General features: G+C 38.2%; 1 pseudogene; it reads right to left on the bottom strand.

Moving 5' to 3' along the window:
• Positions 1-28,273: 28,273 nt before the first annotated feature.
• On the bottom strand, positions 28,274-28,651 carry LOC129042086 (large ribosomal subunit protein eL31-like; annotated as a pseudogene).
• Positions 28,652-144,179: the final 115,528 nt, after the last annotated feature.

The following is a 144,179-nucleotide window of genomic DNA, read 5'->3' as shown; positions in this document are numbered from 1 at the left end:
AACAAAGAAATACAATAATATCAACCTTTCTTTTAAAAAACATGGGCATTATGAGGATTCCCTGAACCACTGAAGAGTGAGGAACATTCTAGAATCAGGGATCTAAAGTGATACAAACCCTTAATACGGTAGCTCCCAAACTTGCTCCATTGTAAATATCACCAAAGGAGTTTTTGAAAAACAGAGATGCTGATGTTCTACTTCAAACCTCCTTAATCAGTATGTTCGTGGGAAGAGCCTAATAACCTATATTTTAACAACAGGCAACATACATTGACTTTCTCTACATTCCTACTTGTCTACTGTAAAAGTCATATAAATTTATGCAGAATTGGGAAATTGTCACTCAGAATTGCTTATTCACCCATTTAACTAATATTTCTTTTATTTTTATTCTGATTTAGAACCTACTTCCAGGCAGTAAATATACAAAGAAGAATAGTCAGATATGGCATCTGGATTCAAGAAATTTATGGTGTAATAGGGGATACAGTTAATAAACAAGAAATATATAGACATATGATTACAACTATGATGTTTACTACAAATAAGATGTGTTAGGATGCTAAGAGAGTGATTAGACCTAGCCTCATCAGAAAAGCCTTGACGGCTTATTCATTTGTCTGTCCAAGCATGTGATACAATCGAACCTCCAGTACTAGGTGACAAAATTTAGGGTTAGTCTAAGATAGACCATACTTCATTACAGCATACTTCATTACAGACCATACTTCATTACAGCATGACTAGGGAAACAAACTGTACATTTAAGAAATCTGTGGAAAGAGATCTTAGGGTAACATTCTCATCACTGGTGTTTATCTTTTACAGATCTCCCTGATGTTTTACAGATCTCCCTAATGTTTATTTAAACAGACCTGAAGCTATTTCCTGGTATCAAAAACCAAATTCCTAGAACTAAGGGAGTGCTGATTTTGCTTTCTTCAACTACCAAGGCAAATATCAAGATCATATATGTGGATATGAATGTTGATACTATGTGTTTGAAACAGGCCTTTCAGACCACTGAAATTTAGTCAAACAGTTCAACATCTCCTGTGTCATTTCTCTTATGTAAAATTTGAATAGATCAATGCAGGAAATGTTTTGTCACTTACATTCACAGGAATAGATTCTATTCTATTTGATTTCTATTATTCTATTCTATTTGTTTTCTATTATTACTGTTTCAGTGTGATGATTTAATATTTAGTAAAACAGTGCTATTATAATGCTTCTAAGTGAGAATTATTATTGAAATATATCACAAATTTTCATTTTAAATACCAAGGTCCTGCCTGAGATTTGTTAATTCAAATAACAGAGCAGAAATAAAATGTTTTGTTGTACTGGATATCCTTTCAGCTCCCAAGTTGGTATAGATACTGGAATTTTATCAATTCAACTGTTGAGATTAAAATATTGCCTAGTAAAAAAATGCTATGTCAAAGGCAATAGAATAAAAAAAAATAAGGTGATTCTTTTTAGCATTTAGCTGAATATCTACGTTATTTTCATTTCAGGTTGATAGTCCGCTATGGAAAAGTTTTCATGTCACTCACAGCCAGGATTTTAAGATTCTATTACTCTTGTAAATCAATTTCTTGTTTTCTTCTCAAGTGGTTTGTTATGTAATATATTATTTAATTTTGACAGGATTTAAAAAACTATCAAATTTATAAAATACTCTTTGAGACTGAATTACATTGATCAATATTGATCAATATTGCCATAATTTTCTAGCATCTTAAAAGTACAACTCTTTATCTCTATCCATTGTAAAGTACTTCTTACTTGATTGAGTTTGCATTTTTGGTCTGGGATCCCAGTCACCATCAAGCTAAGTCTTCCTTTTCACACAATTAGTTACTCGTTTTTTGTAAGTGCATTTTGAGTTCTGCCCACATGAAATTGCAGTGTCTTTAGTAAAACTGAAAACTCAATCAACGAATGGGTATTTTGGTTTCAAAGCCTAGCCACTGAGATTGCTGGGTTGTTTGGTTATCTTGAGGGTTTTTGTTTTGTTTCTTTGTTTTCTTTTAGATATTTTGCATCAGAAAGATACAGCCATAGAAAATCCCTTTTACTAAGCAAATGAACACGCTTCTCTTCCTTGTTGTACAGCATAGAGGTGACCAAAATCAAAATACTTATTGGGCAATTATTTAACAGTCTTTTGTCTGAATAATATTTGGCTTAGAAGCCACGGTATCAACATAATAAGATGCAATTCTTAGAAGGAAAACCCTTGGAAAAAAGTAAAAAGCAAAACAAAACCATTGCCTTCTTATGAGTACTGCGTATTTGGGGGGTGCTTTGGTGGTATACCATTTGTCTAAGGCAGGAAAGGATAAAGCCAATGAGTGAAAAGAAGACTTAATTAACAAGATGGTGAGACAGAGACCTGATAACATCATCTGAATTCCTGGGTCCAGCCATGCTATATTCAATTTTAGATTCTTCAAATTTATGAGTCAGTAAACTCCTTTTTAAAAATTTAAGTTACTTTAATCCTGACTGATATATCAGATGTTGAAGAAAAGTACCAGTGATGGAGGCCGGGCACGGTGGCTCAAGTCTGTAATCCCAGCACTTTGGGAGGCCGAGGTGGGTGGATCACGAGGTCAGGAGATTGAGACCATCCTGGCTAACATGATGAAACCCCGTCTCTACTAAAAATAGAAAAAATTAGCCAGCGTGGTGGCGGACACCTGTAGTCCCAGCTACTCGGGAGGCTGAGGTGGGAGAATGGCATGAACCCAGGAGGCGGCGCTTGCAGTGAGCCAAGATGGCACCACTGCACTCCAGCCTGGGTGACAGAGTGAGACTCCATCTCAAAAAAAAAAAAAAAAAAAAAAGGTACCAATGATGTAGAGTTCTTTTTGTGGTTATGAGAGAATAAAAATATAACATTATGTTATTTATTTATTTAATTTTATTTTTTGAAACAGGGTCTCGTTCTGTCACCCAGCTGGAGTGTGGTAGCATGATTTCAGCTCACTGCAATCTCTGCCTCCTAGGCTCAAGCAATTCTTGTGCCTCAGCTACCTGAGTAGCTGGGATTACAGGTGTGCACCACCATGCCTAGCTAATGTTTGTATTTTTAGTAGAGACAGGGTTTCACCACGTTGGCCAGGCTGGTCTTGAACTCCTGGACTCAAGTGATCTGCCCACCTCAGCCTCCCAAAGTGCTGTGATTACAGGCATGAGCCACTGTGCCCGGTCACATTACATTATTTATATTCATGATCTGAAGTAGAAATATTATAAAGTTTGATAAGATGATAATATTTCCTTATAAATATAAAGCTATTGAATTAGAAAATAGGTTAGAGCTCACAGGAACAGAAAACCAAATACCATATGTTCTCACTTCTACATGGGAGCTAAATGATGAGAACACATGGACACATAGAGGGAAACAACATGCATTCCTCAAACACTGGGGCCTGTTGGAGGGTGAAGGATGGGAAGGGGAAGAGGAGCAGGAAAAATAACTAATGGATGCTAGGCTTAATATCTGGGTGACAAAATCATCTGTACAGCACACCCTCAAGTTTACCTGTATAACAAGTAACATGAGACACAAGTTTACCTATGTAATAAACCTGCACATGTATCCCTGAATTTAAAATAAAAGTTAAAAAAAATAGGTTAGAGCTGATGACAGTTTCACTGAAGGCAAAATAATAAACAATATTTTCACACCCTTAATTTAATAATACTTTTATAATTATAGGATATAGGAGGCTCTGCAACAGCATATTCTACAAAGAAAAAGATAAATGAACAGAATTCACTCTAAGATTCGCCATGGATGTTTACTAGTCAACTTGATGTCCCAAACCATCTGCCTATCTAATACAGCTGATCTTAAGTACAATAAGTTCCATTTGCTAATACATGGAACTGTATTATACATCAGGGAAATATTGCTATAAAAACAGGAAATTAAAAACTTTGGTCAATTGAATTATCCATAAAATTATTGAATAATTGCAGATAACCGAGACCTTCTGGAAAGATAAGTTTTAATGATTCTCAAGCAAGAAAAAGGCAACTTGATGTGTAAGAATAATTGTGGAATCTTTGGAACTTTTATAGGCACTTTACTTCTTGTTTAGTATTTATTGCATACATGGGGCAAATGTATTCAACATTTTAGTCCAGTTTTTTTTCTTGACACAGGTAGCATTGAATGAAAGTAGGTACTTGTACTTTATTTAAATGCTCACAATAAAACAGATATCCTACTGGACAAATGAACTTTGTTTTCCATGCCCAACTTTCTCTCTAAACTAGCACCACAATAGGATATGATTTGATTCATTCCTAGCACCAAAGGTAAGCTAAAGGATGCTCAGATGTTTGAGGTATGATAAAAAGCCATTCTTTGGAGGTCTGACTTTTTGGACACATTTCTTCTTACCTGATAAACATGCTTACCTACAGGGGACTGCATGTGCTCTTTATACTTCTGTATTCGTCTCTGCTTTTGTCTTTCTTTGTTTTTTTTTTTTTTTTTTTTTGTAAATCTTTCCTCTGCTTCCCATCTCTCCATGTTCACTGTTATAGATGACAGTTTATTTTTACTGGTGATACTGCTCCTAGTCAGAGCTAATAACAAACTTCACCAATTTTTATTAATTTTGTTTGCTTGTTACATCTTCTGTCACTCCCCATGATTTTTATGACTAATATTATTATTAAGTATCTGGTTAAATTTGACTATATACTGGTTATTACACTTAAAAATTACTTGGAGGATTAGTATGAGGCATAGAATGTTTACGCTTTCCTCCAGAGAGAATGTAATGGCTTGAATGGGTTGAACTGTGTCCACCAAAATTTTAGACACTGAAATTCTAACCCCCAGTATCTCAGAATATGAGCTTACTTAGAAACAGGGTCATTGCAGATATAACTAAGATGAACACTTTGGGAGGCCGAGACAGGAGGATCACCTGAGGTGAGGAGTTTGAGACCAGGCTGGCCAACATAGTGAAACCTTGCCTCTACCAAAAATACAAAAATTAGCCAGGTGTGGTGGTGGGTACGTGTAATCCCAGCTACTTAGGAAGCTGAGGCAGGAGAATTGCTTCAACCTGGGAGGCGGAGGTTGCAGTGAGCAGAGATCACGCCATTGCACTCCAGCCTGGGCAACAAGTGCAAAACTCTGTCTCAAAACAAACCAAAACAAAACCCGATGAGGTCATAGAGGAGCAGCGTGAGCCCTTAATCCAATTTGACTGTTGCCCTTATAAAAAGGGGGAAATGTGGACCTACATACACACACACAGGGAGAACATCATAAGAAGTTTGGAGTTGGCTGCCGTAATTAAAGGATGACCAGAGTTAAGAGACAAGCCTGGAACAGATTTCTTCCTTGCATTCAGAGGGAGCATGGCTCTGCTGACAGCTTGATCTTGGGCTTCTAGCTTCTAGAACATAAGTTTCTGTTGTTTAAGCCACCCAGTATATGGTACTTTGCTATGGCAGCCCAAGGGAACTAATAGAGAGGGTATTCACTTGCTTCCACTTTGGGCAGGGATAAGGAAATCCATGCCTTTGGCCACAAGTACACTCTATGTCCAGAATTTGATACTGAACATTTAACCTCTCTCACCCTCCTTCAACAAGCTAATATACAGAGACAGTTACTGACTAACTAGTCAAAGACAATAGAATTCAAGGGCAAAGTAGTTCGATACCAGCCTAGGCAACATAGCAAGGCTCCATTGCTACAAAAATTTAAAAAAATTAACTGAGCATGGTGGTGCATGCCTGTACTCCCAGCTACTCGGGAGGCTGAGGTGGAAGGATCATTTGAGCCCAGGAGTTAGAGGTTCCAGTGAGCTATAATTGTGCCATTGCACTCCAGCCTGAGCAACAGAGCAAGACCCCTGTCTTAATAATAATAACAATAGTTATTATTATTATTCAGGGAAAAATAACACATATGGGAAGGCCCTACAATTCAAGATTTAGCACTTTTCTTGTGTTGCATGTTCTGCCACATTTTACACATGTGTTTGCAATCTCAGAATATTAGCAAGTGTCCTTTACCCTACACTACTCAGCCTGAGTAAAAATATGCTTTCACGGCCAGGCACAGTGGCTCATGCCTGTAATCCTAGCATTTTGGGAGGCCAAGGCGGGCAGATCACGAGGTCAAGAAATCGAGACCATCCTGGCCAACATGGTGAAACCCCATCTCTACTAAAAATACAAAAATTAGCTGGGTGTGGTGGTGCACGCCTGTAATCCCAGCTACTTGGGAGGCTGAGGCAGGACAATCGCTTGAACCCAGGAGGTGGAGGTTGCAGTGAGCCAAGGTTGCACCACTGCACTCCGACTTGGCAACAGAGTGAGACTGTCTCAAAAAAAAAAAGCTTTCACAAGGATACATTTACAGTTTAATGACCCAAGCAGCCAAGTTTCCTAAAGAGAGGTCATTTGAAAGAAGGGATCAATATGCTTTTTCCTGACAATTAAATATTTTAAAAAATAGCTTTTTCATTAGACAACTAAACCTAAATTTTTAGAGATGCATTGGATGGGCTTAAAAGCAGATTAATAAAGGAAGCAAGTCCTTGACTATAATTGAAAACTTTTTTGATTGAAACTTATACTATTAACCAACTTAATATGCTTTTAGATTTTATCTGGGCTTCAGCAGAACATTTTTTCAAATTTTTCTGAATTTCCCTTGTCATCAGGCTAGTTTATAGGCTGCTTGTTTTCTGCCATGCATCTCCCCTATACCATCATGAATGTCTATTTGCATAAGTCTTAGCCCCAGGCCCTGAACTATTATACAAACAAAAATAACAATGTCTTATATCTGTGTAGTGCCTTCGAGTACACAAGGCACTTTAAACAGCAGAAGCTCCTCTAAACCAACTTTACTAACACACTCTACCAAATATGGCAACTTCTCATTTATTGCATGGCACAATGAGGACCCTCAGGCCACTTGTTAACAACCTGGTCACCTTTGTGTCCAACATTGGAGCGATTTCTGCAAAGTCATGTTTCTCCTCAAAGTTGTTTAAAGTCCTTGTTATTGTAATGGTGTAATTTAAATAAATGTTATGTAAGCCAGTAACATTGGAGTACAAAAAGAAAGAGAATTGTATCTACAAAACCTAACACCAATATTTCAGAAGAATCAGAAAAGGTGAACCACATAAAAAATTAATTTCAAATTGGTTGCAAGGCAGACATTATAAAAAGAATTGGGAAACAAATTTGGAAGAATTCACACATGTTGCTTTCCAAATGTCTATAAAATGTTATTTCACTTTAAAGGCACAAACTATAAATCATAAACAATACAATTTGTGTGTGTTTCCTCATCTTCCATCAGCAGAGCCATGCATGGTAGGCAGAATAATGACCCCTCCACTTCCATGCCCCAATTTTTTTTTTTTTTTTTTGAGACAAAGTCATGCTGTTGCCCAGGCTAAAGTACAGTGACACAATCTTGGCTCACTGCAACCTCTACCTCCTGGGTTCAAGCAATTCTTGTACCTCAGCCTCCCGAGTAACTGGGATTACAGGCTCTTGCCACCATGCCCAGCTAATTTTCTGTATTTTTAGTAGAGACGGGGTTTCACCATGTTGGCCAGGCTGGTCTTGAACTCCTGACCTCAAATGATCCACCTGCCTTGGTCTCCCAAAGTGCTGGGCTTACAGGCATGAGCCATTGCGCCTGGCCCCAAAGATGTTTATGTCCTTATCCTATAAACATATTACCTGCATGGCAAAAATGACCTTGCAGATGTGATTAAGCAAAAGATATTGAGATGAGGAGAAAATCCTGGATTATCCAAGTGGAAAATAACTGTACATTTATGTGTTTAAGATTAAAATTAAAAAATTTAGTACGTATACATCCTTTAAAAAATCATTTTCTACTGAGCTGATTTTTTAATTATTTGACCAACTATGCCTTCATATGCTTCAAACAAGAGTTACTGCTCTCTCTAGGATCCTACTTTATCCACAGGAGTCCTGTGGAGTCCATTTCACAGCTGTAGTCAAGGTTTTACTTTTGTCTCTGTCTTTGGCTTTATGATTCAGGTGGAGAAAATTATTTCACTTGTTAGTAATTTTTATTTATGAAAACTAGGTGCTTGGACTGGGTGCTATATAAGGGACTTTTAAACTCTCAAGGTCTCTGATTTTAGCATTTTCATCAAACAACTTGAGTTATCGTCTCTCATCTGTTTAACTTGCCGCTGAAACCCTTAGGTGTATGTGTAGTTCACCTCTGATTTAACTTAACATTAAAATTTCAGTGCTTCACAGCTATTGGATGCCCCTTAACCAAAGACTTAGGGCTCAAATATTTGAAGAACACTGGAGTCAGGAGACCAGGATTTCAGATCTGACTGACACTAACTAGGTGGGTGTCCTTTGACAAATCTTTTAGCTTTTCTGGGATTAGTTTTCTCATTATGAAGCTGGAGTCAATATTATCTTTAAGGTCCCTTTTAGCTCTACAATTCTATGATTCCATAATTCTGATTCTAAGAAAATCCAGTTCTAAGAAATGTATTTCTCTTCAAGGTGGGAAGAAAGCTATGATGGCTAGATAGGATAGCTATGCAGATTCCTGTATATGCCCATGAATATCTTCTCCAGAGAATTGGAAGTGTCTAGGTCCTACTGTGTTTCATACAACTCTAAGGACTAAATTTAGATACAAATTACTTTTTGTCAAGATAGTCTTGTCTCAGTCATGGATCTAGCTCTCTATTCCATAAGACACAGGGAGTTCCCACTTGGTTATGGACATTGAACAGGATACCAGGGCGGACTGCAATGTCTCACATATTAGGACAAATCAGACTTGAAAACAGATCAATTATAATATCACCTGGTAAGTGCTGTGACAGACTAAAAGCAGAATCCACACAAAGGAGGAAGTGATTCACTGCAACTGTAGTAATGGCAAAAGCTTTTGAGTGCTGGTGCCCCATGAGATACATCCTGAAAGTTCTGAAGAGGAAGTTCAGGGTCAGGGAAGCATTTCAAGCAGAGAGCAGAGCCTGTTCCAAATGCTGAGTTGTAAAAGGCACGGCATGTTTGGGAAAAGGTGGGAATTTCATCATGTATAAACAGCAAGTGAGATAAAGGACTGGGAAAGTACATGGAAGAAAAAGTGAAGGCCATTTTATGCCAAACTAGAAGCAAGAAGAAATCCACCGAAGTTTCTACCTAGTGACACGGCATGATCGGATGCTGTTTTTGAAGAGTTAGCTCTGACAGGTACTGGAAGGATGCAGACTGGACTGGGTAGGCTTGGTGGAAGGAAAAGAGAAAGGAAACTTTGAGAGATAACGAACACTAAACAAAAGCAGTGGTGTTTGGCAGTCATTTCAGAAAAAGAATCCATTGGCTTTTATAACTGAGTATCCTTTCTCAAAGCACCACGCTCTAACCCAGGAGGGGCTGCCACGGCACTGACTGTGTCTCAGCTCATTCTCAAGAGCACTGAGGAATATTTTACAATACAGAACTCCCTATCATCACCACTGGTAGCACACACAAAAAAATCACATTTTAAAAACACATTTAAACAGAATTTACAAGGATTCAACGGATTATGAAGTAGTTTCTTATCCCCCCTCGCAGCTATGAATACATTGCAAAATCTAGGACAGTTAAATACTGTATTTAAATTCAGATGTGATATATACATATGTTACTTATTCTTTTTATAAAGATCTGCCCTAGTGAAATTTAATTAGCCTTTGCAAGTTTATATACTGTGCGTGTTGGAAGGGTGGTTTAAACTAAGTTGGTTGTTTTAACCTGACTAAATTCTCCAACCTCACCAGCAGAGAGGTGTGTCAGAATTAGATTTCACTAAAAGTGATAAAAAATCCAAATAACAATGTCGATAAAAATAGAAGTTTATCTCCTGGGTAAAGAAATATAATCTGTAGCACAGAGCTGGGAGTTGGTAAAGCAGGTTCACAAAGTCCTCGTCATCAGGAACTGAGGCTCCTTCTACCTTATAGCTCTGCTGTCCGCGCCGTGATTTCCATCTCATGATTCAAGATGGCGGGGAGAGCCCAAGACATCGTTTCCTCAAATACCAGGGAAAAGAGGAAAGAATGCAGACAACTGCACCTCTTTAAGGGCTTCTTGGAATTCATATGTGACATTTCCGCTTGCATACAAGTAGAAAGAATATATTTACATGGCAGCAAGGGAGGCTGAAAAATAAACTCATTATTCTAGGTGGCATTTAGCTAATAATGGGAGGATCTATAACTAACAAAGAAGAGCTGAATGTCTATCAAAAGATAACTAAACTAGAAGTCTTTGCTAGGAGGAGGAACTAGACAAAGTATGGTAATGATAGTGGGGTCAAAATTAATTGCTGTAGTAATCTAAATGACTGGTCAGTGACCAGCTTCACAATTTAAAACCGGTTCTCAGCAGCTCGGGTACAAACTGCCTAGGAGATAAATCAGCTAGAAGTATGGGAATGAAATTATTTGACTATTCTAGTTTCTTATGTAATGTGTGTGTGTGTATGTGTGTGTGCATATATATATATGCACACACACATATGCATATATACATACACGTATATCATGTATATATTGCAAAAAAAAAAAATTAGAAAGGTAGGTGTGGGAGTTTAACTCCAGGATAGCTTCTCTCTTTATATATACAGAGGGGAAGCTCTGAAATCATTTGTGTTCTTTGGAGAAAATAGAGATAATAGGTGATATATATTCTTTGCATCAGGCAGCTAAATATTTTATATTATTGTATCACCCACACACCTTCACCTATACTGACCCCCAACTATGACCCTCTCCAGATCTCTTCTCCTTCCAGACTGATGCACATGGCACCCTGCCGCCATCCCAGGGGTTCAGTGTCACACCCAGCTCTGCCCACTCCAAGGGGCACTCACTGCTCCAGCACCATTTTTCCCACTTCATGCTCTATTTACCCACAGGCGAAAACAAAAACTTATCTTAATAGACCAATCTACAGTTCTGGATTGAGAAGTACTCATGGTTGATTGGTCATGCCTCTCTCCCAAGTCACATGAGAGCTTGTTTCCCCCAGAAAGCTTTTAGTGACTCAAATGAGTGAATGGAGAGGCTAGTTAAGGGAGATGACTTTGGAATATGCGGGCCTCCTGGTGCTGTTTAAATAGTTTCACGTGGAGACGACCTAGTAGGGACACTTACCATGCTTGAACATAGTCTTGGCACAAACTTGTATGTATTAACAACCTATATATTAGGTAGGCAACTATAAAAATTTTAAATAGGGAAGAAAAAGAAAATATTAAAATGAAAATGGCAGGTATGGCAGTTTGTCATCAAGATAATTGCCACCGAGTCCTTCCCTCTTCATATGGGGCCTACCATTTTCCCATGGAGACGTGGAGTCTAGTCCTCCCCTCCCTCTTGAATCCGAGATGGCCTTAGGGATTTGCTTAAGCAATGAGTATGAAGCTTTGCAGCTTCCACTTGGGTCTCTTGTAATGCTTGCTTTTGGAAGGCTCACCTGGGAGAAACCAGCTGCTCTGTAGGAAATGCAATGATCCTGCGAACACCATGCTATGGGAAGCCCAAGCCATGTGCAGAGGCCCTGGAGGAAGAGATTCAATGTGGCGAGCAAGAGACCACATGCGTGAGGAAGCCATCTTAGAAATGGATCCTTCATCCCATCCATTCCAGGTGAGGCCATGTGGATCAAGATGACCCCTTCTCAAATTCCTAAGCTACAAAAAATGAAGGGTAAAATAAAATAGGTGTTAAGCTCCTAAGGTCTGGCATACATAGATAATAGAAAAGTAGTTTAGAATGAGAATGTAATATAGGAAATGTGGATGAAAGATAAGCAAGAGGTAAGATGGAGTCGAAGGATTCAAAATGATCTGTACAACTATGAAGTCATTAGTAGAAAGCTGAATTCAGTGAATGAAAAGGCCAGGTGATAGGGAGCCAATCCATCAAGTGAAAGTGGAAAACATGTCTAAGGAAATAATATATTAACATAAAGACAGCCTCTCCCAAAAGGAAAATAATAATCTCAGCAATACAGAAAACTCAAATAGCATTGCAAATACCCCAGGAGAATTGTGTAAAAACCAAAGTAATGTTAACAGAAACTTGGGGAGGAAAATCTCATTGACATTAGCATTCATATTTCATATGTAATAACTATTTATTGAGTATATATTTGGGCTAGAAATTGGTAATATATTGATGGAGGAAACATAATTCTTGCCATCATGGAGCTCACAAATATGTTCTATCTAATTTTTGTCCTAGAATGATAACTTAATGACCTCTCCCATTATAAAGAAATATGGACACCTCTAGTTTGTACAGGAGTAGCAATATCTCTGCATTGAAAATATGAAGCCATATCTTTAAGAAAAGAAGACAAATATATCAGGAAAATATAGGAAAGCCAAGTGTGGAAGCTAAAATCTGAAAAAATGAAAGGATGCTAACACAGGGTCATGCCTTCTGGGAGGTTTGTTATTAATTGATGAGAGGTTGCAACACTGGATACGAAAGAAATTTTCTCATCCATATGGAGGGGAGCCTGCTACTGCTTTTTTGAAAAAGAGAAAAGAGGATTAAAGAAGAGGATTAAACAAGAAATAAACAAGAAAAAAACAAGAAGTGCATCTTGCTTCATATATTCCTGAAAATTCCTATATAATTGGAATCTGTTTTTAAAGCCCAAGTATATTTGTCATCTAGAATATCATAGTAACCCTTATGGTATATTGTCAAGAAAGCAAAACTCCACAGATATACCTTCATTTTGAAAAACATTGATATAGACTTTCACATTCATAATTAATTTTGCTGAAAGTGGGGTCTCCCCATATTGCAATGCGATGAGGGGTACTAGAGTTTTTAAAACTTCAAGACTCATTCGCATCAGCAGCAAAGAATAAAAAGAGATACAATCACTGATGCTTCTACTCCTTTGACAGTTTTAGCCAGTTTTTTGAAGTAACCATCTGTTTTCTTTCCTCTAGATAAGTCTAACCTGCTTTATAAACTTTTTTCACTCTCACCTTCCCTCCTTTACCCCACCCATTGCCAATGTCCCTCTACCTGTGGCATTTCACACTTGGGGAGAGCTGCTAATGGTTGACAACAAAAGGACTGCTAATCGCACCAATTAAGAGGTGTGAATGTCACTTGTTACCTTCCAGCTTTGTTACTGAACATGTTAATTACTAATTGTACAGGTGCAGGCTTTTAAGTTCACAAGGTTAACACTGAAGCACAGCTTTGTTTGAGCTGTTTGTTTAAATATTGAAAAATCATGGGTAAAGGGCTGATGTACGTTGAAGAATGAACAGATGCCATTGCTGTACTTTCCCAGGCGGAAAATCTTTAGACTGACTTAGCAACATAATTGACCTTCAAGAAGTGATTCTCTGTGGTGAATCTACCAAAGAACAGGTGTTTGTGGTTCTCTTACTTTACATGGAGAAGCAGGGCACTTCTCTTATGTCACAAGACTATGGAACTCTACTGGAAGGTCAGTTGAGGGTACTCTGCAAGAAGTGTGTACAGTTAATTAAAATAAAATCCTCTAGAGAAACTTTTTGTAAGCTCAAGTTTTCTATGTTCATCTCTTTTTGAAAGCTTTACTCATTCATGATTCAGTATTATAGATATGTCCTTTGGACTTCTTTTTTAAAAGTTTTGCCTAACAAAACACCTGGAGGAGGGAACCTGTTTCAGAATCACATACCCTCAGCTTGATAAGAATCTCAAGAGATCACACTGAGTGGCTTCCACTTAGAGAAGGTAACAAGACCATTTTACAGAGAAGACAACAAAGGTCCAAGATATTATACAACTTGCTCAAGGCCACTACATCAAGATTAAGTTGGATTTGCAAAGAGAGTTAGATTTTGGAAAAAGCTAACCTTCAATTGTTCTCCAGGGGAATGAGTAATTACTATGAGGAGCTGGTAATTTTTAGCTTGTCCTCAGGCCTACTGAAATATCTTTGCTCTTTCCCTGCATCTGTAAGAGCAACTGTTGTTTTCAGTCATTCAAGTAGAAAGTGTGCGGTAAGTGCCTCTTCTATTTTTGTGGTAGACTCCACAACAAATAAAGAAAGTCTCTCTGGGAAGCCCAAGGGTGGCTTCTTGGAATATAAACTGCAAGGTTTTGAGAGTTGCCATGCAATAGTAAAACCAGTTGATGGATTTGAGACCAGGGACCTGTGATCACCTTGTTCCTTGCTCATGATGTATCTCTCTTGTTATCTGCCTGACAGCAAGGGATAAAAGTGGAGGTGCTATAGTAGAATGCCTACGAGTATAGGCTGGTCTCTAAACATAGGTGGTGAATCTAACCCTCCTTTAACCCATGATTAAATGAACAAATGAACTCCAAATTCTTAACATGTGCTTGGCACATTGTAAATTCTCAAGAAATTACCGCTAAAGAACTTATCCATGTAACCAAACATCACCTATGCTCCAAAAACCTATTGAAATAAAAAATAAAGATAAATTTGCATAAATAAGAATACATATATGTCAATAAACAAATAAATTCAAATTAAAATGTATGATTTTCTTCCTATTAAGTTAGCAGATTAAATGGTGATGCACAAATTCTTCAAGATTTCATATGGAAAAGGGCCCACAAATTCTGTGCTAATAGAGATATATTTGTAGCTTTGTTGTATTTAATCAAAAGTGTTAAACATATAGTGTGGTAGACAGATTCTTCAGGTGGCCTCCATAACCCCACATCCCAGTGTTCGTGCCCTCATGTTATGCCCTCCACTGAAGTGTTACTAGACCTTTAGCTTATGTCTAGCCAATAGAATGAATGAGGCAAAAGAGACAGAATGTATGTGATTACATGATCGTGTTATATAAGATTGTAATACCCATCTTACTGGAGTATGTTTCTTCTTCTTTTGCTGGCTGTAAACAAGCAAGCTGCCATGTTTGGGTTGCCTGTGTTGGAAGGTCCACATGGCAAGTAACTTATAGACTACCTGTAGGAGCTGATATCTATTTATTATATGATATAAAGCAAAGATTTATTTTTGTTATTATTTTTACTGCACATGATTGGTAAGTTTCTAGGAACTCATTAAGATTAAGAAGCCTGAAGAACCTGAAGCAATGCAATGAATTGTGATTTGTAGAATTTTTAGCATCAGGAGGGGCAGATAGAACAGATATCCATTTAAGAAATGGGAGCTTAAGTTATTCCTTGTGGTAGCTGTCAGTGATATATACTTGCTCAGGCCCCTCAGATATGCCATGAGCTTACTTTTCATCTGTGAATATAGCAGAGAGGTACTGTAATAAATCCCAGGGTGGTCCCTGTGAGGTTAATCTGACCAAGTGTAGGAGACCTTTCACTTGTCTCCTTCTTTCCTTGTGTGGTGGAATCTGCTAACTGTTCCATAAAATGCATTCTCCATCTCTTCCTCTTTAATAATAAACCGCTTCAGTTGTAGCAGGGCTCACGAACATGCATTTACAGTCTATACTTTCCAACCTCCTTTGTAACCAATTATGGCCATATGACTGAGATCAGGCTGATGGGATGTGATGAAAGTTATGTGTGCAATTTCTTCGTTAGGTCCTTAAAGAGACTATCTTTTGATTCTTTTTTCCTTTTCTTTTGTGCTGGAACATGCATGTGCAGGAGATTCAGCTTTGACTAGGAAGGCAAAGGCCACACTACAGGGCTGTGGTCTCAAAGTGTGATGTCCAAACCATCAACATCAACGTCACAAGAGAACCTGTTAGAAATGCAAATTCATCGGTCCCATCCAAGACTTATAGAATCAGAAACTTCAGGTGGTCTCAGAAAGCCCTCCAGGTGATTGTGATGCCCGAAAGCAGAGACTGGCAAACTGCAGCCAATGGACCGAAACCACTGGGTGGCTCGATTTTGTACAACAATGAGCTAAGAATGGGTTTTACATTTGTAAACAGTTGCAACAAAAAGTAACAAAGCCAAAGAAGAATATGTAATTGAGACTTATGTGGCTGGTAAAGACTAAAATTTCACCTTATGGCCTTTTACAGAAAGTTTGCCAACCTCCGCATTCAAGTTGAGAACTATTGCCATAAAACCTTGCTCAATAAAAGGAACTTAGATCCCTGAATAACTTTGTGGAGCAGAACTGCTCTGTCAGTTTGGCCTGCTCCCTCCAAAACTGCTAGAGAGAAAAATAAACTTCTAGGCTGTGTAAGCCTCCATACACGGGGCCTCTGTTACGGCAGCTGAGCCCAAATCCTGACCAATGTAAGAGGTTAAGAAGGAGCTGCTATACTACATGTTGATCTCTCTTCCCACACCTTATTGTCAGCTCATGGTCTGGAGTTTGCTTTTAGTTTCCATCATCACATGTCTCCTGATTACCCTCTTTAAAGGTACAGATATTGGATTCATCTAATAGTTCTCCATAATTTTGAGCCCTAGAGGCTTTAGAACACTTATTGGAACTTCATAAATTGAATCTATCCAGCTGACTATGCTTATATGTTTTCAACCCAAATAATTTCTTTATTTTTTATTTTGAGACAGAATCTCACTTTGCCACCCAGGCTGGAGTGCAGTGGCGCGATCTCGGCTCACTGCAACCTCCGCCTCATGGGTTCAAGCAATTCTCCTGCCTCAGCCTCTTGAGTAGCTGGGATTACAGGTGTAGGCTACCATGCTCAGCTAATTTTTGTATTTTTTTTTAGTAGAGACAGGGTTTCACCATGTTGGCCAGGTTGGTCTCGAACTCCTGACCTCAGGTGATCCACCCTCATTGGCCTTCCAAAGTGCTGGCATTACAGGCATGAGCCACCGTGCCCGGCCCAGTAATTTCTTACATACATTTGCTCAGTAATCTTGTACTTACATATCCTTATTCTCAAAGATTGAATCAGAACGGTTGGTTTGCTCAACCGGCGTTGAGCAAACACAGGCACAATCCCTCTTATTCTGGCTAATGCAAGCAGATTCACCCTCGTTTGTGAAGGTGCATTGTGTGACAACAGTTAATAATAGATAGGATTTGATGATGATGATGTCTGAAGCTGTTGGCTGTGGAATTTCTTTTTAGGAGAGTAGTTATAATTTGGGCCAGAAGCAGAAGACTGTTGCAATTAGGGAGGTGATTAAAAGGTTTAAATTATCTTGTATGGCATGGGGTCTGTATTCCCAGCTATCTGTCCTCCAGTATGGTGTAAATCACCATGTCTAGATCAGGAGATGGTGCACTGGAGACTCAGTCTTGGGGAGCCTATGGGGAAGGAAAAGAAAGGGTGGATCTGAACTTCATTAGTTGACAAATACAGTTCTTTTCTTGGTCTCCCCAGAAATTCATAAGCCAAACAGCATGCAAGGTGGAAAAGGCCGGTTTCCAGCAGAAGCCATGTGTCCCAGGTAGGGCACATACGTAAGCAAAGCTCAGGTTTGGGGCAGTTCGGTGTGTGGGTCAGTGGGAAGGAGGGGACTGGTGTTGCAGGACGATGCAGTGGCTTTGCTGCACACCATAAGCGTAGTTGTGGGCCGCAGACTCTCTCGTGTCATTTTGTGTGCAGTAATGAAGCCTGACGAGAGGTCTCCTGCTTGCAGATAGCAGGCTGTTGTCCTAAAAATGCAAACCATTGCCTCGGGCCATGGAATCGGGAACAGGCAGAGGACAGAGGCTCCGGCTGGGCGCCCCACGGCTCGTCCTCCCTTCAGCACTCGTGAGTTGGATGTAGAAAGCTGGTCTTTACCCTTGTACATAAGGACACAGAAGGAAGATTTTTTTTAAGGTGTCCCAGAGACCAACGGCTTTAATCTGGATTTTTTGCAGAGAAGATAGAGGATGAGGGATGCCTACCAGCAGTCCTCAAGCCTCCTGTATTTTCTCATGCAAAATAAGCTTTTGAACTTGAAAGCCTCATGTTCGCCTCCTCCCCTAGTGTCTTCCCCCGCAACGCCCCCATCCTTTCTTTTCCTTCTCTCTGCAGAGTAGGCAAGTCTGTCGCAGCCACCTTTGGCAAGGCTTTTTTTGAAACAATGGCTCATTAATATTCGATGGGGCAGGCATGCCAGGAGATAGCAGGGGTTCACGACCCGGGGCGGGGTGGGGGGGCCTGGCACTGCAGACCTTTAGAAGTTGCCAGCCAGGAGGAAGCCCCTCTGCCCCAGCTCTGGATGGGCACGCTGGGGCACTGCTCTCAGAGGCTGGTCTACATCCCAAGACCGGTAGAAACCAGGCCTGGTCTTTGGTAGCTCTGCCTGGGCCTGAGTTGGCTATGCAAAGGGAGTTGTCCCTTTTTACAGTGTTTGTTTGTTTACTGTTTGTTTTTGTTTGTTGAAATGTTGCCTTCCTGCTTCCCAAGCAGCCTGCTGGTCCCAAGGCTGCAAAGATGTCCTTGACTCTTGAAGCAGGCAATTTGTGAGTTCTAACCTTGTTCCCCACTCACTCTGAGGGACTTTATTACCCACCATCTACATTTCAGAGACCCTCCTTCTCCCTCATATCAGTCTCCTTGGAGGCACACCTCTGAAGTGGGGAAAAAATGCACTTTTCCTTGTGTTTTCAGGGATCTATTATTTCTATGGAATTCTTGACAGACAACAAAGAATTAAAATAAAAAAAAACTGTCGATTTTCTGCTGTCAAGGAAACAAGCTGTTCTCCCCATTTAAGGCTCCTTTGGTAAGCCTGGTGAAAACTTTATTAAGAATTGATGAATACATTCAGTCTCTCACAAAAGTCACCTGGAGTCATTTCTAGAACAACATGCTGCGGGGAGAGCTTTCTGAATCCGTGACTGTGAGTGCCGGCTCTAGTGAGTGACCCTGGTTTTCTGGAAGACCCGGCAAAGGGGGCTGACCAAAGCCACGCCTCCAAGCGAAGATGCCATTGTGCCTCTCCAGAATGAGGACAACACAGACACCCACAGGGGTGAAAAGGCAGGATATCTTTCCTCATCCATTTCAAGGTCCATGGCTGCTATCTCTGTAACAAAAAAAAGACAGACTAAAAAGGGAAAAGCATAACAAATTTGTTTAATCAAAGTTTTATGTGACACAAGAGACTTTAGACATGAAGACCAAAGGCCTAGAAAAAAACTGTATTTTTATGCTTAGGTTTCATGAAGGATGGACAACCATGTAGAAATATCATTGGACAAAAAAGGGTATTACCTGATGGTAACACATTGGAGGGAACTTAGAGAGGCCTGTGTGTTCCGATTCTTCTTGGCCTTCCTGTGTGGCATTCCTCCACCCTTCCACCCCTTACCCTAAGGTATGGGGCAAGACCCTTTTGGAATGAGGGTCGTACGGCCTACTTCCATGGGAGCTAGGTTAGAGTGACCTCTGTAGGTTTTACAGCTTGCTTTGGGGGAGAGAAGTTCTAATTTATATGATCTGCTTTGGGGGGAAAATGGGAGAAGGCGAAAGGAGGGCAAGAGAAGGTCAGAGAGAATTTCTTGCTTCTGAGGCCCTGCTGATCCCCTTGTAGAGTACTCAGCAGACTGAAAAGCCATACTTTGGGATATCCTGTTCTAAGCCCCAAAACCTTACAACTGTGTGGCATTTTATAGTTCATAAGCCCTTCTGCACAAACCACCACAAGTGGTTCCCCAAAAACCCTGATAGTAGCTTGGGCATGCAGAGCACAGCAGGGGCACAAGAAGATAAGGTGGGAGGCAGCCAATCTGCTGCCCTGCTAAGGTTTCAAGTACAGGACTGAGCCTGTACCCGCCTCTCTCTGAACTTCTCTATCTTGCTTTTGCACATTTCTCTCTTGATTCATATTACTCATTTGCTAATCATTTTTTTAAAAATTCCACTTTCTGGTGAAATTCAGCAGGAAATTCAAGCTTTTCTCCTGGCTGTGCTCATATCCTCACTGACTCTCTCTCTTCTTCTTGGTTAAGAGCCAATCTATCCACGAACCAATCTGATTTCAATACAACTTAATAAAACTGAACTGTCACCACTTTGGCAGCACACTGGTTTTCAGAGTACTGGTTTCAGATTTAAACTTTGTTCTCTTAACTGAACCTCACAGCAATCCTGCGAGGTAGGATCCTCAACCTCATTCTCAGGTAAGGCAGCTTTACTCAGGCAAGCTGGAACTTTACTTTCTTCTTCTTTGTAGTCCTGCTTCTCCACCTCTCCCAGGCATTTGGCTGGCAACTGAGGCTTGTTCACAGATGCACAAGGCCTATTTTCTGTTTTTATGAGGCCTGTAAACCAACAGATAAGCTATGATATATACACAAAAAATATAATTAAAGGTATAATTGCATTCCTATGAAAAGAATATGAGCAAATCATTATATTATTTCAGAGAAGAGAGATTATTTTTGGTCGAAGAAATATGTTTGAGTGGTTGGCGAAAGATGGCCTTTGGCATCACAGGTACCTGGGCTGAATCGGCCTCACTATCTGCTGGCTACTGACTTGGGATAAGTTATTTAACTTCCTTGAGATTTAGGTTCCTCATCTGTAAACAGGTTTGTTATACATACAGCATTTCCACTGGGATTAAATGAGATAATGTGTGTAGCTTACTGAGCCTAACAGAGTGAGGACTCAATGGTAGCAATTATTGGAAGACTCTCCATGCGTAGGACTTTGACAGCTAGAGATAGGACAGATGACATTCTGACAAGGGAAGACCCTACTATTTATGCTTCATATTCTAAAAATGCATTGTGATAAAAGTCCTCTTGCAAAGCAGGTCATTACCAAGATAGTTAATTTGACTTTGTAAAATGCACCTGGTAGGGGAGGATATTGGCCTCAAAATTAAACTGATGCCACAAACAGGGAAAAATGTCTCCTCTTTGTTGTTTGGACAAATGTATTAAGCTGATGACATCCATGGGTTAAGATCCTTAACCAAGATAGTCAATTTCCCCTACCAGGTGCATTTTACAAAGCACTATCACTGTTTCATTTAAGTCTATGGAAGGTTGTTATTATCTTCTCTGAATAGGAGAGAAAATGGAGCCCTGAGAGATGAAAGAACTTGCTCTTAATTATACTCTTAGTAGCTATACTACATTCCTTTTTCTCATTCCTGCTCAAGACTTCTTTCCTTAAACCCATTTTGTGTCACTTATGTTTGTCTAGTACTAACAGTGTACTAAGCATTGCTCCAAACACTTTATAAATGTTAAGATATTTAATCCTTACTGCATCTCCTTGAAGTAGGTACAATCATTATCCTACAAGTGAGGGAACTGAGGCACAGAGAAGGTAAGGAACTTGCACAGGTTGTCATAGCAGTGAGAGGCAGAGCTGGATTCCACCCCAGCTAGGCTGGCTCTGGAGCCCACATGCGGGACCACTGAGGGACTCTTCCCATGAAATTGTGTGTCTCTCGGGGTACGCTCTGCGTTCTACAGTTTCCCTTATGTGGTGCCTTCTGTCTTGTTCCAAACTGAGTAAGAACCAGCCTGAGGCAGATAGGGAGTCAATAGGTGCTTTCAACACTGAGAAGCTCCCCTTGGCAAGGAGAGGGCAACTCACTGCTACACTGTAGCATATTCCCAGGCTCCCTCTGATCAGGAGTGATGTGGCTGAGAGGCTGCAGGAGTTAAGGTGCTGCGGCAGGTAGGGTGGGGAGAACGTGAGATTTGCAATAAGCAGACCGGGGTGGAGACCATGTAGGGATGGGCACTTGCTCCTTTGGAACCTACAGCAAATCACTGCAACTTTTTGGTTTTAGTTACAACAGCTGAAAAAACAATAGGGGCAATATCAACATTTTTTTTCACCTGCCTCACACATTGTTCTGAGAATAAAATAAAGCAATGAGCAAATATGCAATTTGGAGACTTTAAAGGATATACAAATATGAGTCACCCAAAGGACTCAAACTATTTTTAATGTGAAATAAAATCCTGATTTGCCTAATTGGCTAGAGTGACTAGTGGGAATAATTTGTTTCTATAACTGAACCCAGACCAGATCTCTAGAGACCAACTTTCTTTTAACCCACATTAGCTTTTTAATCCATTGAGTTATCTGCACCAATATCTGAGTAGTGAGTTTTAATGATTGTATCACAACCCTAGACTTAGGAGAGGATCTTAACCCATGGATGTCATCAGCTTCATACATTTGTCCAAGCAACAAAGGAGACGTTTTTCTCTGTTTGTGGCATTAGTTTAATTTTGAGGTCAATATCCTTCCCTATCAGGTTAAGGTATAGAATGAGGTCACATTGATTTCGATGTTCAAATTATGATAACTACATTTTCATCCAATTTCTTCCTTCCCTGTAGTGTTCCATGAAAAGCCCAAGGCTCTCAGGAACTGAAGCCCAAAGTGCTTAGTCATCCAAGATATATATTACCTTACAGAGGAAGAAACTGGAACATTTGTTCAGACTGCAGAAGAGCCCCTTTCTCTGCTGCTGTTGCTGCCATCAACAGTAAACACTAGAAGTTTAGGAGCTGAAACCTCATTGATTGGCAGACTGCTCTGTCAAGACTATGGAATCAATGGTAGTTTCTCAACATGTGCTTTGGAGAAGAAGGGAAGACAAATTATCTGAGGTTCTCTATATTCCAGGAGGCCTGAACCTCCAGGATTAGATCCCCAGGTGAGCAGCTGACTCAGTTCTCACATCTGCTGCCCTGCCCTCGTTCTGGAGTGACTGTCAGAAGGGGATTGAGCCTCAGCCACCTGGCCTAGGGCCAGTCCTCCTCTCCAACAACCCAGATCCTGGAGTTGTGTGCCTAGTTTTGGACTTTCCTTTCCATCAAATGACTTTCCCTCTAGAAAGTCCTTTCATCTCTCCTGCAGGCAGCATCTGTTGGATTCACCCTAGTCCAGGATTAATCTATGGCCAGAGGGCCACATCCAGACCACTACCTGTTTTGCTAAATAAAGTTTTATCAGAACATAACCATGCTCATTGCTTTACATATTGTCTGTGGCTGCTTTCTCACAGCAGAGTTGAGTACCTTGTGGCCCACAAAGCCTTAAACGTTTATATTTGTATATTAATAGATGCCTGTGGCCCTTAAAAATGCTATGGTGATATTGCTTATCAAAGTTAAATGTTCTTGTTTCTCTTGTTCCTGTTTCTCTTCCCCCTAAAAGATTCCATAGTCAAATAAATGGATAGATGTAAATGAATGCAGGTGGGAGGGGTGGCTCCGATCACCAAAAGCAGACATGCTCCGGGTTCTTGTCAAACCAACAACAAAGATTCTTTTATACTATTTTCCTAGAGCAATGATTTTTTTTTCCCTCTAGAGCAAAGATGAGCTCTAAGTTGGCCTGATGTCTTCACTCCCAGAAATATAAATAGGTAGCAAGTTTTAAATAGAAAAGAGTTCTGACTCACCAGTATCCCAAAACACACTACCAAGGATAGAAAGCTCTATAATAGGGCACACCCAATCGTAAGGCCTCTTATAATAAATAATAGTACTAGTAGCTACTTCAGGTGACTTTTGGACTCTCAAAAGATTAAGAGACATGAAATCAATCCTTCTTGAATGATTCTGTGGACACTAATCATTATATTGAAGACCATTTGTGAGATAAGGCTAGGTTTTAAATAGTGTTAGATTCGTGTTGACCTAACTGATTGAAAATGAGAATATTCACAATATAGCTTGGCTTTTCCTCTCTCCCTTCGAGAGCCTTGTTGTACAACAGCCTGAGCTAAACATGCTGTGTCAATCTCATTTTTTTACATTTCCCGGGTGTTTTCTTCTTAGATCATGCAACAACCCTGTCATTATTTTAAATATTTTTGCCTGTAAATTGCAGAATACTTGATCTGATTTTAATAGGACCCATGTGTGAAATCCTTTATTTTTTTTTAATCTATCGTTCTGATTCTTTCTGCTCTTTAGTACAGCACAGCTTGGTAGCACTAGGTACGTCTTGTTGAAAGTATGTCCATAAATATGTCCCTTGCAGCATGGAACAGCTTGTTAAATTGGCAGTCCTCAGCAGTTTGCCTAGAAAAGTTTGCCTCACTTGCGATAGTCCAAATGTAGGGCAGAACACAGCGTAACTTTTTATCTAATTTTACCAATTGACATATTCTTCAAATTTTTAACTACCTCGTGCCTTTTCCTTACAGCGCTACCACTTGACTTTAAAGTGGCTAAATGTTCTTACAATGGTTCAATGTGGGCAGGAAAATTACCCTTTATTACTGGATATTAATTTGGGGGCAAATACTGTAACTTAAAATAGGATGCTAAAGCCACTGTGGGAGAAGTGTTTGGATAGGACTGAGGCCACCAATTTCTATTCCCGAGGGGGATTGGTGCTGTTCTCCATCATGGCAAGGGTGGGGCTCACCAATTTTAGTCTTTTAAATTGTACTGATATACTCTATTGATATACCCTTCTTAGTGGCACCCCATTAGGGATATCGATATACTTTGATATTTTACTGATGTATCGATATGCTCTGATTTTCATCTCTCCAGTTAGGACACTGTTAGAACTAGAGATGACAAGTATAGAAATTCCAAAATTCAGTGTCCCAAGGATGAGCCTTCAATGCCACAGCCCTTTGCCCTTACTTCTTTGGGAGGAGGCTGGGTTCTCTCTCTTCTTATGTTCGTACCACATAGGCAGGCAGCACCACCTTGGTCTCCATGCCTCAGGACACCAGAAAATCCTCCCTTGTCAGCATGTCATCATACTTGTTCAAAATTTGTCAAGCTTTGTTCTCAGGGAAGGCAACACAACAAAACAAGACATAACAAAACCCATATCAGAATATGGTGTCTGTGCAGGGACTTGGGGATCAGGGCAGAGGACAACATAATGACTGTGTGCTCGGAGTCCCTATCTTGGTGGCCACACTTCTAGGTGCTTTGGGGGTAAGTGACCTGAGGAGAAGTCATTTTCCATGCTTAGCTCCTGCCTGCAGATTTTACCACACAGTAGGGGATTCACCTGTCTCTGACGAATCTATTAGAAAATTCTATTTCGGGAGCAGTTTTTGAAGAAATCCTTCTCAGAAACATTGAAGTACAAGATGGACCTTGCAGAAATGTTGCCAGAATTTTCTGTCTCCTTCTCAGATGTGCTTTCCTGGCTGTAGGTGGGTAAGGACCACTGCATTTGGATCATTTTAGTTTTACTGGAATTAAGTATGTGAGACATATCACAACCTCTTATTTTTAAGGTGGGATGGGGGAGTTTATATGCCACAACTCTGTCTCAAGATTAAGAGACAGAATCTGAAACTTCTGTCACAGTATCACTCGAAAGTTGGGGCTTGAGCCTCACTTACTTCAGAAACATCTTGGATAGTTGTTATAAACGCACATTGGTGAGGTCTACTTTGAACCCACTGAATTAGATTCATTAAGGTGCAATCTAGGTTAGGGAGGCCTAATCTTTTGTCTTCCCTGGGCTACATTGGAAGAAGAACAATTGTCTTGGGCCACACATAAAATACAGTAACACTAATGATAGCTGATGAGCTAAAAAAAAAAAAATTGCAGAAAAATCTCATGTTTTAAGAAAATTTATGAATTTGGGTTGGGCTGCATTCAAAGCTGTCCTGGGCTGCAGGCAGCCCATGGGCTGTGGTTTGGACAAGCTTGATCTGGGTGGTTCTAATACACAGGAAAAAACTGAGATCACCACATTAAATGTACTCTGTTCAATACATTTTTTTTGAATGAACAAAAATAATCTAAGGGAATCAAATGAAATTATTAAATCAAATTAAGTACATTCTTTTATTATTAAATGTCCTTCAGGCTTTATGTTGATTTAACCATGTTAAAACTGTGACCAGAGACGTTCTAAACTGTGGAACTGTGGCTGATACTTGAAAGAAAAAAATCTCTTGTCTGGCATCTTGAAGAATATTTTCTTATACTCTTGGAGGGGTCTATAAAACACATTTAAAATAGTTATCCTGGATTATTTTATCTTTTTTAATGAAAAAATTAATTGTTGCCAAAAGCTATTTGCTGGAATTGTGTAAAAATGTTTACAGATGCCTTAGGAAGAAAGCAGCAGAATGTGGAACTAATTGTGTTGATTCAAGATAATTATGAAACACAAATGACCATTACTTACAACAAGTCCCCAGACACTTAGGGTTTGACTCCAGGGATCAGGCTCAAACAAAGAAAAAACAGTAATATATTTGTGTGATAATATTCAAACTAACAAATGCTCTTTCTCCAAGTTAATAAAGATCTTTGGTGACATTTCAATATCCAAATTATATAAGCTATAATATAACTAAGAATTTTTTTTTTCTAATTTCAAAGGAGCATATTGTTTTTTAAAAAATCTTGAATTCATATCACTTTAACTCCTGGACATAAGAGGTGAATGAGTGTTCCATTTTCTGCATTTCCAACTTCTCTTTTCAGCAAAAAGTGACATATGTAGGTATGAATTATTTTCATTTCTTTTCCATCTTAGATTGTTAGTGATATTTCACACCACAATTAGAAGCAGAAGCCCAGAAGAGACTTCTGGATGCTACAAGTTGTGTTGGCACAACAGACCCAAATGACCCCAATGTAATTCAGATCTTTGTTGGGTTATCTGCGGGCTGTCTCCAGCATGCATGGACCTCTCAGTCTGTTGTGATTTGGTCATGCTCTATTTAGACTACAATGTAGAATTGAAAACGTAGAAAAGGCCAAAAGCTTCTAGTGGGAATCACCACCAACAAAAAATGCTAGAGGACTGAACATGATTTTAACTTTCTGTTGAATAGCCATACGAAGAAGAGAGTGTCTTCCACCTTTATAGGAAAATAGCTTTCACTTTTACATTACTAACTGAGAGAGAAGCTGTAAATCAACATACAAACCCCCAGACCAACACTGTCTAGTAGAAATAGAAGATGAGTCACAGACATAATTTTAAATATTCTACCAGCTACTTTTTAAAAAAGTAAAAAGAAACAGATGAAAATAACTTAATATATTTTATTTTACCTAATATTTACAAAATATTATTTGAACATGTAACCAATATAAAAATGATTAACAAGATGTTTAGTATCCTTTTTTATCATATTAGGTCTTCACATCTCAATTTGAATTAGCCACGTTTCAGGTGCACCGTAGCCACATGTGGCTGCCATATTAGACAACATAACCCTGGACTATCAATTTCATCAGCATGTGAGTTCTCTAAGAGGGGATCTTCTGAAAGATGAATTTTTTCAAAGGCAGTTGACTGTTGTCATTTCTGTTGTGATTTTGGGGCTTGGCGCTGCCAATCTGGCAGGTGGTGAGTGTCTAGAAGCAGAAGTGAGCATGGGGAAGCCTACTTTCCACTGATGTTTATGAAGGGTGCCCTTGGGTTTGCCCAGACTGCAGAGGTTGAACCCTTCCAGAGTGGTTATTACTTGTCCAGTTGCTGCATTTACCAAGTGGAGCTGTCAGACACTGAAGTTTGCCTTGTTCTAGGCTCTGCTGTACTTTTGGACCACTGGATGGTACTTTAAGATGTCTTTACAGGATGTTCATCCCTCTTTGCTTGTGGCTGTCTCACTTCAGCTTGCCATTTAGCAGCTGCTTATGCCTCCTCGATCAAAGATGCTGAGCCATTCTAGTCCCATTCCCAGCTCTCAGTGTTGATTGGTAAATAGAGAGACGTCTCAAGGAGCAAGATGTGACATGACAAATTATTAAGTTTCACAGGCAGAGTGTAGGTTGAGCCACACAGCTCAGTTTTCAGTTTTTCACCTCAATCTGGAATATGCCAAATCAATATTGTCTTATTGTCCTAGAAACTTATCAGTTTTCTTGGACATTTTAATTTTATTTCTGGATTTCAAGTGCAAAAATTTGTTAACCATACTTCCTAGTTTATGGAACCATATCATTGGTCTGCACAGACTTCTTTCTTGACCAACTGGCTAGCTCATTTGTATGTCATCTATCATGTATCTGTCTATCTATCTGTCTGTCTATCTATCTGTCTGTCTATCTATCTATCTATCTATCATCTATCTAAACTATCTATCATCTATCTATCTCTTTATCTATCTGTCTCCATCATCTATCATTTCTTCCATCCATCCATCTTTCTACCTATCTCATTTGATCCCTGTTTCTCAATTTCTCACTACCATTTCCATTCTTCCTCCCACCATCATCATTTTAATCTCTTTGATGATATCCTTCTGTTTTCATGTGTTCTTGTAAAACATTTGATCATGTATTTTAACTTACACAATTATCATTATGCTGGATAGCTCATTCTATTTTTTGGCAGTTTTATAGCTTTGTTCGATAATCAATGGCAGTTCTCATTCACATTGACTTTCTGTACATTTTGAAAGTGGTAACAGGTATGTAGGTAACCAAAGTGCAGAGCTTATTTAGTGAATCTTCATCCTCTTTAAGTTTTCTGGACAACCCAACGTGGATATGGTATGGGACATTCCTTATTCCTTTGGCCCAGGCAGCTTTGTTGAGCCTGGTATCAATGCACACATCTGGAGTTCCCCGTCTCTTTCATGGAAAATTTCCAGATCTCTTTGAGTGCCCAAGGGGCACACTTCTTGAAGCCCACTTCCTGTATGTACTTGTGAATGTTGATGGTGTATTATTGGATTACCACCTCTTTGATGGCGGAACGGCCCTTCTCACCACGTTTCTTTGTGGGAGCCATTCTGCTTGGCCCATTTTGGAAAAGAAAGCTCTATTTTCTTTTATCATTCTGACCTATTGTTTCTAAGAGCTATCCATGTAGCAGTATGAACATCCAGTCCTTTGTTTCCAGTTGCTGAAGAATACTTTATAGTGGAATCTACCATGTTTTACCTATTCACAAGTGACAGACAACATGATCACCTCCCACCTCCCAGCAACACACACACTGATAAATGTTATGGAGCCTGTCTCCCAGTGTGTGAGAATATGTTTGAGAATCATATCCAGGAACAGGATTACTGTGGCATAGGGAATATGACACAGTAGTTAGTTAATAGGTAATTCAATGAATTCAATTAAATATTACCAGGTTGTTTCCAGAATGTCTGCAGCAGTCTGGATTTATTTTTTCTTTTACTTTTCTTTCTTTTTTTTTCTGAAACAGTGTCTCACTCCCCTTGTCCAGGCTGAAGTGCAGTGGCACAATCTCAGCTCACTGCAACCTCAACCTCCCAGGCTCAGGTGATTCTCCCACCTCAGCCTCCTGAGTAGCTGGGACTACTGGTGCATGCCACCTTACACAGCTAATTTTTTGCATTTTTAATAGAGATGGGGTTTCGCCACGTTGCCCAGGCTGGTCTCAAACTCCTGGATTCAAGTAATCTGCCTGCCTTGGCCTCCCAAAGTGCTGGGATTACAGGCATGAGGTACTGCACCCAGCCTATTCTATGTTTATATCAACAGGCACATGAAGGTTTCTATATCTTCATACACCCCCAAATGATGACATTATCCAGCTTTCCCATTTTAATCAACCTAATGAGTTTCTTGAACTTTATCTTACTGTTGTACTCAAGCACATGGTAAAAGCAAGGGCCAAACTAGGTGATAAAGCCAAGTTTTCTATTCTCTTTAAAAAAATTTTGACCTTATGCTGATTGCTATAGTATGAGAGGAAATAAAGTCGCTAGTGTCATACTTTAGAAGGACAACAGCCTAGAAAGTGAAATATACCAACACAAGCAAATACGTTTGAATAGTCCCAGAAAGTCTGTTCTTGGTCTAGGGAACCAGGGAGACTTCTGAGGATCAATCAATTCTAGGGGAACCTCAATACTGATAAAATGTCTAAAACCAACTTGTGCTTTCTTACTTCTCTGGTGGATTCCTAGATAACTCAGGAAAGACTGTCTATGAGTATATTGATAGCATGAGTCAAAGAAAAACAGTAAAATGTTGAAACCTGATGGGCTCAAGGAAAGAACCTAAATAGTAAGCTATCGGGCACTGCAAAAGTGGTTGACGTGAAACAACAATGTGCAATGGGGCACTGTGGATTGGACCAATATCTAGGTCAGTGTAGATATTCGAAAGGGTCTAGTCTGGTGGCTGAGGCATGGTAGGACTCTCCTGATGATGGCTATTCCAAAAGCCATAGGGATGACCATCTGTGAGGAATCTTTCTATTTTTAAGGAAGACGTAATTGTTGACTAAAGGCATAAAATACAGTTCCACACCATCTAAGGCAGGACTGGCAAGAGCTAGGCAGGGCTTAAAGGCCCAGCCAATTGGACTAGATCTCAGAGAACCTGGTTGCTAGAATTGAGGTTAGGCCTAGTTTTAAAATCTGAAGAAAAGTGAATGGTCTTAGAGAAGATCTGGGACCCAAAGACCTTTAGAAGACTCAGAGCCCACCCCAGATCCCAGAGTGATGAACACAAAGATTTTACCAAACTACACATCACTGGCTGGTGGAGCTAAACCTAGTAATACAGATCCTCTCTTGGCCCAAGCAGCTGAGAGCCTGGATGTGGGTGCACCTACTGGTCTAAACTCCTATTGCCTAGAGTTGAGGGGCTGGAGAAAACAGAGACTGATTGAGATTCCCGAGACTCAGATCCAATGAGCTTCAATGCCCCATTGTCTGGATTCCCAATTTGGCTCTGAAAATCACTGCAAATATATTTCAAAGTCTTAAGATTTTCCTGAAAGGTCCATTGTTTACTTCTGTTCCTTCTAGTATTTTAAAACTTTCCTTTCTCTCACCAAGGACTCTCTAGGTTATATCAGCATGTTCCTGCATAGGTGGGTTTTTCTTAGAGTCAGCAGACACTTAAAAAGGCTCTTAAAAGGAAGAGGTGAACCTAAAACCAGGTGAACAAGCACCACTATAGTAAGAGGAGAGTGGGGCAACTGCGACTCCTGTACATTGTCCTGACCAAGTACACTTTGGTAGTGACCTTTTGAATTTCATGGAATGAGCTGGATAGAGATCTAGTGACTTCACGTTGCTCTTTGGCCAGGCTTCAGCCGTGATTGTGTAAGCTGGACTCTACATGGAATGTACCAAGGGGATCTCTGCATCATTTTAAATAATAGCATCATTATGTCCATGCACTTAACAAACTTTCACAAACATTTGTTGCATGAATGGATCAGTAAATGAATGGCAGAAGAGAGGGATGTTGACTCATGCCATGTAAAGACAAGAAGGAGGCTGCTGTTCTGTAATGTGAGTAATAGTGATTATGAGAAGACAAGAGAACCAAGTCCAAAGACAACAAATTAGTGGATATGTATAATCAGAAAAAACAAAATGACAAATTACATAATTTATCCACATATTCTTTTAGATATTTATTCAGAATTAGGTTCATTGTAAAGTAATTTCAGAAGTGATCTTACACAGTTGGTAAACACTGCTCTGTGGGGTTTTAAGAGAGTCTTTGCTCCTTGAAAAAAGGCAAAACAAGGCCACTTCATGGTTTGTTACCAATATTGGGATTCCTCTCTGCTTACTCGCCCCTCTGGAAGACAGCTTACTCATAGAGGTGGCTGGAAACTATTCTGTTTCCCTGACTGGTTCTGTAAAGCCTTATGAACGCCTGCAGGAAATCCTAACCCTCCCCTCCAGGCTTTGTCGCTCTCAGTCCGGAAGCCGTAATGAGGCCTATAGTCCTCAGGGCCTGAGCATGGTCCTGCCCTTCAAACTCAGGCGCCCGCTGATCCCCAGCTGAGGATGCCTGGGAAAAGGTCACTGTCAAAGGTGAAGGGGGTTAAAGATAATATGAGCCTAAACATCCACAGGGATAGCAGATCATGTAGCAAGTAATAATTACACAAGCCATTACCACTGTGTGGACAGGAAGAAAGAGCCAGAGATGAGAGACGTTTGCCAACCTGATTAAAAATAAAAGGACCGAAAATACTAGATTGTGCCAAATGTGTGAACATTAGAGGAACACAATCAAGTTAGCACCGCTGAAAGCTTTACTTGCCGAGGATGGCACATTCTGGGGTCGGGGATGCAGTGGGCTGAGGGTGGGGCTTAGTCAGAAGCTCCTCACCCCTCCTTTTACCCCTATATGTTTGGGCCACGCTGAGAAGTGCAGAACCTCCGTCCAGGCAGAAATAAAGTCAAGAAAGGGGGTTTCTTCACGAGCTTTCCTCCATTGTCTGGTTACCGGGAATGCAGTTTCTTCAGGCTTCACTGGAAAAATAACAAAAAAGTAGAGGCTACACCACAGCCCAAACAGCAAAGAGCAGGCTGGTCTGAGCTCTTCTCTGCTTCACTTCCCAGGCTGTGACTCTGCCTCTGGTGCTATGCTTAGGGCTGGGAGATTTCTCCTTTGCCTTGTTTCCTCGCATCCTGAGGAATTAAGGGATAATACCGACTTTCTGCTTTTAAAGATTGGCCAGTATTTTAATTAGTTCAGATCTCTCTGACTCAAGCCACATAAAGAAATAAAAAAGTAGTTGAGTGGCAAATTAATCTCTTCTCGTGGTTTTACCCTTATAACAGATATTAGTCAAGGATTTTAGAAGAACGGGATGATTTTTGTAAACAATCAACACAAAAGGCATTTCAGGTAAACACATTCACAGACTATTTTGGGCTATAGATATTATAAACTGCTGGTTGGGATGATATATATCCACATTTCAGCCAAAGTAGGTGGTCAAATGCCGAGCAAGCAAGCCAGTTAGTTTAAAAGGCTTTTTTTGTTTTGTTTTGTTTTAACTTTTTGTTTTTCTTGGACAGCAAACTAACCACCACCACTCCCCTCTACCCACTTCTTCACATTGCTTTAGCTCAGTGTCATTATTTAAATCTGATGCATAAAGATAAATCAGCATCGAGGCACCTCAATTCATTTAACCTGGCCAAAGCCCTGCGTTGTTCTAAATGCAATAACACCATCTAAAGTGTAGCCTCTGCCTAAAATTTAAATGGGAGGATGTTCATTTTCTTGCTCATATAAATTATGTAAAAATATTTAGCAATTTTTAGCTTTTGAGATAGATTTCCAACTATAAAATAAATAATATCTGGTTTTCAACATTTTCAGCTCCAAAATGAAATGAGAAGCAAAGGCAGTATCCATTAATTTATAATTAAACTGGTTTGGAAAAGGGAAGCACATGCTAGCAGATTGGTCCTCGGTGACTGATACGCTCGCTGCCACAGAGCCGCCACCTGAGGATGATTTATTATTTTTCCTAATGTTTCTCATTCCTATTTCAGCCAAGAAGGTCACCCACAAAAGACAGAATCTGGAAAAGAGATGAAAACAGTTTGACTTTGGTTCCAGCCTTTTTCTCTTTCCTTTCACTTAAATTTCAGTATTTACAACTTACCAGTCTTAAATTTGACACTCAGCAGACATAAACTGTATTCTTGAGAGGATTAAAGGATTATTCACTTGCTAGCTTAATCAGATTAATCAGAGATTTTGAACAAGATATCTAATGCCATTCACAAGATGAGATGTGTGATCACTGCCTGTAAGTTGAATTTGACTTGACCACACACATACACACACACTCACACGCACATATACACATACATTGATTTATACACATTATGATATTATTATTCATAATAAGTATAATATATAATCATGACCTACCTTCTAATGTACCTTATCTGGTGACAGAGAAAGAAAAGGCTATATGTATGTATGTTGGCTACTGTTAAGTTACATTTGAACTACTGTGTTCAGTATAATTTGAATTTAAGTTTAGAACTGCCTTTTTGTTGGCATACCATTCCAGAATCTCTGGAACTTTCAAAAAAATAATTACTTCTGCTTTTTACATTCATATGATGTAACCCCTGACATTTTAATATTACTAATTTAAATTCTAATGCAAGAATAATAAATATATTTTAAAAACGTATATTATTATTTCAAATTATTGCTTTTTCATTCTTATTAGAGGCTTAAATCCTAGTCTACATTTATTTTAATAAGCTCTTTTTTTTTTTTCTGCAGAAACAGGAGGCAGCAAAGACTCTTTGTACTGCAGACATATTAAATCAGGATTGGGACCAACTGTCCCATTGTATGAACTCTTATTTTAAAGCAGTCTGAGTTAAGCAGATTTTGTTGGATTTACTTTTATTTGGGTCTTATGCTATTTGCAGGATAGACATTGTAATATTGAAAATATTCTCAAAGATAGGAAGAAGCAAAATTGAAGTGCGAGCCCTATTTGTCCACTCTATTAATCAGAATCATTTGATCCAGGAACTTCTGAGACCCTTGGGAGCAGAATTTAGATCTCTCTCCATATTGGCCTTGTGGTTCAGAAGGCGATGGCTTTGATATTCTTGCTTTCCAGCTAGAGTCTAATTTATTTCTGGAAGTTACACATTTATTATAAAATCTTAATTTATCTGTTTAATATAGTCATTAATGTTTGCCTGGTGATAATGCTGTCTTTAATATATAATACCAATACCTAATACTTGAACTTGTTTTGTGTTTTATATTTTTCAAGGTCCTTTCACAGATTTGATCCTTACAGCAATCACATGAAATTAAAAGGCATTTCAATTTGTATTTTGCAGATGAGGAAACAGATACAGAGAGAATAAGTGCTTTACTCAAGGTTAAGTGGTAGGGTTAGGACCAACATCCAAATCTTTTAACTTTGAGTCCAAATTATGACAGTCCTTCTCCTGTTGTACTTTGAGACATTTTCCCAGTAACAGTTGTGAGTTTGCATAGATCCAGCTACAATTACCCTGCATAAAAAATTGTGTGTGTCAAGAACAGAAAACCAAACACCGCATGTTCTCACTCATAAGTGGGAGTTGAACAATTAGAACACATGGTCACAGGGAGGGAAAGGTCACACAAGGGGCCTGTCAGGGGGTCGGGGGCTGGGGAGGGATAGCATTAGGAGAAATACCTAATGTAGGTGACGGCTTGATGGGTGCAGCAAACCACCATAGCACGTGTATACCTATGTAACAAACCTGCATGTTCTGCACATGTACTCCAGAACTTAAAGTATAATAAAAAAATTTGTGTGTGTGTGTGTGTGTGTGTGTGTGTGTGTGTGTGTTAGAGAGAGACAGAGACAGAGAGAGAGACAGAGATGTGATATAGCTTAGTAAGTTTATAGGTATGGTTTACAGCAATTAAATAAAATAAACAATGGTTCCCACCTAGCAAACACTGAAAACCAAAAATAGCAAACAAATGTGAACAATGAATTCTGGTCAATTTTCTGGGCTTTGAAGTTTCAATATGATTTTATTGCTACACTAGAGCCAAAAGTTAGCAAAGAATGAAATCATGAGCTGCCATTTCACAGCCTTCGGTGCACTCTGAATGCTACCTAACTTTTATAGCACTTACATTTGTCAGGCATGTTACCTACATTATCTCATCCAATCTTGACAGCCACCTTATGAGGTAGGTTCCTTAGTCTCACTCTCATTTTTCAGGTGGAGAAACTGAAACAGAGAATTTAAGTAACAAGCACAAATCACACAGCTACCCAGGGGTGGGTGGAGCCTAGAGCTGAAGGCAGGGCCTTTGTTCCCCATCACTACAGACCTACCTTCCTGCCATTCAGCTTGCATTTAACACTCTGGTTGCCTTACAAAATATGCTTCCTATATTGAAACCTAATAATCTTAATGATTGTATTGTGTGTGCATTTGCAGCATTATCTTTTAACAGAAATGGTGACATTTGTTCTGATTTAATTTCGTTTTCAGCATGCTTTAAGGACTTAGTATATGCCAGATAGACATGAGATGTTTTCCCATTTGCTGAAGTTAATCCTCACTTGGGAGACTGGTATTGTTTTGCTCATTGGCAGATAGAGAATATGAGGCTGAGAGAAAGTAAGTAACCTACCCAAGTACAAGGCCAAGTAAAAAGGCTGGATTCAACCCCAGCCTGATTCCATGCCCTTTGGCCTTTCTCTGCACCTTGATACTTCATGGAGGGTAGCTGTAGGGGAGGACTACACTGAGCTTCTTGTCCTAGCCTAACTAGAAGTGATGAAACCAGAACTGGAAGTAAAGATGCTCAGCATTTCATATTTGCAGAATTATCTTCTCCCCATGTGGGGGCCTGGAAACCATTATGTATCTTAGCAAATTTCATTAACATGAAGTAAGCAAACCCAGTTTCCCTTTTTGTCTCCCTGGACCTAAGTAATCTTTTTCATTTTATAAAGTCACATTTTTATTTTTAATCAAATGCACTATATTACATCTTATTATCTTTCATCTTTTTTGAGAGGATGACTGTGTTTGGTGATTTGGTTTTCAATATGTATCCCTATAGATGTTTTTGTTCTAAGAGAACAGAGCAATGTGAAGTTGCAAAGGTCAGGATCATCTGTTTAACTGGGTAGGGCTAATCCCATACTGATTCCTATCTGTGCTGCGTAGAAAAATGATATACAGTAGGGAGAATGCTGATATTTTAAAAATCTATGTGCTTAGGTGGAATTCATTATACGCTAATGTTCAGGGACAAAGAGTTAATTTAGATAGGCATGACTATTTTTTCCTGTTTGTGTCTTTACATATCACTTGCAAAATATCTTAAGTACAGTTAGCACACAGCCTATCAAATATGTACATTTCCTTCTCATCCCTACACATTCCCTGATGCCCCAAACCAAGGCAAAACAAAACAAAACACAAAACTAAAGAGCGAGTTTAAGAATAGGAGTTTACCACAAATCTCTCCTCTGAAAACACGTTTGTGTTGGATTAAAGTAACACTAAATTTCTTCCTCTAAAAATATTTGGTAGTGACTTTCATTCCATTAAGAGCAGTTGTTTTATTTCATAGAAAATGTTAACAAAGCAGTACCATTGTGGAAGTTGATGAGTTAAATGAGGTTTACTGAAAAAAAAAATGAAGTCAGTCTGTTAAAAACATTATTAGCTTCTATCAAAATATCTCCTGGAAAGGTCCCTAATGTGTACACAAAACATGTGGAATAACTTTTGGACTTGTGTTTAGGAAGTGTCTTGGCTCAGTAACCTTTTGAGGAAACATGGCTATGTGAGGTGCCTTGTTCCTGTGTGTGTATGTGCCTGTGTGTCTGTGTGTGTGTTCACAGTGGGAGTTCTCATAGTTGTCTTTTTTTTTTTTTTTTTTTTTTTTTTTTTTTTACAACGACTCTGTTGTAGCTTATCCTGCGTTTTCAACAAAGGGTGATACTTCTGAAGGCCTTTGAGAACTGGTGTGCAAGAGGTTATGGCTTGGTCATTTCATGGATTGAGAAATCCTATTCCATTTTAACCTAAACCATAAGGGATTGTGTGACTGTCTTAGCAGGCTCCAGGATCACTCAGATTTAGTGTCTGAGCAAAGATACTGGATTTAGGTAATTGCAACCATTGGTTAACGTGGCAGTTATTCTAAATGAATGACCCAAATAGCTGAGACTTCAAGGTTATGGGTCAGTAGAAACCTTTCCCTGGTTTCCACATACAGCTGCTCACTGGTGGGGACTTTCCCACAAAGCCAGGGGGGGTGTGTGTGTGTGTGTGTGTGTGTGTGTGTGAGAGAGAGAGAGAGAGAGAGAGAGAGAGAGAGAGGCGAATTCTAAGCTTGGATGTATTGTTAATTTTGGAGATAGAGCCCTGGAGGCAGAGGAGGTGGGCCTCTTCGTGAGTCTGCATATGAGTCAGCTGGAGTTCTGGAAATGTCCTATATCTTGGTCTGGATGAAATATTTATATGTAAAAAACAAAATGTGTATTTAAAGTGTATATGCTTTACTGTATATAAATTATACCTAAAAATCAAAAAGTTGATAATCACTTTCTTTACAACGAATGTGTATTATTCTGGCAGTATTTATTTTTGCACATGTTACAGTTCCACTTCAGGTTCTTTTAGACCTCTTTATGAATCCCTGACAGCGAGAGGCAGTGGTGTTTTGGGAGAAAGCGCTCATTTTCACAAGCAGTCCCAGATCTGCTCAGTCCGTGCTCTGAGCCATGCGTGCTCAGCTCTCCTGCCTACTCCCAGCCCTCCCCATTATGTCTCTTTCCTAACAGAGAGTTTACTAAAAGGAATTTTTCAAAGTTCCACTGTACTAGGGGTTTCCATTCTCCTTCACAGTCCCCTGCATTTAAATCCCTCCCTGAGCCCTTACGCTTTGACACACAGGTGGTCCTGCTCCTGGAATTATTTCAGAAAAACAACACTGAATTTTAAAATTTGTAAAATGAACCGAAAAATCCTTAAGTGAAAAAGAATGAGGCCAATACAATGGAAGCCATAATCTCAATGACGAAAAATAGGATCATGTCGCTTTATTTCCAAGCAGCAGTCCCTCTTGATCTCTTAAAAAATCAACACATTAATGATGCATTTGCAAACAAACTTGTTTTTACCTAGTGCTGACAGTCAGGCAAGCAAGGGGTTAGAGAAAAGAAAGGAAGGCAAGGCCAGGGGATTGCTTTGCTGCATTGTCTTGGTTTCCCGGCCTCAGCTGATGGAATTATTGTTTATTTTTTTAATTTTCAGAGGTGGGCCGATGACAGCTGAAGAAGACTGTATTTGCTGAGGAGCAGCATGCTGGTCGAGAGGAGCAGAGCTCCTGAGGGAGACCTAATGGTTCCTCTCCTTCCTGCACGGAGATAAAGACTTATAATAAGCGTGTATGTTCACCATCTGGCTCTGCGCATGTGGTCCTTATGGAGGGGAGAGCAGCACAATCTGTAAATGATCAGGAGCCATGGCGCTCTCTCCAGAGAATCCACGATGCAATCAAGGTGACAGATGGCATGGCCACTGCTGTGGCCTCATGGAGAAGATCAAAATCACCTTCAATAAACTCTGACTGAAATGGGCATGAGCACCTCAAAAAAGTCAGTTTGTCAGTCAAACTGCGACAGCAAGCTGCATTGGGGAAACGCAGCGGCCAGCTCTCTGTTTTCAATCGTTTCCGTCTGACTGGGCCTGAACTATGATCTTTCTCAAATTGTCCTTTCTGTTTAGCTAAAGCAGGCCAGCAAATTGCCAGATTCATTGCTTTATTGAAGAAAATTGAAAACACGATGTCCTCAATTCCAGGGACGCACAGCTGGCAGGTGCTGGGACACCCAGGCGCAGAGAATGGACCCCGTGTCTTCAGCCCAAGTTTGCCCAAGTTTAGGCAGATTTTTGGATATGAAAATAAAATGCAAATGTGTGCCTGATCTGAAAAGATCAGCTGGCAATGGTTATGTAAAGGGTATTAAGTGTCCAATAAATGTCTGTAGAATAAATAAGTGGTTGAAAAGAGGAAGAAGGAAGGAAGAAAGGGAGGAAGGAAGGAAGAAGGAAGGACAGGAACTCCTAGTGTCATTGATACTATGTATTTTAACAGCAGGCTGCTGCCTTGATGATGGAACCGATATTTGTTTCCATTTCTATGCAATATTGATTGCATATGGGTTCTGTGGACTTGAAGCCTTGGCCATAAGGTTGATGAAATACCAATATATTATATTGTCCTTGTTAAATTATGTAAAATTGTCAGGGGTCAGCAAGTTTAGACAAATCTTTATTTGTGCCTTTCCCTCATCAAACCGAAAAAATTTCAAAAGCTCCAACTGCTCATAAATCTAGAGAGAAATGAGTAAAAGTTACTTACAGTAGGAGAAAAAATTATACTACTGTCTTTTGAGAAGTAAGGGTTCTGATTTCAGGTCAAAGATAATGGATCTTAATGAAATAAACCTCTCCCCCTCCTCTTCCCTCCTCCCTTGGCAGAGTTCCACTGTTGTTCTTCCTCCCAAGCTCCAGGAAATGTGGATGGAAAGCAAAAGTCGACTTTCCCAACCTTGTGTTCCCCTACGTACCCAATATCTGCTATGTGATACCGATGTTTTATTTACAAGTTTGCGAGGGGACCTCGAAATTCCAACTTCCCATTGATTTTCCTGTGTGAAACAGTAATCTGGTGTTGCCTACTTGCTTCATTTAAAATCCAAATCCTACTCCTGCCTTGTCCCCATCCTCCACATTGTGAATTATTTGTTTGACAGTTGAGAAATATTTTATTATTGGGTCCTGGGTTCTCATCAAGTCTTCACTCTTCTCCTAGGTGCAATCTGAATGCTAATGTTTTGGTCTAGAGATTTACAAACCTAACTAAAGGGGCTTCGTCCTTAATACGTGTAGCCCAAGCAAGAACAACCCTGAAAAAGGGCTCCCATTTTCAGTGACAGGAATGGCTAGCATTTGTACAGGGACCGCTTTTCACAGGGCATAGAAGTATAGTAGACTTATTCCACATCACAATGAAGTGTGGCCTTCCAGGAACAGAAGATGAAATTAATTCAGGAGGAAATACCCATTGAGCACTGAATACTGACTATGTGCAGGCTCTCAGAGCTGAGGAATGAGCCTTCATGAAGGAAATGGAGGTGTAAAGGCCATTGTTATAGGCACTGTGCTCTGCCTGCTCCCTCGTCCCTCAGTCCGGCTCGCTGGTGGGCAGCACTGCATCCCTATCAATACTCAGCTCTTGTGTGACACCAGGGCCCAGCGTAGGCTGGTGGGAGCATGCTGCCTGTCACACAGAAGACGCTGTGTGCATTCTTCATCTTGGCCTTTGGCTCTCTGGAATGACAGGCTCAGTAATAGACATGTTCATCAATGCTGCCACCAGGAGGGGTGGCAGGACGGGGAGTTTCTGTCTTTTCAGCAGCAGTTCCTGCCCTCCAACTCCCGTCACTGCAAGGAGTGCAATGCTTCTGAAAGGCAAATGGATCTAACCGTTTCTTAAGGAAGAAGATCGTATGGGGAGAATTGGCGGGGTCCAGATGGTCAAGGTATCTTACCCTGGAACATGAATGTTCTGAGACACACATCTAGCATGAAATTTAGTCATCAGAGCTTGGCTTAAATTCAGATAATTATGTTCTAGCCCTCTGTGGCATGAATTGTCGCCTGATTGTATGCAAGTTACATAACCATAATATTATTCCTCTCCTTTATGTCCTCCCGTTCCTACATAGTAAATTGCTTAGAGAAAGTTTCTCAAGGGAATTTAAAAATGTTTATGTCTGTCAGCAGAGCTCTTCCTTTATAATGCTACATATGTGCATTTGCTCTATGTATTATCTATCCATCTACCTATCAATCATCTATTATCTATCTTCTATCTATCCATTATCTATCATCTATCATCTATCTATCATCTATTATCTATCTGTCATCTATCAATTATCAATCAATCAATCAATCATCTATCACCTATCTCTTCTTGGGGGAGTGACAGTTGGTCACTTGGGAGAGGATGTGAGGATATCTAGGTCTTCAGGTTACACCAGCTCTTGGAACTCACAAAGAAGAAATCATGAGAGAATGCCTTTCAGTCAAAATAAGGAAAGCAGTTGCAAAATGAACTAAATAATTTTGAATTGTAAATTTTTTTTAAAAGATAGATACAATACTGAAGAGGTTACACAAAATGTAAACACACACACAAAGACATGCAATTTACTGAACTCAGATCTCAAAAGCATGCCAATGGCCTGGATGGCCTTGCCATAAACAATAATAAATGAATGTTAATTTCCTAAGCCCTCTATCTACCAGGCTTTTTCAACTTCTCTTCAAGAGGATTATGCTGTCCTATGTCAAATGAGGGAAAGGATGGTTCATTACACAATTGCATCACTACTGGTAAAGTAGCTCAGACATAGCTCTATTGATTTTGGAACAGAGAAATGGAATACCATTTTACCTGTGCCATATAAGCATACACCAGTTTTAAATTGGGTATTTGGAAGCCACTACATTTTTTCTTAAAACCTCTCAGTATCTGCATTTTGTCTGTCCATGCACATCCAAATAGAAACCTGAGAGCCAGTGAGGATGCCTCTGGCACATCAAGTACTTCCCAAGCTGCTGGTGTGTTTCAGTTCAGCTTTCAGGGCTTTTTATAACCAGATTTGTGACTTAAAACATTCCGCAGCAAAATATTTCACTTATGCTATGATATCTTGCTTATGAAGATAAATATCAATATTTTGTTCTACTGATTACTGGATGCTTTGTTCTATTGATTACTAGATGCTAATTTTTTTTTTTTTTGAGATGGAATCTTGCTCTGTCACCCAAGCTGGAGTACAGTGGCGTGATCTCGGCTCACTGCAGACTCTGCCTCTCGGGTTCAAGCAATTCTCTGCCTCAGCCTCCCGAGTAGCTGGAATTAAAGGTGCCCGCCACCACACCTGGCTAGTTTTTGTATTTTTAGTAGAGACAAGGTTTCAGCATCTTGGCCAGGCTGGTCTTGAACTCCTGACCTCATGATCCACCCAGGCTGGCAGGGAGCAAATAGTTTCTGACCACCATTCAATTCTTCCACCTTCCCTAAAGAATGAGTTGTTGATTTGATTTCAATAAATCCTCTTTGGTGAACAATCCACTGTAACAGATTTCTTCTTTGGCTATAAAATTATTTACCCTCCCTATGAAAATGCTATTTCTGGGGCATTTTGAGCTGGTTGTGGGGCATCATTCTTTTCTTGGGGTTCTTATAGTCAGTTACAAGCTGCTTTCATTTTTCTTCATGATGACAGCAAAAAAATTCTTGAGGTAGTTTTTTGTAGGCTTCTGTAAAAACTTTAAAACAGTGTTGTCCAAGAGACATAAAATACAAGCTACGAATGTGAGCTACGTGTGTAATTTTTTATTTTCTACGAGCCAGATTTTTTAAAAGCAGGAAGAAGCAAATGAAATTAATTTTGATGATAGATTTCATTTAACCCAATGGATATACAAAATGTGTGGTGTATACATACAGCCCTAAAAAAACAGTGCAATTTTGGTATATGCTACAACATGAATGAACCTTGAAAACACTAGGTTGAATGAAATAAGCCAGATCCCAAACTTAGAGTAGTCAGATCCATAGACTCAGAAGGTAGAATGGTGGTTACTAGGGACTGGGAGGAGGAAGAACGGGGAGTTAGTGTTTAATGGGTGTGGAGTTTTACTTTGGGAAGATGAAAAGGTTCTGGAGATGGATGGTGGTGATGGTTACAGCACAATGTGAATATACTTAATGCCACTGAGCTGTACACCTAAAAATGGTGACAGTGGTGTACTCTATGTTATGTATTTTAACACACACACACACACATACACACACACACACAGGATCAGATCATATCATTCCTTTCCTTGGAAACCTCCAATGGTTTCCCATCACACCCTGAACAACACCCAAACGTCCTTTCCATGATCTTTGCATTCCTGGGACTGGGCACCCAACTCCTCCAGTGCCTTTTCTGCTGATATCCCCGTTCTCACTCTGTTCCAGCAGAACCTTCCAAAAACCAAGCTTTTCCTGGCTTAGGGCTTTACCCTTACTGATTTCTCTGCTCAAAATTATCTTGCTCCAGGCATTTGGGGGGTTGGTCCCTTGAGGATTCTAATGAAGTACTGTCTCCTTAGAGACCTATATGGGCCACTCCCACATCCCACCTGATGGCACCACACGGGACACTCCTGTGGGGCTAACACCTCCCATCGCTTGCTGCCTCCTCACCCTGCTTTCTTTTTCTCCATAATACTTATTACTAGCTGAAATTTTAATACAAATGTGTTTTATTCTGTCTCCCCATTACAGTATAAGCTCCATGAGGGCAGATAATTTGTTCTTTTTATTCATCACCCAGCATCTAGGACAGTATCCAGTATAAATGGAATGTTCAATAAATATTTAACAACCAGGGCAGACAAGCACTTCGACACCTCCTGGAAGGTTTTTGTCAGTTCTTAACTCCTACTGAGGAATGAATAGAATCAATGTAAGAACAATTTTGTGGCCGTAGAATTTAGTGGTTAAAAGCATGGGTTATAATTTGTGTTTAGGTCTGGCCTTTGCTGCTCACAAGTCATGTGACCTTCTATAACTTACTCAACCCGTGTCAGCATCAGTTTCTTTATATATAAATTAGGGGCAATTCTAGTACCTTTCAACCTTGTGCAGTTGGTGAGGATTAACTGAAAGAACGCATGTAAAGTGCTTAGCACAGTGCCTGGCATATAGTAAAGTCTAAATAAAGCTGGGATAAATTAAAATTTGCAATTGTTACATGTAACAGGCAAATTTCTGCTGTGTCAATAAAGATAGGGCAAGTATTTGTTGATAGGTTTATTTGTTGTAGAGTGGTCATTGTAAACACACTGACATGGAGAACAGGAGAATATGAAGTAAAACTTTTTTTAAACTTTTTAATTTTATTTTATTTTTCCATAAGTTATTGGGGTACAGGTTGTATTTGGTTACATGAGTAAGTTCTTAGGTGGTGATTTGTGAGATTTTGGTGCATCCATCACCCATGTATACACTGTACCATATTTGTAGTCTTTTATCTCTCGCCCCCCTCCCACTCTTTCCCTCCAGTCCCCAAAGGCCATTATATCATTCTTATGATTTGCATCCTCATAGCTTAGCTCCCATATATCAGTGAGAACACACAATGTTTGTTTTTCCATTCCTGAGTTACTGCACTTAGAGTAATAGTCTCCAATTTCATCTAGGTCGCTGCAAATGCTGTTAATTCATTCCTTTTTTTTGAGACAGAGTCTCGCTCTGTTGCCCAGGCTGGAGTGCAGTGGTGCCATCTTGGCTCACTGCAAACTCTGCCTCCCAGGTTCAAGCGATTTTCCTGCCTCAGCATCCTGAGTAGCTGGGACTACAGGCGCGTGCCACCATGCCCAGCTAATTTTTTGTATTTTTAGTGGAGACAGGGTTTCACTGTGTTAGCCAGGATGGTCTCGATCTCCTGACCTGGGTGATCGGCCCTCCTCGGCCTCCCAAAATGTGGGGTTACAGGCATGAGCCATCACACCTGGCCACTTCATTCCTTTTTATGGCTGCATAGTATTCCATCATGTATATATATCACAGTTTCTTTATCCACTCATTGATTGATGGGCATTTGGGTTGGTTCCATGATTTTGCAATTGTGAATTGTGCCACTATAAACATGTGTGTCCAGGTATCTTTTTTGAATAATAACTTCTTTTCCTCTGAGTAGATACCCAGTAGTGGGATTGCTGGATCAAATAGTGGTTCTACTTTTAGTTCTTTAAGGAATCTCCACACTGTTTTCCACAGTGGCTGTACTAGTTTACATTCCCACCAGCAGTGTAGAAGTATTCCCTGTTCACCACATCCATGCCAACATCTGTTTTCTGATTTTTTGATTATGGCCATTCTTGCAGGAGTAAGGTGGTATCACATTGTGGTTTTGATTTGCATTTCCTTGATCATTAGTGATGTTGAGCATTTTTTCATATGTTTGTTAGCCATTTGTATATCTTCTTTTGAGAATTGTCTATTCATGTCTTTAGCACACTTTTTGATGGGATTGTTTGTTTTTTTTTCTTATTGATTTGTTTGAGTTCATTGTAGATTCTGGATATTAGTCCTTTGTCAGATGTATAGACTATGAAGATTTTCTTCCACTCTGTGGGTTGTTTACTCTGCTGACTGTTCCTTTTGCCATGCAAAAACTCTTTAATTAGGTTGCAACTATTTATCTTTGTTTTTACTGCATTTGCTTTTGGGTTCTTGGTCATAAAATCCTTGCCTAAACCAATGTCTAGAAGAGTTTTTCCATTGTTATCTTCTAAAATTTTTATCGTTTCAGGTCCTAGGTTTAAGTCCTTAATCCATCTTGAGTTGATTTTTGTATAAGCTGAGAGATGAGGATCCAGTTTTATTCTCCTACATGTGGCTAGCCAATTATTCCAGCACCATTTGTTGAAAAGGGTGTTCTTTCCCCACTTTATGTTGTTGTTTGCTTTGTCCAAGATCAGTTGGCTGTAAGTATTTGGGTTTATTTCTGGGTTCTCTATTCTGTCCCATTGGTCTAGGTGCCTATTTTTATACCAGTACCATGCTGTTTTGGTGACTATGGCCTTATGGAATAGTTCGAAATCAGGTAGTGTGATGCCTCCAGACATGTTCTTTTTTGCTTAGTCTTGCTTTGCTGTGCGGGCTCTTTTTTGGTTCCATATGAATTTTAGAATTGTTTTTTCTAATTCTGTGAAGAATGATGGTGGTATTCTGATGGAGATTGTGTTGAATTTGTAGATTGCTTTTGGCAGTATGGTCATTTCCACAATATCGATTCTACCCATCCATGTGCAAGGGATGTGTTTCCATTTGTTTGTGTCATCTGTGATTTCTTTTAGCAGTGTTTTGTAGTTTCCCTTGTACAGGTCTTTCAATTCCTTTGTTAGGCATATTCCTAAGCATTTTATATCTTTTGTAAAAGGAGTTGAATTCTTGATTTGATTCTCTTCTTGGTTGCTGTTGGTATATAGAATAGCTGTTGATTTGTGTACCTTAATCTTGTATCTGGACACTTTGCTGAATTGTTTTATCAGTTCTAGGAGCTTTCTGGAGGAGTCCTTAGGGTTTTCAAGGTAAACGATCATATCATCAGCAAACAGTGACAGTTTGACTTCCTCTTTACCGATCTGGATGCCCTTTATTTCTTTCTCTTGTCTGACTGGTCTGGCTAGGACTTCCAGTACTATGTTGAAGAGGAGTGGTGAGAGTGGGCTTCCTTGTATTGTTCCAGTTCTCACAGAGAATGCTTTCATCTTTTCCCCATTCAGTATTATGTTGGCTGTGGGTTTGTCATAGATGGCTTTTGTTACACTAAGGTTTGTCCCTTGTATGCTGATTTTGCTAAGAGTTTTAATCAAAAAGGGATGCTGGATCTTGTCGAATGATTTTTCTGCATCTATTAAGATGATCATGTGATTTTTGTTTTTACTTCTGTTGATGTGGTGTATTACATTTATTGACTTGTACATGTTAAACCATGCTTGCATCCTGGTGTGAAACCACTTTATCATGGTGGATTATCTTTTTTGATATGTTGTTGGATTCAGTTAGCTAGTATTTTTGTTAAGGATTTTAGTATCTATCTTCATCATGGATATCATCTGTAGTTTTCTTTTTTGTTTATGTCCTTTTCTGCTTTTGGTATTAGGGTGATACTGGCTTCATAGAATGAATTGTGTGTGTGGGGGGGGTTCCTTATTTCTCTATCTTGTGGAATAGTGTCAATAAGATTGGTACCAATTCTTTTTTGAATGTCTTGTAGAATTCTACTGTGAATCTGTCTGGTCCTGGACTTTTTTTTTGTTGGCAATTTTTAAATTGCCATTTCAATCTTGCTGCTTGTTATTGGTCTGCTCAGAGTATCTAATTCTTCCTGATTGAAGCTAGGAGGGCTGTATTTTTCCAGGAATGTATCCATCTCTTCTAGGTTTTCCAGTTTATGTGCTTAAAGGTATTCATTATAGTCTTGAATGATCTTTTGTATTTAGTGGTGTCAGTTGTAATATCTCCTGTTTCATTTCTTAGTGAGGTTATTTGCATTTTTTCTCTTCTTTTCTTGGTTAATATTGCTAATGGCCCATCAATTTTATTTATCTTTTCAAAGAACCAGCTTTTTGTTTCATTTATCTTTTGTATTTTTTGTTTGTTTGTTTCAATTTCATTTAGTTCTGCTCTGATATTGGTTATTTCCTTTTTTCTGCTGGGTTTGGATTTGTTTTTTTCTTGTTTCTCCAGTTCCTTGAGGTGTGACCTTAGATTGCCTGTGCTCTTTCAGACTTTTTGATGTACGTGTTTAGGACTATGAACTTTCCTCTTAGCACCGCCTTTGCTGTATCCCAGAAGTTTTGATAGGTTGTGTCATTATTGTCATTCAGTTCAAAGAACTTTTAAATTTCCATTTTGATTTTGTTTTTGGCCCAATGCTCATTCAGAAGCAGGTTATTTCCATGTATTTGAATGGTTTTGAAGATTCTTTTTGGATTTGGTTTCCAGTTTTATTCCACTGTGGTCCGAGAGAGTGCTTGATATAATTTCAATTTTCTTAAGTTTATTGAGGCTTATTTTATGGACTATCATATGGTCTATCTTGAAGAAATTCCATGTGCTGTAGGATAGAATGTGTATTCTGTGGTTGCTGGATGAAATGTTCTGTATGTATCTGTTAAGTCCATTTGTTCCAAGGTGTAGTTTAAATCCATTGTTTCTTTGTTGACTTTCTGTCTTGATGACCTGTCTAATACTGTCAGTGGAGTATTAAGTCCCCCACTATTATTGTGTTGCATCTATCTCATTTCTTAGGTCTATTAGTAATTGTTTTATAAATTTGGAAGCTCCAGTATTAGGTGCATATATGTTTAAGATTGTGATATTTTCCTGTTGGACAAGGCCTTTTACCATTATATACTGTCCCTCTTTGTCTCTTTTAACCACTGTTACCTTAAAGTTCCTTTTGTCTGATATAAGAAAAGCTTCCTCTGCTCACCTTTGGTGTCCATTTGCATGAAATGCTTTTTTCCACCCCTTTTACTTTAAGTTTGTGAGTCCTTATGTGTTAGGTGAGTCTCCTGAAGGCAGCAGATAGTTGTTTGGTGAGTTCTTATCCATTCTGCGGTTCTGTATCTTTTAAGTGGAGCATTTAGGCCATTTACATTCAGTGTTAGTATTAAAGTGTGAGGTGCCATTGCTTTCATCATGCTCTTTGTTGCCTGTGTACTTTGTTTTTTGTTTTTGCTTTTTAACTTGTATTTTTGTTTTATAGGTCCTGTGTGATTTATGCTTTAAAGAAGTTCTGTTTTGATGTGTTTTCAGGATTTATTTCAAGATTTAGAGCTCCTTTTAGCAGTTCTTGTAGTGACGGTTTGGTAATGGTGAATTACCTCAGCATTTGTTTGTCTGAAAATGACTGTATCTTTCTTTCATATGTGATGCTTACTTTCACTGGATACAAAATTCTTGGCTAATAATTGTTTTCTTTGAAGAGGTTGAAGATAGGGCCCCAATCTCTTCTAGCTTGTAGGGTTTCTGCTGAGAAATCTGCTGTTAATCTGAAGATTTTCCTTTAGAGGTTACCTGGTGCTTTTGTCTCACAGCTCTTAAGATTCTTTCCTTCATCTTAATTTTGGATAATCTGATGACAATGCGTCTAGGTGAAGATCTTTGTGTGATGAATTTCCCAGGTGTTCTTTGTGCTTCTTGTATTTGGCTGTCTAGGTCTCTCACAAGACCAGGGAAGTTTTCCTCAATTATATCCCAAAATATATATTCCAGGCTTTTAGAATTCTCTTCTTCCTCAGGTACACTGACTTTTCTTAGGTTTGGTCATTTGACATAATCCCAGACTTCTTGGAGGTTTTATTCATATTTTCTCTTTTTTCTTTTTCTTTGTTGGATTGGGTTAATTTGAAGACCTTGTCTTCGAGCTCTGAATTTCTTTCTTCTACTTGTCCAATTCTATTGCTAAGGCTTTCTAGAGCATTTTGCATTTCTAAAAGTGTGTCCAAAGTATTCTGAATTTTTATTGTTTTTCCTTTAAGCTATCTATTTCCATGAATATTTCTCTCTTTACTTCTTGTATCATTTTTGGGTTTCCTTGCATGGGGTTTCACCTTTCTCTGGTCCCTCCCTAATTAGCTTAATAACTAACCTCCTGAATTCTTTTTCAGGTAAATCAGGATTTCTTCTTGGTTTGGATCCATTGCTGGTGAACTAGTGTGATTTTTAGGGGGTGTTGAAGAGTCTTGTTTTGTCATATGACCATGGTTGGTTTTCTGTTTCCTTCTCATTTGGGTAGGCTCTGTCAGAGAGGAGGTCTAGGGCTGAAGGCTGTTGTTCAGATTCTTTTGTCCATGGGGTGTTCCCTTGAGGTAGTGCTCCCACCTTTTTCCAGTGGATGTGGCTTTCTGTGAGCCGAACTGCAGTAATTGTTGTCTCTCTTTTGGGTCTAGCCACCCAGTGAGTCTACCCAGCTGTGGGCTGGTACTGGGGGTTTCTGCACAGAGTTCTGTGATGTGGACCCTCTATGGGTCTCTTAGCCGGAGATTATCAGTGCCTGTTTCGGTGGAGGTGGCAGAGGGTGCAATGGACTCCAAGAGGGTTCTCAGCTTGGTGGTTTAATGCTCTATATTTGTGCTGGTTGGCCTCCTGCCAGGAGTGGCGCTTTCCAAAAAGCATCGGTTAGTAGTGTGGAGAGGGATCAGCAGTGGGCAGGGCCCTAGAACTCCTAAGATTATATGACCTTTGTCTTCCATCAGGGTGGGTAGGGAAGTACCATCAGGTGGGGTGGGGCTAGGTGGGTCTCAGCTCAGGCTCTCCTTTGGTGGGTCTCGCTGCAGCTGCTGTGGGGGATGGCAGTGACATTCCCAGGCCACTGGAGTTGTGTACCTAGGAGGATTATAGCTGCCTCTGCTGAGACATGCAGGTTGTCAAGGAAGTGGGGGAAAGCCAGCAGTCACAGGCCTCACCCAGCTCCCATGCAAACCGAAGGGTTGGTCTTGCTTACACTGAGCTTCCCCAATAGCCTCCAGTCCATTTCCAGGCAGAGGGTGAGACAGGCTTGGAAATTTGCCCAAGGCTATCCACCTCCCAGCTGCAAGAGAAAAGGGCTTTAGTTCTTCCCCTGCCCATGAAGTCTGCATGCCCTATTTGCCCCCTCCCCCAGTTCTGGCCAAGAGGCTTCTCACCCTGTTCAAACTGTTACAAAGTTCAGCTAGAGAATTCCTTCTTCCTGTGGAGTTTTACCCTCTGGTCCTCTGGCCACCCTCCTGATGGATCCCTGTGATGCCAAGCAGGTGTTATATATGAGTTCTAAATTTCTTTTCAAAGAATTAATATATCAGTATGTTAACTCTTTGCCTTCTACTTCTAAACTTAACTTCCTTATAAAACAATCTTTTTCGATTACCTACTCCACCCTAACTCATTCTGATCACCTGCTCCACCCTAACTCATTCTGATTACCTGCTATCTGCTCTGCCCTGACTCCCGCCAAAGCACTCACCCTGTCATTCTCTTTAAATTAGCCAATCAAAATTAGTTTAGCCTGTGCGGTCTAACCCTAGCCAATAGGGGAAGGACACAGAAGCAGGGGCCATATGCATCAGGGATAAGAACCCCTTCCCCTCCCTTGTCCAAGTGTGTGCTCACCATTGCACTATCTGTAAGGGCACACCCTTCTATAGAAGTAACTTGCCTTGCTGAGAATTAAAAAGAAAATTTTATATTCAAGTGCTATTTCTTTTACGGCACCAAAACTTTATATACAACAATTTTGGGGCTCGTCCGTGATTACATTCCCCTCTGGGGATGGTCTCTGGTTCTCTCTCATGAGGAGGTGCGCCCCGCCCCCTTGTGGTGGCCTCAGGGGTGAGAAATCAAGACCCACCCAGTGCAAAGAATAACCCAAGCTCTCAGCAACGCAGGGGAAAAAAAACAAACTGGCCAGCAATCTAGCTTAAAAGATCCTCACATCCTGCAGCAATGACTCTGTGCACAGATCAAGGAAGGAGAAACTGTGGGAGCTGGTAAAGTATTTCCTTGGTTGTTGGGACCAAGGTAAGGAAGCCATGGGAGGTGGGGGGTGGGCAGTAAAGTACTCCTTGGTCGGGGTGGCTTAGAGGTTAAAAAGAGGTGAGATGTCCCCATTGCAGGGGAATGACCCTCACACAAACCTCCAGTAGTAGAAAAGGCAAGAAATTTCCAGTGGGGGAAATTGAGCTTCACCCTAAAAGGCAAGAAATTTCCAGTGGGGAAATTGAGCCTCACTCCAAAAGGCAAGAAATTTCCAGTGGTGAAATTGAGCCTCACCCCAAAAGGCAAGAAATTTCCAGTGGGGGAAATTGAGCCTCATCCCAAAAGGCAAGAAATTTCCAGTGGGGAAATTGAGTCTCACCCCAAAAGGTGAGAAATTTCCAGTAAGAGAAATTGAATCTTGAACCTTACCCCCAAACCATCAAGATGGGAAATACCCCAAGCAAGACAAGGAGCAAGGGGGATAAAGATGGTAACAAAGATATCCGCCCAGATAGCCCCCTAGGTCTCATGCTGAAACACTGGAAAGATAATGAAAGGACTAAACACAGGAAAAAGCAACAAATGATAAAATATTGCTGTTTTATTTGGACTCAGGGACTCATCCTCAAACTTTCAATCTTCTGGCCAAAGTTTGGGTCAAAAGAGGACGTAATGCGTCAGCTTCTAATATGATATGTTAATAAAAGTCCAGTGTCTCAAGAAGAACTAGGCTATACCCTTTGTTGGAGGCAAAGACCTGCCCTCCTTTTTTCCTTAAAAACAAACAGGGAGGAACCCAATGTGGCACCTCAAAATGAAAAGTCAGAGGAGCTAGCTCTCATGTGTAAAGACTCCAGTGAATGGAATCCCCTAGACTATCTTCCTCCATTCAGTGTCCCCATTCTTTCCCCTCAGACAGCCACTGCTGCCTCAGATCCCATTCCAAATTCCCCCCAACTCACGTTATCCCTCCTCCTTATAACCCTGACTCTTGGGAATTACCATCCCACCAGCCTGTTCCCTCCCAACCTAAAGACCCCTCTCTAAAAGGACCCCCCCCAATCTGGAGGCCCAAGGTCCTCATCTACCAGGCCCCCTAAAGAGTATGGGGGAGCAGGGTTAAAGAATCCCAGAACTAAGAGGGAGGAAGGACATGAGAGGTGCTATAGATGTGGAAGAACCAGGCCACTTCAAGAGAGGATGTCTTGAAGTAAGAAAGGAGAAAGGAGCCCTTCTACTCATGACTTTCGAGGAAGAAGAGGGGGGTCAGGGACTCTGTCTTTTATCTTGAGTCCCACCAGGAGACCCTGATAAATTTGGAGGTGGGACCTAAACATGAGCTTATCATCTTTTTAGTTGATTCAGGGGCTGCTTGCTCCTCTGTTTTTTCCCCCCGTCTAATGTCTCCTCCTCAGAGGAACTTTTAGTCTTCAGGGTAAAAGGGGAAGGAGATGGGGGACAACAACAGCATAAGCGGCTGTCAGAGGCAGGGCAAGACCAGTGGAGAGGAAAGAGAAAGAGAGAGAGAGAAGAAGAGACAGAGACAAAGAGGGAGTCAAAAAAAGAGAGAGAGAAAGAGAGAGACAGAAAGTCAAAGAGAGAGAGAGAAGTAGTAAAGAGAAGACAATGTACCCTATTCCTTTAAAAGCCAGGGTAAATTTAAAACCTATAATTGATAATTGAAGGTCTTCTTCATGACACTATAACACTCCAACACCACCTTGTTGTCAGTGTAAACAAGGGCATAGCCCGAAAGCACTGAGGCCACTGACAACCCGTAGCCTTCCTATCAAAAATCCTTAACCCAGTGACCTGTGGATGGCCCAAATATATTCTATCTGTAGCAGCAACTGCTTTGCTAGCAAAAGAAAGTAGAAAAATAACTTTTAGAGGAAACCTCATTGTGAGCACACCTCACCAATTCAGAACTATCCTAAGTCCAAAAAAAAAAAAAAAAAAAGCAAAAAGGTAGCTTACTAACTCAAAAAATCTTAAAATATGGGGCTATTCTGTTAGAAAAAGATGATTTAACATTAACCACTGATAATTCCCTTAACTCAGCAGGTTTCCTGACAGGGGATCTAAATCTTAATTAGTTACCATACAGAGGTCCGAACAGACCTAGGAAGAACTCCCTTCAGGACAGGACGATAGATGGTTCCTCCCGGGTGATTGAGGAAAAAAGACACAATGAGTATTCAGTAATTGATAAGGAAACTCTTGTAAAAGCCAAGTTAGGAAAATTGCCTAACAATTGGTCTGCTCAAACGTGTGAGCTCTTTGCACTCAGCCAAGCCTTAAAGTACTTACAGAACAGGAAGGAACCATCTATACAAATTCTAAGTTAATTTGGACTAAACAAGGTCTTATTAATAGCAAAGAATAATCCAAATCCCAAACTTACAAGGTTTTCAACAAAAGTAAAATTTGCCAAAAGTTAACAGTGTAACATGTATTATCCTAACTTCTAATCTTGTGGCCTTAGACAGTCTAGTCCACAGACATGAAGAAAGTTTGCTTTGGAAAAGAATGGTTATCATCTGTGAGAAAAAAAAAAGTGGGGAGGAGAATGTAAGTAAAAAGGAATGTTATATGGTAAATTCTTGTCCTAAAATACATTAACTGGTTGTTTTGAAAAAAGGGATGTTTACAACAAGTCAAAAAGTTGAGGTGTGTCAAAGAACTGTCTGAAAATTGTGAAAAAAAAAGTGTGTTATAAAAAGGAATTTATGCAAGAAATGTTGTATAATTTGAAATTAATTAGGCCTCCTGAATGTAAAACTATTGAAGAAACAGTTTATGTGCAATGTATATAAGGAAAGTAAAATATACTTTTGGTAAAAGAATTATAAACAGGCATAAGAATGTAGATTTTTACCTACATTAAAAGGTTAAAAAATTTTGTTTTGAAGTTTTAAGGAATTTTTTTTTTTTTTTTTTTTTTTTTTGAGATGGAGTCTTGCTCTGTCACCCAGGCTAGAGTGCAGTGGTGTGATCATCACTCTCTGCAAGCTCCGCCTCCTGGGTTCATGCCATCCTCCTGCCTCAGTCTCTTGAGTAGCTGGGACTACAAGCGCCCACCACCACGTCTGGCTAATTTTTTTGTATTTTTAGTACAGACAGGGTTTCACCGTGTTAGCCAGGATGGTCTCGATCTCCTGACTCATGATCCACCAGCCTCAGCCTCCCAAAGCGCTGGGATTACAGGCATGAGCCATCATGCCTGGCTGGTTTAAGCAAGTTTTAAAACATTAATTGTAAAGGAAATTCTGTGTGTAAACATATTTGCTAAAGTTAAAAGGGTATCATCCAGTTTTTCCATGAACTGGACATTAAAATGAAAGCAAAATGGGTTTTTCTTAAAGCACTAACCTGCTCTTTAACAAAAATTATAAAAGGTTAAAAAGAGTCTATAAAAAAATCTTACCTTATGGTCAGATGTTAAAATTGGATAAATATGTCTATAAGGTTTTATTACAATTGAGTTTTACATTAATAACACACTAGTATAAAGGTGAAATTTAGCTTATCTGGTATAAAATCATACAGGAAGCATTGTCAACTACAAAATGGTGTTTGGCTTTCTTTGGTCTAAAAACTAATAAAAATAGGTTCTAAAGGAAATTTCTCAGTAAGAAGGCACCAAGGACTATAAAGTCCACTGCTGATGTCTCCACATTTAAAACAAAAGATCAATTTCTTAGAAATTATATACTTGGTTTATCTTCCACTTTCCTTTCCCTCAAAACTAAAAGTCTTTTAGCACAGGTACCACCCCTAGAATTTCCGGTAAACCAGCACCAGCCTGAGGATCACATTCTCATCAAAGGGTGGAAAGAAGGAAAACTCGAACCAGCCTGGGAAGGACCCTACCTTGTGCTACTAGCCACTGAGACTGCTGTTCATACAGCAGAAAGGGGATGGACTCATCACACCTGAGTCAAGAAAGCACAGCCCCCTCCAGAGTCGTGGGCCACAGTCCAAGGGGAAAACCCTACCAAACTAAAGCTAAGAAAAATTTAACTCTCTTTCATCTATTCTATTACTCTTTCTTCTTTCCTCACTCTATTGCTGACCATCTAGTTATTAGCATAACCAAGTCAATTTCACCTCAAACTATTGCATTTAATGCTTGCCTTGTTATACCCTGTGGGGACTTGCCAAGTCAAAGACAGCTTTCTGCTTCAGAGAAGTACCTGTGTCCCTCCTGACTGTCCTCAGACTGGACATTAGTGAATTGGGACTATTTAATCCAGGGAGATTCTGATAAAGACCCCAGTGTCAGCCAGGAGTCTTGCTCCCTGATGTAGAGCTTTTATGCCATAGTTGGTCCAACGTTCTGTGGACCACTAAAGAGTAAGAATGGATTGCCTTGACTGGTTTTTGTAATTTCCTAAAACCATACATTCATTTTACTAGAGGGACAGCCCTCCCCTCTAACTGTCAGCTAAACCAGTGTAATTCTATACAGGTTATTATCTCAAACCCTCAAAGTTCTTCCCCTTTATAAGCTGGTTTCCTTTTTTAAGCTGGTTTTATGGTATGGGGGCTGAAGTTTCAGGGATAAACCCTATTAGATTCTTTGAAATGCATTTCTTTGATCCTCCACTGCCTGCACCTTCCTCTAAGCCTTCTTCCAAAACCTCTCACGATGGAACAATTGCTCCTTCTCCATCTAATGACAAGACCAAGATAGCTATCCTAAAAGTTAAAGACTTAAAACAAACTTTGGAAATTAAGACAGGATACCAAGATGCAAATGCCTGGTTGGAAAGGATCAAATATTCTGTCTGCATGTTAAACAAAAGCAATTGTTATGCTTGTGCGCATGGCAGGCCAGAGGCCCAGATTGTCCCCTTTGCACTAGGGTGGTCCTCCAGTCGATTGGGCATGGGCTGCATGATAGCTCTTTTCCAGGATTCTACAGCCTGGAGTAATAAGTCATGCCAAGCTCTCTCTCTGCTATAGCCTGAAGTCCAACACCCTGCGGGTCAGCCCCCGAGGGCCATCCAGCTTCCATCTCCCAACACTAAGTTCACTTTGTGTCTCTTGTGACAGGGAGAAAATGTAGTGTTTCTTGGAGAGCTGAAGGGATGCAGTGAGCTTAAGAATTTTGAAGAGCTTATCAATTAGTCAGCCCTTGTTTATCCCTGAGTGGATGTGTGGTGGTATTGTGGTGGATCTTTACTGGACACTCTGCCAAATAACCAGAGTGGCACTTGTGCTTTAGTCCAATTGGCTATCCTTTTCACCCTGGCATTTCATCAACCAGAGGAAGGAAAAATAAGACATTGTAAAGCAAGAGAATCCCCTTATGGGTCTTTTGACTCTCACATCTATGTAGACACAATTAGAGTTCCACGGGGCATTCCAGATCAATTTAAGGCTGAAAATCAAATAGCTGCAGGATTTGAGTCAATATTTTGGTGGGTGACAATGAATAAAAATGTAGATTGGATAAACTACATCTATTACAACCAACAGCGATTTATTAACCACATTAGAGATGCTGTTAAAGGAATAGCTGAACAATTAGGGGCTACTAGCCAGATGGCTTAGGAAAATAGGATAGCCTTAGACATGATATTAGTAGAAAGAGGAGGAGTTTGCATCATGATTAAAACTCAATGTTGCACCTCCATCCCAAACAACACCACCCCTAATGGAGGTATAACAAAGGCATTGCAAGGTCTGACTGCTCTATCCAATGGGTTAGCCAGCAACTAAATGACCCCTTTACAAGATGGCTAGAAAAGTAGTTTGGTAAGTGGAAAGGAATAATAGCCACAATTCTTACTTCCCTTGCAGCCGTAATAGTTGTACTTATTCTTGTCAGGTGCTGTGTCATACCATGCATCCATTAAGTTGATGCAGAGGCTCATAAAAGCAGCACTTACTAAAACTTCCCTTAACTATCCTCCACCTTATCCAGAGAAGCTTCTTCTTTTGAAAAATCAAGCAAAACAGCTAAGCCAAGACATGTTAAAAAAAGTTTGAAAAGAAAGCTGCAAGGAAATACAAGGGGAGGGGTTGTTAGATATGAGTTCTAAATTTCTTTTCCAATAATTAATATGTCAGTATGTTCAATTATTTGCCTTCTACTTTTAAACTTCCTTGTAAGACAACCTTTTTCGATTACCAATTGCATCCTGACTCATTCCGGTTACCTACTCCACCCCGACTCATTCTGATCACCTGCTCCACCCTAACTCATTCTGATTACCTGCTACCTGCTCTGCCCTGACTCCTGCCAAACACTCACCTCAATCATTCTCTTTAAATTAGCCAATCAGAATTAGTTTAGCCTGAGCGGTCTAACCCTAGCCAATAGGGGAAGGACACAGAAGCAGGGGCCATGTGCATCAGGGATAAGAACCCCTTCCCCTCACTTGTCCAAGTGTGCGCTCACCATTGCTCCATCTGTAAGGGTGCACCCTTCTATAGAAGTAACTTGCCTTGCTGAGAATTAAAAAGAAAATTTTATATTCAAGTGCTATTTCTTTTGTGGCACCAAAACTTTATACATAGCACAGGAATGGGCTGCTTGGGGATCCAGCTAGCTCCCAGGGCTTTTCTGCTGCTTCCTCTACCCCTATATTTCACTCAGCTTGACTAACTGAGCTCCAGGTAAAGTTGGGAACTTATCCTGCAAACAGACCTTCAATTTCTCTAGTGGAGGTGTGCGTTCAGGAGAGGAGGGTCTCCCTTTCCCACTTCCGCAGTTGGGGCACTCACAGTATTTGGGGTGTCTCCTGGGTCCTGCAAGAGCAGTCTGCTTCCTTCAGAGGGTGTGTGGGTCCTCTTTTGCTGGTTTGTTCTTGCAGTCAATCTGGAGCTCAAATTCACAATGCAAACCTCTGTATGTTGCTGTGTCCAGAGCTGCAATCTAGTCCTGCCTCGTGTCTGCCATGATCACCTCAAAACTGTCTCAAAAACAAGCACATGGATGAAAAGAAAGCTTTCTCTAGAACAGACTATTTCCATGTAGCTGCCTCTTCACAGTGGTCATATTCTGTTGATCCAGCTAGAGGGCATTTTTCAGACTCTTTGCAGGGCACTCAACTATTGGCAGAGGAGAACTGAGGTGTATCAGAGATTTTCACAATTCAACATGTTCCTGAAACCAACACCTACAAAGAGATAATCCGTCGTTTCAGAAAACTAGATAGACACAACTTGTACTCAAAAAGAACTGTTCAATACATGCTATTATTAACTGGGGTCTCCAGGTTGTTTGTTGGATTTCTAGAAATTACTCACCTTATAACTGTAAGTTAGTATGCTTTGACCAATATTTCCCCATGTTTTCCACTCCTTTAGCCCCTGGTATACTTGAAATTTGCTAAGAAAATAAATCTTGAGTATTCTCATTATTCTCATTACAACAAAATAGGTAACTATGTCAGGTAATGGATAGGTTAATGAGCTTGATTGTGGGACTCATTACACAAGGCATATTTACATCAAAATGCAACATTGTGCACCTCAAATATGTACAATTTTCTGTCAATTATGCTTCAATAAATACATGGGGAAAAATATAATAAAATAAAGTAGTAAGAAAAAAGAACTATTTACGTGGATTTGTTAGCATCTGATCCACCTCTGTGACCCTCCTTCATTCTTACCTTCAGCCAACAGGCAGCACAGAGCTCCCAGATCTGGGTCAGTGTGGAAGTGGTCAAACAAGTTTTACCTCTAAATGTGACCAAAAGTTCCTGTTTTTACTGAGATAAAGTTTGGAATCAACAGGATGTGGTTGAGTTATATATTTTTCTTTTTCTTACAAAAACTTAGAAGCAAAGCTTAGAAATGTTTAAAGAGTAATCACTTTGTCTATTAATAGGCACATGGTGAATGCAGTTGTTTCTTCGTGTCCAGAGTCTGGAGAGGCCTTCAGAGGCCTTGGTCATGCCTCTTTCTCTGCTTTCTCTCATTGCCTAGCATTTAGCAGTTTTCTCTAGTTGGCCTGCAACCAGGGCACAATAGAAAAACTCAAACCAGCTCAAATTAATTAACAGATTTAAGGAAAAGGGTGAAGATATACCTAAAATTAAGTAAGTTTTATTTCTAGGATCTATTTGAATCCTAGAACCTAGTGTGGTTTTGTAAAATCACCAGATCAAAATGAAGAAAATGTACCTCCAAACACTTTTGTAGCCAATTCTCTAGCCAAGTAATTGTTCTGTGGGTATAGTTTCCCTCTGTGTTAATAATATTACCTCACCAGCTCTATAAGAAGTATTAGCTATACTTTTATTATCCTATAAGCTTTTATCACCTTATAAGTTAATTAGGAATTAAACACCCTGGAATGCAAGTTTGGAATTCTCTTCCCATTTTGACATGTTTTCCATCTTGAAGGGGGAGAAAAGTTATTTGACTTAAAGTATTACTATTCCACCACACTAGTGGAGGAATAAATTTGCATGTGGGTGGTATTTGGGCACAATTTTATATTACATATTATTTTGACAACTCAGGTCTTAAATAATTTGTTACTAGTAAGAAACTAGTAAAGCACACAAAGGATTTGAAACTCTCTGAAAAATGTGAAGGAACAGTTGAGGCTGAATTTGATAAATAAAGTGAGATCTGTGTTTTGACTATTTTATTGATATTTCACATTTGTCTCTCTTACATTCAACAATTACAAAAAATGTTCTGATTCAGACTGTATTTTGCAGATGACTAAAGAGTTTCAAGATACAATTTCAATTTTATTTATAAGATTGTTATGTTGAGGCAAAACTGTAGTCAGTATTTTATCAAAATACTGTAATATCAACAATTGTTAACAGACTTCATTATCAGAAGATATACTGGGTCAGCAGAAGACATAGGAAGGGTGTTTATGGAGACCCTGGATATATAAATGAATTAATTATAAAACATTAGTTATTATATAAATAAAAGTCTAATGTTGTTGGGGTAAATAATATGAACATGTAGGGTTTTTTGTTTTTTGTTTTTGAGATGGAGTTTCGCTCTTGTTGCCCAGGCTGGAGTACAATGACGTGATCTCAGCTCACCGCAATCTCTGCCTCCCAGGTTAAAGCAATTCTCCTGTCTCAGCCTCCTGAGTAGCTGGGATTACAGGCATGCACCACCATGCCTGGCTAATCTTGTATTTTTAGTAGAGTTGGGGTTTCTCTATGTTGGTCAGGCTGGTCTCGAACTCCCGACCTCAGGTGATCAGCCCACTTCGGCCTTCCAAAGTGCTGGGATTACAGGCGTGAGCCACAGCTTCGGGTCTTATTTTTGGTTTTAATCTCAGTTGATCACTGGGTTTTATATTGAACTATAGAGTAACAGAATAATAAAATTTTTTGATTTCCTGAAGAAATTATCATTTTTGGTCTTGTGAAAGGAAAGGTAACTGTCTTGTCTGTTTTGCAAATAAAGAGAAAAGTGAGAATATGCACAGATGTGGAAAAGGAGGCCATCCAGTTCAGAATTCAACATTCCAGTCTCTGTTTTTAGAAAGGACTTTCCTGTTTGGTGTTCCCTGCAAAAGAGACTCACAGCCTTAAAGAAGGAACTGAAGGTACCCTGTTCTCCAAATGCTGTCCATGTGTGGGTGGTGGCTCTGTGTGCCCATCTCTAGGTGTACCTTAAAATTCATAAAATGCTGCTAGAAAACAAACAAACAAACCTGCTCTTCTTTTAAACATATAGGTCTGTGTCATACTCACCTTTTCTGAATCGACTATAACTGCAAGCAATTTCCTCAGTTTCTTCCAGTGGCCAATGCAGGGGACCATTGAGTTATGTGTGCCTTAGCCAGTGTGGTAGAGAAGAAATACCTCTCTGTACAATGAAAGGTATTTTTTTTTAGCAGACGATCCTTTCATGCGCAGCATAAGAAGAACAAATACAATATTTTTCCCAACCTTCATTCTCTCCACTGCCAATCCATTTCCTCTTTCAAATGTGTTAAATACTATTAGAAACAATTTCATTTTACAAGATTTTGATTTTTTTCAGTATGATTCTTAGGATTTGGAGGAATGGATGCCTGAAGCCTGTAAGGCATTTAGATTTTTCTCTTCCAGACATAATTAGCTTCATATATAGGAAGATGATACAAAGAAGAAAGGCCTGAATAATACGTGATAAGACATTTCCATTGAGTTGGAGAAAACATAAACCTTTCTAGGTGATAGAAATCTTCAGATAGTTATTGGTCTTTGGTTAGCTCCTGACTGATCAAAGTCATTTCAAAATGCTTCTCTAGTACTTAACTTTATTAGATTGAGAAATATGCCTAGAAAGAATGCAACCTATTAAGAGAAAAATGAAAAAAAAGTAGATATGGCATTAATACATTCAGAGCTGATAGAGTATATTGCAAATTTTATGTTCTTACAAGTTCCCTTTGTCTTGCAATATGATGGACATTAGTTGGGAAATGCAAAAGTGAAGCATCTTGCAGACACATTATTATTCCTATTTTAATTGTTCAACTTATTTTAGATTATTAGACTTCAAAGTGCATATCTGAGCTACATGTACAATCAGTCTTACTTTATTATAAAGGGACCAGAATTTTTTTGGATTCAGAGAATATTTAAATGTAGAATACTGGGGTTAAATAATACAATGAGTTTTGGCATTAAGTAAAGAAACCCAAAGAATCAAAAGGCTAAATTTACATATACACGTTCTTTCTTCCTATCCCAAGTTTATAACATCAAAAATATAATTTTCTTTCTTTTTCTGCTTCTTATCAAAGGAGGAGAGGGCAAGGGAATGGAACAGGGGCTCAAGAAGATAGAGATGAGAACTGATTTTGGTTAAGGACAGAGACCAAGAACAAGGATTCCAAGTTGTAGTCTGGGCTCTAAAATTGGACTGTGATCTTTCATGAATTGTTCCTCTTCTAATCTATCGAGACAGCCGAGTAGAGAGGAAAGGATGAGAAGCTTCAGAAATATACCTTAATATGGTTTGGCTCTGTGTTCCCACCCAAATCTCATCTCGAATTGTAATCCCCACATGTGGAAGGAAGGAGGTGATTGGATCACAGGGCTGTTTCCCCCATGCTGTTCTCCTGATAATGAGTTCTCACGAGATCTGATGGTTTTATAAGCATCTGGCATTTCCCCTACTTGCACTTCTCTTTCCTGCTGCCTTGTGAACAAGGTGCCTACTTCCCCTTCCACCATGATTGTAAATTTCTGGAGGCCTCCCTAGCCATGCTTCCTGTTAAGCCTGCAGAACGGTGGGTCAATTAAATCTTTATAAATTACCCAGTCTTCAGTATTTCTTCTTCTTCTTTTTCTTGAGATGGAGTCTCGCTCTGTCACCCAGGCTGGAGTGCAGTGACTGATCTCAGCTCACTGTGACCCCCACCTCCCAGGTTCAAGCAATTCTCCTGCCTCAGCCTCCTAAATAGCTGGGATTACAGGCGTGTGCCACCATGCCTGGCTTTTTGTATTTTTAATACAGGCAGGGTTTTGCCATGTTGGCCAGGCGGGTCTCGATCTCCTGGCCTCAAGCAATCCGCTCACCTAGGCCTTCCAAAATGCTAGGATTACAGGCATGAGCCACAGCACATGGCTGGGTATTTCTTTATAGCAGTGTAAAAATGGACTAATACACACCTAGATTGAAATCCTCATTTCAGCTCTTACTTTCCATGTGAACTTGGGACAGGACTTAATCTTTTTGAGCCTTCATTTTAAATATGTGGATAACAATAGCTACCCTCCGAGGTGGTTGTGAGAATCCAATGAGATTCCATTGGCAAAACACCTAATACACTGTTTGGTACCATGTATATACTTAATAAGTAGAGCAAATTATTATCTTCAAAGGAAGCTGTTAGGTCAAGTCCCTTTGGGCTGTAGTACTCTGGGATTCAGGAACTGATTGACAGGTATATAAATTTTGGTTCAGAAACAGGTAGTTTGCTGAGACCCCACCTGACCCCACCACCATCTCATATGTGGCAGCCCCATTGTGGCACAGACATTGACTCAGGTTAGTTTTGTGCCTAGCATGGAAATAGGACACCTCAAAACTGCTCAAACACTTGGTTGCCTGAGCCACATTTTAATCATTCACCATGACTGAGTGACCTATTTTTTTTCCAAGGCTGCTATAAAATCAGAGATGGAAGCTAGCACCGAATCAAAGCACTGTGGTTCTGTCATACATATTTTTTGGTATCCATCCAACCTTATTTTAAATATCTCTAGGGATGGGCTTTCATCACTTTTCTTGGAAGATGTTCCTTGTATAAAAATTTTCACTGTCAGAAAGTTTTCTCTCCCATTCAGGGTAAATTTTTCTTTCCTTCTTTATACTTGTCTAGTTATCTCGTCCTAAACCTGATTAAATAATTCTTTCTGCCTGTTCAGTATTTCTCTGTCAGATTTTTGTAGTCAGTTATTAGTCCCCCCTCAGCCATTACTTAGCAACACCAGACATAATCTTTATCTTTAATCATTTCTCATAACTCACTCCTCCATCGCAATCATTATTCTCTCCTCTCTGAATTAATCCATCTGCTCTTTTGAAGGTAACCTTAGTGTCTTAGTGGCATGTTCCTTTGGAAGTAAAACACACCAGTGTATGTACTTATTTTAAATTTTTCGTGAAATAATATAACATTATAGACAGTTTTGAAAACAAAGGAAAAAAATCAACCTGCTATCCTAACCCAATGGCTATTGTTACTTTTGTCTTTTCCACTTTTATCTTTTCAACTATAAATACCTTACCCTATTGAGTGGAAATTATGTATCAGGGCTGTACTTAATTCTTCATGTGCAAGATCCCAGTTGCTACCATACTGGCCCTGTGAGACAGCTTTATAACCTCCTCATCACAGGTGAGGAATCGAAGAGTCAGAGAATTCAAGTAAGTTGCCGAAAATCTGGCTCAGGCCTTCCTAACCGTTATGCTATCCTGCCTATGCTATCTTTTACCATGTTGTGTCATAATAATGATGTTAATGGCAGGATATTGGATGAAAAATCATTAGGTAATCATTGCCCATCAAAAGTTCTTTAGAGTGCTTTCATTTTTTTCCTTATTACAAACATCACTGAAATAAAAGCTTTGAGCAATGAATATTCAAAATCAGAGGATTGTCTTATTTCACTCCCGCATCATAGTTTTAAAAATTATTTAAATCAAGAAATCATAAAAGAAAATGATAGATTTGATTAAATTAATTTCTAAAAAGTGAGTTCTTCCTGGCATAATATACCATAAATAAGATGGAAAGACAAATGATAAACTGGGACAAATTATCTGTATAAAATTTGATAGGTAAATAATACTATTCCCAATATGCAAGAAGTTCATATGAATTTTATTTATTTATTTTTTATTTATTTATTTTTGAAATAGAGCCTCCCTCTGTCACCCAGGCTGGAGGGCAGTGGTGTGATCACAGCACACTGCAACCTCCACCTCCCAGGTTCAAGCGATTCTCCTGCCCCAGCCTCCTGTGTAGCTGGGACTATAGGTTCATGCCACCATGCCTAGCTAATTTTTGCATTTTCAGTAGAGACAGGGTTTCACCATGTTGGCCATGGTTGGCCAGGCTGGTCTGGAACTCCTGACTAAACACTTGAACTAATGTCCAACCATACTAGCAATTAACATAATTATCAATGCACTAATTTGACAGTAGTTTTTATTTATCCAATAGGCAACACCGTAAAAAGATGACAATACCCAGTGCAGGCAAGGCTATGGAAAAACATATTTTCTCATATAATGCAGGTGGAATCAAAACTAGATGCAATTGTTCTAGAAGTTAATTTGCTATGTATATTGAAGGTTTTGGCTTCTCCTCGTTAATGTAGCACTTCCTCTCATAGGCATAAGAAAAAACCTTAATGTGTGATTTGAAGTAAATTCCTCCAGGAATGCACTCTCTGGAGCCTAATCTGGTATAGGCAAGATTCAGGTAATGCTTAACAGATCAGCATCATACTGCCTGGCTTCTGTGGAGCAGGAATGCTGTCTATTTTGTTATTATTGTAAAGAGGATGGGTATATTGTGATAGATTTTACCCATGAGGACAGTCCAACTCTGACTCCCCAAAAATTAGGCTTGGAAAACAGAGACATATTTTGATCCACATAGGAACAAAAAGTGGCACGCAAATCATCTATCTGCCATCTCACAGAGGAGGTGGGGCAGGCAGCCAAGCACTCAGCTGATGGAGCTCCAGCCCAGAAGGAAATCTGTGGGAGAAGGTGCAGTCTAGGAATGCCATTGCACTGCATTTTCCTAGGTGCCAGAGACGCAACAGAAACAAAACATGCCCGATTTCCCCATGATGGTGCTAACTTGCTAGCAGTAACTCAGAGGTCGGTATCAACACGGGGCTGAATTGCTCTTCACAATTGAGATGTGTAGGGTGGATATGAAAATGTTAAAACAAATAAGAAGGAGGTCATTAGCCTGAGGTTGCCAGGTTTGGGAGTATTTTTTGTAACTGATGGGAAACAACAACAATAACAACAACAAAAATGAGATAAAATCCTGAGCCTCTGCTTGGGTCAACCAGCCAATTGATTATATAACTGGGAACCTCCTATCGGCCATATACAAATAAGGCAAGCACCTTTATTGTAGCCAATGAATTCCTTCTGTTCAGTCTATGAAAACTTACTGCTCAGGCTGGTGGAGTGGAGCCCTCTGGACTTCTGGTTATGAATGCCGCCTGATTCATAAATCATTCTTTGCACAAATAAACTGTTAGATTTATTTTGTCTAAAGTTTTTATTTTAACAAAAGAGAAAGGGAGATAGTGAAACTGGGCACAGCATGGGGAAAAAATGGGAAACAAGTGGAGTGGGAGAGGGCTGGGAGGTACCCTGGACAGGAAATGTCATGGGAATTTGGGGTCAGATGAAGATGAACTGATAGATGGTGTGTGATGTAATTTCTTCCTGCGCACTCTCAAATCATCTTTAAAATCTATCAAAAGTTAAAATTAAATGCTCCCTGAGGTTACATTTCTTGTGGAAAGTGGTGATGGAACCCAAGTCTGCATTTTAATGGCTGGAGAGTGGAAGCAGCTACAGAGGTGGAGGTGCCCATCTGGGTACCATCTCCTCCACGTTGCATATGCCTACAGTGAGTTTAGAAAGAGTCTTTACGATATTACCTGTTTACCTCTGGGCAGTTAGGAATATTTTTCTTCATTAAACTTTTTAGCATTAACTTTTACAAAATAATTAGCTTGTATTATCTCTGTAGAAAGCAACAACATCTTAAAATTAGGTTTGCCATTTTGTGTTCTATCAACTCAGGTTTCTATGATGGTTCTAATTCTATCCCCTACCCTGCCCCAATTGAACATTCAGGTTTTATACTGGTTTTTTTTGTTTGTTTGTTTCAGAATAGATTATTTGATGTGTGTGCCACTTTGTTCTGTTACATTGTTTACTACAAGATAATTTTCCTAATTTAACTTTTATGTTAAAGTTCACAACTTTGCTAATTGCTCATTAGTATTCAGTTTGGGCCTCCACAACCTAAGATGCATTTGGAAAAAAATACATTAAAGTGTTTTAATCCAGAAAAGTAAAAATGATTATGGAGTGAGGAAGCAGGAACTATGCTGAAAGGTTATAGGAGATGAGCTCGTTTAATCAAAAGATAGTAAAAGATATACTAAAAGATCTGTTTAATCCATTGAGCCTCACATTTTAGTCTCCATTTTTAAAGAATTCATCTGAATTTGAAACAATTCTTTAATTATTATTTTACAATGTTTCTTTTAAAAACTCTTGTTCTTTACCCTTATTTGTGTAATACTAACACTTAAGTATTCAATATTATAAGTTGCCTCGGATACAAAGTTTATGGTGCACATAAATAAATGAATGAATGATGACTCAAATGTTTTTATAATTAGAAAAGGCTGATAACCAGATGCTTTTATATTTAAACTAAACCCGAGAGTTTATATTTATGTATATATTTATTATAAATAAATATAAATATTTTTATAAACAAATATAAGTATAAACTATTTATGAATATAAACTATCTGGCTTAGTTTAAATATAAAAGTATCTGGTCATCAGTCTTTAAAAACATCTGGTTATCCTCTTATTTATTTATAAATATAAACAATCTGGTATTTATAAATAAATGAAAGGAAATTGCTCCAAACTGCAGCCTAAAGTATTTTGCTGTTATACAATGTGGAATACCAACAATTATGTTTGTCCAGTGTTAGAGTTGGGTTATCTCTCTGGTAAGAATCAGTGTGAGCCATTCAGCACATTCCCCAGAAGCTGCAAACTCTCTCCTGTGTGTTACAGAATACTAGTCTTTCCCTGGAGCCCCAACTCTGGTGCTTGTCTTGTGGAGAAAATTGTTAGAACTCTGCCCCTTTCCTATTTCTCTTTCTACCTTTTTATGCCCTTTCCCACGTTATTTTTATCAATGTACATTTTTAATGTCTGTATTAGTCCACTTTCTACTGCTATAAATAACTGCCCGAGACTGGGTAATTTATAAAGGAAAGAGGTTTAATTGACTCACAGTTCAGCATGGCTGGAGAGGCCTCAGGTAACTCATAATCATAGTAGAAGGTGAAGGGGAAAACAAGGCACCTTCTTCACAAGGCTGCAGGAAGGAGAAATGCCAAGTGAGGGGGAAAGAGACCCTTGTAAAACCATTACATCACATGAGATCTCACTAACTACCACGAGAACAGCATGGGGGAAACTGCCTCCATGATTCAATTACCTTGACCTGGTCTCTTCCTTGACACAAGGAGATTACGGGGATTATAATTCAAGATGAGATTTGGGTAGGGATATAAAACTTAACCATATCAATGGTCTATGAGAAGGTCATATTCTTGTGTATGTGAAGATCGTTTAGAATTATTTACACTTAAAATTAATATTCAGTGTTTATTAAATTAACATTTAGATTTTAATAATAAACTGAGAACAGTCATCCACACTTTTTTCTGATTAAAGAAGTTCAATAAACAACTAAAGTGATGAAATAAAACTCCCTTCAACAGAGTTTAACTGACAACTGAGTTAACTTCAATTCTCTGAAATATTTAAACTCTTTATGTACCTTTTATTTTAAGATTATGTATTTAAAGCCAATTATTCAATTATTTAAAGGAAATTACAAGGCTTATCTGTCAGAATCTCAATATACAAAAGTTGTATTAATTATGAATGCACGAATATTGAATTTAAAACAGAATATTAATATTTTGGGTTGGTTTATTTAATCAACTATTTACTTCTAAACCTTTCCAAGGTTGGAAATACCTATTAAGACAATAATTTTATTATTTCATAAAATTAAATATATTATTCCCAAACTGGTGGCATTACTATTCTAGCAGAAATAGGTACATCTACTCAATGGGGAGGGCTTGTCTTTCTGGATTTATTATCTATGGTGGGTAAAAAACTACCCCCAACTTAGCAGTATGAAACATATTTTAATAGGCTCCCAGATTCTATTGGTCAAGGATGACTTATCTCTGCTCTGCAGTAGCACAATGTCTGGGGCCTCAGCTCTGAGGACTGAAATGGTTGTAGACAGAAATCACCTGAAGGCTTGTCACTCTTATGTCTGTGTCTGATCTCGGATGACTCTCAGGCTGGGTTCTGCTGGGATAGTTGATCAGAGTACCTACACATGGCCCCTTCATGGGGCTTCCTCTCTTAGCATGGCAGCTGAGTTCTGAGGGGGAATATCCTGAGGGGGAGCAAGAATTCCCAAAAAACTAGGAGCTACATAGTCTTTCATGACCTGGCCTCAAAGATTACGTGACATCATTTTGTTTTGTTCTATTCGCCAAAACAGTCACAACTGCCCAGATTCAAGGGAAAGGGATATAGACCCACTTCTTGATAGGAAGAAGGTAAAAAAATCTGCAGTCGTTTTTCAAAACTTCCACATTCCACCAGCCTTTTTTGAGAGATGTATGAGACCATGGTCTGCAGGTATGCAGAGCCATCCTTCTCCCACACAAATAGGTGTATTTTATAGTTGCTCTGAAAATAGCTTCCATGTTTATAAATATTAGAGAGAGATTTCACAATTCTCTAAGGTTAAGGCAATCAATTTTTTTTCCATTGACTTTTGAAATGCTATCTGATTCAGGGAGATAAAATTCAGTAACTTCTACTCTGCCTCCCCAGCGAATTGTACCACACTCATCTATTTCCTCTCCCACTGTTGGTCATAGCATTAAGGCTGTTCCAATAATGGCATTTTTCCTGGGAAAATAGTTGCTAGAACTTTACCTTTCTCTGGTTTCTCCTTTCCCTTTTTATTTCCTCTCTTTTATTGTCTTAAATACAAATTAATTGACAGGATCATCATCAATATTCCCCAACTTACCCTTAAAAGTCCAGGGCATTTCTTTTACCCCTTTTCCTTTTCTTTGCATCCTCCTTTTTTTTTTTTGTCGTGCTCCCCTTATTGTAAAAAAAAAAATTCCATATCACATATCCTCCACCTTCATTAAAATGTGTGCCACCAGATGCCTGGACCAATTTTCAGCAGTAATTTCTCACCATGACTTCTCTCATTTATTAGAGTGAAACCAGCGAAGTATTTGGGAAGCAAATGGCTGGACTGATGACCTCTCAGGAGCTTTCCTGGCCCTGTGACTCAAGAGTCATGAGGAAGTTGTGTAATACTCAACTCTTTCACAGAGATGTTTATTAAGGAACAAATTATCCTCATCCCCAAGTTATTTCATTATAGTTCTTAAGAGCATCATTTTGGGAGAAACAAAGTGAAATTGCGGTTAACTAAGTGCTAGCATCTGTTTAATTGTTTCAAATCTACAAAATGTGATGATTTGTAAAAATTCTCTGCCATGATATACTGTTTATAAATCCCTGCAGCTGTAATAATCATTTGTTAATTCACTCATTTTTTTTTTTCAGTAAACATTTATTTAATACTTATGAATTCACCAAACATTGAACCTAGGTAGTGGGTTGCCAAGATAAAGTAATTAAAGGAAATTTTGTTTAATTATTTTAAATATAAAATAAGCTTTTTAAATAAAGTAGTTTTGGATGTCCCCTTAATATATGTCAGGCCTTAGGCTTAGCGCTTTGATGCTGAAAATAAGATAGGTATATCAGTTCAACAAGAGAAACAGACCAGTAGGCAATACATTGTAAGAGATTTATTGTGAAGAATGGTTTGCATGACTGTGGGCTTTGGCTAGGCAAATCCAAAATTCATGGGGCACAAAATGGTCAGAAAGTGCAGGCTGGAACTTCTGGGCATGGGTTATGGTCATTGTCCACAGGAGGAATTTCTTCTTCTTCAGGGAAGCCTCAGCTTGCTCTTAAGGCCTTTCAACTGATTGAATCAGGCCCATCTGGATCATCTAAGGCAATCTCTTTTATTAAAGTCAACTGAGTATGGGCTTTAATCACATCTACAAAACACCTTAACAGCAACACCTAGATTAGTGTTTGATTGAATTGCTGGTGACTGCAGCCTAGTCAAACTGACACCAAAACATTTCACCCATGTCAGCTTGGCACCCATCTACATCTCTTGAAATCAGGCCTAATCTCCACGTAAAATCATAACAAAGTCATACTTCTGCCTAACATGACACAACCCTCCTGCTCACAACCCAGAACGCACTAACCCTTTACCCAGATGAGAATACAAAGTCCTTGGCTGATGTTCACTCTCCTCCTTTGATATCCTGTATATTAAACATTGTGATGTAAAGTTAACCATTATTAATGCATCTCCTGTTAGATGATAAAGGGATGAGAGAGGGAAGAAAACAAAAATATCTGGTTAAAATATATACAAATATGTTTACAACAATATAAGGAAATAATACAACTACTACGATTCTTGTGTCTGCAACTGATCAGGTGGTCGCAGCTGGTATTTATAACTACCTTCTTCCATGACACATTCCATATTCCTTTTTCCCTCAACAATCACCTCGGCGGGTTGTGGTTCTTTGCCTGGTGGGGTGACTCATACCTTCATTCCTGAAGGCTCTGGGCCATCATTAATTCCTGTCTCAATTGGGTTGTTGTAGTTTTCCGTGGGCCTTCATGGCAGGACATAGTAGCACGGAGACATACCCTAAAGGATCTCCTGTGTTCCAGACTCACCCTTCCTCGCCTCCGTCCTATAGTAGTAACCAATTTCTCTTTCATAATCAGGATTTATCACCTTAGCCAGTACAGTAACTCCCTTCTTTGCTTGTTCACTGAAAGGCATAAAGAGCCTATAGTGGTCAGAGAGCAGTGTGACTTTTCGTTTAATAGAATCATTGCTGTATCTCCTGGTGGAAGCATTCCTCCCTTTGGAACTAAGACTTCTAGATACCAGAATCTAAAGTTGTGGTAACAGGAAGGAAAAATTTTGCTAGCGGTTGCCTAGGGGTAATAGTGAACAAAGACACTTCCATTTCCACTGTTTGATTACTGGACCCATGAATCCTGGCTATGTAAGAAACAATAAGCAGGGACCTTGATCACCTTTGATCACCTTTTCCTTCCACATGACAGCACACAGGTCCACTACATTCATGACAATATGCTAAGAGAACATGGTGAACAAGAAGTAATAACGACTTTAGACTAATTGGTAAGACATTTGCATGTCAAAGGCTGAGAAAGAAAAATGACACAAACTTGGGGGCCTCTAACCTAGTGAAATTTCTAGGAGTCCAGTGTTGTGGGGCATGTTCGGATATCCCTTCTAAGGTTAAGGTAAGTTGTTTTGTCTGGCTCCTACAAACAAAAGAGGCACAATGCCCAGCAGGCTTCGATGGATTTTGTAGGCAACGTATTTCTCATTTGAGTGTGTTACTCCAACTCATTTACCAAGTCACCTGAAAGGCTACTACTTTTGAGTAGGGCCCAGAACCAGAGAAGGCTCTGCAATAGGTCCAAACTATTAGGCTACTTGGATCAAATTATACAGCAGAACCAATGGTGCTTGAAGTGTAACACATGGAGACGCTGTTTGAAGCATTTTGTAAGTCCCTATAGGTGACTCATAGTGTAGGATTTTGGAGCAAAGCCGTGCCATCTTCTGCAGATAACTACTCTTTTAAAAAGAAAACCTTCAGCTTGTTACTGGGCCTTAGTAGAAACTGAACATTTAACCATGGGCCACCAAGTAACCATGTAACCTGAGCTACCCGTTATGAACTCTGTGTTGTCTGACCCTCCAAGCTACAGAACTGGGCATGCATAGCCCAAGGTTGTTGGGATTTTCACTGGAAAACTTTGAGAGTGGAATAATTTATCCCTAGTCCATTAAAGAAATGTAAGTTGTGGAATGACTTGGCCTTCCCTTAATACAGTTACACAGTTGTATCCTGTTATAATTCAAGGGGAAAAAATATTTAAAATAGTTGGGGAAAAGGACGACATATCTGTTTGTCCTTTCATTTAATTGTATGCTTTTATTTTTCTACTTACATTTTTTTCTGTGGAAACAATTTTCTGGACAGCAAAATGTTCATTTAATAATTAGAAATAGGTTCATGCTTGTTACTAGTTTCAGCTAACCTGATCTCTTACTTTTGAAGTTTACTGGGTTTTGTTTATACTTTTGAGATAAGAATACATTTTGTCCTCTTGTCATGTTCATAAATATGATATATAGTGATTTCTTGTAATAAGCTGAATGTACTCTATGCTGGGAAAAGAGTTAAATTGACATAGATAATAAGCTATTTATTAGCAGTTTTTCACTATAAAATTAGGCTGATTTCATTTATTTGGATTTGTAACTATATGTACTCAGATGTATACAATAAAAAGTAATTTAATTTTATTGAGTTTTTGGTTTTTTTCCACAAGACTTGTTTTAAAATCAGAAATTGTATTCTAATCTCTAAATCTACAAATGCGTAGGGCTCTCTTTTGCTCATGAGACTGAAGTGGGTACTATACTTAATAAAATCCTTTATCTTCCCATAGGTTAAACAAATAAAGAACACCTGCTTTCAATCTATTTGCTTTCTAGACTGCACCAATAATGCATATGAGACAAATTACAGTATTTTCCTGCTTAAATAACAAAATGGTATTTAAAATAAGTGAAATTTAATTATTTTATTTCAATATATTAATGTTAACGGAGGAAAATTCATAAGTTGTCAAGTAATTATATAGCCTAAGCATAAATACATAAATTACTATGTGGAATCTGTAGTAAAAATGCACTATTCATAAAGGATTCCAGGAATTTAAAATTTAAATAAAATGAAAAGTATTATATTTTATGATAAATTACTAAGAAAAGTTACAGATACTCTCTTATATAGGATTGCATAACTATGAATTGTTTTAATCTATTTGAGATATCTGAAGATCTTGATGTGAACTATATAACTTTTCTCTTTGATGAATAATATATTTCATAGACTTAAAAATTAGCAAATAGAAAAATGGGATACTTATAAAAGAAAAAAATAAAAACCTCCCAAGGTCTTTGACAATTTCAATATCCAGAAATAAACATTTGATATATTTGTCTCCAGTATTTTCTTTAAATCATGTATGTACATTATATGAGGTTTATGCTTACACATCCCTTTAATGTAGAACCATATTTTTTGAATAATTAAAATCATGTTCTGTATATTCTCATTCTTGCATTTATTTACAATCATAAACATTTTCTCATGGTGTTAAATATTTAGAAAACATCACTATAATGTCTACAAAGTTTTTTTTTATGAATACTTCTTTAATTTCTTAGAGCACTCCTCTATTACTAGCATTTATGTCTATTTCTATTTCTGTCCTAAATAGATTCTGTTCCAAATTTTATCATAATCATCTCTTGCTTTCTTAAATACTTTTAACACCTTAATGTACATTTAAAATACTATAGTTTAGTTTTGCCTGAGTTTTGAACTTAATGTAAGTGATATCATAATGTTTATATTACTTTGTGCTTGGCTTCTTCCATTCACTTTTTCCAACCATTCATCTTGTTGCATGTTACTACGGTGTTTTCTTTGTCATTGATGTATTATATTTCACAGAATGAAAATGCCATATTGTATTCATGGGCTTTGGGAGTTTTGTTTTTGTTTTTTTGTTTTTTTTTTTCTCCTAGTTTGAGGCTATTACAAACAGAATGTTGTCTGTATCCTTGTGTGTGTCTCTGAGTGCATATGTATATATATGTGTCTGTGTGTGTGTATATATATATATAGATAGATAGATAGATAGATAGATACATATATGTATTTCTCTTGGTTATGTAACCATGGTGGAACTACCAGCTCTTGGAGTAGATATATCTTCAACTTTAGTTGATAATTTAAAATTATTCAACAAAGTGGTGACAATAGTTGCTCTGCCCATTCATCAGGAGTGGCAGTTTCAGTTATTCTATATTCTAGCCAATATTTAGTATTTTATTTATTTATTTATTTTTAATTAATTTTTTTTTTTTTGAGATGGAGTCTCGCTCTGTTGCCCAGGCTGGAGTGCAGTGGCATGGTCTCAGCTCACTGCAAGTGCTGCCTGCCACGTTCACACCATTAGCCTGCCTCAGCCTCCTGAGTAGCTGAGACTACAGGTGCCTGCCACCATGCCCAGCTAATTTTTTGTATTTTTAGTATAGATGGGGTTTCACCGTGTTAGCCAGGATGGTCTCGATCTCCTGAGCTTGTGATCCACCCACCTCAGCCTCCCAAAATGCTGGGATTACAGGCGTGAGCCACTGTGCCTGGCCGCCAATATTTAGTATTGTCAGCCATTACATACGTAGTGTTTATATATCTGTATATGACAAACATATATAGATCATTACAATTTTAATTTGCATTTTCTGATTGCTAATAAGACTTTATGGCTATTTGGATTTATTTTTGTAAAGTGCCCCTTAAATCTCTCTCTCATTTTAAATTTATTTTAGAGTTCTCTTTATTTTCTGGATATAAGCCCTTTGCCATTTATAGGTCTTGTAAACTTACATTCCTGGAGAATATTGTAGTTTATATATAATTTTCATTTTATTTTATTTTTACTTTTTGTAGAGATGGGGTCTTGCTTTGTTGCCCAGACTGGTCTCAAGCTCCTGGTTTGAAGTGATCCTCTCACTTTGACCTCCCAAAGTGCTGAGATTACAGGCATGAGCCACTGTACCTGGCTGAGTTGATATATGATTTGTATTTTGAAGTTGTAGTTATTTCATTTCATCATCTTGAATCTATTTTTATAGCTTTATTGTATCTTTTGATAAGTCAATTTGGTTTTTTGAAAGTAAGGTAATTTTTTTCTGTGGTTATATTTCCTAACTGCTTTTGGATCTAATATGATGTGTCTAAGTATACTCTTCTTTTTATTTATCCACCTTTGCATTCAATGGGATCCTTGAATCTGAGGGTTAAGGTCTAAGTGTTTTGGAAAACACTTAGCTTCTATTTCTTCAAATATTGTTTTTGTGGCAGTTTCTCTCCTCTTTTTCTGAAATGCCAATTACCTGGCTCTCAAACTACTTTCCTGTATACTTTGTGTCTCTTACTCTTTCTTCTGTATTTTTCATCCTTTTGTCTCTCAGAGTTTTATTCTTAATAATTTCTTCTGGGTTCTTTATCTCTTAAACTCTTTTTAATATCCCACTCATTAATTTCTTAATTTTGGTTTTTCTTTTTAGAATTTCTGTTTATTTTTTTCTATCTGCAATGTCACCTTTCATAACTTCCAGTCCTCTGTTAAAATGTTTATTCTTGAATGTTACACAGACACCCTAATATATGAAAAAGAGGATCACATTTATTTTGGTTTATCACCTCATAAGCCTGGTTATTTTTGTGTTCAAACATTGTAATTGAAAATGTAATGATTTGATAGGTAAGATGATGTTGTCTTCCTCCAGAGAGGATTTTCCTTTATTGATTCCAGGTTCAGGGGACACTAGCAATCCTGGATCATATTAATCCAATTATAGGAATTGAAGATTCTTTGGGAATTCCTAAATTCTTAAGATTCTTAAATTCTTACTTCTCAGAAAGTCTTTACTGGGTTTGACTCTCAGCTCTGTCACTTAATTTTCTTTAGACCTCTGTATTTTGACAGACTGCTTGATCACTCAAAGCTCTAAGAAAAATTAAATGTATCTACAAGATTAGAAACATACAGAAATCACCTGGTATTTAGTTTACATTCAAGAAATAAAAAAACATATTTCATAATCTAAAGTAGACAAAAATAGAAGCATGTAATAGTATAGAGAAATTACTGAATGGCTGACAGTTTTCTAGGGGCCCGGGAAGCTCAGATGAAGTCCACAAGAGGATTGGTTTACCTCTGGCTCATCCTTACTTTACAGTGTAGCCTTTTGGGTTCCTGACCCAATGAATGAGGAAAATCTGCAAGCCTCCATCTTCAGCTGGGCCAATACTTCAACTCTTAGTCCTCTAGACCAACAGGGCTGTCAAAAAGTACTGCTCAGGCTTTCCGTAGCCTAGTCTACTCAGGAAACGACCCCTGAAAACATGGCCCTACACGCTAAGATTACATCTCTAAATTTCAGTCTCATCCTGGATATTATCCCAGTTATTCTTCAGTACTTTTAAAAGTTCTCCACTACTTCAAACATTTTTCTTAAAAAAAAAAAAAAAGTCCAGTTTTTCTCATGGTCCCTGGCGAATGGATTGGTTCAAATAACCGAGTCCCTTATTAATGAAAGAAGAAACATTCTAATTGATTTTTAAAACCTTGGTTAATTGTTGATAATTTGATCCATCCAAATTGACCCCTGGTGATTTATTTATCTTAAAGGTAATATATATTATCATATATATTTATCACATATTTCTTCATTGTGTTTTAGACTGGCAGTTTCGTATAACGGTTAAACACAAAAATCTCTACAGCTGGATTGCCTAGGTTCAAATTCCAGCTCCACTATTTACTAATTGTGTGACATTGGGTATTTTACTTAATGGCACTGTGTTTTCAGTTTTCTGTAAAATGCAGAAAATGATAACAATATCGTCTATGCCAGAGGGTTGTAGGTAGGTTTAAGTGAGTAATATATGTGAAGGCCCCTAGAAAACTGTCTGGCACTCAGTAACTTCTCTATAGTATTACATGCTTCCACTTTTGCCTACTTTAGATTATGAAATAAAATTTTTGTTTCTTGAATATAAACTAAATACTAGGTGATTTCCATATTTCTTCTAGTCTTATAAGGTAGATATATTTATTTTTTTCTTGGGGTTTTGAGTGATCAAGCAATCTGTCAAAATACAGAGGTATAAAGCAAATTAAGTGACAGAGCTGGGAGTCAAACCCAGTAAAGTCTTTCTGCAAAGTAAGAATTTAAAAGTTTCCAAAAATTTAGAAAAAGTCTCATTGCTCTGTAGCCATGGTAATAAGTAGCCACCAGAATGTATTTTAAACCTGTTCAATTATTCAGTGACAACTCACTTCAGTGAACATGCTTTTGCAAGCCAACCAATCCACCAATTAGGATCAATCTCTTGCTTCTTTAACTTTGTATTATAGATTTTTAAAAACCTTGGTGTGTTAGTCCATTTACATACTACTGATAAAGTCATACCCAAGACTGGGAAGAGAAAAAAGGTTTAATTGGACTTACAGGTCTATGTGAGTGGGGAGGCCTCAGAATCATGGTGGGGAGAAAAGGTACTTCTTACATGGTGGTAGCAAGAGAAAATGAGGAAGAAGCAAAAGCAGGAACCCCTGATAAACTCATCAGATTTTATGAAACTTATTAACTATCACAAGAATAACATGGGAAAAACCGGCCCCCATGATTCAATTGCCTCCCCCTGGGTCGATCCTACAACATGGGGGAATTCTGGGAGATAAAATTCAAGTTGAGATTTGGATGGCACACAGCTAAACCATATCATTTCGTTATTTATTGAGAATTTGATTCATCCAAATTGATGCCTAGTGATTTATTTATCTTAAAAGCAATCTATATCTCATATATATGTATCACATATTTCTTCATCATGCATTAGATTGGCAATTTTGTATAATGGTTAAACACAAAAATCTATAATTTAGTAGAATAAGTGCATTTCTAGTAAACATACTACCAAGTGCTAATCAGTCACCAACAGTTTCACCTGAGTAAACACACTTCTGTTTTGTCTATCCACTTACACCTATGAAAGTTCACCAGCCCTGAAATTCCATGGTCCTCTAAAACCCAAACAAGATCAGCACTTGTCTCTGCTCAGACTGACTGGGCTTGGTCATTACTGTTCTCCCTTAATATAGTAATCAATAAATTCAGCTTTATCTTTTTATTTCAAATATTGTATGGTGGTCCCATCTTTGATAATTCTGAAGGTACCATGGACATAATTTTGAATACCTTTGCATGGCAACATCTCAGCAAACCCTTGGATCACAGGTATGTTCACTGGACCCCTCCCAACAAAATCCCTCAGATCTGCTGCTTTGGAGTCAAACAATGATCTGAGCTTTGACTAGTTTTATTAAACTCTCATTGCTAAATTAATTTGTTATCATAGAGTTTAAGCCAAGTCGATCTTGGTATAAGGTAAGAAATTAGGCCTTTTTTAAATTATTATCATTATACTTGAAGTTCTAGGATACATGTGCAGAATATGCAGGTTTGTTACAAAGGTATTAACGTGCCATGATGGTTTGCTGCACTCATCAACCTGTCATCTACATTAGGTATTTCTCCTAATGCTACCCCTCCCCTAGCCCCCTACCCCTCGACAGCCCCCCTGTGTGTGATGGTCTCCTCCCTGTGTCCATGTGTTCTCATTGTTCAACTCCCACTTATGAGTGAGAACATGTGGTGTTTGGTTTTCTGTTTCTGTGTTAGTTTGCTGAGAATGATGGCTTCCAGCTTCATCCCTGTCCCTGCAAAGGACATGAACTCATCCTTTTTCATGGCTGCATAGTATTCCATGGTATATATGTGCCATATTTTCTTTATCCAGTCTATCACTGATGGGCATTTGGGTTGGTTCCATGTCTTTGGTATTGTGAATAGTGCTGCAATAAACATACACGTGCATGCATCTTTATATTAGAATGATTTATAACCCTTTGGGTATATACCAGTAATGGGATTGCTGGGTCAAATGGTATTTCTGGTTCCAGATCCTTGAGGAATTGCCACACTGTCTTCCACAGTTGTTGAACTAATTTACACTCCTACCAACAGTGTAAAAGCATTCCTATTTCTCCACATCCTCTCCAGCATCTGTTGTTTCCTGACTTTTTAATGATCACCATTCTAACTGGTGTGACATGATATCTCAGTAAATGGTGTTGGGAAAACTGGCTAGCCATATGCAGAAAACTGAAACTGGATCCCTTCCTTACACCTTATACAAAAATTAACTCAAGATGGATTAAAGATTTAAATATAAGACCTAAAACCAAAAAAACCCTAGAAGAAAACCTAGGCAATACCATTTAGGACATAGGCATGGGCAAAGACTTCGTGACTAAAACATCAAAAGCCATGGCAAGAAAAGCCAAAATTGACAAATGGGATCTAATTAAACTAAGGAGCTTCTGTACAGCAAAAGAAACTATCATCAGAGTGAAGAGGCAACCTACAGAATGGGAGAAAATTTTTGCAATCTATCTGTCTAAGGGTGAACATCTAGCAGCTACATGGAACTTAAACAAATTCACAAGAAAAAAATAACCCCATCAAAAAGTGGGCAAAGGATATGAACACACACTTCTCAAAAGAAGATATTTATGTGGCCAAAAAACATATGAAAAAAGCTAATCATCACTGGTCATTAGAGAAATGCAAATCAAGGCCTAGTTTTTTAAAAAACTCATTTAGACTTTTTGATTTGGAAGTGCACCATTTGGTAATTAAACATCTCTTTGTATAAGTTGAACAGACCTTTTGTGTTGGAGGTATACCATTTTACAAATATGTTTTCCATTAAATATATGCGGCTTGCTTTGGTTTTGTCAATATGTTCAGTCTTGTTTCATTCTCAATTGTCTTTTTTCTGTTCAATACATGTGTATGGCAAGACTTAGGTATAGGTCTGATAAGCAGTCAGTCCAATCCTTCTAGGTCCTGAGGTCCTGTAGTTACAGATCTGTTAAAAAAAAATTGTGCAAAAGAAAGTGGCCAGGCTTTGTAGGCACCCTTCAAGTCTGTCATGTGTGCACTCCTTGTCTTGTCAATTTGTTACAGAGGGTCACTTTCTTTAATTTGTATTTGATGGATCATATAATATCTTCTTTACCTCTGCTTGGTCTGCAGACCCTAGTTATTCACAAGCACATACTGGCAACCAACTGGAGTGGCTCCTCTTTCTACTCTGTCATGGATTTGTCCATGTAAAAGTCTCAACTTTCTCCTGGAAAACATCTACTTTCTATTACATAAAAAGTTGCACTGTAATCCCAATTGTTGTACTTTCCTTGGTAAATAGAGAAATGAAAGGGTGAAAAAAGAAAAATAAAGAAATTGACTCCAACAATGTCAAAATAATACTTGACATATCAAAATCAGTAAATTAATATGTGTAAGAGGAGCTCTTAACATGAAATAAGCAATAGTCAGTTATTTAATAGATACACTAAAGGCTCTAATAAAATTAAAAATCCAAGATTGATTTCATATAACAAACACTTTGGAACTTTTGGAAACTTATCTTCGTTCATCTCTGTTTTTCTACTGAGCTTTGTGTAATATTTGATTTTCTTTCAGGGCTTTCTAAAGCAAAGAATGCTCACTTGTAAATTTGACAGAACTCAGATCTATGGAAGTGGGACTAAAACTTTGATGTAGAGTCAAGTCAGGTTCTATATAATTAAGGAGTTTCTTAAACTTTAAAAGATCAGGCAAAAGTTTCCTGTGGAATTCAGGACTTTACTGGATACTTATCCTGAACTGAAGATCTGCACTAACTAATCAAATAATTGTTCACTCCCTCAGATGGTAAAATTCATTTAAGAGAGTCAGGGTAGAAAAGAGGAGATTTAAAGAACACAAATATATAAAGTTTAAAAAGTAAAAACAGAATACTTCCTAAGTCTTTCTTTTAATAATAGGTTGAATTAATATTCAAAATTTTAATCTAAATAAAAAATGAAAAGTAGATATAAGAAAACATTCAAGTTGTATTCTAGGGTAGACCCCAATGCTGAAATAAATGGAACCATGTCCTTTGGTTTTGTAAATGGCCTCAAACTTGAAATAATAAATTTAATAAGAAAAAATTAAATTAAATGTGAAATTGCTAACTTAGAAAATATCAAACAAGTGGCTAGATATTTCTAGATAGTCTTAAAAATTGCTCAGCCTCCTTGCTTCAGGGAAACTGTAGGAAAACAGCCTGTTTCATGGCAAGGGTGACACCATCTTAAAGTGAAACCACCGTGACGACTGATACTTGACTCACGCATACTAAGGTGTTCTGCGGCAAGGTCTTAAGACATAGACAACCCCTCATAAAGATGCTTATCTAACCTCCCCAGTGATCATGAGTTTTGGCAAGAAAGTCTGAGATGTGTTCAGTTGCACATGTTTTACCCTAAAAGCTTGCTATCTGAAGGATGTTTTCTGGAGGGTATCTTCAGGAATTCACTGTCTCATGGCTGCCTGACACATTATTTCTGTTTGTCCCTATTAAATATTTTGTTTCTGAAAAACTGTGTTTGTCAGCCTCTTTCTTCAGCCTCTCAGTGTCCTCATTCTTTGTGGGTAGGTCTGCTCAATGCAGAACACTTGGCAAGCTAGCCAGGAGCTGACTGACCAAGAAATAGGTAAAAAGAATGAGGCATCTTTGGGGAAAATCCCAGGATGGTCAGCCACATCTATGTGGGGTGGGGTGGCACGTCTCTTAGATGCTTGTGGATCTCTCTCTGAGTACAGGTGCCCCCAAAATGCTGGTTGACCTAGAGCAGTCATTCACTAAAAGCTGTAGAGCACACTGCAGTAAGGAAGGACAGTGGATGGCCCCTGCAGTGGGTTGGCCACTTCTGTGGGCCATTCATTTGCTAGCAAGGACCCAGCTAGCAGCAGAAGCTAAAATTAAATGGCTGGAGGAGGAACTGCAACTAGAAAAGGACATGGGCCTTTCAATTTTTCTCCTTGCTTTCAATTTAGTGGACAACTTTGAAGACCAAGAGACAAAATTCGAAACATTAGCATGTAGATTTGTCTACCTAGGGAGAAAGAAATGGAAATAACAAAAATTCAGAGCTATCATAACTAAGCCTGATTGTGATGTGGAAAACATGGAATCTCTGGAATGTTATGAAGAGGAAGACTCGGATGACATAGAGGTAATAGAAAAGGAGGGGGATGAGGATCATTGGGAAGGTCCTTCCTCATGCAAAGGAAAGCAAAGGCTCAACAAATGCAGCTAAATGGGAGTTAACCATATGGGAGACTCTCACTATCAGGGAAGACACTGCTGCAGAACTATTAGAGATTGCAAAGACCTTTAAACAACTACCTAAGGAAACCCTGACAGCTTGGATGGGCCAATTGTAGGACACAGTGGGTTACGGTGTTTCCTTGGCTGGGAATGAAGCAGACAAAAATGAGTGCCATCAGCATCCACACCATCACTGCAGCACACCTCTATAACGCAAGGCAAACATACGGGAATCATTGCCTTATGGACTGGGTCATCCTGGCTATGAAAGAGGCTTGGCCTAATGAAGGGGACTTAACAGGAGGGATGACCTCCCAGACGTTGATCAAAGGGGTGCAAGGATTTCTCTAAGACTTAGGAATGGGGTGAACTATCTATGCTTGGGTTTTTGCAGGACCTGATTAAGCAGTTTGTACTGTTGGGATAAAAAGTAAATTGCTACAAAATTGGTGTGGCCCTTAACTGTCTTTGCTGTGTGCTATAGTGGAATAAGATATATATCCCATAGGAGGTGGGAGAAGCTATCACAGATTTGGGAGAAACCAGGAAAGTCAAGGATAGAGTACACTTGGTAACCAGACATGAACTAACAAAGGGCAAAAAGAAAACCCCAAAGACAGGAGAAAAGGGGGAAAGTGACTGGTAAGAGTCACATGTAAATAAACATGGCATGATTTGTTGGGAGCAGAAACACCCCAAGAAAAAAATATACAACCAAATGCTGTATTAGTAGCCTTATGGAGAGAACTACAGCCTGACCAGCAGTTTGATCCTATCCCTCTGCCCTGCTAGCAGAAGAGGAAGACAACGCAACCCTCCTCCATCTAATGTCTTAGCCTGTTGAGTGTGGATCACACCTCAACCCTGAGATTAAGAATGAGGCTAAAGTCCACTCTGTGTTCAAGCCACAGGGGGTGACCAGAGGCCTAATACTGAGCTCACCATTTACTAGTTCCTCCAGAATAAAGAGAAGACTATTGCTTTAGTAGATACTGGGGCAGAATTTACTTTAATCCATAGAAATCCAAAAAACCCTGGTCAATGGACTGCCATTGATGGTTATGGGTGCAAACGATCTGAGTAAAAAGGATTTTAATACATCTAGGAATTGGAAAAGCTCCCTGCATCCTGTGTAAGGTGTTTATTTCCCCTATTCTAGAAGACAATTTAGGCATGGATATTGTGTTAACAGAGACTTTGCCAACTGCTGTGGGAGAATTCAGATTGAAGGCGCCTATAGTAAAGGCTATCTTCAGGGCAGTGGAAAAATGAGACCCTGCACAGCTCCCTGACCCTAAGCAGATTGTTAATGTTAAACAAAAAAATTGCCTTGTGGGCAGGGATATATTGAAATAAATGCAGCTATTGGAGAAATGGCAAATGTGTATATTATCTGCCCAGTTCAAAGCCAGTTTAAGAGTCCCATCTGGCCTGAATGCAAAGCAGACAGTATGTGGCAGACGACTGTGGATTATCGGGAATTAAACAAGGTAACCCTAGCCATATATGTTGCAGTTCCTAATATCACTCAGGTAGTCAACTACATAGTGTCCATGCTAGAGACACATCACATTGTCTTAGATTTTGCTAATGCCTTTCTCAGCATTTCTCTCTCCAAACAATCACAAGGCCAATTTGCTTTTCACTGGCAAGGCTACCAGTGGATTTTTCAACTGTCACCTCAGGGATAGCTTTATAGTCCCACTATTTGTCACAAAATGGTGGTTAGAGACTTGTCTGTTCTCATTCCTGTCTTTTTTTTTTTTTTAATTTATTTCAACAGTTTTTAGGAAACAGGTGGTTGTTGTTACATGGATAAGTTCTTCAGTGGTGATTTCTGAGATTTTGGTGCACCCATCACTTGAGCAATGTACACTGTACCAATTTGTAGTCTTTTATCCCTCACCCCCCTCCCACACTTCCTTGAGTCCCCAAAATCCATTATATTATTCTTATGACTTTGCATCGTTGTAGCTTAGCTCCCACTTACAAGTGAGAATGTATGATATTTGGTTTTCCATTCCTGAGTTACTTCACTTAGAATAACAGCCTCTGTTCTATTTTTATGGCTAAGTAGTAGTCCATGGTGTATATATACCACATTTTCTTTATCCACTGGTTGGTTGATGGGTATTTAGGTTGGTTTCATATTTTTATAATTGCAAACTGTGCTGCTATAAAATATGCAGGTACATGTGTGTTTTTCATGTAATGACTTATTTTCCTTTGGATAGTAGTGGGATTGCTGGATTGAATGTATATTCCACAGTTGTTAGGTAAAATGTATCAGGGGAACTAGCCCTCAATATTTCAACGTAGGTTCTTTTCTATTTTCCCTAAATGATGGCCGGTCTGAGAAATAAAGAGAAAGAGTACAAAAGAGAGAAATTTTACAGCTAGGCCTCCAGGGGTGACATCACATGTCAGCATGTTCCATGATGCCCCCTGAACCACAAAACCAGCAAGTTTTTATTAGGGATTTCAAAAGGGGTCGGGGGTACGAATAGGGAGTGGGTCACAGAGATCATATGCTTCGGAGAGCAATAAAAGATCACAAGGGCAGGGAGGCAGAGCGAGATCACAAGGCCAGGGTGAAACTAGAATTACTGATGAAGGTCCATGTCCCACTGGGTGCACATTGTCTTTGATAAACATCTTAACAGGAAACAGTGTTTGAGAGCAGACAACCGGTCTGACTAGAATTCGCCAGGCTGGAATTTCCTAATCCTAGCAAGCCTGAGGGTACTGCAGGAGACCAGGGCATATTTCATCCCTTATCTCCAACTGCATAAGACAGACACTCCCAGAGCAGCCATTTTAAAGACCACCCCCTGGGAATGCATTCTTTTCCTGGGGCTATTCCTTGCTAAGAAAAAGAATTCAGTGATATTTCTCCTATTTGCTTTCTGTAAGAAGAGAAATATGACTGTTCTGCCTGGCCTCGCAGGCAGTCAGACCTTACGGTTATCTCCCTCGTTCCCTGAAAATTGCTGTTATCCTGTTCTTTTCAAGGTGCCCAGATTTCATATTGTTCAAACACACATGCTTTACAAACAATTTGTGCAGATAACACAATCATCACAGGGTCCTGAGGTGACACACATCCTCAGTTTACGAAGATGACGGGATTAAGAGATTAAAGTAAAGACAGGCATAGGAAGTTATAAGAGTATTGATTGAGGAAGTGATAAATGTCCATGAACTTCACAATTTATGTTCAGAGATTGCAGTAAAGACAGGCGTAAGAAATTATAAAAGTATTAATTTGAGGAACTAATAAATGTCCATGAAATCTTCACAATTTATGTTCTTCTGCTGTGGCTTCAGCCAGTCCCTCCGTTCAGGGTCCCTGACTTCCTGCAACAAAAATGTTCTTTAAATATCTGTTAAGTCCATTTGTTCTAGGGTATAGTTTAAGTCCATTGTTTCTTTGCTGACTTTCTGTCTTGATGGTGCTGTCAGTGGAGTATTGAAGTCCCCCATTATTATTGTGTTGCTGTCTATCTCATTTCTCAGGTCTAGAAGTAATTGTTTTATAAATTTGGGAACTTCAGTGTTAGGTGCATATATATTTAAGATTGTGATATCTTCCTGTTGGACTAATCATTTTATCATTATATGCTATCTTTCTTTGTATTTTTTTTTTTTTACCATTGATGCTTTAAAGTCTTTTTTTGTCTGACATAAGAATAGTGACTTCTACTCACTTTTGGTTTCCATTTGCATGGAATATCTTTTTCCACCCCTTTACCTTAAGTTTATGTGATTCCTTACGTGTTAGGTGAGTCTCTGGAAGACAGCAGATACTTGGTTGGTAGACTTTTATACATTCTGCCAGTCGATATCTTTCAAGTGGAGTGTTCAGGCCATTTATATTCAATGTTAGTATTGAGATGTAATGTACTGTTCTATTCATCATGTTAGTTGTTCCCTAAATACCTTGTTTCTTTCATTGTGTTATTATTTTACAGGCCCTGTGAGATTTGTGCTTTAAGGAGGGTCTATTTTGGTGTATTTCAAGGTTTTGTTTAAGATTTAGAACCCCTTTTAGCATTTCTTATAGTGCTGGTCTAGTAATGGCAAATTCTCTCAGCATTCATTTGCCTGAAAAAGACTTTATCTCTCCCTCATTTATGAAGCTTAGTTTTGCTGAATACAAAATTCTTGGCTGACAATTATTTTGTTTAAGGAGGCTAAAGATAGGACCCCAATCCCTTCTGGCTTGTAAGTTTTCTTCTGAGAAATCTGCTATTAATCTGATAGGTTTTCCTTTATAGGTTACTTGATGCTTTTGTCTCATAGCTCTTAAAATTATTTTCTTTGTCTTGACTTTAGATAACCTGATGACTATGTTCCTTGGTAATGATCTTTTTGCAATGAATTTCCTGGGAGTTCTTTAAGCTTCTTGTATTTGGATGTCTAGATCTCTAGCAAGGCCAGGGAAGTTTTCCTTGATTATTCTCTCAAATAAGTTTTCCAAACTTTTAGATTTCTTATTCCTCAGGAACACCAATTATACTTAGCTTTGGCCATTTTGGCTCTATTTCTTGGAGACTTTATTCATTTTTTAAATTCTTTTTTTCTTTGTCTTTTTCTGATAGGGTTAATTTGAAAGCCTTGTCTTTGAGCTCTGAAGTTTTTTTTCTACTTAGTCTAGTCTACTGTTGAAACTTTCCAGTGCATTTTGTATTTCTCTAGGTTTGTCTTTTATTTCCAGAAGCTATTTCTATTTCTCTGGAAAATTTTTCATCCATATTCTGTATTTTCAAAAAATTTCTTTAAGTTGGTTTTCATCTTTCTCTGGTATCTCCTTGAGTAGCTTAAAAATCAACTTTCTGAATTCTTTATCTGGGAATTCAGAGATTTCTTCTTGGTTTGGATCCATTGCTGGGGAGCTAGTGTGACTTTCTGGGGATATTACAGAATCCTGTTTTGTCATATTGCCAGAATTACTTTTCTGGTTTTTACTCATTTGGATAAACTATTTCTTCAATTTGTTATTGAATTTAGTTTTGATTGGACTGTGTTTTTTTTTTTTTAATTTTTTCTCCTTTTAAGGATTGGACTTCAATGTTTATTTTAGTCTGGTGCTAGTAGGGTGAAGACTCTGTCTGAGTTCCTTAGTTATAGAGAGTCTTTGTGTACTGGCTTTCCTCAGTGCTGGTTGTAGCAGTTATGCTCTTGTGCGTGGGTGAGTTCACTGTCTTCTATGGACTTGGAATGGCAGGGATCTCTTGATGCTTGTCTCATCTCATTCTCTCTTGGTGTTTCTTTATTTAATTTTATTTACTGTATTTTATTTACTGTATAGATGATTGAGGCTCCTGTCCCAGTGTTTTGGCTATTCATATCAGATAGACACCTCTTTTCATCTATAGGAATGTTGATGTTTTCAGTAGGGAGGAATTGTGACTCTGCCTCTTGTGCAGGCCTGAATCTGGTGGGTGCTCCTCCTGTGAAGCTTTGCTTCCACTGGATGATCCCAGGAAGGCTGTCTATAGGTGCATCTATGCTGCATTCCTGTTGGGGGAGCCCCAGCTGTGTTTTCAGTAGAGTGCCATGGGGCAACAAGGATCTCTTCTCCAAGGGCCTTCACAAATACAGAGGCTGCTTCTCTGTTGGGGTACAGGTGCAGACTTCTTCTGTGCCCAGCACCGCAATTGTGTCTGTGCTGTGAGAAACTTCCCACCAGCAGAAAGATCTGGGACTCAAGGCCTGATGGGATAATCCCTCGATGTGGTACTCTCCCCCTTCCACAAGGAATGGGGCTTCCTGAGAGCCAGATTGCAGTGATTGTTATTGCTATTTTGGATCTAGCCACCCAAGGGGGCTACCAGGTTCTAGGGAACGTTTGCCAAGAGTCCAGTGATGTGACCAGTCTTCAGGTCTCTCAGCTGTGGATTCCAGCATTTGCTCTGATGGAGGTGGCAGGGGAGTGATGTAGATTCTCTGAGGTTCCTTGGTTGTAGATAGGCTTAATGTGCTGGCTTTCTCAAATGCCAGTATGCCAGTAGTGAAGTTGTCAGGACCTCTGGTTAGCCAAGGTGTTGCAGGCAGTGGAGTTAGCTGTTGTTTTCTCCTTCCTGGGAGAAGGCTTATTCTGCCAAGAGTTGCTGTAATGGCCTGAGCTGGTTGGCCTCTAGCCAGGTGGTGGTGCTTGTAAGAGAGCATCAGCTCTGGTAGTAGCAGTGGGATTTGAGCTTGCTGTAAGTTGGTCAGGTAAAGTAGTCTGGTTTTTTTTAGCAATGGGTGGGGCCATAAAGCTCCCAGGAGTTTATGTCTTCTGTATTAAGTTACCAGAATGGGTAGAGAAATACCATCAGGTGGGGGCTGGGTTAGGTGGGTCTGAGTTAGGACTCTCTTTTGGTGAGGATGGCTGTGGCCACTGTAGGGGATTAGAGGGTGGATCTCAATCCAAAGGGGTTACATTCCAGAGGGGAGTATGACTGCCTCTGCTGTACAGTTCAGTTCAGAAGAGGAGTGGGGTATAGCCAGTTGTGAAAGGCCTCACCCAGCTACTAGGCCGTTGGTGAGGCCAGTCTCACTCCCACAGTGCCCCACTAACAGTGCCAAGTTTAGCTCCAGGCAGCCTGTGCATAAAACTCAGACCTGCCCCATGCCATAAGCTTCCCCACTGAGAAAACAAGCATGGCTTTCAGGCCTTGCCTCTCCCTACCTGCCTTCAAGTCCAGGTGCCCAGTTCCTGTGCTTGTATCTGCAATGCCCTTCCTGCTTGCCCCCAGGTTCTGTTCAAGGGAGTTCATGCCCATTTGAAATTACATCATGAAATTCAGCTGGAAGCTTCTTTCACCCTGTGACCCCTCCCTGAGTTTGTTTGGTGCCTTCTCCATGGGCCCCTGTGAGGTATAGTTAGGAATGGCTTCCCTGGGCTTGAGCTGGAGACTGGGAGTCCCTACAAGGCTCTTCCCACTGCTGCTTCTACTTTTATATTTCACGCCACTCCCTAAAACTGTTCCAGCTCTAGGTAGGGTTAAAGCCTTTTCTTGTGTCTGGATTTTCAGATTCCCAATGGGGATGTGTTTGAAGGCAGGCTCTCCCCTTCATGCTTCTGGAAACTCACAGTTTTTCACCTGTTTCACAGAGTTTGCTGTGGCATGTCACTTCTTTCAAAGGATCTGAGGATGTTTTCATTTTTTTTTTTTTGGTAAGTGGTTCCTGGAACAAAAGTTCACAGTGTGAATCACCACATACTATTCTGTCCTTCCAAGTGGGAGAGGCACACTAGCACTGTCTCCTATCTGCCATCTTGAAAGGAAAAAAAAAAAAACCAAAAACCAAAACAAAACAAAAACCCTGTCTTTTCTTTCTTGGTTTTATTATGTTGGTAGCATTATGTTAACTTCTGAAGATTTTAATGTGATGCAGGCAGTCTTACTGCATTGTGTGCTCATTTATAGGAGTAGGGATGGTCAATCAATCCATAGAAGATCCAGGGCACAGAGTCCACAGTGAAGTTTTTAGGGGTTAGGTGGTCGAGTAAGACTTATTTACTACTTGGTACAGTAATTGAAAAAGTCCAACAATTTCCAACTTCAAAATGGTAAAAGGAATCCAAACATTTATGGGTCTTTTGGGCTATTGGATTCATTCCACACTTTGCCCAGTGTTTTAGAACACTATATGGGCTTGTTAGAGAAAGGGCAGCACCTTGGGCCTGAGAAATGCCTCAACAGGAAGCTTTGAACAGGCAAAAGTGCTGGTACAGCAGGCCTTAGATGCCCTTTAGAGGGTACAGCTAGGACTTTGAGTAGTTACTGCTACTCCTGAGGGTATGAGTTGGGCCTTGCAGCAATCACACTATGGTAAATCATTCCCTTTAGGACTTTGGTCACAATTATGGAAAAGAGCCCAAACCAGATACTCTCCCATTGAACAAGGCCTAGCAGCAGGTGGGATGTAAACAAAAACTCTTTCGATGACTATGAGAATTGGTCTGCCAATCAAGAGGTGAATAGAAATATTGTTTAAATGACCCACCTCCACTGTAGCCCAAACACTTGCCTTGAATAAATGGCATGCCTATTTGCAACAGTGAAGTGTTCTGTCAACCAGTCCTTTAAGCCCGGAACCACATGCTGTCTTGGGCCCTGTTACATATGAACAACAAAAGGACACCCTGTTACGCCCTTTTACCTCAATGCCTGACACAGTATGACAAGGAGTGCCACCCATCCAGGATAATGCTTGGTATACAGGTGGCTCCAGCAGGGAAATCCCTATATTTGGACTGCTGTTGCTACACAACCACAAACTGATATGATGTGGTATGAAACATATAAACATCAGAATATTCAGTGGGCTGAGTTGAGAGCTGCTTGGTTAATAATCACACATGAGCCCCAGGCCTTGGTTCTTTGTACTAATAGCTGGGTTGTATTCAAAGACCTAACTATGTTGCTAGCTCAATGGGAACCAAAAAAGTGGATGATTTTGCACAAACCGTATGGGGCATGAACATGTGGTAAGACGTATGGAGAAACTGCAACGCCCTGTGGCTGATTTAACTGCATTCATGTGGTTGCACACTAAAAAGACTCGGTTCCAGGAAATATAGAAGCTGACACTCTAACAAAAATTGGAAGCATCATGCTGGCTCAGGTTGCTGAACTAGTGACCCGGGTGCAAAACAAAAGTGGCCATAGAGGTGCAAGAGTAGGCTAGGAGATAGCCCTGGGGCAGGATTGAGCTAGAAGATAGTGACTTCCCAGCAGCTACTGCAAACTGTTTACCTTGTTCTCAATTGTGTCCATGGTATAGACCATATCAAGCAGGACACATTTACAGGCATGTTCTCACTGTAGCTGACTGGCAATTAGATTATATAGGACCGCTCCCTATAAGGAAGGAAATATGTGTTAACCCATGTGGACACTGCTACTAGACTGCTGTAAGGTTTTCCTCCTAAGCAAACTAATCAAGCGAGTACTATTAAAGGGTTAGAGGCTCTAGTACTATGTATGGATACCCCCAGTGTATTGACAGTGACTGAGGCACCCACTTTGCTGGACATGATGTCCATGCAACACAATATAGCATGACACTTTCATTTCCCATATAATCCCCAAGCAGCATGGTTGATTGAAAGGAAAAATGTTCTGTTGAAAGCACAGATTCAAACTTTACTGGGGAAACCTGCCTTGTATGAGTGAATGACTCTTTTATCTGCAGCCTTATTTCTTTAAGTTCAGCCACAGAGATGTCTGCCCCATATGATTGGTTGGGACAACTTTTCTCCAAGCCTACCACTGTTCACATATGGGTAAACGAGACAACTTCCTTGCTCCAAGACCTGTTTGACAACCAGTGTGTTTTATGCATGAAGACAGCAACAAACATACTACCAGGGAAGGGGATACTCCAGTGGGGCTTAAAATGGTAAATACCCAATGCTGGTTAAGTTACTCCTGCCAGAGAGTGGGGGAATATCCTGGACAGTTAGAGTGGTCTCCATTGATCCTGTTGAACTGGACTCATGATCACCTTCTGTAAGTGGTCAAGAGAAACATGTCTAGCCGATGGAATGCTGGTGGGCTCTCAAATATGTTGTACTCTCAACCAAATTACTTTGACAACCACTGCTGACATCTCCTGGGCAACATATATGGTATATGGCCCCTTTACAAAAGCCAAGAGCTGTCTGTTTAATAACTGCTCTACATGAATCAACCAACATATATTCAGAGATGGAGAAGATCTTCCTTTGCAAATACACTAAATTTCTTTCTTTTCATCCTTAATTGTTATATTCGGCCACTACTGTAACCAGATGTTGCCTATGAAGCAACTTTTTCTTTATATTCCTGATGAATCAGATAATATCACTAAATTAATGACTGATATAAAAACATGAATAACTAATCTCTCAGACCAAATCCCCACTCTGAATGATTGGCTTTTTAGCTGGTTTGCATCCAGGGGCACCTAGTGACAGAAGCTGCCTCTTGGTTTAAGTATTATACTCACGTGTTGTTTACTGTTCTGTTTTTGCTTTTATTGTTGTGCTATCTGCCTTCAATGGAGCCAATGCACTGTTGTTGAAGATATGCAATATCAAATGTCTTCCCTTTAGGCCCAGAAACTATCACAGAATAGGTGGACACTTGAGATTGTAAAGGCTGGTTTTGAGGGGTGGAGTGTAGGAAAACAGCCTGTTGCATGGCAAGGGTGATGGCATCTTGAAGCAAAACTGCCAAGAAGACCCATGCTTGACTTATGCATACCAAGGTGTTCTACATCAAGGTCTTAAGACAATGTCAGTAGCACAGATAACCCTTTGTAAAGATGCTTATTTAACCTCCCCAGTGGTCACAAATTTTGGCAAGAAATCTGAGATGCGATCAGTTGCACATATTTTACCCTAAAAGCTTGCTGCCTGAGGATATTTTCTGGAGGGTGAATGCGGGGATCTACCATCTTGTGGCACCTAGAGATATAACTTCAGTTCATAAGTCCCTATGAAATATTTTCTTTCTAAGAGTCTATATTTGTCAGCCTCCTTCTTTGGCCTCTCAGATACCCTGGCCTTTGGAGGTAGATTTGCATAGACCTGTTCACCTTGGAACAACAATTACGGACATCAACTAAATTAGTGAAAGTACCTTCAGACCTTATACTAAGCCTATGAATCTAAAGCAACCACAGTTGCAAAATACAGATTGCTTGGAAACCACTTAACATTTTTCTACTAGTTGATTAACAAATCATGAATTATTGTTACCATATCCTCGCATGTCCATTGGTATAACACTCTTAATCCAGCAACTCCATAACCATTATTCAGTGAAGGGGAGGCCATCATTATGCTTCTTTAATTCAAGAAGTATGCACACCCAGGGTAGAATTTTTGGATATTCCAATAGCAAATGCTGACTTAATGTTGTTTATTGATGGGGTCTTATATTTATAATATAAAAAAGGACAATACCAGGCTTGATTTTAAATAGTCCAGTTTTCTTTTAAAATCTAATTCCTTACCAGAAGCCAGCTTGTTTAAATGGCTGATCTGTACAGCCCTCTCTAAGGCATATGAAATTACTAAAATAGAAGAGTAAACATAAAATTACTAGTTGGTCTATTTTAAAATAATTTATTTATTTAAAATGATGAAGAAAAATAGTAGTTTTAAAAAATGTCTTATCCTTGGGGATCTAGAACTAGAAATACCATTTGACCCAGCAATCCCATTACTGGGTATATACCCAAAAGATTATAAATCATGCTGCTCTAAAGACACATGCACACATATGTTTATTGCGGCACTATTCACAATAGCAAAGACTTGGAACCAACCCAAATGTCCAAGAATGATAGACTGGATTAAGAAAATGTGGCATATATACACCATTGAATACTATGCAGCCATAAAAAATGATGAGTTCATGTCGTTTGTAGGGACATGGACGAAGCTGGAAACCATCATTCTCAGCAAACTATCGCAAGGACAAAACCAAACACCGCATGTTCTCACTCATAGGTGGGAACTGAACAATGAGAACACATGGACACAGGAAGGGGAACATCACACACCGGGGCCTGTTGTGGGGTGAGGGGAGGGGGGAGGGATAGCATTAGGAGATATTCCTAATGTTAAATGATGAGTTAATGGGTGCAGCACACCAACATGACACATGTATACATATGTAACTAACCTGCACGTTGTGCACATGTACCCTAAAACTTAAAATATAATAAAAAAAAGAAAAAAAATTTCTTAGGTATTTTTAAATGATAAACAATGAATACATTAATGAATAGATGCCATGACACTACCCTAAAATGACTGCTGTCAAAAAGTAGATACTCGTTATCAGAAATGTTCTAAAATTAGATTATGGTAATAGTTGTACACCTCAATAAATTTTCTTAAAGTTATTGAATTTTATACTTAAAGTAAGTGAATTTAATATAAATTAAACCTCAATAAAACTGTTCTAAAAAAGTAGAGATAGAAAAAAAGTTTCTATAAAAGCTAGTATACGATACTCTCGATCTTATAAAATACTTTAAACATACTATCAAAATAAATGATAAATGCATAATATAGAAATGCTTTTAAAATACTATAGAAATACCTTAACAATCATCATTCTAAACAAGCTGTTGAGTGCCATCCTTATAAAAAAGCTTCATATAAATCGACAACAAAAATAAAAACAAGTCCCTGAAGAAGTTCAAGGATCCTATCATAAATTCACAGAATATAGCCTGCCAAAAAGAAGCTCTAGAAGTGATTAGATTGTATGATTTATAAAAATAACATCTGGCAAAACCTGAATCATCACCTGATAGCATCATTTGAAATTTCAAATACATACTTGAAAAAATCTTCCATAAAACAAAACATCACGTAGGGACAAACTTGCCACAATATTAAGCCCCGATTGGGACACTTTTGATGGATAGCACAGAACATAGCCAGTTCCTGCTACATCTGTACTTAAGTTAATCTGGAAAAGCTGTGGAGGTAGAGCATGGATTGGCTTCATGCCTGAAGAACACTTTGGTTCCTTCCAGATAGATTTTATGCAGTTGTCTTCCTCTATGGATTATGCATATGTAAATTGAAATGGTAGATTTGTTTTTCTGGATGCATTTAAGCATTTTCTCCTGTTGGAAAACCACAATACTCACAATGACTAAAATGCTGTCATGTATTGTATTTAAGACTTTCCAATTTACTGATCCAGTTACATGGGGCCCATCTAACTGAAACAGTTATCCATGCATTTAAGTTATGCCAGGCTTTGCCCTTACTCAGAAATCTACCTGTTTTCATGACTCCCATTCTTCTGAAAAATAAGGAATTTAACATATCTGGAAAGTTACAGCCATTAGTGATCTTCAGCACCTGTTGTCTGGAGAGTCTCCAGAGGTAGATGATCCTAAAAGGTTGACAGCTGACATAAGAACCTTGGAGGAAGCCAATGGTCATATGAAGTAGAAAGCTTCTCCTCAAGGCCACTGGAGCAAGAGTCTTCCATGCCATGCTCGTCTTTGCACACTTTTGTTTATTATGGTTTTGGCCATACTTCTCTACTAAAGTTATTGCACTTCTGATTTAGTCTACCTTGTTCTTCTTACTAATAACAATGACTTGCTTAACTCCAGCTTTAAGTAAAATGTCTTTGCATTAAGATGGCTATTAGGCCAGGCAGTAAACATTGTCTTTAAAGGGAAGACAGTAAATAATTACGGTTTTGTGAGCCACATAGTCTCTGTAATTTCTTCTTCTCGTTTCTTTCTTCTCTTCCTCCTCTTCCTTTCTTTTTCCTCTTCCTCCTCCTCCTCCTCCTTTTATCTTGCAAACTTTTAAAAATGTGGAAACCACTCTTAGCTGTGGTCTGGGTTTGCTTTGCAGACCACAGTTTGTTAATCCCAGAGTCAAGCCATTCCAAGGATGTGACTACACAACATCCTCAGTGGACTATATATCTCTTTTTACAAAAAGTCCAAAGGGATAGGTTTTTTTTTTTTTTTTTTTTGGAAAAGACTCTTGATGGTGATGGCTGTATCTGTACCAGTTAAACAATTCAGAGGTCATCAAAAATGTATTCCCTCATACAAGCTGACATATGACATAGCTAATAATAGTACAGCCCAGATCTGCAGGTCTAACACATCAGTTTAAATTTCTTAACCAAAGTATGTATGGATACTAAAATATTCATAGATTTTCTTTTGGCTAACCAGGGAGGAATCCACACCACTGTTACCAGAATTAATGATATAAGGGAGAAAACAATCTATAGCTGAGATTAAGAAAAACAATTAGGCTGTTTTACATATGCACAGGGAATTGTTAGGATGAATCCTCTCTTCACTTCTTTTTCAAATATAAATCATCTGTTTCTACTTACTTGTCTCGCTGTTGTTTATTGTCTATTGCCCGAATCTTAAATGCTTCTGAACAGTCACTGTCCTGGTAGATGATTCTACAAACGATTAAATGAAAAGCAGGATAAAATTCATGCCAATCACCTCTCAAACTAAAAATCACATGTCCATAATAATCAAAGCTTTATCTGCAATAAGAATGCACACCTGTTGTGAGGATCTGAACAATCCTAATAATCTCTCCTGCAGCTTTGATTGAATGAGGACTGAAAGGGAAACAAAATAAGTTCCTGCAAAATTAGGAAAAGACTGATTGTTCTGTAGCCATGGCAACAAGTAGTCACTAAAACCAATTTTAAAGCTGTTCAGTTGATCAATAGCAACTTTAGTCAACAGGCTTTGCAAACCAGCCAATCAGTGTCAGCACCTTGATTTTGAATGTTAGCCAATCAAGGATGAACTCAATGCCTTTGTCAACAGATGTGAATTTGTATGCCAGCCAATTAACAACCATCTTACTTGGGATTCTACAGAAGAAATCAATTAACATATGCATCTGGAAGTCCATGCACCTCTAAACTCCTTGCTTCCCAGAACTCTGTATAAGGTCAGCACTGGTCTCTACTTGGAATCTGTATCTGACCAACATCAAGTTTCCTTGAAGCAATAAATTTAGCATTTTTATTTCAGATATTGAATGGCGTTTCACCATGACAAATGCCTGTGTCTACTTCTCAGTTATATAAAACTATCTGTGATATTCCTGTTGTCAATTCTTTCATATGTGCCATGCTTTTTTGTTCAGCGTAGCTGTATAATATAATTTTATATTGGGCAAGGCAAGTTTATTATATTACTTTCCTTATAAAATCTTTTCTTTTTTTTATTTGACATTTAGTTTTGTTTGTTCAAATTCTTAAAAAAAAAGAGATGAGGCACTTTGAAATTATATTCAATCTATAAATTAATTTGGGAAGTATGGATGTCTTTATAATAGTGTATTCCTAAGTATTAACTTATCTTTTCATTGACTTAAGACTTTTCTAGATGTAGGATTCTTAATTTATGTTAAATTACTTTGTTGATGTTTTATATATTTTATACTACTGTGGTGGATCTATTTTTTGTTTTATTTTTAATTGATTATTAACGGTATCTAAAAAATGTTGGGCTGAATAATTTTACTTTGTATTGGAACACCCTGACATTTCCTTATTTTTCTAATACTTACTGCCTTGGTTTTATTAAATTTATAATTCTCAAAGAGGGGTTCACTTATTCCTAGGTATACAGCATTTGGCAACCTCTTAGGGCTTAATACAAAACCGTGGGCTAAACAAAGTCTTTCTTGGAACATTAATTTTACTCAATCCTAGGAAACATTTGGTTTATATTAAGATAAGCACGGATGTATAGTAAGTCCTTACATTAATAGGCTCTTGGAAACTGTGACTTTAAGTGAAACATATAAAGAAACCAATGTTTTTTTTTAATCAACATTATAATGAAATGATGTTAAACAGACGAACAGTAGGGGACCTGCTGTACATCCTTTCACTATAAGTCACACTTTCCAAGAAGCTATAATGATGTTAAGTAAGGACTGCTTTATATATCTGAACTCGTATTTTAGTACACCAGTTAACATGATTCCCTGAGTTTCTCAAGAGTTACACATTCTCTGTCCTCTGTTATTCAGGAGCACTTTAAAGGAGAAAGTAAGCCAAAGGTTTTTCTATTATATTTTAAGCTCTGTAAATTCAAATTGTTTTATTAAACGTAGTATTTCCAGAACTCATCATAACATATGAAACATAGTGCAGGTGCATTAAATATTTGTTGAATGAAATATTTTATCCGTAAAAATTTTTAGGTAGATAATTGTATTTTTCTGATAACATTTTTTCTTGTTTTTCAATATTTTCTTACTTCTTCCCACCTATTGACATTGTCTATACTCCAGAATATTTAAAGAAATGTTAAATAAAAGTGGTGATAGCTACACCTTTGTTTTCTTCCTGACAATTAAAAATGCCTTTCAAATTTTACTGCTTATGGCGATATTGCTGGTGTACTTCAAATAGATATCCTACATTAAATAATTATCCTTTTATTTATTTTTACTATACTACAGATTTTCAAATCAAGAAAGGTATATTTTAATGTCTATATAAAATCCATGAAATTACCCTGCTGATAGAATAGAAAAATAACAGTTCTGGTCTATTCTTGCAATCCTAGGATACATCATGAGACTGATTGTGGTAGATTATTCTCTTAATACATTTTTTATGTTGATTTGGCAATCTTTTACTCAGGTTTTTCATAGGTAAGATTTGTATACAACTGAGTGTGTGTGTTGTATGTCATTTTGGTCATTTTTATTATCAGGAAAATTCTTGATTTATAAAAATAGTTGTGTTTTTTTAAAATTCTGAAATAGATTATATAATTACAGAATGATTTTTTTTGGAAAATGAGAAAGACGTAAGTAATAAACATTTGAAATTATTTAGGAAGTTTTTTTTAAAAAAACTTCCAGTTTCCTTCATGATTATTGGTCAAGCAACTTCTTGAATTATTTTGGATCATTATAGTTTTTTTAAATGATCATTCGTTGATATTTTAAATTATTAATATACAATGGAACAATTATTTTTGGTAAATTGCATTGTTTCTATTATTTATTATAGTCTTTCTCTTTTCTATGTCTTTGACGTATTTCTCCATTTTTGACAATTAGATTTTTGAGAAGTTAAATATTATTGGATTTCTTCAAAGGATAATTGATTCATTGATTAAAATTTTTTTTTTCTAATCTATGTTATATTTATTATGCCCTTCCTTCAGCTTTTCTTGGGGTTTATTTTTTTAGCCATTTGCTAGACTTTTGAGTTGTGTTTACTATTCATCTTTTCCTCTTCCTTTTTGTTTAATGAGGAAAGAATTTAAGAATACTAGTTTGCTTTTAATAAATTTGTCTCTCTTCTCAATAGTCTCTATCTGTACAATCAATACTTTTTAAAAAAAATTTAATCAAAGTTTTAAATCACACTCATGGTAACACAACACAAAGAGAACTGAAAAGAAAAACAAAAGCTGTCATCTCATCCTCTAACCACCTCCATCCCCGTCCTTTTCCTTAACAGAAATTATACTCCTTCCAGTGTGTCTTTTGTTTTCACATTAAAAACCTACAATTAATATAAGTTTTACTTATAATATAAATATATTTTAAATATAAAATAAATATGCATAGAAAATATAAAAGTAACTTCAATAACACAATGGTTTCCATGTTTCGGCTGTTACCAATTCACATCCACTTAGCATAGCTGTGGTATTGCATCCTTTCACTTCTGCTCTTTGCTGTCATTCTCCAGATGTATATCATTGTATTGTTGAAATTAATAAAAAGTATTTACACTACTATGATGAAGTAAATGCTGCCTGCAGAATCAAATGTATGATGACTCCACTTCCTACCTCAAGCAGAGACGGAAATTTTGGTATTTTCTATTTTTTTTCTTTTTGTAATGACTTCCTTTCTAATAACCCTCCTCTCTCCCCAACCAAAGCCCTGTAATATTAGATTTTCCTTTTATAATCAGAAAAGCCTTTCTATTTCTGTTTGTCTTTGCCTTCTCTCTGTGTTTTCAGAACCCTCATCTAATTGCCTTATACAGTGTTATATTTCTTCTTAATTTCTTTTTTGAGAATGTGAAGGTTGCCAGAATTCCTTGACATAGAAATAAAAACTTCTTTTCTCCTAGATTATAAGGCAAATGGGCTCATGTCCCGCCCCACCCCCCAATCTGCTTCACTAGCTTTTTCCATTTTATCTGGGATTATAGTTTCATCACATTATTATGCAATCTAATACATTTTATTTAGAAAAGATAGACTATGACATATGTGTTCTATGATGTTAGATATTTGCAGTAGCCATTTATAATTTATCATATGTATTTAATCCATTCTGGTGCTCACTTTATATAATCCAACTTTGCCATTTTTGATTTATAGGCATTTTTTGAATGCATTGACTTATTTCTTTGTATGGTCGTCTGATGGGGATTCATTTTCTGTCTTTCCTTATCTGAGAATGTTTACGTTGTTTTTGCAAGTGTGCCACAGCTTGATTTATTATCTAATTCTTTGATCAAAATTACTCTATTTCTGTTGCGAGGAAACCTGAGAAGACCCTTATTTTGGTTTCCTTGTTAAGTTGCCCAATGTGATGCTCTCAGGATTCCTCTGTGTCAAGAGAAAGGGAAGCAAGGAGGAAGACATATGTGTGCTGACCAAAGGGAGTGTGTGGGGCAGGTCCAGGAGTGTGCAGAGGACGGGGGGCATTCCTAGGGATGCTGACAGGAGATTGCCTCACAGGCAGTCATTCCAAATTAGGTACCTCCACATCACAGGAAAGTCAGTAACACAATTTGGGCAGGCACCCAGAGTTCCCAGGTAGAGTGAATAAAACCCGAGTGCCCACCTGGAGAATTTTGGAGATTTCCTTGGCTAAGGTGAGACACAGGGAGCCAGCGATTACCAACTGTCCTGGATAAGAACACTCTAACCAAGAGTTTGTTGGCCCCAATTTCAGCCATGGTTACTAGATTGATGAAAGCAACCAAGTGATAAAAGCTATCACTCCAGAGCCCAAAGGAATGACAGGAATAATATGGATCTAAGAAGCCTTGCTCAGCTGTGGGAGTAGAGAAATCCCTCTTGATCTAGTAGGTGGAGGGACAGGGAGGGGAGGGCTCTGAAAAGAATCTGCTTCAAAGGAACTTGACTTAAACTTTAAAAAGACTGTTCAACTTAGTAAATCGGATTAGTTTTTTTTTTTAACCGAATCGGACTATATTTATTCTCCTCATAGTGAAATATGGGAAAAGGAAGATAATTTTAAAGAAATAAATGAGCTACAATGCAAGTTTAGCTATATATTAAATATACTTTTCTAGTTACTTTTCTTAGGGTTCAGATCACTCTCTGGCTTCTAAATTCTTCCAATGAGATCTGAATTCTGTGAATATACATGATCATCATTTTTGTATTTATTGATATATTCTTTCTCTGGTGGTTCTCTGTCCCTATGGCAAGTATCTTCTCTCAGCAGTTTCTTTTTTTTTAATCTTTTTTTCTTCTATATTCTAGGTGAATATTCCATGTTGGTCTTCTGTCATTAATTTGATTCTCTGTGGTTCTTTTTTTCTTCTATATTCTAGGTGAATATTCCATGTTGGTCTTCTGTCATTAATTTGATTCTCTGTGGTTCTTTTTTTCTTCTATATTCTAGGTGAATATTCCATGTTGGTCTTCTGTCATTAATTTGATTCTCTGTGGTATTAAGTCTATGATTCCTTGCCTCCCAAGTCTGTTTTAATTCTGCTATTATTTTTTAAATATTTAAATGAAAAATTTCAGAAAATAATAGCAACGCACAATAAATCATATACACTGGTGATGTGGCCATGGAGGTGAACTGCTTGGATGTCTTGTCAGAAGGACCTTGCCCTTCAGCTGTGAGTTCAGTTAGTTGAGAGCCTCCAGATGCATCACTTGGAGATTTGCCCATTCATTCCAAGATCTCTCTCCAGGACAGCCTGCAGTCAGTGTGAGATCACACCTGGGACAGGAAGGCCTGACCATTTCTGCCCAATTTGGGACTCCTCTAATGAGTGTTTGCCTGTTGGGTTGGCTGACACTGTCCAATCCACATCCCATCTGAAGCTCTGCTGTTCAATTCTGTTTCATCCTTCCTCTTCTTTCATAGGTATTGGATGTATATCACGGCCTGAGGACTTTCCCTGACAAATTCCTGCTTTCTTCCCCTTCATCTTTCATAGGATTTACCCGCAAGAAACCTCTATCCTCCAACTCTACCTCAGCATCAGCTTTTCATAGAAAAGCAACTGACACAACCCACCACTTCTCTGTAACTATTTAGATTTTACCACATTCAAATCATGTATTCATTCTCTAATTTTCATGTATTTGCTGAGTATTTTAAACAAATCCCAAGCATCATGTCATTTTATTTCTCCATATTTTGTCATACATCACTTAAAATATGAAAAATGTATATGTTCATATTCTTTATTAATATACGTTAATAATTATTCCCTAATATCACCCAAAACCCAATATAGAATCAAATTTTCCCAGTTGTCTCAAACATTTTATGAAGCAAAGTCTCTGTGTCTTAATTCTTTTTCTTGCTGTTATCTTTTAAAATCTGCATTATTTTAGTACTTCAGTCAGCTCATTTAGACATATATGTTTTGAACAAAACTCATATAAGAGTTTGAGCAACATTAATCAAATTTCTTCTAAAATGTTTGTCTTTTTTTTTTTTTTTTTTTTTTGAGATAGAGTTTCACTCTTGTTGCCCAGGCTAGAGTGCAATGGCGTGATCTTGGCTCACCGCAACCTCCGCCTCCCAAGTTCACACGATTCTCCTGCTTCAGCCTCCCGAGTAGCTGGGATTACAGGCATGTGCTACCATGCCTGGCTAATTTTGTATTTTTAGTAGAGACAGGGTTTCTCCATGTTGGTCAGGCTGGTCTCGAACACCTGACCTCAGGTAATCCACCCACCTTGGCCTCCCAAAGTGCCGGGATTACAGGTGTGAGCCACTGTGTCCAGCCAAATGTTTGTCTTTTTAAAGAGAAAATTAGAATTAGAAACATCATCCTCTTAATCTTCAAAATAACAGTTCGTTTGCCTTGTGTATTTACAGAATCGCTCCCTTTTCTTTTCTGTTTATTCATATTAAAAGGGGAGAGCTATATTTATTTCTGGAGTTTATAACAGGGTGGAATAATCTAGATTCCTTTAATCTGTACTTGTGCTAGATAATTTTCCCTCTCAGATTCAACCCAAAATTTTCAAGTTGGTAGAATTTACAATGGCTGGCTGGCATTCTTCCCATGCCAGTCTCCTGAATTGAGGTTGGATCTTCTGATTCAGCTATAGAGTTTTCTGATCCAGCTAGACAGACTTAGTTTCCAGTTATTTGAACAATCTGGAGGCATTTCAAAATGGTTTTCTCCAATTCCTTCAAAGTGAATGGCTCTGCTTGGATTCATAGGGTAACCCATATTCCAGAACTGTGTTGATAAAGCCATCTTAATCAACTTTGCCAGCAGTGCACATTCCACCTAGATTTTTGACATGTCATGTTCTCTTTTGTTGAATTTCTGATGTAATTGTTGGTTTCTTTTATATTTTCATGGGTATTTTAACGGAAAGTTGAGCAGGAAAGTTTTGGGCCTGGTTGCATTTTAACCTAGATATGTATAAATACCATCGTTACAGTTTATTTGCAGGATTCTGCCATAGGATAGGTAAGTAATATGATCAGTGAAATGCACAATTTTGTTACTTTCTCAATTACCTCTCATAAGAGAGAGGGGATAAAACAAAATATTAATATGCATGCTGGAAGAAGACTGTATTAAACACAAGTTGTCACACATGTTACTAAGAATTAACTAAATATTTCAATTTGTAAAGCACGCATGGCTATAAACTTTGATTAATTCCCACTGAAACTGTATCTAATTCAGGTGCTGATTATGAAATGCATTATTTACAACAATATTTTATCAATGAAAAGAACTTTCTCTAAAATTGAGTAGTAGATTTTCTTAGCACATGATGCAGCTAATCTTCTTTTCCTAAAGAAAAGGAGATTTCGTTAAAACGAAATAATTGTGTAAAATCACATATACAGCTTTTCATGGAAATATGCGCATCTAGTGTATATTACTATTTACAACATTTTATAATTATTCACATCTCAAAATGTCAAATAGAATATGATTTAAGGTAAGATTTATATATTTGTTATTACTTTTTTCTCTTTTAAATCTGATTTTTCTTTTTGTTTTCAAAGTGGGTAAGAGTTAAAGTTTCTGAAGTGTTTCTCATGGGTGCCGTCTCTTTTAGAGGATGGGAAGGCAGTTGGTTTCCTTTTTCTTTGCTTTTTCTGGCAATGGCATCAAAGTCTTTAACTATTTACTTTATGTTTATGTCCCTTTTAAATTCCTGATTTTTAAAAAGAATTTCCAGCTGTGGTGACTCTTCTATACCTCTTTTCATGCCATTAAAAACATCTTTTTGTTTCTCCATAGGGTTTATCAGAACTAAATCATTATGTATTCCCTTTTGGACTAAGCAAAATTAAAATTTGAAGTAAAGTTTCCCTCTTTGTATAGTTTACCTGTTATTATTCCCCACTAAATTAGAAAGGCATTTTTTTTTTGGAATGATACTACTATAGTTCTTTCTACTTTTGCTTACCAATACTCAACATTGCTTGATAAATTCAGTTACAGAATTTTAGAGCTGCCTTTTATGGCATAAATTATGTCTTTTATTGTAAAAGGGATGGAGCATTTTGATAATAAAAGTTTTATATAGTAAGTGAAATGCAAATTATATGCTCATACACTCATGTACACAATGACATCTACCCAAGAAAGCCCACATAAATATATTTAACACATGATTATACCTGAGCTGTTTTACATTTATTTGCTATCATGACTCAGCTGCTCAGCTGATTATCTGATCTACTGCCTGAAAGATAGGTTTTAAAAAAAATTTAGAGTTGACAGTTTTAAGTCATTACCCCCAATTAAAACAAATGCACATTTCTAGTACCCTATAACTGTCAACATTCACAAAATCATTGCAAAATAGTTGACTTGAGCTGAAGTAAATATTTATCAGCGCTTAGTTAAAATCATATACATGCAATATTCTTTAACGTTCCTTTTTATCATTCTAAGTTTTCTTGATTTTGTTTAGTCATTTGAAATTCTAAAACACGAATGGGTTTAAACTTGCAGTGTCCTTTTGTGGGAAGAGAGATTAGTTTTTTAAATTAACTTTTTATTTTGCATAAGTGTAGATTTACATGCAGTTGTAAGAAATAACATTAGAGATCCTGTGTACCCTAGACTTATTTTTCTCCAATAACACTTGAAAAGCGAGTATAATATCACAACCAGAATAGTGACATTGATGAGTCCAGATACAGAACAGTTTCATCACCACAGGATACCTCATGCTGCCCTTTCAATGCTGCATCCACTTCCCTTTCATCCTCTTCTTAACTGGGACACCATTAATCTGTTGTTGATTTCTATAGTTTTGTCATGTTAAGAATCTTATATAAATGGAATCATACAGTTTGTGACTGAGATCTTTTTTTTAACACAATGCTTAACACAATGCTCTGGAGGTTCATTCAGGTAATTGTGTATATCTGTAGTCCATTCCTTTTGTTGCTGAATAGTCTTCCATTATGTGGATACACTACAGTTTATTTAAATGATTCACCTGTTGAAGGACATCTGAATTTTTTGCAGTTTTCAGCTATAAGAAATAAAGTTGCTATAAACATTTGTGTATGGTATTGGCTTGTGGTTTTCTTTTGCTATGCTCTTTTTGTCTGGTTTATTATCAGCGTAATAATAACTTCACAAAATGTATTAGAAAGTGCTTCTTCCTCTTTTATTTTCTGAAGGAATTGTGTGGAATTAGGATTAATTCTTCTTTAAATTTTGGTAGAGGGATAGAGCAAGATGGCCAAAAAGAAGGCTTCACTGTCCCTGCACCCCCCAACCCCCACCGAAAGACACCAATTTAACAACTATCTACACACAAAAAATCACCTTCATAAGAACCAGAAATCAGGTGAGAACTTGCAGTACCTGGTTTTAACTTCACATCACAGAAAGAGGTACTGGAATAGGGTAGGAAAGACAGTCTTGAATCATCAATGACACTTCTCCCCTAACCCCTGGCAGCAGCTGTGTGATACAGAGAGATAATCTGTGCTCTTGGGAGAGGGATAGCACAGGGATTGTGAGATGTTGCATTGAACTCAGTGTTGCCCTGTTACAGGAGAAAGCAAAACCAGGATGAACACACGTGATGTCTGCCTATACAGAGAGCACTTAAACCAGACCTAGCCAAAAGGGAATCACCCATCCCAGTGGTCGAAACTTGAGTTCCAGCAACCCATATCACCATGGGCTAAAGCGCTCTGGGGTGCTAAATGAGCTTGAAGAGCAGTCTAGGCCACAAGGACTGCAACTCATAGATGAGTCCTAGTGCTGAACAAGGCTCACAGCCAGTGGACTTCAGAGGCATGTGCCCTATTGAGTTAACAGCTGGGGCAGCTAAGGGGAGCTAAGAGAGTACTTGTGCCACACCACCCCCCATCCCCCTGCCCCCTGCCCAGCCAACCCCAGGCTGCACAGCTCATAGCTCTAAAAGAGACCCATATTTCTTCCATTTGAGGAGAGGAGATGGAAAAGTAAATAGGACTTTGGCTTGCATTTTGGATACCAGCTCAGCCACAGCAGTATAGAGTCATGAGTTTCCCTTTCTAAGCCCTAGTTCTCAGATGATATTTCTAGACATATCCTGGACCCCATTGCCTTAAAGGGAAGAACCCAGTCCTGACAGGATTAACTACCTGCTGCCTAGAGAGCCCTTAGGCCCTGGTAATTCAGAGAATAAACAGCAGTGATACCTAGGTAGTATGCCATGGGCCTTGGGTGTGATGCTGAGACTAGTTGGCTTTAGGTGGGACTCAGAACATTCTTAGCTGTGGTGGATATGAGAGTCACTTTCTGCTTGAGAAAAGCAGAGGGAAAAGGAAAGGAGACTTTGTCTTGCACCTTAGGTACCAGCTTGGCCACAGTGGGGTAGAGCATCAAGTAGGCTCTTGGGTCCCCTGATTCCAGGCCTTGGCTCCCAGATGGGATTCCTGGACCTGACCTGGACCAGAGGGGAGTCTACTGCCCTGAGGCATGAGCCCTAGGCCTGGAAGCATTCACCACAAACTGACTGAAGAGCTCCTGGACTTTAAGAGTATATCGGCAGTTGCCTGGCAGTACTCTACATGGACCTGTGGTGATGGTGACTGTCGGGTGAAGCTTCTCACCTTTGGAAAGGAGAAGGAAGAGTAAAAAGGACTGCATTTCATGGTTTGAGTGACAGCTTAGATATAGTACAACAGAACCCCAGGTAGACTTCTAAGGTTTTAAATTCTAGTCCCTTATTCCCAGAGGGCACCTCTGAATCTGCTAGGGCAGGCAGAACTCACCATCCTGAAGGGAAGGACACAACCTGGCTGGCTTTGCCACCTGCTGATTATATAGCCCCAGAGCCTTGAGCAAACATAGGTGATAGTCAGGTAGTGGTTACAGCAGGCCTTGGGTGAGACTCAGTACTCTGCTGGCTTCAGATCTGACCCAACAGAGTCCCAGTGGTAATGGCCACAGGAGTGCTTATGTCACCCCCCCCCCAACTCCAGTCAGCATAGAACAGAGAGATAGGCTCTGTTTGGGAGAAAGTAAGGGAAGAGAACAAGAGTCTTGGCCTGGTAATTCAGAGAATTCTTCCAAATCTTATTTAAGACCATCAAGGCAGTACGTCTACAAGTTTGCAAGAACCAGTGTTCCTGGCCTTGGGTGCCCCCTAATGCACATACAGCTTAGATTAAAATACCCAAGTCCTTTCAAATACCTGGAAAGCCTTCTCAAGAAGGATTAAGTACGAGCAAGCCCAAACTGCCAAGACTACAATGAATACCTAACTCTTCAATGCCCAGACACAGGTGAACATTCACAAGCATCAAGACCATCCAGGAAAACATGACCTTACCAAGTGAACTAAATAAGGCACATTGGACCAGTTCTGGAGAAGAGACATGTGACATTTCAGACAGAGAATTCAAATAGCTGTGTTGAGGAAACTCAAAGAAATTCAAGATAACACAGAGAAGGAGTTCAGAATTCTATCAGATAATTTAACAAAGAGATAGAAATAATTAAACCACATAGAAAGACACAGAAATTCTGGAATTGAAAAATGCAATTGACATATTGAATAATAAGTCAGAGTCTTTTAATGGCAGAAGAAATAATTAGTGAACTTGAAGACAGGCTGTTTGAAAATACACAGTCAGAGGAGACAAAAACAAATGAAGCACATCTACAGAATCGAGAAAATAGCCTCAAAAAGGCAAATTTAAGAGTTATTGGCCTTAAAGAGGAGATAGAGAAAGAGGTAGGGGTAGAAATTTTATTCAAGGGGATATCAGAGAACTTCCTAAATCTAGAGAAAGATATCAATATCTGAGTACATGAAGGTTATAGAAAACCAAGCAGATTTAACTCAAAGAAGTGTACCTCAAGGCATTTAATAATCAAACTCCAAAAAGTCAAGAAAAAAGAAAGGATCCTAAAATCCACAAGATAAAAGAAACAGATGACATACAATAGAGCTCCAATATGTCAGGCATCAGACTTTTCAGTAGAAGCCTTAGAGACCAGGAGAGTGGCATGACATATTTAAAGTGCTGAGGGAAAAAAAAATCCTTTTACCCTAGAATAGCATATCTGGCGAAAATATGATTCAAACATGAATGAGAAAAAAGGACTTTCCCAGAAAAACAAACCTGGTGATTTTATCAACACAAGATTTGTCCTATATGAAATGCTAAACAGATTACTTCAATTAGAAAGAAAACTATGTTAATGAGCAGTAAGAAATAAGCTGAAGGTGCAAAAATCCCGGGTAATTGTAAATACACAGAAAGACACAGAATATTATAACACTGTAACTGTGGTGCACAAACTCCTCTTATCTTCAGTAGAAAGACTAAAAGTTGAACCAATAAAAAAATATTAACTAGAATTTTTCAAGATATAGACAGTATAATGAGATAAATAGAAACAGCGAAACATTAGAAAGTGGTCGGACCATGTTAAAGTGTAGAGTTTTTAATTAGTTTTTTTTTTTTTTGGCTTGTTCATTTGTAGACGCATGCAATGTTAAGTTGCTATCAGCTTAAAATAATAGGTTATTTGATAGTATGTGCAAGCCTCAAGCCTCATGAAAACTTCAAATCAAAAAGCATACAACATATACACAAAAAATAAAAATCAAGTAATTAAATTATGCTAATTGAGAAAATAACCTCACTAAAAAGAGATAGGAATGAAGGGAAGAAGGAAGAGAACACCACAAAACAACCAGAAAATAAGTAACAAAATGGCAGGAGGAAGTGCTTACTTATCAATGATAGCACTGAATGTAGACAGACTAAACACTCCAATCAAAAGACAGAGTGGCTTTATGGCAAACAACAACAACAACAACAACAACAAACCAACCAACCAACCAAGACCCAGTGATATGTTACCTACAAGAAACACACTTCACCTATAAAGAAACACATAGACTGAAAATAAAAAGATGAAAAAAAAATTCCATGCCAATGGAAACCAAAAAAGAGCAGGAGTAGCCATACTTACATCAGACAAAATAGATTTCGAGTCAAAAACTACAAGAAGAGACAAAGAAGGTTACTAGATGATGATAAAGGGGTCAATTCAGCAAGAGGATATGACAATTATAAACATATATGCACCCAACACTGGAGCACCCATATACACAAAGCAAATATTTTTAGTGCTAAAGAAAGAGATAGGCCCCAATACAATAATAGCTGACTTACAGCATTGAACAAATCTCCTAGACAACAATATCAACAAAGACACATCAGATTTAATGTGCACGTAGAGCAAATGGACCTAATAGGTATTTATACAACATTTAATTCAATGGCTGAAGAATATACATTCTTTTCCTCAGCACATGGATCATTCTCAAAGGTAGACCATATGTTAGGTCACAAAACAAATCTTAAAACGTTCAAAAAATTGAAATAATGCCAAGCTTCTTCTCTGACCACAGTGGACTAAAACTAGAAATCAATAACAAGAGTAATTTTGGAAACCATGCAAACACATGGCAATTAAACAATGTGCTTCAGAATGACCAGTCAGTCAATGAAGAAATTAAGAAGAAAATTGAAAAATTTCTTGAAACAAATAATAATGGTAACACAGTATATCAAAACCTATGGTATATAGTGAAAGCAATACTAAGAGAAAAGCTTATAGCTGTAAGTGCTTACATCAGAAAAGAAGAGAAACTTCGAATAAACAACCAAACAATGCATCGTAGAGAAAGAGAAAATCATGAGTTAATCAAACCCTAAATTAGTAGAAAAACATTAATAATAAAGATCAGAACATAAATAAATAAATTTGAAATAAAGAAAAATATACAAAAATTAACAAAACAAAAATTTGATTTTTTGAAAAGATAAACAAAATTGACAAACCTTTAGCCAGACTAAGTAAAAAGAAGATGGTTGGGCACGGTGGCTCACACCTATAATCCCGGCACTTTGGGAGGCCAAGGCATGTGGATCATGAGGTCAGGAGTTCGAGACCAGCCTGACCAACATGGTGAAACCCCATCTTTACTAAAAATACAAAAATTAGCTGGGTGTGGTGGTTCACACCTATAATCTCAGCTGCTCAGGAGGCTGAGGTATGAGAATCGCTTGAACCCAGAAGGCTGAGGTTGCAGTGAGTTGAGATCATACCACTGCACTCCAGTCTGGGTGACAGAGCAAGACTCCATCTCAAAAAAAAAAAAAAAAGACACAAATAAAATCAGAGATGAAAAAGAAGACATTATAACTGACATTGAAGAAATTCAGAGGATCATCAATAGCTACTATGAGCAACTATATGCCAATAAGTAGGAAAATTTAAAAGAAATGAACAAATTCCTAGACACGTAAAACCTACCAAGACTGAACCATGAAGAAATTCAAAACCTAAACAGGCCAATAACAAGTAATGGAACTGAAACCATAATAAAAAATGTCCCAGCAAAGAAAAGCCTGGGACCTGATGGCTTTACTGCTGAATTTTACCAAACATTTAAAGAACTAATACTAATCTCACTCAAATTATTCCACAAAATAGAGGAGGAGGGAATACTCCCAAATTCCTCTTACAAGGCCAGTATTACACTGATATCAAAACCAGAAAAAGACACATCAAAACAACAACAACTACTACAAGCCAATATCACTGATGAATATTAGTGCAAAAATCTTCAGCAAAATACTAGCAAACCAAATTCAACAATACATTAAAAAGATAATTCATCATGACCAAGTGGGATTTATCCCAGAAATGCAAGGATGGTTCAACACAGGCCAATCAATTAATGTGATACATCAGATCAATAGAACGAAGGATAAAAACCATATGATCATTTCAATCGATGCTGAAGAAAGCATTTGATAAAATTCAACATCACTTTATGATAAAAACCCTCATAAAACTGGGTATAGAAGGAACATACCTCAACATAATAAAAGCCATATTTGACAGACACATAGCTTGAATCATACTGAATGGGGAAAAATTGAAAGCCTTTCCCCTAAGATCTGGAACATGACAAGGATGCCCACTTTTACCACTGTTATTCAACATAGTATAGGAAGTTTTAGCTAGAGCAATCAGACAAAAGGAATAAATAAAGGGCATCCAAATTGGAATGGAAGAAGTCAAATTATTCTTGTTCACAGATGATGTCTTCTTATAAGAAAAACCTAATAATTCACCAAAAAAAAAAAAAAAAACTATTAGAACTGATAAACTAATTCAGCAAAGTTTCTGGATACAAAATCAACATACAAAAATCAGTAGCATTTCTCTATGCCAACAGTGAGCAACCTGAAGAAGAAATTTAAAAAAGTAATCCCATTTATAATAGCTACAAATAAAATTAAATACCTAGGAATTAACCTAGCTAAAGACATGAAAAATCTCTATAATGAAACCTATAAAACAATGATGAAAAAAATTAGAGAGGACACCAAAAAATGGAAAAATATTCCATGTTCATGAATTGGATGAATCAATATTGTTACAATGTTTATACTACCCAAAGCTATGTAATCCAAATCAAAATTCCAATGACATTCTTAACAGAAATAGAAAAAAATCCTAAAATGTATGTGGAACAACAAAAGACCACCAATAGCCAAATCTGTCCTAAGGAAGAAGAGCAAAACTACAGGAATCTACATTTCCTGACTTTAAATTATTTTTAAAAAATTAAATTACAGAGCTATAGTAACCAGAATGGCATAGTACTGGCATAAAAACAGACACATAGACCAGTGGAAAAGAATAGAGAACCCAGAAATAAATGCACACATTTATGTGAAGTAATTTTTGACAAAGGTGCCACATACATTGGGGAAAGGATAGTCTCTTTAATAAATGGTGCTGGGAAAATTGGATATCCACATGCAGAAGAATGAAACTAGACCACTGTCTCTCACCATATACAAAAATGAAATCAAAATTGATTAAAGACTTAAATCTAAGACCTCATATTATAAGACTACTACCAGAACACATTAAGGAAACTCTCCAGGAAACTGAACTGGGCAAAGCTTTCTTGAGCAATACCCCACAAGCATAGGCAACCAATGAAAGAAATGGACAAATAGGGAAAATAGGATCACATCAAGTTAAAAAGCTTCTGCACAGCAAAAAAACAATCAACAAAGTGAAAAGACAACACAGAGAATGGGAAAAAAATATTTCAAACTATCCATCTGACAAGGGATTAATAACCAGAGTATGTAAGGAGCTCAAACAACTCTATAGGAAAAAAATCTAATAATCTGATTTTAAAACCAGCAAAAGACCTGAAAGACATTTCTCAAAAGAAGACATACGAATTGAAAACAGATATATGAAAAGGTGCTCAACATCACTGATCATCAGAGAAATGCAAATCAAAAACTGCAATGACATATCATCTCACCCCAGTTAAAATGGCTTTTATCAAAAAGGCAATAATAAATGCTGGCAAGGATGTGGAGAAAAGGGAACCCTCGTACACTGTCGGTTGGAATGTAAATTAGTACAGTCACTATGGAAAACAGTTTGGAAGTTCCTCAGAAAACTAAAAATAGAGCTACCATATGGTCCAGCAATCCCATTCCTAGGTATAAGCCCAAAAGAAAGGAAATCAGTATCTCGAAGAGATATCTGCACTCCCATGTTTATTGCAGCTCTATTCACAATAGCCAAGATTTGGGAGCAACCTAAGTGTCCATTAACAGACGAATGGAGAAAAAAAAAAATCTGGTACATATACATGGTGGAGTACTATTCAGCCATAAAAAAGAATAGATCCTGTCAATTGCAACAACAAGGATGGAACTGGAAGTCATTATATTAAGTGAAATAGGCCAGGCACAGGAAGACAAACTTTGAGGGTTTTCACTTATTTATGGGAGCTAAAAATTAAAATAATTAAACTTATGAAGATAGAAGGAAGAAGGATGGATAACAGAGGCTGGGAAGGGTAGTTGGGGTGGTGTGGGACAGAAGTGGGGATGGTTAATGGGTACAAAAAACAGGAAGAATAAATAAGGCCTAGTAATTACTAACACAACAGTGTGACTATAGTCAAAAATAATTTAATTGTACATTTTAAAGTAATTAGGAGAGTAAAATTGGTTTGTAACACAAATGATAAATGCTTGAGGGGATGGATATTTTACTTACCCTGATTTGATTATCATGCATTGCATGCCTTTATCAAAATATCTCATGTAACCCATAAATATATATACCTACTATGTACCCATAAAAAATAAAAAATAAAAACAATAAGTAAACAATAAATAAATAAAATTTTGTTAGAATTTTCCTGTAAAAACATCTGCATCTGGATTCTTTGGGAAATTTTGAATTCATTTTTTTTCTGAATAATTATAGGGCTATTCAAGTGATCAATTTCAAATGAGGCGAGTGGTGGTAGTTTATATTTTAATAGGAATTGGTTCATTTCATCTAAGTCGTCAAATTTATGTGTTTAGAGTTGTGCATAATTTTTCCTTATAATCCTTTTGATATCTGCACGATCTAACTAATAGCCATGTTTTGTTTCTAACGTTGGTACATATGGTGCATTGCTACATCTGGGTCTTCTCTCTTTTTTTCTTTGTTAGTCTTGCTATATATGTGTCGATTTTACTGATCTTTTCAAATTGAATTTCTGGTAGATAGCATATATCTGGGTCATGTTTTTAAGCCACACTAGCAATATTTTTTCTTTTAATTGGTGTATTTACATAATTTACACTGAATGTGAACATTGATGTGTTAAGATTTATCTGCCAATTCTTTTCAGTTTTTTATCTCTGTTTTGTATTTCTCTTTTTTTCCTACTTTCCCATTGGATTACTTAAATTTTTTTTATAATTTTATCTGTATTTATCTATAGTGTTTTTGGGTGTATCTACTTGTATAGTTCTTTTAGTGGTTGCTCTATATATTACATTATATATGCATAACTTCACATTCTAATGGCATCCTCATTTTACTATTAATAGTTTTAGTAAAGTATAGAAACCTTACTTTCTTGTAACTTTATCCTTCCTCATTCAGAATATAACTGCTTTAAATATTTCTTCTACACACATTTATAACCACATCAGACAGTGTTATAATTTTTGCTTTAACTGTCAAACATAATTCAGAAGGCTTAAGAGAAGGCAAGTCTACCATATATACCTATATTTTTTGTCTTTTTTATGTTTCAAGATTTCTTGCTTATCATTAATTTCATGTTTAGAGAACCTTCTTTCTAGTTTTAAATTAGACAAATTATCTAGGAACAAATTATCTTAGTTTTCCTTCATCTGATGTCTTGATTTCTCCTCATTTCTGAGGGTTATTATCTCTGAACATAGGATTGGGTGTTGACAACCCATTTATTTTAGGACTTGAAAAGTGTTGTGCCATTTTCTTCTGTTCTCCATGGCTTTTATGATAATTTTTTTTTTTTTTTTTTTTGAGACAGAGTGTCGCTCTGTCGCCCAGGCTGGAGTGCAGTGGCGCAATCTCGGCTTACTGCAAGCTCCACCTCCCAGGTTCACGCCATTCTCCTGCCTCAGCCTCCCAAGTAGCTGGGACCACAGGCGCCTGCCACCACGTCCGGCTAATTTTTTGTATTTTTTTTTTAGTAGAGACGGGGTTTCACCATGTTGGCCAGGATGGTCTCGATCTCCTGACCTCGTGATCTGCCTGCCTCGGCCTCCCAAAGTGGCGGGATTACGGATGTGAGCCACGGCGCCTGGCTGATAAATTTATTTTCATTTGAATTGCTGCTCTCTCACAGGCAAGGTATCATTTCGATCTTGGTACTTTCAAGGTGTTTTACTTAGACTTTAGTTTTCAGATGTTGACTATGATGTGTGTAGGTGTGGATTTTGGGGGTTCATCCTGCTTGGGGTTTTTTCAGCTTTTTGAATCTTTCAGTGTACACTTTTGACAGTTTGGAGGATTTCACCCATTACATCTTTGAGTACTTTCTCAGCCTGCCCTCTTTCTCCTCTCTTTCCAGAAATTCAATGAGTAGAGTGTTAGATCTTTTGTTATAGTCCCACTGGTTCCTCTTCATTTTTTTTCAGTCTATTTCTCTTTTTTAGATGGAGTATTATTATTGTTCTATATTTCAGTTCACTAATATTTTCTCTTTGTCTTCTCCATTCTGCTGTTACATCTATCCACTAAGATTTTTATTTCTCTTTCTTTCTTTCTTTCTTTTTTTTTTTTTAATGAGACAGAGTCTTGCTCTGAGCCCAGGCTAGAGTGCAATGGCGTGATCTCTGCTCACTGCAACCTCTGCCTCCCGGGTTCAAGCAATTCTCCTGCCTCAGCCTTCCAATTTCATATCTATTATTTCTTTACTGAGACTCTCTAGCTCTTTGCTGAGACTTTCTGCTTTTTTGCTTGTTTCAAGCATGATTTTAATTGTTCAGTAAAACATGTTTATGATGGCTGCTTTAAAATATTTGTCAGATAATTCTAACATCTTTGTCATCTTGTATGGGCATCTATTGATTTCTTTTTTCATGCAGTTTGAGTTCTTCCTTGTTCTTTGTATGCTAGGGATTTTTCAATTGAAATGTGAACATTTGGTGTATTATGTTATGAAGATCTGGATCTTATTTAAATTCTCTATTTCAAGTTGCTTCTTCCATCGCCACTCTGGCCGGGGAGGTAGGGGCACTGCCTCATGACTGCAATGTGGGGCTAAAAATCCAGGTTCTTTACTCAGCTTATTGACACCCAAGGGTATAGGCTTCTCCTTATTTTTAGGGGGAAATAAGAGTTCTGGGTCCTACTAGGTCTGCAGTGATACCTCTTTGGCAGGTAGGGGTAAGAGTACCTCATCACTGCTTTCCATATGGCCAACACTGACACCACCACAGTGCCTCATACTGCTGGCTGAGAGGGAAGTCCAGGCTGCCTACATGGTCTCCACTGACATCATGGCGGGGACAGGGGGAGCTTGTTACCACATGAAGAAGACGACAGTTCTGGCTTCTCACTCAGCCGTCAGCAGGGGGTTTGGGTGCCTTGTTGCAGTTGGGAAGGGTAGAAGGCTAGGCTCCCATTCAGATAATCCTTACTGAATATGTGCTGCGTGTCAGACATGGTTCTAAGAGCTTTGAATGTATTAAATCATTTAATTCTTGCAACAACCCTATGAGGTAGTTACTATTATTTTAACACCGAGAGGTGAAGTAACTTGCCCAAGGCAAAGAGCACAGTATCATGGGGGAAATCCTAAGCTATAACAAATACACAAGCAGAAAGTCAGTGAGGTGGCTGTTAGGAGAGGCAGTCAGGAATACTAAGGAAAGGAACAATGAAGTCCAACTATGTGGCTTGGTAAAGCCTGCTCTTCTCACCAAAGAAATAATGTCAAATAGAAAGATGATCCATGTGTCTGGTGCAGCTGCTACACTAAACATACAAAAGGTAGAAAGTGAAAACTTCCCTACGAGGTTCATTTACATGTCTCCTGTCCCCACTCATCTCAAATTGCTAGACTACTGAACTGATGATGGAAATGTACCTCGAACTGCCTTCCAGCTTGAGCTTGAGGGAAGGATTTCAATAGCATTCCACCATGCTGAATAAGGCAATTGAAGAGAAACTCACTCTCTTCAGATGTAATATCAGACCAAGATAGTGTGCCCATCATTCAAAACCAAACGACAGCCTGCTAAGCACATGTGTTAACACGTGTACTCACACACACAGGCACATATACACACAGAGACACTGCATCTTCAAAAAGATTCAGCAACACAAAAGGAAGAAAACAGCCCTTGAGAACCAAAGAACACTTTTTAAACAGCTGCATGATGGGAAACATGTAATACTGAGAGTGCATCTGCTTTGTGCACTCAATAAAACTCAAGAAAGCTTGATCCTTTTACAATAAGAAATGAAGGAGGAAGAAGGAGGAAGTGGTAGTGAAGCAGGATAATTCCCTAACCCCTTCGTGGGACTCGTAAAAGGGGTGCCTTGTTTATTCAGTTTGCAGCTCTCAAGTCCTCACAGGAGGGAGCATGTGAGTGAACGAGGCAGGAACTGGAGTGCACAGGTGCTGGAACTAGCCAGTTGCTTTGGCACCAGCAGGGGTGAACTCCACTAATTTGGACCTGCTGTGCTCCACCCCTCATGGGAGGCAGCAGGCAGGTGAGCAGGTGCAGGAGCCAGGGTGATTGTCTGGAGCTGGAGGGTGCTGGCAGGAGCAAACTCTGTGCAGGCTCCATGGCAGGATCTAGAGTGCATGCCTGTGACCCTTGAAGCCCCAGAGGGAGTGTTAACAGTGCTCTTTCAGCCCTGCCACCTGCAGACAGCTTAAGTGTTAACAGCTCAGTTGTCCCTCTGCCTTTTTGCGTGAGGTGGCTGCCTTCCACCAGAGAGGTCAAAGGGTCAGTGTGACACCTTTTTACATCTGCACCTGTGGTTCCTGACTTCTTGTCTGATGTCCAGGAGAAATTAGATAACACAAATGCAAATTGAAGGATGGTAAATGTGGGGGATTTTATTGCTGATGGAGGTAGCTCTCAGTGGGAAGGAGAGCTGAAAAGGAGACAGGGCAGGAAGATAATCTTCCCCTGAAGTCCGGCCAGAGATGGCCAGATTATTCTCCAAAGTTACGCTGTCAGGCTGTTCCTCTGAAGTCAAGCCACTTCTCTCTGACTTCCATCTGTAGTCTCTGACGTCCAGCTACTTCTCCCCTCTCTGCTGGCTGAGCCTGGGGTTTTTATAGGCACAGGATGGGGCAGGGCAGGGCCATGGTGGTTTTGGGAAAGGCAGCATTTTAATGAGAAAACAGGGATGTAAGTTCTCACTTTGGGCTGCAGTTTCAGGCTTGAGGGTGGGGTTTTGTTGGGGACCCTCCCTTTTCTGCCTGGAATTTCTCTGCCTCCTGTCCCTATCAGTAGGACAGCAACTGATATGACAAGGCAAACCAAAACAAGCAGAAGTAAAAATGAAGCTGAATGACTGCATTGAAAGGATAACCACAAGGAAGGACTGTATTGAAACTGTAAAGAGCAGAAATAAGACCATAGTGGAAATAATGAAGTGAAGAGTTTAATGCTTCCTAATATTTTATCAATGATAAAATTCAGCTTGAGTAAGCCTTCTAGAATAAATTTTAAAAAATGAAAATGAAGACAAGAAGATACTTATATGAAGAGCAAATAATTAGAATCCAACAAACTATTAACTATATATAATGGAGGAAAAACAGAGATAAAAAATGTCCTAGTCTTGCAGGCTGATAGGGCTAACTACATACTATGCAAAATCTCAGTACCTACACATGTCCAAGCATACTGCCTAGACTTTTAAAAACAAATAAGTATAATTATAAACATAAAAATTAGACAAAATACATGATACCTACCCCCAAAAATCACTCTGACCATAGAAATTCTCTTCGATTATACAATAGGAAAACCTAGAAGATGACATGTAAAGAGCAATATCTCTACATTTCAGGTAAAATATTTGTTACCCAAGAATTAAATATTTAAAACATTGTTGTATAATTGTACCTATGGACATCTTTAGATATTCAGAGGCTCAAAAATTATGCCACCTGTATTAAGATATGCTCCTGCAACCAACACATGAATTACATTTGGAGAAACCGTGGTAGGAAAGACATGGTTTATAGCATTGGAAACATTTAAATATTAATTAGCCCAAAAATATCACAAATATGTTCAGAAAGTAGACTATAGCTACTAAATCAAGATACATAAATGGATGTTGAAGAGAAGATACATAATGTAAAGAATAATTTGGCAATAATAGCTGAGTCTTAAATTTCAGTATACAAAACTTATCAAGAAGCACGAAGAGGAGACATGGAAGAAAGGAAAAGTGTAACAGGTGACTTTTCTATTATATATGGGGTAGTCAATATTTTACTGTCGATACTGAAAATTAGAGCAATATATGTTCTAATACTTTAAAGTAATGGTGTGTTACTAATATCATTTAAAGCAGCCTGTGCTTTTCTTAATAACAGGCTGACCTTGTTTTAATACACTCCACTTTTTTTTGCACTTTGCTGATACTGTGTTTTTTACAAAGTGAAGGTTTGTGGCAACCCTGCTTTGAGCTAGTATATCAGTGTCACTTTTTGAGTGGCATGTGCTCATGCCATGTCTCTGTGTCAGCATTTTTAAGCAATAAAATATTTTTAAATTAATAGGTATGATATTTTGTAGATATAATGCCATTGCACACTTAATAGACTACAGTGTCATGTAAACATAATTTTATGTGCACTGGGAAACCAAAAAGTTTGTGTGATTCACCTTATTGTGATAATCATTTCATTGTGGCAGTCTAGAAGTGAACCCACAATATCTTCGAGGCATGCCTGCACTAAAAACTATATCTATATTTTATATAAAAAGTAATAGAAAATAGGTGAAATAGAATATAAGACTCAAGTACCAAGTAATCATAAAATATTGAAGTGAAATGATGCTTGTGAATATAAATAGGTCAAATTATTTTTGTAGAGACCAGCTGTGTTCATAATGTATGAGAAAGAGAAAACCCATTCATGTGCAGTATGTAAAAGATGCATCTAAAATACAGTGATTCCAACAGGCTAATGTTAAAAGCATGGACAAATTTAATCAAATAAATGTATTCAAAATTTTCCAGTGCTCAAAATGTTAATATACTAAGAGTCTTTTTCTTTTATATTGGCAAAAGTATAACCCATAAACAAGATAAAAATTTCAAAACTTTTTGTGTTGAAAACTATCACCACTATTTTAAAAATAGTGATAAATGTAATTAACTGAAAATTGTGAACAATTTTGATGTACTTCAATAATATTCGGTTATTAATAAAAAGATGGAGAAACAAAAAGATAGTCATGATTGTTTTATATAAATGGTGTAATTTTGAAACATGCAAAATGAGAATATACATTTTTTTAGTTTCATAGTTTGCAAAAGTTGATTATATATTAAACCAGAGGAAATTTAAGCAATACTAAAAGATATATACATATTTTTAATAACAGCAATAAAACCAGAACTGAATAGTAAAATTCCAAACATAACAGCAATTGTAAAACAGTCTCTCTGACAGGTTAAAGTAAAAATAAAAACTTTTGCAATTATGGTTTGTATAGAAATAATTAAAATGCGTAATAAAACTCTTACAAAAGATGATTTAGGCCAGGCATGGTGGCTCACTCTTGTAATCCCAGAACTTTGGGAGGCCAAGGTGAGTGGATTGTTTGAGGTCAGTAGTTCGAGACCAGCCTTGCCAACATGGTGAAACACCATCTCGACTAAAATAAAAAAAATTAGCTGGGTGTGGTGGCAGGCACCTGTAATCCCAGCTACTCGGGAGGCTGAGGCAGGAGAATTGTTGGAACTCAGGAGGCATGGGTTGCAGCTAGCCAAGATTGCACCATTACACTCCAGCCTGGGCAACAGAGTGAGACTCCATCTCAAAAAAATTAATATATAAAAATAAAAAAAGATGATTTAAAATGCATTTAGAGGTAATTCCATGGTGTTAATACAAAGGAAAGAATGAAAAATGAATTTATCATTGAAATAAATAAATAAAGTACATTCCACATATCTATTTGTATACAGTCATATGAAAGTGAAGAGAAATAAATTAATAAATGCATAAGCAGAAATCAGTGAATCAGAAAAATTATACCAGCAAGCAAATTCAAAAAAATAAATTAAGAAAACTAACCATGATCACATGACGAAGTAAGACTTATTTTAAAGATGTAAAAACTTTCTAATATTAGGGATATTAGGATAATTAACATCAACAGGTCAAAGGAGAAAATGCATGTCACCATTGTGGTGATGAAAAAAATTCACTTGATAAAAGCCATTGCTATTTGTATTAAATATTCCTCTGTGAAGTAGGAGTAGAAAGACATTTCTTCTTTAAAATATCTATCTTATTTCAACAGCAAAACTATACTTAGCGTTAAAACATTAGAGCTATTACTATTAAAACTGGGGAAAACAATGATACCCACTGTCACCAATATCATATAACATTGTTTTAGATGTTCTAATAAATTCGAAAAAATAATAAAATAATCTAGAAGCATATATTACTTTAATTATAGATGATACATATGACTTGCTTAATCAAAGAGAATTACTGAAATATAGCACTTAAAATTTAATATAATTCATCCAATAAATTCAATAATAATTGGTTAGAAGATATACACATACACACATACACACACACACACACACACACATCACATCAGCTAATTCCAGTGTATAAATCACAGTAGTATGAAGGAATAAAGACCCCATTCCCATTAGCAACTAAAAATATAAAATATTTAGCAAAAAATTAACAATATATATTCCAGTCTTCTCTGAAAAAACTTGAAAACAATAATTAAGGTACATAAAGAAAGTGAAACAAAAATACACTTAGAATAGAACACTTAATATTATAAAGATATTAATTATTCATAAACCATTTTTCATTCAATGTGACTTCAACATTTTGCAATTTTTTTCTATTACTAGAAATCAACAAATTTTGAAAAAGAAAAATGAGAGTTATTCTACTAGTTGAAATTTTAAAATAGTGTAAAGCTACAAATGCTTTAACACTGTGATGTGGTTCAAGAACAGATAGACAAAAATGAGGAAATGTTTGCTGTTTGCTAAATAAGAGGTTAGTATGTAAAGAGTTTTTATAAATTTTAATATAAAAATGAATATCTCAATAGAAAAATGAACAAAGATCCCTAGAAAACACATACAGAAAGATGAAACTCAAGTGAGCACTAAAATATGTCCAATATAACAATTATGAAAATGCAAATTATTAACTTGGTACTATTTTATTTTGTCATATTGGTAATTTATAAAAGATAGCATTTTGTTTGTGGTAAGGTATGGTGATATAATTAAGCATGAAGATTGTTAGAATTTGTTGGGTGTACCTGGGCAACATACACACAAAAACTTAAAAATTATCTTTGTCATTGACTAAGTAATTTTGCATTCAGAAGTTTACCGAAACTAAACAATCAAATCAGAGCCCTCTTACACAGTTTTAAGATAAATTAAACATGTAAAGCTATGTAATTTCTATACTTAGATATAAATAACTTATTTTTATAAGAAAAAAATTTACAACCAATTTTAATTACTTTTAAGAGCATTTTTTTTTTCTTTTTGAGATGGAGTCTAGCTCTATCGCCCAGGCTGGAGTGCAGTGGCACGATCTCGGCTCACTGCAACCTCTGACTCCCAGGTTCAAGCGATTCTCCTGCCTCGGCCTCCCGAGTAACTGGGATTACAGGTAACTGCCACTGCACCCAGCAAATTTTTGTATTTTTTAGTAGAGACGGGGTTTCATTGTGTTGGCCAGGCTGGTCTCAAACTCCCAACCTCAGGTGATCCACCCCCCTTGGCCTCCCAAAGTGCTGAGATCAGAGGCGTGAGTCACTGCACCTGGTAAGAGCAATTAAAAAAATTTTTTTGGTGTTTTAATGAGATAGAATACTGTGTAGTCATTGACAATCATACTTTTAGATGACTTATTTAATAAGAAATTGAATTACATATATTTGCTTTTTAAAAAGCAGGTGCATACAGTAAATAATTTTACAAAAACTCTATCTGCCCAGAAAAAAATCTAAAAGTTTATTTACAAAATTTTTAAACATAATTATCTATTACTGTTCGAACTAGAGGAGATATAATTTTTCTGTTAAATACAAGATAGTCAATACTCTTTTTCTGATGGTACTAAAAATTGCAGCAATACATGATAAATATGATAAAAAATTTTAAAATAATTATACATAAAGGTTGGCTATAAATGTGATTCTCTTTTTTTTCATTATATGCTTTTTACTTTTCCAAGATTTCTACAATAACACATATTTTGTGGCCAAAACGAATGATAGTTATGTGACTTAAAACAGAATAAATTTTAATAGCAGTTTCTTATGTTAAGCATGGGCCTACTGTTTGTCAGGCTCCATACTAGGAGCTGTCATACATACATACTCTCATTTAATCCTCAAAACAAATTTCTTTGATAAGGATTATCATTTTTATTTTATGGGTGAGAAACATCAAAGTTCAGGAAAATTAAATAACTTGCTCCAAGTGACACTAATCATAAGTGCTGCAATTGGGGGTCAATACCCCATATGTAGCATCCTGCATGATACCAAATGCCTTTCCCTGCCCCTGCCTACCCTAGGATCTACCTTTAGAAGTAGAGACAGTTCTATTTAGTTGACCATTTAATATGCATAAAAGAAAGATCTTAATCTTCAATTATAATAAATTCTCATTTATTTAGATAAATCAAAGCACTAAAAATCCCAATAAATGAGCAGAGAACAATGGATTTTTTTTCAGGAAATAACATTGTTTAGCATTAAGATTCAGGCTAATGATTTCCCAGATACTAGATTTCCTTAAGAGACCTGTTTTGTTGAATGATAAGAATGTTTGTTTGAGAATGAATTTATCAGTTCCCTCAAAGTAATATGTTTCTCACATGTGCTTATAATCAATTTGTCCTCCAGACTTGTTAATAATACCATTACAGTTGTGTTTATTTAATTTGTAATACTCTATCCATGAAGGTAGGGTATGCTAAAAGTTTAATCTCAGTCTAGACTTTATATAAAATTCCAAAGAGTTTGAATTATTTAAAAATGAATTTATAAAATTTAAGTTACAATAACCAGCAAATGAAAGTATGTGAGTAAAAGGATACCCAGGATGTTCTAAATTACTTGGGCATGGCATGGTTTCTTCTACTAAAAGAGATTAGGAACTGGTTTTCATTTGTGTGCGGCATGGTTCTGTGACTCTCGTGCACTTTATTTATCATCCAGGCATTGTTCATAACAATTTCAAAAGTGAGTGGGTAAGTGTGAAGTCCTGAAGAACAGGATCTTTGTGTCTTATTCGTTTTTGTGTTTCAACACCTAACAGTTGCTTGGCATCTAGTAGTTATTCAATGTTCATTTGCTAAAATCAGTGTAAAAATGATGTATAGATAGTATATTCTTATTTGTGCTCTTGTTTAGAGGTATAAGAAAACTGGAACATATTTCAACTCTTCTAAGATATAAGAATTTTCACACTCTATGATAATGGTTTTGTTTTTGCTATATTTTAATCTGGGTTATTCAGAAATTGGAGAGAGCTTGATGTTCTGTGAATATTCTTACCAGACCAAAAAACTTTTAAAAGTTATTCTTTTTTGTCTCTCAAAAGACTAGATGTTTTGATCTAATTTGTGGATGTTTGTTTATTTGAACATTGAAGGAAAGTTACTAAAAAGATCGTTGTGATTATAGGCTGCAGAATGAATTCAATTTAAACTCGAATGTATTTCTCTTTGCTTTTGGGATATATTTATGTAAACATTGCTTTGTGAAAAAAAATTGGCAGTGGTGTGCTTATAATGAAAATAATTCATTATATTTATTGAAATCATATCTTCTGTAGTGGCAACATCCTTAGGGAGGGGAGGGAAGATGGTACTCATTAGATACTTTTCTTCATTTGTGAGCCAGACAGTATATTAGTTTTATCCAATTGCCATCTGCCATCCATTTTGTATATAGTATGCCTGAGGAGCTCACTCCATATAAGGGTCTAGAAGATAAAGGTAGACCATATTGTATTTATATTTGTAAATACTTTATGCATTAAATTACAAATATTTATGTGCCATTAAGGTCTGAATAAAGGAAATACAGAGTTGAAACAGACATGCCTCTCTTGCTCAAAGCTAGAGGTTGAGGATAACGTTTGGCTGGAAGCGTGGTTCATTTGTGTGTATAGTTGTATTTGTCACAACTATGTGAATGTGTCACTTTGATTTCATTTACCATTAATTTGCTCAGTACCACTTGCAAAGTAATAGCAAAGAATTTCTGTACAATTGAATTAAGAGTGCACCGTGAAAACACACATGGTGTAGATTCAATGATGCAATAGACCTAATGAGGAAACACACATTTAATCCATTAAAAAATATTTAAAGAATTAACATTTTATTATGTGAAATTGTGTAATAAGGCTACACAATAACTGGAGCAATGGAGTCTGTCAACACAATGGCACACATCAGTTTTGAAATGGGAAGAACCGAATTGTTTGATTTTTTGCAGCTGCATACTTTCAATCATACATAGAAATACGTGCCACAAAATCTATTTTAAGGAAACAAAATATTTTTTAAAATAATAAGAGTGAAAAATGAGCTCCAGTCCAAAACATTAAAAAATGTATATATCTATACGTATTTTTATTTTACTCAAAAGAGTCTATGTAGACTCACAGGAATACTTGTATTCAGTTTGAAATCTTGAAAATAATAGCCTCAATGTTAAATGCTAATTGATGAATTATTTTTAACCTCTAGGGAGGCAGGAATAAGGTAATTTTAATAGAACTGCTGGGATTGAGTGGATTATAGCAGTGCTATTATAGCATAACAAAGATCTGGGTGTGTGCATGTGTTTGTACGTGTGTGCATGCGTTTGTACGTGTGTGCATGCACACACGTGTAAGCGTGCATGTGTAGGCAACATGGCACTCGAGAAAATGAAAGGAAATGAGCCAGAAATGTCTCACATTTTGCTGGCATCTGTGGAGTGTCGCCATATGAGAACCATATGACTGCTGGCAGATTGGCATGTCAGCTCAGGCATGTAAAACTTGACCGCCCTGAGCTCAGGATTTATCAGTTTATAACATGAATATTGATACAATTTTAACTGTACTCTTTTTGTGCAAGGTAATTTTACCTTTCCTAAGGCCTTCATTCCTGATTGTACCCTTTGAAACCATCTCCAAACAGAAATAATATGCATATACATAGTTTTTCCCAGTGAAACATATACATTGATAATGAATGTAAATAAAAATTTTTAAAAATATGTTATTAATGCATATTTAGTATATTAATAAAACACATGTTATATCATATATTTAAATTGATATAAATATGTATATAGTCCATGGAAAATGAGCTACTGAAGACAGTAGCAACAAGCTGGATTTTACCCTCATATATCAGTAAGTGCTGACCACCATGTTCTGCTCTGAGCCAGAGATGGGTTTTCAGATGCCCCTTTAGCATGGTAACTAAGGTGGGCTCAAAAGTGGGACTGTAAACTTTCATCTCAATTGGGATGAGGAGGCCCATGTTGGCATGGTCTATACTTTCCACAAGCGGAAACTGTTGATGAATTGAATCTTCAGTAGCTTTGGGCAGGAAGAAGATGGTCTTAATTATTGATGTCTTCAGGGTAAAAGAATAGAAGGTGTGAAAGAAACAGTCTCTATCTACACTCTTTGAAAGGAAATTGCCTTCTGTTGGAACAGTCTTTACCGGTCTGCTTTTTAATGAGTGGCTTTTTTGAAATAGAATGTTCCATTTAATTTTCAGAGCCAGGGAAGAGAGAACAGACAGGATATTAATCCATTTTTCATTGACTCTACTAAAATAATGATATTTCTGGTTATTAGTATGATTTAGAAATGGAGATGACAAAAGTGAGGCCTAGTCCTGACAAAACTTTCCAGTGGATGCATATGGCATGCTCCCAGGCAGCACTGCCTCTCATCTCCTTAGGCCGCCTTGTTTCAGCAAAAGGTGGCAAATAGTTTCACATACAGGTCCTCACCAAGAGTAACCGCTTGCATCTCAGTTTGCATCCTTGGCACTTTTTTCACCTTGCTTTGCAGCCTTGGCCCCTCCGCCAAAGCCCAGTTGCTAGTGAAATCTAGAAATGAAGTTAACACTTTGGGGACAATCCTCAAACAATAGGGTCATGGGAGTATGTAGGGAAATACCCCAGTCTTCCTGTTCCTGGGTGGGACAATTTTGAGGCACTTCCTCCACACTTCCTCAGAGAACCCCTAGAAACATTGCTTTCTAGTTGCCTTGAGCAGTAAGTGGTTAATTAGCTACCTTTTATTGGCTTTTTGCCATTCCCAGTATCATTGTCCCCACTACCTCACTACCATTTTTTGGGATCAAATTTAAGTGAACTGCTTGTACTGAAGATGTTATCTCAGACTCTGCTTTCAGGAGAATCCACAGTAAGATAGGAAGTGTGTCTTGTGTGTCCCATCCCCTCTTATATCCTCTTTGGGAGCATCTATCACCAAATGTGACTTGCATCCCATAGCCAACATGAATTTCAGCTCCATGATCCTGATCTCTTTAGTCATCTCCCAGCTTTGGACTTCAGCGAATTTTGGCACACTTTATAGAGATGTCTCCATCTTGTTTTGGTTTAATTCCCTTAGAGATTGTGAATTCTTCTGGATAAAATGTCCTTTAAGAGTGTGCTCAAAAGGCATTGAAGGGCTACTTAATTTATGCCATTTGATATATCACACTGATATTTTATCAAAGCCTTAACTCAAAGCAGTGAGTCCATTGGTAGGAATTTGGGTTCCTTCCAACTCCTGTCAAAGAGGACGACACCAGAGTTGCTGACTCTGGGAACTTGCCCTGCCAACACCCTTCTGCAAGAAAAAAATCCCCAAATGTATGAGTTGAATGGCAAATGGGAGTGCATAATAAAATGCATGATTCAAGTATTATTATGTGAGTTAAGTTTATCCAATAAAATCTTGTTAGAATTATTGACTATAGCACCTGATACAGGAAAATGCAAAATTATAAAATTGGCTAAAGAATGATTCTATTCACTCAAAAAAGTTTCTGTGCTTTACAAAACATTACCTCTTTTATGGCACTCTTTACAATATAAGTATACAAATATGTGATTTCCTACAATTATTTCCCCTACAGGTGAATGTTCCTTGAGGTATGGGGACCAGCTGTCCATTTTTTATTTCTATCTAATCTTTTGCTTAGATCAGACATTTGGCAAACATTGGTGGAGATAAATGTGAAATACCTAAACACTTCTGTTAAGTATTTATATAGCATTAATTACTTAGCAAATTGTGTTTCGGGTTGAATGAGTGATCTCACAGTGGAATTTAAAATAGTATTGTTGGTACTGTAAGCTGAAGAATGCTTAGAAACAACACATAATTTTTTTAGCTAGACTGCAGGAAGGCCATATTGAGCATATAATAGTCAGAAGCACTGGTTTGGGAGCCAGACAGACAGGGGTTGCAATCCTGGTTCTGCCAGTTAAGAGCTGGATGACCTTGGAGAGTTCACCTAACATCTCAAAACTTTATCTTAAAAGTTGGATAACAATGATAGTTAAAGTGTTTTAATTTCCCTGCCATCACACAACTGGTGGGTGATAGATCTGGGACAAGAATCTAGCTTAATGATTTTCAAACCACTGTTCTGATTGTAAAACACTAGGTCAAAATAAACATCTCTGAAATTACAGTTGTAGTCAATGAGAACACAAGATTTAATACAATGAACTGATATTTGTCCAAGACACAACTATGGCCCAAAGTGTCCTCTGATTGATCCAGTCTATCTAGAGACCCACAGATGATTAGGTCTGGCTATTGATAAACTTAAGGGTTCTATATGGGGCCTCAAGAGACAATTTGTGTCTTTTACCTCATAATAATGAGGTCACTGGATGTCACCTCCCTTAAGAAAGTACCAGTTTAAATAATATCATTGGGAAGACAAAGCTGGTACACTCAGCCCCATTGCTTGAACTGCAAGTACCATGGGCACTGTAGTCCATGGTGACAGCTGATACAGCCACTGTTATGCAGCAGCCCTTATACCACTACCTCAGAACGGATTGCACTAGGCTCAGGATCTGCTAACATCACAGCTAAATTTCACATTGCTGTTTATCCCACCTAGCAAGAGGGTAATCACTTCTCACAATGAACTAGACTTCAGTTTTTTTCTCTCTGAAGTAAGGTTTCCTATTGGTATATAATCTGTAGCTGGTGCAATCAAGGTCTGTTTTGATGATGCAAGATTAATCTGGAAATCAGGAGTCGAATATTTTTAAAGTGTCTCTGTGACAGTGGGTCTCAACCTGGTTGCACATTAGAATCAGATGGGGATGTATTAACAAGTCCTGATTCCTTGGTGCTACTCAGACCCAGTAGCCCCAGGCACTTCTTATTTTATTAAAGCTTCCACTTAAAATTTGAGAGTACTTAATCTTACATGCACTCAGGGTTAAGGACCACTAGTCTAGGAGGATAATTTTATACTACCTTTCCTTTCACTACCAGTTCAAGGAACAGGAAGCCATAATGGCATTGCCTTAAGGAGTAGTATTGGCTTTACTTTGAAGCTGACTCCCTGTAATATGGTTTGGCTTTGTGTCCCCACCAAATCTCATCTTGAATTGTACTCCCGTAATGCCCACATATTGTGGGAGGGAGTTGGAGGGTGATAATTGAATCATGGGGACAATTTCCCCCGTACTGCTCTCATGGTAGTAGTTAATAAGTCTCATGAGATCTGATGGTTTTATAAGGGGTTTCTGCTTTCACTTCTCTCTCATTCTTTCTTGCTGCCTTTTGCTTTCCATCATGATTGTGAGGCCTCCCCAGCCACGTGGAACTGTGAGTTTATTAAACCTATTTTTCTTACTGGTGTCAGGTATGTTTTTATCAGCAGCATAAAAATGGACAAATAAGTAGATTGGTACCAGTAGAGTGGAGTGCAGCTGAAAAGATACCTGAAAATGTGGAAGTGACTTTGGAACTGGGTAACAGGCAGAGGTTGGAACAGTTTGGAGGGCTCAGAAGACAGGAAAATGTGGGAAGGTTTGGAACTTCCTAGAGACTTGTTGAATGGCTTTGCCCAAAATGCTGATAGTGATATGGACAATAAAGTCCAGGCTGAGGTGGTCTCAGATAGAGATGAGGAACTTGTTGGGAACTAGACCAAAGGTGACTCTTGTTATGTTTTAGCAAAGAGACTGGCAGCATTTTGCCCCTGCCCTAGAGATTTGTGGAACTTTGAAGTTGAGAGAGAGGATTTAGGGTATCCAGTGGAAGAAATTTCTAAGCAGCAAAGCATTCAAGAGGTGACTTGGGTGCTGTTATAGGCATTAAGTTTTATAAGGGAAGCAGAGCATAAAAATTCAGAAAATTTGCAGCCTGACTATGCGATAGAAAAGAAAATCCCATTTTCTGAGGGGAAATTCAAGCTGGCTGTAGAAATTTGCATAAGTAATGAGAAGCCAATGTTAATCCCCAAGACAATGGGGAAAATGTCTCCAGGGCATGTCAGAGGCCTTCAGGACAGTCCCTCTTATCACAGGGCCATAGCGCTAGGAGGAAAAATTGATTTAATGGGCTGAGCCCAGGGTTTCCCTGCTGTGTGCAGCCTAGGGACATGGTGCCCTGAATCCCAGCTATTCCAGCTGTGGCTGAAAGGGTCCAATGTAGAGCTCGAGCCATGGCTTCAGAGGGTGCAAGCCCCAAGCCTTGGCAGCTTCCATGTGGTATTGAGGCTGCAGATACACAGAAGTCAAGAATTGGGGTTTGGGAACTTCCACCTAGATTTCGGAGGATGTATGGAAATGCCTGGACGTCCAGGCAGAAGTTTGCTGCAGGGGTGGGGTCCTAATGGAGAACCTCTGCTGGGGCAGTGTGGAAGACAGATGTAGGGCTGGAGCCTCTGCACAGAGTCTCTACTGGAGCATGCCTAGTGGAACTGTGAGAAGAGGGTTACCCATCGTCCAAACCCCAGAATGGTAGATCCACTGACAGCTTGCACTGTGCACCTGAAAAAGCTGCAGACACTCAATGCCAGCCCATGAAAGCAGCTGGGAAGGAGGCTGTATCCTGCAAAGCCACAGGGGCAGGGCTCCCCCAGACCATGGGAACCCATGTCTTGCATCAGTGTGACCTGGATGTGACACATGGAGTCAAAGGAGATCATTTTGGAACTTTAAGATTTGACTGCCCCGCTAGATTTTGGACTTGCATGGGGCCTGTAACCCCTTTGTTTTGGCCAATTTCTCCCATTTACCCAATGCCTGTATTTACACAATGCCTGTACCCCTGTATCTATGAAGTAACTAACTTGTTTTTGATTTTACAGGCTCATAAGTGGAAAGGTCTTGCCTTGTCTCAGATAAGACTTTGGACTGTGAACTTTTGTGCTAATGTTGAAAAGAGTTAAGACTTTGAGGGACTGTTGGGAAGATATGATTGGTTTTGAAATGTCAGGACATGAGATTTGCCAGGGGCCAAGGGTGAAATGATATGGTTTGGCTCTGAGTCCCCACCCAAATCTCATCTTGAATTGTATTCCCATAATTCCCACATGTTATGAGAGGGAGCCAGTGGGAGATAATTGAATCATGGGGGCAATTCTCCCCATACTATTCTTATGGTAGTGAATAAGTCTCAGGAGATCTGATGGTTTTATAAGGGGTTTCCACTTTCACTTCTCTCTCATTCTCTCTTGCTGTCACCATGTAAGAAGTGCCTTTCACCTTCTGCCATGATTGTGAGACCTCCCCAGTCACTTGGAACTGTGAGTCCATTAAACCTATTTTTCTTTCCAGTCTTGGGTATGTCTTTATCAGCAGTGTGAAAATAGACTAATACACCCTGTTACTCAAAGTGCTGGCCTTTGAAGTTTCAATTTGCTTTGGCAGGTGAGTTTCAGCAATTAGAGAAGAATCCCAGGCAGTTGAACTTTTTATTTATTTTCAGAGAACCAAATCCATCTGCATGCTCAGTGCCTAAAGCTTCAAAACACTAAGAGCTGCAAAATCTTCTGTGGAGTAATGGAAATTTTGACTTGGTTTGCATGACTCTATGTACCAGAAGCATGCTGGAGAAAGCCTGATACTTTGATTAATTTTTCTAAAAGATGCTATCAGGAATAATTGTATAAATCCAAGATATCTTTGGATCCTGTTTTGCCCATTCCCTCCCTCTTTCTAGCAAGAAGATGATACCCTTTCATCCATTCTCAGTAGAAACAGTGAGGACATATGTGGGTTTTGCTCATCCTCTTCTAAGCTAGACATAATTGAGCCACCCTGTTTGTTCATATTTACTCACTTCTTACTCAGAGTAGATCTGGGGACTTTATTTTTACCTCCTTGTTGGCAATCTCCCCCACATTGAGGAGTCTTTGTCCACCCTCATCAGCCCCAGCAAAACAGACTCTTCCCTACCCTTATCATGAACTATAATTGGCCTGAATCTGTAACAGAAAGCCTCTTCCAGCCTTTTGTATTAAAAGTTTGGGTTTTATGAGTAAACCCATTCACAATTCAGAAAGATCAAGATATTTCCTTTTGGAAGAAAGATGAAGTCATATTGCAACAAAAATCTGCCTCTAAAAAAACTGTTTCTAAAAAATCTGTTCAATATGTATCAAAGAATCAAATTACACCCATCTGGAGAGATGCATATGAAAAAAAAAACCCTGCATTAAACAGCAAACCACATCTATAGTGCTTCTTAACAGCAAACAAAGAAATTCTAGATGTATCAACAGGCAGGGCAGGGCAGGGCAGGGCCTCTTTTGATTAAAAAGCACTTACGGGAAAAGGACAAATCAAGCTCTTTTAGCCTTTCAGGTTATTTTCATAAGGTGGGAACAGGGGGCAGCTGCACATTCTAAGTAATTTGTTTGGGAAAAAAATCATTTTCGGTGGCCTGTGGATTGCTTTGAGTGAGAGCAGATTTCGATGCAGGAATGATCTATGGGCCAAGGATTACACCCCTTTTTGCTCACACAAGGACTGATTGCATGGCTCACAGCTGGAGTTAATCCAGATTTCTGTTTAATTAAATAGGAGCCATCATTTTGTTGCATTACATTAAAGCCCAGGAAGGTGACATGGAGGTGAAATGGCAAATGTAAATTTTTACTTCTTAGATTCTTAGTGAAGGGATAAAAATTCTGGTTTTCAGCAGGGTTTGTTTGTGAGGAAAGAATATAAATATAATTGAGACATCTGTGACTGTTTTAATTTCCCATCAGGATCATCCTTCATAAAATCATATATTTTTTCTGGGGCAGGATGCTTAGTAGGGTAAATCTAAAAAGATATTGGTAAAGCAATTCTTCCCTTCAAGAAAAATCCACTGAGTGCCACCTATTAAAATGGCATTACAAATAATACTATAGTGGACCAGCCAAGAATGAGGTTTGCTTAAAATTATACTGTAAATATACTGCTTACATGGGTTAACAATTTTGGTTACCAGAATGTTTATTACACTTGTTATTTGGAGAACAGATATTTATCAAAACCAATACATGAATAAATGTGTTGACACTGAAATTCAAAGAAACAAAATATTATATTCCCACTTTAAAGTAAGGAATACATATAATTTACTACAACTGGCTTTAAGATGATACCAGTATATCAAATAGAAACTTCTATAAATGAGATTCTCAAGTTAATCATCTTTCCACTAAGTGATTATAAAACCCCTTCCCAAGGTATGGCTAAAGGAAACCTTTCTACTAGAGGAATTTCTCCACCCCCCGTTTTTTTTGGCCATGCCAATGTATTCTGTACCATTTGTGATACAATAGTCACTTCCATGTAACGAGATTTTTATTATTGGCTTAAGAAAATTCTCAGTCTCTGTCTGCATTTACTCATATTCCTGACTCTAAGTACAGTCTTCTTGAACTATAGAAATGGCAGATTTTTGTGATGATTGCGATTAGGTTTGCCTTTCTTTACTGTACTCTGCAAAATGGCATCTACAATAGATTGCCCTATCTAAGGGTTTGTTTGCACAACACTGTGGCTCTTCACTTATTTTTCTCTAATCTGAAAGTTGAAATCACCGCTACACTTTAACATTGAGTAAAATTTTTTCTTCTTCCTGGTTTTGTCAGATAATAGAAATGAGGCAGAACCTGAAAAAAAACCAGAATAAATGACTTATGGTAAAACCACAGGCTCGAGACCATCCTGGTTAACACGGTGAAACCCTTTCTCTACTAAAAATACAAGAAAATTAGCCAGGTGTGGTGGCGGGCGCCTGTAGTCCCAGCTACTCGGGAGGCTGAGGCAGGAGAATGGCATGAACCCGGGAGGCGGAGCTTGCAGTGAGCCGAGATCACGCCACTGCACTCCAGCCTGAGTGACAGAGCGAGACTCCGTCTCAAAAAACAAAATCAAACAAAACAAAACAAAAACAAGAAAACAAAAAACCACAGACAGTACAGTTGTTCCTGGCAACACCGTTACCTATTACCTATCTCCTAGAGTGGTTGAAAGTGTGCATTTTAAAGGCCACAGGTCTAGTTTCATTTCCAAAGTCACCACTCACAAGCTGTGTGATCTTGAGCAAGTCATTTCACTTCTTTGAATCTCAGTTTACTCATTTGTAAAATGGGGTGATGATACCTGTAATTACCTGGGAAGAAAGGAATTAACAGCAAGTCTGTAACTCAGCTTATCTCTCCTTCAAGGATGCTTCAGACAATTCTTCCCTGACCATAAAACATACAGATAATTTTTTTAATAGTTGGAAGACAATAAGAAGGATTGTTAGGGTCTATTCTCTTCTAAGTATCTAGCAAGGCTTTTAGGAGGATATACCTGTTCTGTGTAGATTGCTTGTTAAAAATTTACCTGTAAATTATAGATTTATGAGTCACACCTCCAGTAAAAATTGGAAAATGAAAACTAACATGGACCCTCCAGCTATGTGACTAAGGAGATATGAAAACAGGGACACCTGAAAATCAGCAGTTTCCGTGGGCATACTTACTTCACACATAATGATTGTCACTGTGTTAATTCAAAACCGAAATGCATCTCAATGCAGAAAAAAGAGACTCCATCCCATAGTTCAGGGACTCTTAGATCCTGACGCTGTATCAGTGACTGCTGCTTCTTTCTTGTTTCTACCACTGATCATTAGAAAGGCTCAGATGAAGTTGGGTAAAGTTTGACTCACTTTTACTTAAAGTGGGTGTGTTTGGGTCAGTGCATTTCTTCGTAGGATTATTACAAGGAATAAATGAGTTAATATCTGAAAAGCTCTTAAAATGGTGTCCACAAATTATTATGCAACTTATATTAGTACTATTATTATTTCAAAATTTCATAGAACAATATTGTATACATTACTCTAAATGTTGGATGTGAGTGTTAGAAATGCAAAAAGTCTCCTTCCATGAGTAATTTAAATTAAGGAGAAAGGCATGCAGAACCACCACTATAATATGGATGAATAACACAGAAACATAGAAGTTTCTATGTTTCTATGTTTCCACGTTATTTCTTGGAGGTCTTAGTTTGGATTCCCCCAGGAGGAGATCCTCAGACAAACAAGTGAATGTAAGTAGCTTGTTTTAGAGGTGATACTAGGAAACAGCACTAGGGAAAATGAAACAGGGAAAGCAAAAGCGTCCAATAATGGGTAAGTTACCAGCAAATTTCCACTGTGAATAATTGGGACTTATTCCCACTGGGCAACTTGGGGAGCCAGTGTAGAACATAAGCCTCAGAGTTATCCCCACCACAGAGCGAGGACAATGGTGTATTTATACAGTGGCTCTTATCAGTCATTGGTTGAGAGCTGCTAGGGGTTGAGAAGGAGGAGGTAATTGTCTGGTACTTCCTGCCTTCCCTGGCAGGGCAGCAGGAGCTCAGAGAAGGCCCTCAGGCAAAGAAGCACAGAAGCTGACAGTTGGCTGTGGGCCAGTACACCTACAGCAGTAAGGCTGGGAGGGATATTGGCAGGTCATGGACTGGGGCTGCTATATTCCACACTGCTGGTGCTTTATTCCTGAAAATAAGAGGACAATTCCAGTTGTAAGATTTAAGACCTGATTTAAAAAGGAAGGGTGAATGGAACTGAAGTCAGGAGATATATATGAAAGTTCTCATAAATAATTGTTTCTGGAAACAAAACAATAAAAATGTTATACTAAGTAAAATGTCAATACTATATGTATTATTTTATGTTAGCACAATTAGTAATTCTGTGCTGAGTAATATTAATTTTCATTTATACATACTATGGAATGAGAATTATTTGTATCTTCGTCTGTGGTTTTAATTTTTCAGCTTATTGTTTATTTATTATCAATTATATGTGCAGTTATTTTATAATACCATTGCATCTGGTCTGATTTTATGACCTGAGAGTTGTCTCCTGCCTTGGGGACCCACTTCATGCCTTGGGGATCTACTTCCTATCTCCTGAATTTAACTTCTTAAAACCACAGGTTATTGCCCTTGTCTTCCACCTCCTTGATCCTATCTCAGTAAGTATCAGCAGCCATGTCTTAGCTGCACATGTGGTGAACCCCACCAAAGAACTGCTCTGTCACGAGCTTCATTTGCTTTTATTTGGCTTCATATTTCCCAATGTGTCATCACAAAATTACCTTTTTCCTTACTCCTATTTTACATCCCTCTTCTATCCCTAATACCAGTTTTACATTCTTATAGTTATGTAAAATCTGGCCTAATTTCACAAATATATCTACAAAGCAAATTCCTGACTAAAAAAGACAAAACAAGCCCTGCCCTCTTAAAGTGTAATATTTAGCAGCAAGACAGTCATTGGAGGAAAAACATAAAAGCTGATCTATATTTGAAAACTGTAAGAAGTGCTATGATGTAAAAGGCAATGGGAGCAAGTCATGCTGCAGTTTAACCCTGCCTGAGAGTGTGGACGTGGCCAAGAAGATTCTCAGAAAACATCCCTGACCTTTGATCTGAGATCTGAAGGATGAATAGGATTGAATTTTCTCCCACGCAGGAATGCTCCAAACAGAAAGAACAGGCATGTGCCTGGCTCCTATACGGGAAGAGCCTAGAAGATGCCCAGAGAAACTGAAAGGCCAGTGTGGTTGGAGCCCAGAGCACGGTGGGGTATTAGCTGAGCTCAGGGGCAGGCAAGGGCTAGATAAGGCTGAGAACTGTCAATTTCTGTCTTTATACAAAGACCAATGAGACAACATTAAAGAATTTAAAGTGAAGGGGTGGTGTGGTTGGAATTTTGTTTCAAAATGAGTGCTCCTGTATTGAGAATAGATTGGAGGAATGCAAAAGTAAAAAGCAGGAGACTCTGTGAGAAAGGTTGTTGCAAGGACCCATGTGAGAGATGATGGTGTCTAAGGCTAGCCTGGCAGATGAAAATGGAGTGATATAGATGTGTTCAGGAGACATTTAAAAGACTGATCCCACAGAAATGAAGCTATCATCCTAAATGCTGTCATGCATACAGAATAAGAGCTTGGACTCTTGCATTGTGTATGGTATAAATTGTGGCCCATTTTAAATTTTGCAAATTCAGAAAAACTAAGTGAAAACACCAGATGCCATACTGACAAGAAGTCTATTATCACACTCTGGGGTCCCGGATCAACAAAGGACTCCAGGCTTGACACAGGCCTAAAATGAAGCACATACATTCAAGTGGGGAAGTTTGATGCTGCTATGGTTACGTTGGCTCTTTATTGCATCTGAAGGTGTGACCTGATAAAACTAGTGCTGATGGTCCTTGCTCCAGAGTCCTTCTTAGGAGGCCATCCCTCCAGACTACTCATGGCGACTTAGCCTCCATGACTCAATGCTAGGAGCTTTTAGACATACGTACTCACATATTCTCCAAAGTCCTGCCAATTAAAATATGCTAACCCCAGGCAGCCACCCAGGGATTTGGTCACTTTTTTATCAATCTACAAAACACAAAGGATTTATTCAGTGAATTCCTTCTACAAAGAACTTGATTCTTGTTTTTCAGAAAGCCTCCAGGCAGTAAAAAGATATGACAACATTAAAAAGCTGTTTACTCTTCTTGAAGTATGAAGGATGAAGGAATTCACTTATTTCTTCCTGATGAACCACAGTGACCTCTATTTTTCTACCCCAACTTCCCCCAAAGACAGAAAGAGAGTGTCTTCATACTTTCCTGAGGAAGTAATGTAAAACAAACCATAATTTAATCCTTAGGTCAGTGAGAATACAATGAATCATTTGTATCTTAAGATTTTTATGACTTATAATGCCATAGTTAAAAGTTCAGACTTTGTCTTAGGCAATGGGAAAAAATAGTAATTTTTTCTTTTTTTTTTAAATCAGAGGCAAATTCAGATTTGCATTTCAGAGAGATGGCTCTAGGAAATACTGGCAGGACAAATGGAAAGATAGCAACATCTGAGTTAAGAAAACCCATTAGAGGGTATTTCAGTTGTCCTAACAAGGTGTACTTATTTAGCATATCATATGTACCTGAAACTCTGCGAGGTGCTCAGCATATGTAGTAAAGCCTAATAATTGAAAATACAGGCTCTAAGGCCAATGTGCCTTGATTCAAATCCCAACTCCTCCATTTACTAGCTGGGTGATCTTATGCAAGTTACTTAACCTCCCAATGCCATAGTTTCTTCATCTATAAAATGATTATCTATCTATCTATCTATCTATCTATCTATCTACCTATCTATCTATCTGTCTGTCTATCTATATTGTTGTAAAGACTAAAATAAGAGTACCTCTATTGTGTGTGTGTGTGTGTGTGTGTGTGTGTGTGTAAGAGATGGAGTTTTGGTTTACTACTCAGGCTGGAGTGCAGCGGCATGATCGTAGCTCACTGCAGCCTTGAATTCCTAGGCTCAAGTGATCCTCCTACCTCAGCCTCCTGAGTAGTTGGGACTGCAGGTGTGTGCCACCATGCCAAGCTAAGTTTAAATTTTTTTTTTTTAATAGAGATGAGGTCTTGCTATGTTGCCCAGACTAGTCCTGAGCTCCTGGCCTCAAGCGATCATCTTGCCTCAGTCTCCCAAAGTGCTGGGGTTACAGGCATGAGCCACTGTACCAGCCAATAGTACCTCTAAAGCACTGTATATATGTGGTACTTATTTTTACCTATTTTATTCAAATAACATCCCTTGAAGTGAGAATGCTAATTTTTATTCCACAGCTGAGGAAACTGAGTTTTGAAAAGGTTATGTGGTTCGCTGAAGTCACAGAGTGAGTCAGGAAAAGATGAAGCAGGCATTGAATCCAGCTCTCTTTGATTCCAAAGTTCATGTTGTTTCCTGGTACTTCCTATTTATGAGGGTTCCATGTGAGGCCACAGACTGGGAGTAGGTAGAGGCTGGTAAATTTAAATCACATTTTGAAGACAGAATCTATAGGAAGTGAGATGGCTTCTGGAGTCACTCAAATAATGGAAAAGAGAAAGCTTGGTTGTTCAACAAATCTTTTGGCATCCTAACAAGTTCACTCTAAACTTAAAGCTGGTGTGGTTTGCACATAGATTTGTCTAAGTCAGGGACCACATCACCTGTTTTTGATACAATTTGTCAATATTAGATTTGCTCAGTGGTTGGAGATTACATGAATATAGGTTACAGAACATAGAGTTAAGAAAGAACAATATGTTATTCATCACATTTAGCCTTCAAGCCTGTGCCAAATACATTCCCGAACTTTGTGCTACAGGGCTTGAACAGGATACAGGGCTTGAACAGGATGTGTTTCCAGATGATTCCAAGAAGCATGCTAACAAGCTCTAGACTACCTTGAAATATTTGAGAGTTTCAGATATAAGAAGGTCACAGGGTAGATATTTTTGGATATCTTAAAAATGACATAATTAAATTAATGCCACAGTCATGATGTGTCCAAAACCAGCAGACAAGATATGCAGACAGGAGTCATTAGATATTTGCACACTGGAAATGGCCAATGATAGGTTGCCATAGTTAGCATAGGTCACAACCAACACAGATCTGGTTCTGAGCTTTGTACATTTAAAAGCTTAACATTATCAATTTGTCATGTTATAAGAAATAGATTCTTGCTGACCAAATTCATAAGAGAATGAATTATATGCTAGAACTTATAGTTTGCAATGAGATACCAACTTAAGTGACAAATGATACCCTAAACTTAGGTTTCCTGAGTAGTTACATACACTCAGGAGATCAAATTATGAATTCAAACATTGCTTTATAATGCTAGAATTAGAGGGAAGAGTGTAGATTGCTTTAAGGTATACTTTTTCTGGGTAAATGTACTCTTCTTTATTCTAAAGATATTTCTACCTCTGCCCCAGACCATGCTGAAAGGATCATCGCCTTTGCTGTACAGCAGATGATTTAGGGTTGGGAAGCTGGGATACCAGCTAAAATGCACTAATTATATTTATACAGATAAGAAATAGCTTGAAATAAGATTCTGCTCATGGCAAAGAAGAAGTAGGAAAGAATTGTGATATTTAAGAGGTAGGCTCAATAGAATATAGAGTTGGATTTTTATGTAGCAGGTGAGGCAAAGGGAGAAGTTGACGCTGATTTGTAGATTTCTAGCTTTGGACATCTCAGTTATGGATAACTATGAGATTTCCACATGAAGAGAACGAGTAGGTATCTCATTAGAAGAGATTTTGGCTAGGGAAGCAGATATGGAAGACATTGCTGTGTCCACCTGTCTGCATAAGGATGCGATTTCTCCAGGGTGTGTGTGGAGTGGGAGGGGCAGAGGTAATGTGTAGAATTTTGTGGCACCCCAACAGTTAGGGGGCAAATGAGAGAAGAGGAGTCAGCAAAGGAGACTGATGGAAAAAGGGAGGCCAGAGAAAGAAGAAAATCCAGGGAGGAATCATGGCACATAAGAAAGTCTGGAAAGAATTTTCAACACAGGGTTTTTGATAAAGCCAAATGCCACACAGTGGCCAAATAAAAAGAAAGACTAAAAAATGTCTCTATTGTATATAACATCTGGGGGTCCTCAGTTGTTTTTTTATTGAGTGGTGAGGCCAGGAGTCCTATTGTAATGAGTAGAATGGTGAGTGAAGGAGTCAAGGCATTGATTTAGGCTATTTTTTCCCAGAAGCTTGGCTGTAAAAATAAGAAAGTTAGACAGTTTGGAGTTGTGTGAAAGGCTTTATAAGAGGATGGGGTTTGAGCATATTTATTTAGTGTTTAGAAAAATGCTAGCAAAGGGAAAGATGTTGAATATTCAGAATGGAAAGGAAATAATTGATGGAACAAGGAGCAATCCTTATTTTATTATTTCTTAGAATAGGGACATTTTCTAAATAGTCATCATCTTGCATTTGTTACTGAGTATATGACTTTCTGAGAGTAACGTTTGCAGATTCATCAAGTTCTGCAAAACTTCTTTGGTTTCTGACTGCAGGGTAGATATCTGTCCTTGGGACTGTATCATATTGGCTGCACTCTATACAGGGAGTGATGTCGACAAAAGATTATAAAGAAAATTTTAGTTCCAACTTAATGACCTGCTGAGTGAGCCTCAGGTTAGGGGTTACTCATAGAGAGAGGCAGGTCAATGGATGGGACCAATGAGTTCATATTAATCTAAACTACTTTTCATTCATTTGTAAATATATTTTGGCTGCTGGACTCCAAGCTATGCTAAATTCAAAGCATTCATGGTCCCTACTCTCCAGGAGACTATGAGCTGAGGCCAGGGAGATCAACATTAAGCAAATAGATGTTTTGGTGGGCCCTTCCCTTGAGAAAGTCATTTCAACTGATATAACACTAAATAATGATAAAAATTTTATTAACCAAAATTGATGTGGAAAACCCATTTCTGGTGGAGAGAATAGTGTATGCCAAGGCCCTGGAGTAAGAGGCATCTGTTAACATCTTGCTGATATCTTTCTTTTTTTCCCCTTTATTTTTTCTTTTCCTATCCATTTGTTTTATTTTGAGGACAGAAGAGGAAAGGCAAAAGTTTTACAAAAATAAAGAAATGAATTTCCCAAAGAATTAAGAAATAATTGATATTATAGATGGGGTGAAAAGTAGAACCTGGGACATGTACAGCACTTGGGTATTATGAGTATTTATTTAAAACTATATATATAATTCCCATGATAGAGTTCCCCTTATCTTAATTTTATACGTAAACATTGCTTTTTTTTTTTTTTTTAAATAGATACAGGGTCTTGCTCAGTCATCCAGGCTGGAATCCTGTGGTACAACCATAGCTCACTGCAGCCTTGAACTCCTGGGCTCAGAATAATAAGGCATAATAGGCATAATAAGGAAGGTCTCTCTCTGTCTCTCCTATTCTATCTTTCTCCCTCTCACTTTCCTAGATAGTGGCAAAGATTGCAAAGGTGATTTTAGTCTTGAGCTTGATGAACTGAGGGACAACTAGTAACAAATGTGCTTAAAAATCCAAAGCTGAAGGAAGCCAGTGAGATGGTAAGTCACAGTTAAAGATGGTGTCTTGCTGATTTTTCTTATATAGCAAAAGTCTTTAAGTTTCAAACTTAACATTTAAAAGGAAAGAAAACGAAGACAGGAATAACACTATCTTTAAAAATCACTTTGTGCCCTCTTCTTTTATTTTGAACCTTTTCATATGGATTTTTTTCCATTCTAAATTTTCACTTGAGACTTCCTTCCTTCCTTCTGCTTTTCTTGTTTTGTTATATATAATTAGAATAAAGGAAGGCAAATATGTTGAGATCTAAATTCCAATATATCTAAATTGCTAAGTTCACAATATGTACAATGGGGGCAAAGTAACATAAAATCAGACTTTTACAGACTTGTCTATAAAATCTCACAAAAGGAATAATGAGAGGCTAAAATATACAATTCCAAAACACGAAGTTTCGATGTCAAAAGTGTTGGGTTGCGCATGTTCTCACTTATAAATGAGAGCTAAATGATAAGAACTCATAGCCACAAAAAGGCGAACAACAGACATTGAGGCTTACTTGAGGGTGGAGGATGGGAGGAGGGAGAGGATCAGAAAAAATAGCTATTGGGCACTAGTCCTAGTAGCTGGGTGAAGAAATAATCTGTCAACAAACCCCCATGATATGAGTTTACCTATATAACAAACCTGCACATGTACCCCTGAACCTAAAATAAAAGTTAAAAAAAGAAAAAAAAGGTCTTGGGTTGTTGTTGAGTAAATTCTTTTGTGACAAAATATAAAACTCTCAAAGCTAGTTCTGAGGTTGTTAAAGTTAATTCTAAATCTGAATTTAAATTTCTTTCCTTCTTTATTTTTTCTGTGTAAACTTAAAAAAAATTTTAGGGCCAGAGTGGTGGCTCACGTCTGTAATCCCAGCACTTTGGGAGGCCAAGGAGGGCAGATCATGAGGTCAGGAGATTGAGACCATCCTGGCTAACATGGTGAAACCCCATCTCTATGAAAAATACAAAAAAAAAAAAAAAAATTAGCCGGGCATGGCGACAGGCACCTGTAGTCCTAGCTACTCAGGAGGCTGAGGCAGGAGAATGGCATGAACACAGAAGGCGGAGCTTGCAGTGAGCCGAAATCATGCCACTGCACTCCAGCCTGGGCAACTCTTCCTAATAATGATGCCAGAGCTTAGAAATGTAAGAGATTTACCCATGGTAAGTCAATAAATGGGGGCATGGCTATATTGGAACCTC

The sequence above is a fragment of the Pongo pygmaeus genome, chromosome 7, assembly GCF_028885625.2.
Source record: "Pongo pygmaeus isolate AG05252 chromosome 7, NHGRI_mPonPyg2-v2.0_pri, whole genome shotgun sequence".
NCBI classification, from domain to species: Eukaryota; Metazoa; Chordata; class Mammalia; order Primates; family Hominidae; genus Pongo; species Pongo pygmaeus.
Note: the sequence above shows the minus strand (reverse complement) of the source record. Positions and strands in the feature narration are given on the sequence as shown.